Raw genomic sequence first — 144,179 nt, 5'->3', positions numbered from 1 at the left:
TGTTCTAATCTTTTGTATGTTGATAGACTTAAATAAGAACTGTTTAACATTTATAGGAAAACGGTTATAAATAATATGCAATTGTGGTTTTCTGGGGCTGAAGCATTGCTTGACTACATAAACACAGTGCACTGTACCATACAACATTTGCCTTAAGTGGTACAGGAAAATCTTGTTTCTTCAATATTAAAGAGCACATGTCAAGTCACATTGGAATAATAATAACTGACACCAATGTTTTGTTACGCAGTGTGTTTACAGAGAGGCTCTGAACCACTCTTGTGTCAAATCTCTTAAATGCAGAATTTCTCCTATTTAAACATTTAAAACAAACTATTTTTTCATGTCACTGCAGTAATTGTATTTTTTTAACAGTAAGGCAGTGGGTGTGTTCTCAAAGGAATTATGGAACTAATGCTGTGTACACTTGATGTGAACTGTAGATGTAATGCTGACTGGCTCTAATTTGTTGTTTTCTCCTTCCCCTTTCTTCACATTTTTGATGCGCAGCTCCTACCAGGACCTCAGTGGTATGAACTTCAAGTTGACACTGCAGGAGAGGAGTTTTTAGATCCTTTGATGTGTGATTTCTAGTGAACAAGGGCGAATGTGATGTACATGCGAGAAAAGACACCAATTAAGGAAGGCACCACACTCCCAGAGAAGTCACACCATTATTTCTTTGAGACCCACTCAAACTCTGACAAAGGGCATGAATCAAACCAAACCCTTGGGCGAGGGCAGGAAAGGAAAAGCGTGTGTGTGTTTGGTGTTATGTGACTAACTCAGAGTCTGTGCCTGTGTGTGTGTGTGCATGTGTAGAATGCATCCGGCACAGTCGAGCTCGGAGACTGGGCAGTAACAAACAAGATAAGACAGTCGGTGAAGGAAAAGAGGAGACATTTTCAGGGGATCTTCAACAAGAGGAAGCCCTTGAGACAGACAGGGTGATACTCTAAGCCATAAGGTATAAGGGCACGTTCATACCAAGCACCTCTGTGGATGTTTTCTAAAATTCTGGAGAGTTTATTCCTCATAATTGGTTGTTTGAGCAGGTGTCAACAGTGCCATTACTTGGTTTGCACTAAATAACTGCACTGGGTTTGCCTGAAAATCTGTCTCATATGATGCATTTCATAACCGGACAGAATGTGTTCTAAACTAGTGCAGAACCCTAAATTATATTTTCTTCCGACATCATCATATGCACATGCACTACTGCAAATGACTGCCAGAAACGCAATAAATAAGAAAAATATTTTGGTTACAACCACCATTAGAGTCTGAAATTTACACAAGCCAGGCATCAAATGCGGCTGATTTTCCATTTGGCGAGCATATCTCAGGAGGCTATCCGCCACACTGGCAGGTACATGTCTGTACCAAACTAAGCATCTTACAAAAAACTATGCTGAGAGTCTCTACTGCCTTTTAGTAGCATTTACGGTCATGTTGCCTCTGGCTGACTTCACGCAAAGAACTTTCACCATGTGTTACTTGCAGGAATACTGCAATACAGCTGGAGTGTTTTCTGAAGTATTTTGACAAATGGCAAATATTCACAGCCTCAGCTGTGCTAACTAACCATGGAGGGCAGCTAATAGCTAACTTGGCTCGTAGTAAAGTACATCTAATAGCTGAAATCAAGTAATGTGAACTAAGGCTGTGCAATTAATCATCTGGTGATCACGATTTCGATTTTGAGGTCAAACGATTGCAAAATGAATGAAATCGAGGCAGGGCTTGACACTAACTTTTTTCCCAAGGAGCACATGTGCTCCTAAAGCCCAATTTCCACCGGATGCGTGTTAGTTGCGTCTCCGCTCCGGCACAGCAGCAGAGCCGATAGGATTCCATTCTAGTCAATGTGTGTGTTTCCACCGGCTGTGGCTGTGCTGCGTTCCGGCTCCGTCTCAGCTCCGGCACTCCGGAGCCCTCCGCAACAGATACGCAGGACTTCTATTTTTGCCGGACGCCGGAGCACAACACAGCAATTCAGCACAGAGCAGATCGTGCGGGGCAGGAAGTCGTGCACAGAAACACGATAAAACATCCAGTTAATTTTCAAAATAAAATACACAGTGTTCACGGCGGATCATATTTCCCTGCACTACACCTTAAAAACTACATAATGGGCAGAAGCAGGCCTGACGTCAACAGGTCAGAGGTTTTCAGACGTCATTTCACCCCATGAACACCATGGACGAGGAGATATTAATCATGGCAGTGCACCAAGATGTCTTCCGGCGGAGCTGCACCGCACCGCACAGCAAACGCAGCCGGTGGGTATTGACGGACAGTGGAGCACGCAGCGGATAACCAGCGCTGCCGTTCCGCAACGGACACGCATCCAGTGGAAATCCGGCGTAAGTTGAAAAAGTAAGGAGCGCACAAAGAACTTTAGGGGCACAATGTAAATTGATCAAATAATGTGTTTTCCGTAATAAACGTGATGCAAATAGACATTTACAAGCAAAATTATTTAATGAATTTGTATACAAAATGTACAGAAAGGTAAAATCATCAAGTTTTGAAAAAGTATTGCAATTTAATTTTGTCTTTAATGTTATTATCTTATATATATTATTTTTGCAATATGATTATCTTATATAATGTTATTACTATCCTAAAACATTCTCCAGGTCTTCTGAAACTCTGCAGAGCTTTCGCGGCGCCCACCGCGGGGTAGGGTGCAGAGGACAGGATTTGGGAGAGTACAGGCTCATTCAGGAGCTACAGCTCCATGGTGACCACTTTCGGGTCTACTTCAGGCTCTTCTTTGCTATTGGATGCGCGGCGCCGAGGTGTTGTCACAGCGCGTTGTGGTGAAATTAAAAAAATGGCGGCACACGCCGTTGAGGTCGGTGGCAGAGCAGTGCGCCAAGGTAGCACATACACAATGAATGAGTTCGTCGGCGGAGTTCTGCGCTTTGCGCGCTCTGTGTGAAAAGGGCTTTATTTCCACCCTGCCCAGCAGGGGTACCATGGCGAACGGTCCCTAAATGCCTCTACACGTGATCAGCTGTAAAACCGCTTTGCACTGGCTGTTCCATTGTTTGTCTATGGAGACGGCAGCAACACCTGACAAAGCAGCACCGATACCCTTGGCGTCGCGCACAATATTCATTGTGCCGACAGTGGCTTGGAAAACCGCCCATAACCGTGTCACATGGAGAAGAGGGAAGAGGGAAGGCGGCTGGAGTTCCTCCAACATTTGCGGTTAGATTATCATATTTTTTTAATGACAAAAATATAGGCTGCTTCGGCTGATTTTTTTTATGCGCACATGTGCCCCTAAATATTTTTTACAGTTCGCACACACCTATTTTTAGTCGCAAATGCGAGTGAAATGCTCACACTGTCGAGCCCTGCGAGGGTATCGAGGGTCTGAATAGTGTAGTTCACCCTTCACTACATAAATCTCTAATGTCGTTATAGGGCTGCACAACTATGACCAAAATGATAATCACGACTATTTTTGATCAGTAATAAGATCATTATTTGTCACAATTATTCATTGATTTTATAGACAATGTTTTTATTGCACTTTAACATTTAAATTAACAGAGCACTGCTTTCACTTCCATGTTTTGCTACATTTCTGCAACACAAATTTTGACATCAAAATAAGGCTCGTACTTATTCACAGTGCATCTCCCAGAAGCAAATAAATGTACCAAAACACTTTACCCAAAATTAAAGGTCCAGTATGTAGGATTTAGGGGCAACTATTGGCAGAAATGTTAGGCCTATCCACCTTATTTTTTAAGGAAACACGGAGGCAAAACAGAACGCAGCCAGCTTCCGTTTTTTTTGTGCGACACTTCCAGTCCAGCACTCTTACCACTGTGTAAATGGCAATCGCCTTGTTGTTTACCTTGATGAGTTAAGCTATATATATGTATATATCACATTTTTCACGTCACTATATCACCGTTTAGACTAATCTGATGTTTGTAAAGTCTATAAACACAATGACTGAACAAACATTAGTATTTTCTCTGTGTGTAATTAATAACATGGTTATCATAGATTAGCTGGGCTAACCATTAGCTGTTAGCCGTGTCTGTAATAACTCACTAAACTCTAAACACTAAAAAATTTTCTCCAGCGGATGTCTTAGTTACAACATGATAGAGCTAATTGGAGTAGTTTCATGTCGTATCCGACAACAGGAGGCTTTTAACGGATGGCGATCCTGATGTTAGCTTTGCTGCTAGTGTTAACGTTAGCTGTCCCTGTCAGCTGCAGCCACTGATGCTTTCTAGACATCGTGATTTCCCAAAACTGAATAAATGCCACACATAGCAACACAAAACTGCTTTGCTAGCTCAATCATGTTGTAACGGCTGGATGGGTACATGCTGATTCAGGTGCTATCAGAGCCGATCCGCGCATCACTATGGCTTAATGATCAACTCAGTCAATAAAAACAACCCGTCCTGTGTTAGGAGTGTATGTCGCCGACAGAAAGAAAGAAAGAAAGAAAGAAAAAGGAAAAAAAAAACGTAGAAAAGCAGCGTACACCTCACATATTTATTTCTCACAGTTGCGCACACGTTTGGCTGGCATGCAGAAGCACCGTCTGTGTGTCGAGGGTGCGAGCCGCAGCTTCAGCTGCTCAGGTAGAGAGGCTTAGCCCGGTGTGTTTTTTCGCTGATTCGGTTCTGCAGGTTCTCTGCTGGTACACTGGAGACGGGGATCAAGCAGTTTGTCTCACTCGGGATAGATTGTGCTTTTTTGGTTCATAGTTTATGATTAACGTGCGATTTATTCACATTTAGAGGGAATAAATTTCCGTTATAACGGAAACGTGGGCACAGTTATCTATACAAAATACACAGACTAACTAACTAACTAACTGATTGACTAACATAAACAACTAAAATTGAAAAAACATAGCTTGCACCGTTAGCTCCGGTAAGGGAAAGCATGAGGGAAAGCGGCTGATCGGAAGTCACGCACAAAAAAACGGAAGTTGATCACTGTTTACTTCCGTGTTTGAAAATAAGGTGGATATAATATTCATAATTCATAATAAATATTCATGTGCAACTCACTTATATACAATATTTGTAGAAGGGGGTCCCTGCTCTGTCTCTTTGAGAGAAGGGGTGGTTGGTCTGAAAAATGCTGAAGACCTCTGCCTTAGAATGAGCCATTTATATCTACATACAGACGGGGTAGTCTTCCTCAGAGTCCATGATGTTGTTCAACGGTAGCCCTGAACAGACAAACCAAATACTGGCTTTAGATCGGGCCATTCCTGTTGGCTACCATTGTTTTCCTATAGATGGCAGATAGTGGAAGTTTCTGCAACCTCACTGTTAGATGCCACTAAATCCTACACACTGGACCTTTAAATCAACAGAGCACTGCTTTCAGTTTCACATTGTGCTACATTCCTGCTAACTAACAAATTTGTGCATCAAAGTAAGACTTAAAATAAGGTTCTTCTTCACCTTAATTCAGTGCCTCTCCTAAATGCAAGTAAAGTATGGGTGAAAGTGTTAACTCGACACACATCATTTGACAAATTAAATGAGAAGCACTGATTATTTCTGTCCATCTTTAAAAGGCTGGATGGATATGGTGATGCACTGTACAGCATCACTGGGTGATTGAGTTGATGCCGGACACGGAGTGGGATTCAGTGAGGCAACATTATTCTTCTTTGCCTTGATGCATTGATCGTATGCAGTTTGTGGTTTCACATGGTCGAACAAGTTAGTTGTGTTGCTTTGCTGCGCAGACAAAAGTCTCATGCACTCTGAATCTGAAATACTTCCAAACAGCAGATGATGATTCGTATAGAGGGACTAGCGCCGGCTTCTGCTCCAGACATTTGGTTTTTGTTTTGCCCATCTGCTCTCCGTTGTATAATCAGGGTTCCCACACATTGCCATGGACAAAATTTCAAAACTTTTCCATGACTTTTCAAGGACCCATAATAAAACATCCATCACCATTTACAACATATAACATGAACAGAACTGTGTAGTATAGCTTGCTCCAAATGTTAATTATATTAACTTGCCCAGCGTTATTCAAACATATCACATTTAGACTGCAAAAATAATTCAGAGCTAGCTGGCATACATGGAGAGAGAGATGGAACGCACAGGGACAATGAAGAAACATTCATATTGGTAAAGAAAATGTCTCATGCTACATTATGTAAACAGCTGCAGAATATTAATTTGCTGTTACGTTATATTACATGGAGGGTTATGCATGGAAAATCAGTGTAACAATCTAATTTCACAAAACAATATCCAATGCTTTTTCCAAAAGTTTAACAGATTTGACTAATTCCATGACTTTTTCAGGCCTGAAAGATAAAACCGTGATATTCCATGACTTTTTCAGGTTTTCCATGACTGTGCAAACTCCATATAATACTCTACCACTCTACTCTGGACTGCAGCCACAACATTCAGTGTAAGTTTCTTACAAACTGCTGCTGAAGGGAGCTGCTGCGCACAGTGGCATGACAGCTGCGGCTGTTAGTTTAGGATGTGCTTGATTTGATATGCAGCAGGGTTTTCTATAAGCAGGTATGCAGCCGAGTTTTCTATGAGCAGAGCTGACATTTTAAACATCATCATCGCAGGTGATCATCTTCATTTATTGTGGTTAAGACTATTATTCAATTACTTGTTCAGCCCCATGTCATGGTCTGACAGGTCCCTAGAGGTCAAGTCCGATGGAGGGGCTGTCAGTAACTTCTCCTCTTGGTTTGCTTGCAATGAAGGACAAAGACAAGACATCCACTCTACATTCCACATTTCACTGTGAATGCTATTCTTCTGTATAAATAATTCTTCTGAATGATACCCTTTTATGTCCTGGGAAAATTGCTCCCACTCCCACTCATGACTGACACACACACACACACACACACACACACACACACACACACACACACACACAAACGAAAGGGTTCATGTTTGTAACACAAGCTGCATGTTAACCCGTCATAAGAAAACAACCTGGATTACTGACAGGGTCAATGGAAACCTACATTAATGACATAAAAAATGAAACAAAGTTAATCTTTCACCTTTCTGTTATAATTTGTTTTAAACAACTCGTTTATGTGAACAAGTCAGCACATTTGATCTACAGCAGGTCTGCAAACCTACATCTAACTACACCTACACACGTCACAGGACACGTCAGATTGCTAATAAAGGATGGACATTTGATTCAATAGTAGTAGCAACTGCAGTATTATGATTCAGAGATAGGAACTTTCAATTTCTGAGTTGTTTAAAAACGTCTAAGAGTCAACTTACAAAAAAAAAACAAAAAAAAAAACAACAAACAAACAAAAAAAAAAACACCCTTTGAAAGTGAGCCGTGTCCAGGTTTGCAATGATTGGCTTGTGCAGTGGAAGCGACAGCCCATCAATAACACCAGCTATGGCAGCTGGGCCGGTGTTATCTGTGTGAGCCCAATACTTCAGTGCTACTGAGAGTGCTTTTCTGGTGCCTATTATGCTTTAGTAAGTAGCTGCAAAAAAGATGGAACCAAACAAAGCCGCATCTGTTTGGTCTCTGGTTCTGCTGTGGTTATGTACCAGTTGTGTAAACATCAGTAATATTAAAACAAATTCACATCTCGAAAGTAAATATAATATTGCAGATAGTTTGAGCAACTTCCAGCTCCCTCAGCCAGAGATTTCACCCGCAGCTGTAAAGCTACAACAGAGCTATGGAGTGCAAATTGGCACACAGAACTCTGAAAGCTGAAAAGAAATTAAATGACACCACCTTTTTTTTTCTTTACCAACATCTCAACATGACACACGGTTGGGCACATTACACAAGAGCGTGTAAAATAATTTGAAATTAATGAACTACAGTTGTAAGGACTAGGATCCCAACATCCTGTTCACCTATTACCATCATTTTGGTATGAATGAGTATCTAATATCCTGTGCGATACACAGTTTAGTGTGTCAAAGTGGTATAAGACACATCAGCTGAGAGAGAGAGTGTCACTAGTTGTCAGAGAGCCCAGAATTCATAGTGGCTCTCCTCCAGACAGTGCTGCATGGTTGTACAGAAAAGACATCCGATATAAGTCTCTTACTACATTTTAATAGCCCACACCTTAATAAAACAATGTTCTTTCTATATTTTGCATGAAATTACAAGTCATTTACAAGTCAGTCAAGTCAGCTTCAATGACTGAACTTCATCCTTAAATACCTTAAATCAGCATATCACAAAAGGGATTTTGTGGGTTAGGTTTCATGGTGAGATGGCTTGATAGAGACTCATAATAATGTAGCCACTGCTGGTTTAACTCCGTACTTTCCTGAGTTTGAAAGGATAAATGGAGAAGGAAATAATGACATTTTTCTAAACCTCTCAAATGGAAGAGGTTTAGCAACTGCTAAGTTACAGTTGCTATGGTACAGAATAATTAGAGAGCGTGCACATGAGGGTGTGACTCAGCACTATCAGTGTACGAATGGCAGCCAGTGAATAAACATTAAGAGGATGTGAAATAAAGCATTGTTTATGCAGCTGCTGCCTCCGTCGAGTAAGTAGCCTATGCCAGCATCTCAATTCTATTCCTGTTCTTCAAGACTGTCCAAGGAAGAGGGAAGCAAAAAGACCAGAAACCAGCTTTTATGGTTGCTTATATAAATGCAGATGAGGAGTCCAGGAGTCCCTAAATCTGTGCAAAAGTGAGTACACCCTCCAGATAAGATGCAGAGGTTTGTGCTTTGAGCTGTGAGAATGCAGTGATCTGTTCACAGCGTTGATATATTTAGCAGAGATTAAAGAACCATGTGATGCAACAGCAACACAAATGGCTGAAAGATGCACTTTCTGTTTTGTGATTTTGTATGGTTCAGTGTGTAATTCATTTAAAAGAGGACAAGTCGATTCTACACAGTGGCAGGTAACATGAAAAGATGACTCATTCAGCACTTCTCTACGTCAAGGTTCTCTCTTACCTTTCCCTCTGCTGTTCTATTCCACACTTTAGGATGAGAATTACAGTCTCATAATATATGTCATGTATATGAAGCCAGACCTTCATTTCCGAAGCTACATCGTCTGTAATTTACCCTTTTCATTTTAGGACGAACATCCTCTCTAACATTACATTTCACTTAATGGTATGTGAGAATTTATGTCCTTAAGGATTTTTCACGCTAGGGCTATGTAATAACCACACTGTGAAAAAAGCAGCTCCAAACATCCATCACTCCCTGCTCTGTTATGATCCACTTTAAACACTACTGGGCTTTGGCAGCAAAGCTGCAATAAAAGCAACTTGACATTGCACATTGTCACATGATTCCCTGCCTACAATAGTCTTTCTATGAGAGCTGAGCACAAGAGGGATAAATATGAATACGCACTGTAAATATATAAACAACGTTTCATGAAAGATTTTCTGGGGGATGATATTTGACAGTTGTGTTGCATCTGTCCTCTGTGTTCCTGTCATGTAAACAACATAAGCTCTGAAGTTTGGGTTAGTTTTGATTATATCTGTAAATCCTCAGGGCCATCCTCAAGAAAAGCACAATGTACTTTAGTAGAGGCAAATGGAGATCTACTGGTGCATGACCCGATCAATAGGCGAGACACAGACTCTAGGTTGGGGTGTTACGGATTTCTCCGTATTTATCTATCTAATTCTGCCGGCAGCAACCAATGCGTCACTGTCAGTCTGCAACTGGAAGGCTACAAAAGAGTAAGACTCAGCCAGTTCCAGGTCACATGGGGTGAGACGCTGGACTTCACAAAACTCTCTGAACAGGACTGGAGAGAGAACTGCCAGAGGCAGTGTGGTGCAAAGCTTTGGATCACACCCTGGTGGAGAAGCTAATTGGCCAATGGTGTGTTTTAAGGCTAGTCTGCTTATGATTTAACTCCTTCATTAATTGGAGCCTGCTTGTATGTATCCTCTGCAGTTAGAAAAAAACAAAAACTAAAGTGTCCATGGAAATGATGCACTTACCCACAATGGACCTCATTTATGAATTAAACAGTGATGAAGTGCACTGTGTGCTATAGCAGGACACAAATTCAACCACCGTTCTCCAAGCACCATGGACAGTGTTACCGCTAGTAACATCATCCAGTCCCTCCAGTCTGTCCCAGGGTTGCCTTGGTGAGTAAGCAGTTTAATTTCAAGCCACAAACCCCCTTTAGCATTGATAACTAGCCCCTTTTCCTCTGCACAAATAATAAGCCAACGCCTGCTAACATCTGGCTTTTTAATGTAATGGGAAAGGCAGTCACTCCCAGGTCATGCTGCTTTCTACCATTTACTACCCTGTTTTCCAGCCTGTCCATGACGCCAAACATGATAAACCCATACACACACAGAAAGGTATACTGGTCTGCTGCAGAGCTGTGTTCACAGCTCTGGTGTGCTAGCAATGGGATAGCCTATTTTTAGCGAGTTTACCTGTGTTTAAAAAAAAACAATGCACACACGCTAATTTGGTGAGAAAGAGGTATAATTTATCACTGTTAGCTCTATTAGCACCGACAGCAGTGTCAGCATGGCTAGTGGTGTCAGCGGCTCAAAATGACTCCACTTACCCACCAGGGCTACCTGGGGGTACAGGAGAAGGTGGCTACCATGTTCCCGCAGCAACACCATCTCAGTGGCGGGACTGCTTTACCAGCAGTAAACACAAATAAGCAGCACTGCTTGCTATGTCCCAGCAGACCCAGGTAGTGCGCAGTAAACTGAAGAGCAACAAAATAAACCTATGGACCAACATGCATAACCAGTCACACATATTCTCAGCAGTCAACAGATAACCTTTGGCACCCCTGGTGTCAAGTAATACACTCTTGTAAAGGTCTACGGTGTAGGATTTAGGGGCATCTAGGTCAGCTTTAATTTCATTATCACATTAATAAATGATAATCTGGGTTTACGTTAGCCAGCATATGCTGGTTTTCAGCTGGTATCACATATAATTGTCCAGCAAATGAAAATAGCAATGGCCAAAATGTCCAGTGGGAAATATGCTAAATAAATAAATAAATTCATTAATTGCACATTAAATAGAATAATATTGCATGGCCTATAAGATATGTTGCCAAGAAAACTTAAATAAAAACTTTTATGCAGGCTATATGCAGGCCGGATTTTAGGATTTTAACTTCCAGAGCATACACCACAGCCACAGTGAGCATTGTCTTCCTTTGAGCATGCTCAGTGTAGTTAGATGACAGCATCACGGATCACGTTCTCCAGGAACACGTCCAATGCACTGCGGGGCACTGCGAACAGAATGGAGATACACTTCACTCACAATGCTAACCAAGATGGTGGATAGCGGGCTTGGTGATTTACAGTGCCACTGTCACTAAACCTGTGATTAATCACTCTGTTCAATAGGCCGCTTCTTCATTTAGCTTATTTTCAATTTATTTAATTAGAAGGATTTTATTGCTATTTAAATGTAAGCGACTATATGGCTATTTAAAACATATGTCCGATAGTTCTTCTGTATGGCAGAGAATTCTGGAATATTAACGGCCATATTGGCCATCAAAAAAAAAAAAAAAGTCTAGCATAATCCATAAAAGTATGAAATAATATGAAATAATATAAATAATACAAATTTCCCATTATCAGTTGGCTGTATTGGCCCGATATATATCATGCACCCCTACGAAACTGTTATGAATATTATGTACCATTTCTCCCAATAGATGCCCCCAAATCCTACACACTGGACCTTTAAAATGATCCAACAAAGAGAATTTAAAATAAAAAGCAAAACATTTGCATCACAAACATAGAAATTTCACTACCTCTAAATGGACAGCACTTTAAAATGCAGTGCTAGAGCTCACATTGAGTCAATGGAGCACTGGACTAAAAGGAACGGCCTCTTGTATTTCATATCATTATGCTTTTTTTCCCCTTTAAAATTAAAGCTGCAGTAGGTAGAAAGCCTGAAAACGGTTGATTTTTGAGTCTCATCTGAGTTAGGTTTCATTCGTCTCCGCCCTGAGCCCCCCTACCAGACGAGCACGCGAGTATTTTATCCTACTTGGTTCTATTTCTCACTCTCTGGGAGCCTCGGCTCTCCCTCACCGTGCAACAGCCCTCCCCATCCTTCCCTCGCGGCCTCACACATACTCCCGAGCCTCGCTCTCCCTCACCGTGCAGCAGCCCGCCCCACACATACCCCCGAGGCTTGGCTCTCCCTCGGCCGACCCTTGCGCCCTCCGGCTGGGCCCGGCCCCACCTCACCCTTCCTCTCCCTCCGGAGCTCCGGGGAACCGAGTTCTGTCTTCCTTTTTTGGGTTTAGCCATGTAGGCAGTTGTAGCCAATGCTGGAATAGCTATTTTACTTGGTGCACTGTTCGCCATTGCCGCTTGCTCTCCCCTTCTGGGAGCGGGCATATGCAGTAGAACAGCCAATAGAAACGCAGTGGTCTGAGCTGACCTTAGATTGATTGATGCACACCGGCACGATACTGGTGAGGTGCAGAAACCTATTGTTTGTCTCAGACCACCTGATCTACATTATGCTTAGAGGATATTACAAAATTTTTACTCAATTATAACAAAACAATGTTGCCTACTGGAGCTTTAACTAGTTATCTACCGTTAATGGGTGTCAGGCTATTAAAAGCAAAATTAATGGAAACTGACATCCCTACCTGACACAACAAAAAAAAAAAAACAGGCACAAATTAAATTTTGAGTGATCAGTCTTGTGGGAAATTTGAATTAGCGGATTCTTCAAATGTAAAGGTTTGGCTGCAGAGATGGAACAACCAACCTTCAACATTGTGAGACATTTTAACAAGGAACTCAGGTACAATTATTGACTGAACAGATGTTGTGCTCTTATTTCAGGGCACGGTTGTCATGTCAACCAACAGAACTCAAAGGAACTCATCCATTTCACTTTTTAGACCGACACTTATTGAGGGAAAAACTAATAAGCTTTTGGGTTGTGCTGCATTACTGTTCCTCAGTAGCGGCATGTTTTTAAGGCTTTTTAGCCTGGAACAGAACAAGTGTGATGAAAAGAAAAGCAAGATCCGGACGATGCATGTGTGTCTATTTATAAATGGACTCAACCCCAGCTCTTCAGAATATATTTGGACTTGTTTGACCATGCAGGGAGGCAAAGATGGCCTGCTGACCGGAGTTATTGCAGGTCAATTAACCAGTGATTTTTGCAGTCATGGGCACTGAGTTCAGAACAACATCAGTGATGATGTGCAGTGACGGCTGCCAGTGCAGCTGTCACACTGAACACCAGTGCAGTTCAGGTGGCCACTGGCTATGGCTGACTGCTACAAAACATTACATTTTCCAAACAACACTATCACACCTCACTAAAACCTAATTTAAAATAGATAAAACCAGATGGCATAAAAGTAAATGCATTCAAAGATGAAGCCAGCCGTTTGCTGTTATTCACATACTGTCATAGGGGTGTGACTTTATGTCTAAAATAAAGTACACATTAATGCAAATGGTGTTTCGTGTAACGTTTAATTCAAATCGGTGCCTGTATCCTTATCACATATTCATAGGGCCACTCAGCATGCTATGAAGTATTTACATTAGGACCCCTTGAAAAGCATTCTACATACTGGAGCACTTCAAGTTAGTTGCACCGCCTGGGGCAAGAGCAAAAGCAGGAGGCCTCTGCAGATGCCACCGACTCACTGATTACCAAAGTCCAAAAATCACTGCTGCCGCCAGAAACAGTGTGTGCTCTTCATTTTGCTGCACACCTATTACTTTGCACTCTGTCTGTCTGGGCAGAATCTATAGGGCAACAAAAATTACCCGCACGCAGATGTTTGAGTGTTTCTCCGAAGCGTTTAAGGCTTGATGTATGCTATTATAAAAGCAGTGTGACGGCGGCTGCATTGTCAGCACTCTGCTGTTCTACAGGCTGATGGGGGCTGGGGGCTGTTTGAGAACTGGCTGACTGAGGATATGACAAGATAAAGAATATTAAATTACACACTTTCAACAATAATTACATTTTAAATCAAGCCTCTGCGTATTAAGAGATATTGGTTAATTTCTAATGATTCTTTTGGGACAACTTGTACTTTTTTCCTTTTATATTTGACATGGTAATTACAACATTTCCGAATGTGAAATGTTGTATTTTTTCTACATTTTCCTGTTGATGGCCAAAATAAAAATAATCCATATTTCTGACAGGACTGAGACGCTGCTAGGAAAGCCCTGCTTGAATTTACTGATCCTCCTACATGACAGACAGACTTGATATCATCATGTCTGTCATATCATGCTTAAAAAAATCCCATTGGTTGCTTTTAAATTGAAAATATGTCTGCAGCATCGTCCGTGACGCAGTGTGAAGTAGTTCTAATGAGGCTGAATCATGTTGTAATATATGACTTCATCCTAAGCCTATTTCTGTGCGACGGAATCAATCTCCAGGAGAAACAGGATAGGACTGTTGGTGTGCGTGTGTGTGTGTGTGTGTGTGTGTGATGCCATGACAAGTTCATTCAACCCTTAGACGAGTTTAATAGTACTCCCTCCCTCTACTTTCATATTGAACTGTCGTCCACATTACACAGCCTTCGAGGAACACGGAGCAATCAAGACAAAAAAGCAGACACTCCTGAGGCACTGCTCCAAAGCAGAGCTTCATTTTTCTGTTGTTCTGCACCTCGCTTCATCAGATATACAGTCGGACAATCATCCTGATTCACTACTAGAAAGTGGTGGTGGGGGGGTTAAACGTACAAATCCAAATTTAATGTTATGGGTGGTTTTCTTAGGCAAGATAAATACTCTCTTTCTGATAAATACAGCTTCTCAAGTGTGCATGATGACTGAAATCAGGCGTGGAGAAGAGTATCAGGTCGCGCTGTGAGGCTGAGCCGAGTTCACGGCACCATCACCACAGAGAAATTATTTAACATCACTTTTAATTAAGTCAGCCCACACAGCAGCTCATTACAATGGAAGGCTGATTTACTCAGTGCATTTCGAGCTCAGTTCAGTTCAGTGGCGTTTATGCCTGTGTCTGCGTCCGCTCAGGCTCACCCCCACGCTCAGTGGTGTCACTGCAGGCCTAAAAACATTACAACATACATGGCAGCAGTAATATGGGACCTGACAGCAGCAAAAGAATAGCACTGGTCTTTGCCATGCATATGTCTAAATGACCTCCAAAGAGATACTAAGTAAAGGCCGCGCAGGCATCTTGTGCGTGCATTGTTTTCCTGAAGGTTAAACTCGCCCTTCATGGAATTAATTCATTCTTAATGCACTAGTCTGGTCCTCCAAAAATGTTGTTGAGTAAGGAGGATACATGCTCCATGCACAACAAGTGAGAAACTTTTCACAGCATGAAAGGATTAGTGCTGTTGTTTGACACTGGAAGAGAAGTGCAAAACAAGGGTGTTGTGGTTGGAGATGAATCACCGTGTGTATGCCTTCCTCCTCGGCTTCCCTACCTGGGCTCAACTCCCAGCTTGTTCCATAACTATTTTATTATGCCTGAGGCTGAATTTTTTTATTTACTTATTTAACATTGACCAACACATCACATTCACCTTCGCCAAGCTTGTGAAAATACTAAACAATTAAGGATCATGCTGAATATGGTTAACCTGAGCCTTCATTTTGAAGTTATGCCGTCACCTCAGTTCAGTAACCATGAAGTATAACACTGGTGATATTTTATATTTTACTTGTCATTAGTCTATCACGACCAAAAACAACAAGTATTGCCTGTGTAGCCAGAGCCTGATAAAGCATTCTCCCTGTTGCCATAGAACACTATTGTTGCCCAAAAATAATTAACACAATCAGTCACACTGTCGCACTGGGTAACATGTTCTGTAATTATGTTTAATATGGCATGTAGTTTATTTGAGTGCTTTGATATTACAAATTATTGCCACTTTTGTTGCCTTTTTTAACACATGATCATGGGAAAAAGTTTAATCATACATCTCTAGAGACTATATTTCATGAGATATATTTTTTCAGCAGCATCACTGCACAGAAAAGTGGGAAATAAACTAATAACTGTTTTAACGGTCTTATTTTTAAGTCATTTTGTTCCAGTTAAGCAGTTTGTGACCTTGCTCTGTGGAAGGTGCCATATTAAATATACCTAAATTATTTAGGTGTCTAGTAAAATGAATGTTACATGTACAAGAGAATGGAAAGAAAATACATTAAGTTAAAGTGCTACATTCAGATGTCCCTGCTTTTTTTGTATTATTTAAAATGAGTAGAATCTTAATCCATTGTAGAGCTGCGTGCAGCGCATTGATTCACTCATCCCCTCACCCGCTTTAGCTCTCTCTTTGTTTATCAGACCAGAAAAAAGACAAGGATTAGCTAGATAGCTCAACAGTTCCTCTGCCTCTTATCGCTGCAAGGAGACTATTTGCAGGGGTGGCTGGCTCCAAAGAGGAGCTCACAGTGGTGGGTGCAGCAACAGCCTGGACAAACCCCAATGCCAGGGTTCCCAGCAGGCTGGGTCTAATCTGCGTAACCACAGCAAGAACGTACCCGGCAGGGTGTTTGCGGTGGGCTGGCTGAATTCAAGTTGCTATTGGAGCTAGGGCTGGGTGGTATTCGCGGTGACGGTAACATACTGTACCGCAGTAAACATGAGCCGGGGTACTGCTTTTGTGGTTACCTTCATACCGGCCTGCCTCATGCACCTCCCTCGCTACGTGACGGAGGTGGCCTGGCCAACCACCCTAAATCCAAGCCCGCAGGACAAGGGGGCCCGGGAGCCGCCGGCCCTCCCTCTTCCGTCTTATACACAGTAATAGATGGATTAGCAACCGTTTTACTTCTGATGATAAATAGTTTCCATGCTAGACTTGGATGGCTTTTTAAATTGTTTTATTTAAGGTGTTAAAAAAAAAAAGAGAGAGAAGACGATACCACGTTATCATACTGTCACCGCATCCCCCCAAAATAATACCTTGATATCGATTTTAGGCCATACCGCCCAGCCCTAATTGGAGCAGATGAAAGGCCACCTTTGGCCCATCAGCCACCGTCTGTTGTCTTGCTTCAACTTTGTTTTCCATGAAAAGGATAGAAAAGGAAAACAACAACTTCTTCCCACCTCCACATTTGAATCATATTGACATTTTAAAAAAATGCTAAGACAATTGTAAAAAGAAAAACTGGAATATTTACAAGAACTGACATTGTCATTAAATGGAATAATTGTGTTTTTATTATAGATTATAAAAACAGTATTCATTTCCATTTGATTTTTTTTTTACTTGTTACTTGAAAACAAAATTATATACAAAAAGAAGACAGAAAATAAGATTGCAGTTTTGTTTTGCTTATACTTTGCACTTTATTGCTGTGACAATCAGAGGCGTATGAACGTGTGCACTACCTCAAGAAGACTATAGTTTTCATTCGGGCTGCCCCCGAATAAGAATTTTGCTTGTCGACCAATAGTCGTCATTTAGGGCAAGTAGTCAAGTAGTCGCCCACATGTTTACGATACTAATCTAAGTATTACGTTATATATTTTGGGTGGGGCAACACAATGGTTTGAGTTGAAGGTGTGAGAAAGAATAGTATCAGTAACATTGTTAACACTGTGCTACATTACAGAGAAATACAAACTGTACTGATGAACCTTCATTAATATAGGCCTATATTTTATCTACAAGTGCACGTCACACACTTAGTGAGCCGCCTGTTAATGACGCTGTCGGCAAAGCAGTAATGATTGTGCTAAGTGGCTAATGGACACGTAGCTACTTACATGTTTCAGATGATACGTCATGTTTATAATAGACCAATGAAGATGAGTTTATATATCACCTTGGGTTTGTCCTTCACCTTCTCAAAATGTTCCCACACTTTGGATTTCCTGCCCGACATGTAATTAATCTAGTGGAATAACCACAGGTACCAGCCCTGTAAATTAGGGGCTGTAATCATGCTGCGTCTCAAACCACCTGGAAAACCCAAGGTCGGGGACTAGGCACTACTCTTGTCCCTTTTTTGTGCCAGCTTTCAAGCGCGTGGGGCAAGTTGCGTCTGAGGTTGCTAAGCAACCTTAACAAGCATCCTATAGCCTATTTACCTGAAATCCTGAGAGCAGAGCTGATCTTCTTCCAGGTGCTGTTTGTAAGTGTGTAGGCCTATCGTCCGTGAGACAGATGTAAAGCTCTGGGTAGCCCTGCACTAACATGATCAACTTTTCCATATTTATCACAGAATGAATATTTACAGAAGAAGGGAAAGATATCTGTCACTGTGATTGGTTTGTAACATGACTTATGCCTCACAGCTGAGCGTGGCCTCTTCCTGTGTCTGTCCTTCCAAGTTAAATTCCTACATGTTCCAGTCATATCGGTTTTGATTTATTTAGACAAGGTGCAGCTCCTAATAGAGTTCCATGTTTCTTTGTTGTTGTTTTTTGTGACTAAGTGACCAATGAACGCTTGCTGACTAATGACCTTTCTGGTTGACAAACGTTTGGTCAACTGTTGGGGGGCAGCCCTAGTTTTCATTAATTTTTAATTTAACTGTAATAATTGTTAATGTTTACTACAGTAATTGTTTGTCTCCACTACTAGCCAAGACAAGAAAAGTCTTCATTGTCATGTTATAGCCTTGTTAATCTTATCTTTAAATGAAAATCTAAAATGGTATGCCCTAAATGTTGTGTAAATTTCCCCCTTTGGCATTTTTCTATGGTAAAGTATCGAAGTTGGAAATTCCAGGATTGTGACAACACTACATTGCTGGTTTTAGTCTTTTCACAAGACGTGTTGACAATGACAAAAAATATAGAATACCATCCACCTTATACCTAACATAATGTGCAAAAAAATAAATAAATTTTTAAAATAAAGTAAATTATTCTTTAAATTGTAGTGGCACAAAATAAACAGCCACCATAACCCGAGTTATTTTAGTTGGCTACACGTGATCATAAGCTAGGCTAACACTTCCATGCCATGCGCAGATGAAAATGACTTGTCCAATTTGAGTTCTTGCCATAATCCAATCTATGGTGGAGGAACATCACCTGCATATAATTCCTGTCCGTGAGAACTAATTTGCATTACAGTTACATTACAGAGTTTTATAAGAGTCTTTTGGAATCATTGGCGTTTAGCTCATTAAATATTGAAATACACATAAAGCGTTAACTCCCCACCTGAGGGCTGCATTAGCCACTTTCATTTGGATGCGGATGATTTAGGCCAACACAGCAAAATAGCTGCTTATTTAGTTGGCAGAGAAAGCACTCTTGGTGGGAAAAATACAGAATAAACAATTCTACCAGTGTAGAGGGACAGGTTTCAAAGCAGATAAAGTTGAGAACTGAGGAGGGATTATTAAGTGAATAATAAGCTGGGTGCTTTGCTGCTGGAGTTGTTGTTGTTGCAGGTCTTGCTCATGATAATTAATATGTGACACCAGCGGTACACAGCATCATAGGGAAAGCAACAGACCAATTAGTGATTTATATCTTCACTATCCTACTCTATCACTCCTAATTCTGGCTCTATCGCAAATAATTCTAGACTAATAAATTGGTTGTCATGCATGTTCCTGGCTGAATGTCACAACTTTCACAGGTAACCATGGTGACAGAGGCAACTGCTCGATTGGTAAATCATCTCTTTCTGAGAGACGTCACAATGCTGCTCTCCCCTCTGGTATAGCAGTAACTACACGACATGCTGGTCTTTTCATCTGCACTCTGTATTATATTAGATAGCCTTCGCCCCCCAGTTTTCAAAGGAGATCTGGCCCCGCTGTGTACTGTGGCCCTCACCATCGGCCAACTCACTGCCCCCGCGGGCAAACATACATTTTTGTGGTCTAACTAACTCTCGCCCTAATTAGCCACAAATCACAGAGTGCATTTGAAAATCATCACTAACCTTACCTATAAAGAACACCAATAAAAATGAGCAGGTCTTCGATTAAAGCATTTAAAGCCCATATGTAGAGTGGGGCAGTAGAGTACATTAAGTGATTGTAGTGGACTTCTATTGACATTATGCTATGAAGAGAGAGGAATGCACACACACCCACACAATTCTGCAACCATGAACTATGAGGTCCATGGTTTCTCTGCTAAATTACTCTATTATGTAGTGCAGGGACTCTCTGCCTCTCAAAAACAACCCTCAAAGTATAATTCTGCCTTCCTTTTTACTTTCCAAGGTGCAGAAAACATCTCCACTCTAAGGACAAGACATCATTCAACACTCTGACTGTGTGCTTGACAAAATATTATTCTTGTAAATTGTTTTTGAATTATGTCAGGACATCATTTTTATGCTTTTCTGTACAGCCTAAAACACACAGCAAAATACCAAACCAAGATAAATAAGAGCAATATTAATGCAATCAATAGGTCACAAGCATGTTTCCCAGCACCATATATCTAAATAACCTTCACTCTGGCTCCCTTTCAAAGCTCCCTGCAATCCTCTTGACCTGTCAAATCTGTGTACAGTATGTGTGAGACGCTTACTAAACAAATAACTGTGCTGCTTCACAGCCTGTTACCACAGCGGAAGGCATGTAGGACACACTCCCTCAATCTTCAAATGCAGAGAATATGTCCAGCTATTTGATTAATGCTGCAGCTGGGAGCGAGATCTAATTGTAAAAGCAGGATAAACACTTACTAGGAGAAAGGAAACGGTGCAAATCAGACCACTCCCCAGAGTATTGAGGAAGGAAATTGGTTTAAGGATGCGACACAGGCTTGCGTACCAATGCAGAGCCCTGTCACCCCTCTCTTACTCTCTCTATCTAACCTTCTCCACCCCTTCTGCGGCACCTTTGATTCAAATTTTCACAAAAAATTGGGAATGTGACACAGCTCTTTTTATTTTGCCTCCCCTCTGTATTAGCTATGCTTGTCCAGCGAGCACAAAGTCAGATCCTTGGATCCGATTGTAACTGATGACTTGAGAAGATATAAATCACACTTGAATTGCAGCCCTGAGATGTCAGCCATTAAAATACAGTGCAGGGTACCCGGAATACATATGAGATGATTGGTAGTCAGCAATGCTGTATGACACCACTGGATTACCTTATGCAAAGGTGTTCGACTGAATGTTTAATACCTGGGTCTGTTTAAATAGCTGTCAGAATGTATTTCAACTAAAGCACCAGAGTGTATCACTGAGGAAATCTTAACACCTAGAATAAGGAATAAGGAATGTACTGTATGTTTTAAAGCAGCTCTTTCTTGAGGTCAGAGAAATCACCTCCACACAAGAGAGAGCTGAAGAGCTGATCGAACAAGTCCAGCTCAAGAAACTGGATTTAGGTGTTTGCAAATAATCCACTGGCCTTGACTGGAGACAACACCGTGCCACGGGGGAAAACCTGATAGCCACAAATCACTCTAGCCAAAAGTCAATTAAAGAGCCAGCTAAAAAGCATTTTACATCTAATTACATCACACAAATCGTCCTGGACAGCACACACATGTTCACCACAGCCATTTATTTGCAATACAATGACAGCAGCCCTCACTGCGAGGCTTACAGTATAAGCTTTTTTCTGAGCTTGCGTTGTGAAAGGAGTTTTTAACATAATTACCTATGTCTGTGCCACTGCTGATTCTATTACTTTTTACTGCCTTTTTTGTGATTCCTTGGGAGCTGATTATAAAAGTGACTTTAAATGAAAAGATAGTGCTCTTTTTAATGCTGGCACCATTTCACCAGATTACATAGCATCCAACTCTACAATGTTTTCAGACTCACAGCAGCACCCTGAGCATGCACTCACATTAGAAAGAGGTGATTTTAGGATATAGATTTTATATAACTGGTCTCAGAAGCCACGCATGAGACAAACATGTGGGTGGGGGTTCTTTATGAGGAAAAAGCAATGGATTCAGATAGGTAAATTACAGCCAAACTACCTAAGAACCAAAGTTTGTCCACTAGGATTTTTCCAGCACTGGTTTTGCACTGCCAGAAGATATCTAATGTGCCTGCTGACACAGGGAAGGCTTCAGACACAGGAGTAGATGTCAAATTGTGTTTAATAAAATGCATTCCATACCCCACATCAGGGCTCAACAATAAGGATTGCCCGATTGCCCGGGGAAAGTAAAACTCACGGTCGAGCATGTAAACTAACAACTCACTTGCCCAATCAGGCAAGTTGCTAAAAATAGTAAAAGTTAATAACTGATAAAATAAATGTATTTTAAAACGTGCTCTTTTGCTCTGATGCAGCGGTCTCTCTGCCTGAAGTCACAGGCACAGCTGTGTAACAATGTCCTGCCCACAGCCCCCACTGATATTATTTTGCGCGACGGACGCTTCATATAATAACATAACAATATACTATTTATGGTGTTATGTCATCATGTCATTTCTGTCTCTACATGGTCACGCGTTAACAATTCTCCTCTGCTTTCTGTATCGCGCACGGCGAAGTTCCGCCACACACACACACACACACACACACACACACACACACACACACACACACACACACAGGTGATCACGCTAGAGTGGCTCGGGACGCATTTTCCTGACCAAACCTGACCCCGAGCCCGGTGCAGTTTGTCAGCTGACAAAGTTATTGAAATGGACAGTGTGTAAATAACCAACAGACTGCTGTTACGCACAGACAAACACGCTGCTCGCACAGTAGCGCGGCACTCATGCTGAGCTTGTGTTGCGTTCAGGCGTTGTCACGTAAATAACAACTTCCAACACTTAAATAGGTCATAGCACAAAACAGCATGTCAAGTGACTTTTTACTTTATTATATTCAATAAAATTGTATGTTCCTAAATCTTGAGACACCTCATATGTAAGCTAGACAGACATTTCACCTGCTCATTACTGTGCACATATGTACTGTATGTACTTAGTCCTAAAGAGCCCTTCTGGTGCCAGTAGATACATAGAAACATCCCAGCAGGCTGTGCTTTGCAAGCATACAAAAAAGTTTCACGCATGTGAAAATTATTTTTCATGTGTGTGCTTCACTTCCGCTGCTACAGCTCCATCCTAGGGGAAACACTGCTGTGTGCGTTTTGTGCAACAGGTGGATGTGATAGTCTACTGGTAGAGTAGAGAGAGAGCTAAGTAGCGTTGAAGTACAGTAGAGCAGGGCAGAGAGATGGAAGCAAAATATATTAAACCCGGTGTTAATACAGCAGAACTGGACAGAGACAGATAACGACTGACAAATTTTTCACTTTAAGCCCTGACACTGTCATATTTGTGTAGGAATTAAGCTACAATACATGACATATGTTGTTTTAATTAATAAATACAGTGTGAATAAAGATTACATAACATAAAAATAACTGCAGTCTTTGTTAATTGATAGCCGCTTATATTAAACAATTTTTATAGGGCAAGTAAAAACTGACTTCGGGCAAGTAGATCTCTGACCAACTTGCCCGACCGGGCAAGTGAAAAAAAACCTTAGCGTTGAACCCTGCACATGCTGTTACATCACCCCTGCACATGGGGGCAGATGTAACATTTGACATTTCAATCACTATTGTGTCATCTGATCATGCTTCTGATCAGCTTTCAAACTATTCAGAACAAATTGAGATCGACCAGATTGATCGCAGCCCCCTTATCTGGAGATGTTCAATTTATAACCCCTGCTCATCCCTGACTCCATTTGCTTAAAGTAAAGACAGCAAGTTAATTGTGTATGGGAAGATTTCTATACAGCAACGGCGCTAATCATTTCCCCCTGTATGCTTTCATCAGCGACACTACTGCTAAATGCACATACGGGGAAACACTGAACCATGATTTTCAACCTGGAGTCAATGTTTCATTTTCATTATCGTCAAAAACATCCATTTTCCAATGCACCATTAAAAGTCTAATTTTAAATTTAATTTCATCCCTATACTCAGTCACTGGTTTATCACCATGACCAGTGCCGACAGGCTGAGTGGTAGTGCTGCATGTGACACTGAACTGCTTCTCATCTTTGGCTAACATGGCTCACCACTGGCAGACTCATGCCTATAAAAAGACTGGCCATAAGACTCAGCAGTCACAATAAAAATCTCTGACCAGCCAACAGGGGAGGTTTTTTAAACTTTATGAGATGAACGCTGAGGAGATTGAAAGCCCCATACCACATCACTAATTACACTTCTACCAAGAAAAGCAAAATGAAATCCCCCAAAGGACAATACTTCCATTAAACATGATAAGTGGGTTACTGTGCCACTATAAACCTGACACAGGCAGACCAATATACAATGCAGTACCTTACAACAGTTACCATTATTCCTGCTGGCCCTCAGGTAATTAATGTTCTCCCAAATTCCCAGCTCTCAGCCTGAAGCTGTGGCTTTCGGGGACTTCTGGAACCTTTTTCCTCCAGACAGCTCCTGGCAATTTTTTTTTATTAATGTGAAGATGTCAGTATTAATGATGCCCTGGAAAGGTTAAACTCATAAGGTCAGGGGAGCTGATGGAAGACCTTCAAACTGGATTAAATACATCCCATTTTCTTCAGAGTTTCCACTCTTGCAAGTTGCCCCTAGTGTTTGTTAAATAAAGAAGAGACATTTCATTGTCTGTGCAGTGACTATTAAGTAACTCATCTGAATAAACAGACTATGCTCCAATACCTTGTCTGGTTTGATATTGTACATCTAAAACCTCCACCTGTCAAATGATTCTACAACAAAGAGGCTCAGCACAATGCATAAAAGAGCTGCTCTGATGTGTCTGTGGGCACTGGAGAGTATTAAAACTCAGCCTCCCTGGATGTCCTGCTGAACTCACAGGACTCTCTGATGCTGTGTAAAGCTATTGACATTTTAGTAAGAACTACCTTATTTGGCATGATTTCACTCTGGCATCTGTATGGTGTGGTTCACTGGTCCTTTCAACCAGTCATATTTAACATTTATACTCCACCAGAGCCAAGTCTATCTATCTAAGACGTCCACCTTGGCACTGACAGATTTGCCAGTCCAGCAGCCTGTGTTTATTGCCAATTCTCTCTCACTTGGTTCAGGGCTAATACTTCAGAAGCCTCTCTATTCCTGTTTATGTACAGCAGCTCGACAGCTATAAGCCTGCCCCACCCCTTCCTCCACAACCTGCTCCAATTTGTCCCTGCCTCCCCCAGTCCAGGTCCTCTAATTTCAAAATAATGGGAATCTCTGGGAAAACTTACTCTATTGATTAAACTGTCACACTTGACCACTGTGATTGATAAAACTTCATTCAAAAATGTCACGCGACGACAGCAGTTTGAGTGACACAGAGAAACACAGATGGGAGGAAACCGGCAGTGTGGGGGGGCTGACACGAGGGGCTGGCCTGTGCTGTCACCTTTGCATCATATCTGCATTCACATGTCTCGAACTTACAGCTACACTGTATTGTTTCACTCCACAAGGCCTTGGAAGATTTAGGTCTCCCGTTTCACAGCAGAGGAGAACCCGTCCTCTTATTATCTGTCAAGATTCAACTACTCTCTGGGGACCAGCCATATTTACAAAGATGTATACATCTGGGGACAACTGTGGAGGGTTCTGGCTTAAACATGATGCGATGCTAGAACAATGACATGTTAAACCAGGTTTAGAATCTATAAGCCTAGCCACATACCAATGTGCATACATTTTTCACATACATCAGACAACTCTGACGTTAATCGTGTTTTGTGTGACTTCATTTTGTGAACATGACTGGGAGTCTTGTCTAATAGGGCATGAATTTCCCTGAATTGTTGTGATGGGAGAAACGAAGCAAAAACCACTCTGAGACAATGCCCTGTAAATGTGTCATATCATTAGAAACCGATTTGAATAACGGACTGTAACACCAGGTCTTGCCAGTATTTAATCCAGTTCCTACTAAATGGACAGATTACATGGTGACATCTGCGAGGTACATAAAATATTTAGGATTGTTCTGCATAAAATCAGCTAGAGTTGGGCCAAATATACAAGATCCTCTAACACAGTATGTATTACTATATCAATATGTATTGTAATAAAGTACATTCTTTAGAAAATCAATTGAGAAATCGTTACCAGACAGGAATGTCTGTCTTGAGCTAATCCAGTTAACTGAACACCATACAACAAAAATTGGATAAAAATCCAATTCGCTCGCAAACAAGTACCTCTTATTGATTTGCAATATTGTCCTCAATGACCTAATACACCGTGAGATATAAAAAGGATGACTACAATGGTGTAATCAGTGTGGAGAAATCTCTGATGGCAGTCATATTGCCCAACCCTAAGTGCATCTATAGTGAACACTACTTATATTTTCATGATTACAAAGCAGCAGATTTGCCATCTATTTCACTCAACTAACAGTTTAACGAGACAATACATAAGCCGTGCATAACTGAGCAGTTTACCTTTCTCTGAAATAATAATTATAAAATGCACATTCACAAATTAGAATGATATGGCCTGGATCGAGCATAATCAACCCACTGTTTTCTCGATAAATCTATTAATCATTTGGTCAATAGCCTGTCAGAAATCAGTTTAAAAAAAATGTTTGTTGTTTCCCAGAGCCCAAGTTAACACTTTCAGATTGCTTGTTTGGTTCTTCCAACAATCCAAAACCCAACGACATTCAATCTACTATCATACAAGACTAAGAAAGCCAGAAAACACTCAAATTCGCAGGTCTGTCTTTGTAATCTAATGCTTAAAAATTACTTAAACAAATTCCTGATTATCAAAAAAGTCAATGAATGATTTTATGTCTAATGATTCACAGATTAAGTCGATCGCTGACTGAGCCCACTGATCATTTCAGCTGTAGCTGAAGCTGTGTATTAGACTCTGACTAGCTCTGACTTAGAGGAAAACTAGCCTCTCTGCCCAGACAGTAATCAGCACCACAGCAGCCTGGACAGCTCCACCTCAAGCACAGCAAGGTTCACCATCAGTCTGAGTATACATAGAAATAACAGTGTCAAACATATAAATCTAGGACAGGGCTTTAATCATTTGGGACTGAAGGCAGCCCTATGCGAACATGTTTAATGCTACATGTGAAATAGCCTACAGTGAGTAATCTGATACAAGTTTATACTGAAAACATGACGGTTACTGTGATTGCACCATTTAAGGTTGGATTTGCGTTGGTATGGAATTGTACAATTTTGCACAAAGACAGGAGCACCAGAGAGCCGTGGGGAAAATGGGCTGCAAAAGAATGCAAAGTTTTTTGAGGGCAGACTGAAAGTACTGCAAGGGACTGCAAAAGTTATCTTTAAAAAATTCTTACGGCCCTTGAGGGACTCCATAATACAAGGACGGTATTGCAAAGTATTAAAACTATGTAAACAGTAATGAAGAAAAGTCAAAAGTTATTGCAATGAAATGTAAAATCATATTAAAAAAATCCCACTGTGACCTCCAAGGGTTGAAAACTTTCTTAGCCTAATGTATCAGGCTTTGTGGATTAAGCAGGAACTCGTGGCGCAGAACACAACAGCAAAGAATGTTTGTGAGCCTGACGGAAATCAGTCATATTTTTGGGTACGTTTGCATGACAACATTGTTGTCTGCACATTCTGTACAAATACAGTCCCTACGATTTTCATTGTCCTATGTAGTTTGCTACTAGGGTCTACCTGTGCACTAAAAAAAAACCCAAGTCAAAGGCTACATCATCACTCAGAACTCACTGAAATACACAGAAGATTTATTATGACCATTAACTGATGTGTGAGGCCTTTACAGTTTCAGACTTTACTGCTTTATCCTACAGGCAGACTAATTCAAACCACCCTGGATATATTAACATTGTAGGGAGCAGATTTTCTCCTTACGTGGCCACTCATAATAGTCAGTGAGGGCCCACTTTACACAGAGATGAAGTGGAAGATTTATATTTTAAAATTCTAGTCATGATAATGAATATGGGTAATACTGAATGGGTCATTATGGAGCTCCAATCCTACAATGAATTTAGGGTACAAGCCTAAATACCACTGAGACAAGAATGGCCCATGCTGACTCGATCTGCCCAGGCTTTTCTTTTCCTTCTCTTTCTTTCTTTTTTCAGTCAACAGTGTGTGCATGGTAGCACATACTGATTCATTTTATAAAGCACAAGTTCAGTGAAGATGTCAAGGCCTGGTGTCAGTGACATTTCTGGAGTGAGGAGGATAGTTTCAACTTTGTGTGGTGGTGCAAGTAGATCCTTAACTTAGAGATGCTGCAGCACAACAATCTAAAAAGTGTGGATTACAAGTCGTGCACTCAAACTTTTACTTGAAGCTGCATTTTACCAATACTCGTCTGCTAAAACGCTGAAGGACATCGTAGAATCACAACCCTCATTTAGATAGCACTGCAAAAGGCTGCATCCTAACACAGGCACCAGACATGAGCATCCTGTTTTGTGTATAACTGCATGAGAAACAAGATGTATAGGTATGCTTCAAGGCTGCTCAACAAAGAGAAACAACTTCAAGGCCATCAAGGGTTTTGACATCAAACCAGAAATACAAATACACAACCACATCAAGCACCAGCACACTGAAGATGAGGCATAACCAATGTGTCCATGTCTTATATCCATCAATAGCACAAAAAAAAATCTATTAAGAACATACAAAATCAGGCCGCAGCTCGTGTGTAGTGTGCAAAAAAATAATAATATCACTCGTAAAAAAAAAAAAAAAAAATAAGGTTTCACTTACCATTGAAACAGCTGAGGGCAGTGAGCGTAGGTGTCGAGCCATCTCATGATAACATCCATTCCCTCCAGTCATTAGAGCACTTGCAGGTAATGTTTCTCTCAAAGGTCAGCTGGACCCCCCAGTTATGCAACTAACTGGTCCGTCAGTGTGTAAAGCATGACTTGCTGATGTTCAGTGAAAAGGTTTTCACGAGTGTAAAACAAAAGTTCAGGGAAGGAAACAGAAGGGATTCAGGTATGCGTGGTCTTTAAAACGGTATATTAATAAAGCTGGGCACAACACTAGCCAACGGTTGTTCAAGTTAGTCTCTGTCCATATACAATACACTTTGGGGTAATTTATCTTTGTAAAAATGAAAAAGGTGTAAGCAGACTTGGCTTGGTTTGTCGTGTTAGTCCCAAACCTCACAGCAGAGCAGCAGAAACGAGCGAGGGACCGAAGGTTGACAGTCTGCACCGACTAGCATTAGCCGCAGAGCCGTTAGCTCAACTGAAACCGTTATGTGGTATGCTAACGGCTAATGCTAATTTTCCTCACAGGTGAAACAGCAGCTTTCCTCCATGCTGGTTTAAAAACTTTTCAGTCTCCGGGGGGAAAAAGTATATTTTTTATGTCACATAGCTAGTTTACCTAATTTTGGCAGTTTCTCAGTCATTTTAAGACGACTCGCTTCATGGCGGACATTTTGTCTTGTTAAAAGCAGCTAACTAGCTAGGTGAAATTAATGACGTTAATTAGGTGAGTCATGCTGCATTCAGGTGCTCCTCGGATAATCCCCTTTTCCCGAGTTGGGGCGTTTTCCTTCTGACCTTTGGTGTAGTGTGTAAAAAACGGACGCTACCAGGGGCGTAGCTTTCATTTCAACATTGGTGGGGACACATATTAAGGTGAAGAGGGGGGTCAAATACTTAATTTCCTGCATTCTGTTGAAGTTTTGTGCACAAATATATGGTTGAAATGTCTTTATGTGAAGAAAAACACAAAATGCAGGCAATAGGTGACAATCAAATATAAAACTGTTATAATAGAGTGTTCCACGAATGAGTTAGCATTTAACCATTCACGGTTCCCTTGTGTCATAGTCAATTGTTTTTTTTTTTTAAATGTATTTTTGGTCAGATGCTTGAAATAAGGTCTGTGGTTAACACATGCTTAGGAGACTTTCAGGCGACATGGTGTTGCAATGGTTAGCATCGTCGCCTCACAGCAAGAGAGTTTCTGGTTCGAACTTAGCGCGGGATGATTGAACCACATTTATGGCAAGCCATTTTAACATTAAATCGACCATGCTTCTATCTGTAATTACATTTAAGGAGCCCTTATGTGCAGAGTTTGCATGTTCTCCCCATGTCAGCATGGGCTTTCTTGGGTACTCCGGCTTCCTCCCACAGTCCAAAGACATGCAGGTTAATTGGTGACTTAAAATTGCTCATAGGTGTGAATGTGGTCGTGAATGGTTGTCTGTGTTAGCCCTGTGACAGTCTGTCGACTGGTCCAGGGTGTACTCCACCTCTCACTCAGTGTCAGCTGTGATAGGCTCCAGCACACCCACGATTAAGCAGTTACAGAAAATGAATGAGTAAGAGTCTTCAGTGTTTTGTTTTTCAACATCAAATACATCAACAACATGAGTGCATACCCCACACATGAACAAGGTGGTTGCTAGCAAGTGGTTAATGAAACTACAGAACATTAACACACTGAGCACAGCTTTACAGTCTTGTTATGATAGTGGTGATGATAAGTCATCATATAACAAAGGGATTTAACAACGATATTAAAAATTACGTGAGCATGCAATGTGTGAATTAATAGTTCATTGTTAGTTTAAAAGTTAATTACCATCGACTAAACAATTACTTTTGTTCGCCATGTTCCTGCATAGGCCTACATGACGTCACCTTGGCAACTCTTGCTGTAGGACTTAAGGGGGCGTTCATGTGAATTTTCCCAGTCGCAACCTAATTTTTCCAACTATTTTGACACCCATGAATGCGGGGTCAGTTCAGGTGCTCACTGATAGGTCTCACTGGAATGCTTAATGGAATGGAACCATTGTTATTAATGTTATTATATAGCAGTATGAGTGTCATCACTCTGGAAGAATAAAAGCTGTTGCAAGCGCTATCCCATGTTGCAGCCATCTCCAGTCTCTCCTACTTGTCAGTACCCTACAAAAGGTCTTCACATTTATTGCACAGTCGTAGATAGTCAGAAATATGTGACCAAAAACATCTTTCTAAAATGTGTTACAAGAAGCTTTTTGAATATTTTGGCCTAATAGCCATCGTTTTGGATTAAAAAAAAAAAAACTAAAATTATGACAAGTAACAAGTGGGTTATAGAAATCTGAAAAGGATTTTTTTTCTGAGTAAGAACTCTATTGAAGATACCCAGAATGTTCACTCTGGTTATCTAAAATGATGTGGATATCTGAAATTGACAGCCCAACACACATAAATTGCAAAAGGAACATAATTTGTCTGAGTTAGAATGATGCTTTGGATATCTCAAATGGCAATTGTGGATAGGAAGAATGTCATTGTTGATATCTGAAATGTTCATTTTGACCAGGAAGGATTGAATTATGGATATCGTCAATATATGTCCAGTATAGCTATTAAATGTTAAAACGGCCACTTACACTTTTTAAGGATATACAGATATTTTAAATGTAGTTTTGACAAGTACAATCGAAGCTGTAGATATCATGAAATACAATTTCTACTGGTAAGAATGTGCTGAGCCTATCCCAGCTGACATTGGGCGAGAGGCGGGGTACACCCTGACAGGTCGCCAGACTATCACAGGGCTGACACATAGAGACAGACAACCATTCACACTCACATTCACACCTACGGCCAATTTAGAGTCACCAATTAACCTGCATGTCTTTGGACTGTGGGAGGAAGCCAGAGTACCCAGAGAAAGCCCACGCTGACACAAGGAGAACATACGAATTCCACACATAAGGGCTCCCCCACCCCCAGTTTGAACCAGGAACCCTCTTACTGTGAGGTGACAATGCCTGTCTGAAATCCAAAACTGTATGGAGCAGTGTTTGTTGGGTCCTCCTGCATCGGTTCCAATTCATTGCTCACTTTTGTTTTTCTGCAGCTACACGGCCAGTTGTTATTGTTTGTTGAAGTTAGATGAAATGCCTTATTTGTGGTTTAAACACAACACTGGGTCACAAGGGATGTTATGACCCAGGGATTTTTATAACATTTTCCCAGAAGACTTTTTATTATTGCGCAATCTCAAACCATGTGGAAAAATGTGCCAACGACGATGAGTCAACAACACCCACCTTATACAATGTGACAGGAGCAAGGTTTCTATTTATAAAGTTCTATACCTCCCAAGTGTGATCCAACCTCTGGCTTTGTGATAATAATCCTTATTTGTAAATTACATCTGAAAGTAAGGCTGTGTTCAAGAAGTCTGATTACCGAAGTCATCAAGCCAGAGAATGTCTGTCTTTTCGCTCTGCTTCTATTTCACATCTCCTGTCTGTGGGTTGTTCAAAGTTATACTGAGAAACTTTAGAAATCAAAAATCTTGTGCGCAAGTGGTTGAGTTAGGGTAACTCAATAAAGAAATATCATCACACCCCCACCCACCCCCACATAGTGATACTTAACATGACCTGCATGTGTAAGACTATAAAAAAGTGGATTTGTCTTCTCGGTGTCCTCTCAGAGATGAGTCAGACTGAGTCTGATGTGCGATTGCTACAGCAGTCTGGAAAGAATAGGCAATTCATTCCAAATACTGTCTTGCTTCAGATATATTTATCCTCACACTGTGCACTTTGGTGGGTCTCCCACTGCATTTTCTTCACAAGCTATTGTTAAAGAGACACCACCAGAAGACTGAGGAACATGTTTGATGTTAAAAGCTGCACTTATTTCTTTTTTCGGAAGAAAATAACCCACAACAGCAGAGCAGCCCAATTACAGGAGTTACAAGAGCATTCTGGGTAGAGCCCTCAAGTTAGTAATGCAGACTGTATGGGAGGTATGTATACATAATATAATGCCTTAATTATGCACAGCAGCATATTTGGGGGGTGCTAAAACTCATTTTGCCTTTGAGAGCGAGAATGACTCTTAAGGGCTTACATTTTCCACTGCTAAACCTTGTTACAACACAAATCTGGTATAATGGCAAAACAAAGGGGAGGGGAGGAAACATTACTTCAGTCTACAGATGAGAAAGAAACAAACAAGTGCTTTGTTTTAATTGTTTATTAAGATATAAAGCAGGCACATGAATATAAGAAACGTGTGCACTAATAAGTCAGCTCTCAATAACAAAAAAAAAAAATCCACAGCAAAGTAGTTTGATATCACTCAAGAGTCAAATCCAAACTCAAATACAGCAAATGACAAACTGTCAAAATGCCTGGTTCTACGGTAAAAAACAAATCAACCCACCTGTCAGATATTCATACATGCCCATCCTGCTAGAGTTCACAGATGTCAAATGAGCAAAACAAAGATTCAGCCCAAGACCAAAGCAGCCAGCTTTCAAAGCCTCGCTGTTTGCCGATGCTGTACTGTGCAGCAGAGTACTATGTATGACTGAAAAACATCCCGCAGTTCTTACCTGAAGTTAGAAGAAAAAACAACTCTTTCCTGTTTAATTTTAAAGCTCCAACTCCTGGAAACTTGTTTCTAGTCTTCTATAAAGATTGTGCCCGACATAAAATCTTGATTAGTGTTCAAGCTTACGGACAAGGAAAATAAACAATAAGCAGAGTTTAAAGAAATCCCCCTCATCTCCTCGCCTTCCTCTAATCTGTGAAGAGAAAACATATTGATCCCTCAATTTGGACACATTCTTAGATTGTGGAGGCGTTTGGTCTCATTGACAGTTAATGAAGCTTGTCAGCTTTGGAGAGTAACGACACAGGTTCTACTCATTGTTCAGCCCACTGGGTTCCCCCAGACTCTGAGGAGTCGAGGCTTATTTACAAAGTTTGACTGGACTGGGTGGATCATCGGAGTGCCTTTAGTGTTGGATTAAGCACATGTACCAGTTACGCCGCAACACAAAAGGCTGTAAAGAATCACCTTTGGTTTGCTGCATGATGTGAACATAAAAAAATACATTAAAAAATATAACTTGAGATGCTTAAATCATGACATTTATCAGTCCAAATGTTTAAGGGGGTACAAATCATAGTGTTTAGGTCAGTTCAAAACTGTTTATAGTGGCATAACAAAGTCTGTATAAAGTTAGAAAAAGACAGGCACACATGGAAATATATCCACTTTGGTTCCTTAACCAAAATATATTTAAAATCTTACCAGTTAGCCCAGCACATCCAAATGAACTACAGTTATTGCTCAAGTTAAAATAAGGCAGACAGATTTGCATAGTTGATATTTGCAGTACAGAAGGTATTTTGCCATAATCAAACATTGGAGTGGAAAACACCAGCGACCCCACGGTATTATAAAACTGGTTAGAATACAAAACAATCAAAAGCCTCTTGGAATTAGTTCTTAGAGTATCTATGAAATCTGCTCCCCTTCCTCCCACAAACACATAGGGAAAAAGTAAATGTGTATAATAAATGCAATAGTCCAGTTGATTTCCCTCAAACTGCATTTTCCAGAGAAGAGACAGTTAATGCTACAGACTAGGGCAAAACTGAACTTACGGAATAGACATGAGGCAGTGTAGGAATATAATAGGTCAAACAGACAAGCCGTCTATGCAATCATGGAACAAACATAATAAAACTTTTTCTGTTTGATAGAATGACAAGCTCTATCTATATATAAACTCATTGGTCAATATTCTGTGTTCTCTTGAATGGAAAGTAGGGCAGTCTAGATGCTATCCATGGCTTTGAACTCACTCAGAGCCTGCACGGGGTTAACGTGCTTCTTCTGAGAGGATCTCTTGACCCTGTTGGTTTGGCCGTCGTCCTGCTTCTCTCTCTTCACCAGAGGCTTCTTCTCGGGAGCTTTCATCCTCCAGGAGATGGCTGGCATGTTGAGGGACTCCATGTTTTTGCTCTTCTGGTACTTAGTAGATGCGACGTAGGAGGCCTTGACGGTGGACACCACTGTGTTCATCAGGTTCTTTGCGGCCTGGATCAGGGACATGGCGCTGTCCAACTGAGTGAATGGAAGAGACAGGAGAGAGCACCGGAGAAGAAACGGTTAGCCTTGTGAAGTGGTGAAAGCAGAGCCTGTTTTTTATTTATTTATTTACATCTGTTTTGAATTCACGTCGAGTAACAGTAACATATTCCTATCTTTCTAATGTCTTCCAGTATTGTACTGCAAGTTTTCCTGGGGAAAGCCAAGCGTTTGTACGGAGGACCTTTCATAGTTTGTCTGGCATACAAACAGATGTGAGAAATTTGAGAATATGGAAAAAGGTCACACTAATTTAATTTCCACAGTTTAATAGCCTCAGAGACACCGGTGACACTTGACTGGAAGTGTTGGAAGCACAGGCTCATTTCAGTCCTACAGAAAGGAGGGAGGACTTCATTATTTCCTACGGACAGGGACAACCTATTTTAATTAATTTGACTGGCAACTAAGTAGTTAAGTAATGCTTAAAGGGTCCATAAACATTGGCCTTGTACAGTCTTATCTTAAGTAGCGAAAAGGTTAGAAAACATTTGGGCAACATTAGCCCTTTCCAGCACAAAGAAAGCCATTATTTCTGTTATCTGTTTATTCGATATAAAATAAAAGCTGCAGATTACAGTGCACAGAATAAATCACTAACTAATCACAACCAACAGCCAATGCCATTAAGTCTTAGTATTTTTAATTAATGTGGGCAACACCAGATAATATAACTTTAGAAAGTAGCCAGCGCGTTTTATTGATTTAATTATTTTTCTAACTAGAGATTTCATTGTAAATAAACACAGTTCTTTTAACTGTCATTGTTTCTCGCCCAAATACACTGTGTGTATCCTTAAGGCTTCAGAAAAGACTGCACTTCCTTCCTCACTTCACATTTTACCCTCCTTTGTGAGTGCTTTTAAACCTGCATCAACTTTCTGTCTTCTTGTTCTCTTCTTCACCTGGTACATTTCCACCTTGGACAATGTGTCCATGGTTTAAATGATGTTGAACTTACCCCAGAGACAACCAGCTCTCCTCCCAGATTCTGCACCTCAGCCTTGACTTTGCTGCAGATGTTCAGCTGGTGGCAATACAAGGCGATACGCTGCAGGTAGGCGAGCAGGTCCTGCTTACAGGTAGAGTCTGGGCACTGCGGGGGAGGAAAACAACACGTGTCAACTATTGTGCACATCATTTAGTATCTAAGCACAAACAATGTCTGTGGTTCTAATACTACCTGCACACAGGTTGCACAATGAATCAATTTAGTCATTTGCTGGTACTGCTCAATCTGAATACTGATGTGATTCTACTGGCGCAATGATCTCACACTTTATCAAGATGAGTTAGTAGCAGTGTGACAGGTAAGGTAGACACCCACATTAGGGACGTGCTCAGAGCCAAAATGACAAACGCACGCCCACAACCTGGTAGATTGATAACTCATCTTCACAGGGTTAAGCACGATCAAGTCACACAGAATGCAAATTCTATTAGGAGGCAAACACAGCTGTCAATCAACTACTTTTAGGTGGTGGTAATAATCTTGTGTGAAGTCTTATTTGAAACAAAAATACTTGATCTAAAGTGTAAACAGCAGCCGTGTCCACAGATAAGAAATGTTTTTAAACTTTAACAAAGTCATCATTCTGATTCCTGCCTGTCACTAATCGGAGTTCTTGCGAAAAACAAGTTTGAGAATGCTCCATCCCAGCAATTTAAACAATGACTGTGGGGTAAAGGTGCCAATACACCGCTCGGGGCTGGAGAAGCACTGAAACATGCTTAATTCTCAAAGGAAACATGCAATGGATGAGACGAAGCTTAAAATGGTGGCAAAACAGCGACCAATACAAAGTGGAAAAAGCTTCTTATTCTTGTTTCCAACAAGGCATTACAGTATTGTCAAACGTTAACTAGGACCACAAAGCAAAATACATTGGAGCCATAAAAAAATCCATCAACTTCAAGAAATCCAATAAATTATCATAAAACCCACTTGAAAGTGGCAGTATGGGAAGAGCTCCACAAATGCATGTCATTTAGCATTGGCAATCTTTTTGAATTATTTCATCTCATCATAATTACAGTCGGGTTCTACCTTGAAACGCCATTTCCAATCTCTTTCCTAGTTTGCTAAACAAGCCCCCTGCCAGCAGAGTAATTAGGCCACAGTACTCTTATTAGCTGCTCATCAAGTGAGAGATGTAAACACCCTGATGGGGCTCTGACGCTTTACATCAGATTGTAGATCTCCTCAGAGTGACCTGACATACTAACGGTTTGTCAGCGATGATCATGACGTGGCGAGACAGTCTCTGTTACAGATAATCAGAGGCTGGCAGCTTTTCGCATCCCCTACTAAACTAACTATACCTGTGAAAAGCACCGGGGTGACCATGTGAGTGAGCAAGCCAAGAGAAAATACTGGCTCAAACACCAGTGTTTGCAGGTGCTTGGCAGTCTGGAGGAGGAGTCCTTTGGCAGCTGTTAATTCTGAGTGCAGGGAAAAGGTGAAAGGGAGGTAATAGCAGCCAATCTTTTAATTGATGGAATCTCTGCAGAAAGGAGTCGGTGAGGTCAGTGCTGACGAACAGAAGTGTGAAAGAGTGTTTGCATGTGTCTAGACAAACTGGAGAGGCATTTTGTCTGGCTATAAGTGAGCAAATGACACAGAGACTCAACATCTCTCAATAATGGCCATTACCACTATTAAAAGGCAGTGAAAATCCACACAGAGTGAGGAATAAGGCTGCTCCCTTAAAGTCGAAGATTTGAATCATCAGTTTGGAGACCCCTCAGTCGACTGAGATTCTTCAAGCAGTCAATTTCTTTTTGGTTTTAATTTTCAGTGTGAATCGTACGTCTGGGGACATTTCAGTCACCAGACGTGGCTGCAGAGTAAGCACTCTTCGCTTTCAGGTTGCTCTCCCTTACAGGCAGCTGCAGACCCAGACCCAGGGTGAGTATGAGTAAGACAGGGGCAGCTGCCTGGACGAGGAGAGGCTCTGCCCAATAAGGCTCCCACAGAACGTTATCTTTCGCTTTCAGCTTAGAGGTGATGAATTTACAGTTCACAGAAACTTAAAATTAAAGTTTCTGTTTTTTGTTTGATATCTAGTGTTGGAAAAAAAATGTTGTTGCACATTCCCGATGAGTCGTTAGCGTAGTTAGCACACAAAAATATTCAATATTCATATTGAACAACCATAGCCGATTCAACTGACATAATTCTGAGTTGGGTACAGCCTTAGTGAGGAAACCCCCGTTTCCATCTCTCTATGCAAAAAAGAAACATCTCTGGTATCAAGATTTTTTGACACTTCAAACAGACTAGGACTTATGATGCCTCTAATCCTGCTGAGAACGCCATCCCTGGTGGGAGTATAGAGCGCTCCGCTGAATACAGTAAACTCACTCCCAGACATACAGCCACGCACGCATGCATTTACACACCACCACAGCCAGCACGACTGTGCTCCTTCATACACATCATGAATCAGATCTATCAGATGGGTAGAAGAAGAAGAGCACAGAAACATTTAAGCAACATATACTTTCACCTTACTCAAAGAAACCCAACCCATCTACGCACATAAACACAAATGAAATAAATAAATGCAGCTAAACCCATTGTACTTCTGCCCTTATTGAGAGCTCTATAGATGTCCTGTGACAATATTAATAAAATTGTCTTCTCTCACTACCATCCACTCCTGATTAATACAAGGATGGGCTAAGTAGGGAGAAGGAAAATGTAAGAGTTGACATTCTATTAAAGGTATGCAAGAAGAGATGAGGGGAAAGAGAGCTGGAGGGGATGATCATCATACATGGCTGAGAGACTGGAGAAAATGGGAGAGGGAGGAAGGTTGAAAAAAGAGTAAAGAACCAGAGAAAAATAAGTAGTTGGAGAAAAGACGAGGATGTGAGCCAGAGGGGGAACGGTATGGAGGAGTAAATAAGGGGGAGAAATCCAACTGGGGAAACAGGACATAGACAGGAGGATTCAACTGCAGTTGGGAGGGGGGTTTAAGTAAGTAAGAGAGAGAATGTGTGTGTGTGCGCGCAGACACACACATGCAATAGCAAAGACCTGGGATGTGGCTGAATGCAGCAGCCATGCTAATGAGGGCTTGGGGAAGTATTCAGACGGCTGAGAGCAGGGCACTGTGAAAGCATCACTTGTGCTCATACTCAGCTCAGCTGCTGGCTTCACTCGGCACTCAGGAAACTCTGCAAGGCTGCTCTGAGTGTGACATGTGAATACAGAAGTTGCACAGAGAAGAGACAAGAACACCTTGGATTGTTTTGGTAATGCAAATATAAGCACCGTGTGTGCGATTAACTCGGGTGGTATTTACAAGCTGATCTTTGTTTCGGGGCTTAAGTGCCTCGCTGACTACCTGCACTGTGCCGTTGCAATGTTTCCACTAACCAGATGTATCAGTAGGTAAACACTTCACAAAGACTCACAGGTCATCAGTGCAGTGTGTCATTTTGCTACTACAGTTTGCTTTGGTTGTGCATTGTGCAATGCCCTCTGCTAATGACACATCCTTAATTACAAAGTTCCACTCAAAACTGGTGAAAGGGCAGACTGGTTCTCTGTATAGCACCAACTTTCCAAGAATCCTGAACGTTAAGATCCAGAGCTAATTTGGTGGAAAAAGAATATGAGTGATGCTCTCCTCTAATAGTGACTTCAACCATTAGAGCCCAATATTGTACTTTTTTTTTTTTCGTCTCCTCTGAGTGCTGCTGTAAAATGTTCATCAAGCCTGATGATATAGCCTCCTGCAGTTCGCACATGCTGTGTGTCCAGTTATGGTCTGGGACAGTTGACCTTGCTTGGTCAGCTACTATTGAGAGATGGCACGGCAGAGAGAGGGGCACGAGAGACTTCATCACAGGACTCTGGATATCTTTTCAAGGCAAACTAATAGAAAAGGTGAGTCACCATCTTTCAAACAGGAGCCAGCAGTACAGGTAGAAATGTCAATGATTCTTGTGGAGTTGCCCCCGTCTCCTCACTGCTGGCTGTAAGTGCCTTTTTTACAAAAAATACAGGTGAAACATCAAAGTTTGGTCACAGGGCAGCAGATCATTATTCTAATCCAACTCTTGAATAACAATGCCTTACATGACTTTTAGTACATTTCATATTCATGAGGGTCTCACTTCTTAAGTGTGTGGGTAGCTTTTACTTTATTTTGCATTCCCTAGCATTTAAGCTTTTGCTCGAGAGACGGCTCAGAGCACAGTCTAAACCAAAGCAAAAACTCTTCCTCCCTTTAACAACATACAGCCCACGAAATAAGCAAAAGGAAATGAGGCAATAACAGTGACAGAGCAGGATGTTGAACAAAAGGATTTCGCTGTGCTACGTGTTGGGTAATGTCCATGATATAAATGATGATCAGGAAGGTCAGGTCCCATCATTGGAAATGCCATGCAGTTCCGCTGAATTCCATTATACAGAGGCAGAGCCACTGTGCTGCTGCCGCCCAGGACTGACCTTTCAGGACACATCACCCAGAGGAAATGCCAATTTCCAATATTTACTGACAAGGCAGCATTCTAATGTGCAACTGCCAGCAACCTGTTGGGGGGTGCCACAGGGCGGTGAGCACAGAGGTATTTTCTGATATGTTTTGTTTTCAGTCACTTCCTGTCATGAGAAAATTGATAATTCCACTGTTCTCAGATCCCAGTGGGGTCATTTTGACTGTTTCTGCTTGGTGTTCTCATTAAGGGGTTCTCTGTCTGTTGCTTTATCCTTTAGACTTTGGCCTGGTTATTGGAGAGCCAGAGACAGTACAACGAAAAAGGCTAAAAAGAATGCATTTCTATTTCCAAAACTATACTGATAACTACGCCTCAACCATATAAATCACTCCATATCATAACGTACTGACAGCCCAATTTGTTCTCCTGTCACAGTTAAAAGACAAGCTCAAACACAAAAACCTTCATTCAGGCAAGCTTCACTGTGTGGTGTTGTGGCTGGATTTTCATAGCTCAAAGAGAAGGAAACAAATCCCAAACCTTAGATCAGCCAACATGTTTCACCATGCGGCTTTATTGGTCTGACACACAAAACATCTACCGGAGGGAGGGGGATAAAAAAATCTGACATTTGTGTGCCTGTGTGTGCGGTAGATGGTTGTGGATAACTAACTGCGCCTAACCTGAGAAAGGACCTTCAGGACAAGAAGCCACCGGAAACCTTTATCTGTCTTTATACCACTCAACACTGCCACAGGGGATGCAGGGATGCAGTGATATATACAGTAAATACAGTACAGGCCAAAAGTTTGGACACACCTTCTCATTCAATGCGTTTTCTTTATTTTCATGACTATTTACATTGTAGATTCTCACTGAAGGCATCAAAACTATGAATGAACACATGTGGAGTTATGTACTTAACAAAAAAAGGTGAAATAACTGAAAACATGTCTTATATTCTAGTTTCTTCAAAATAGCCACCCTTTGCTCTGATTACTGCTTTGCACACTCTTGGCATTCTCTCCATGAGCTTCAAGAGGTAGTCACCTGAAATGGTTTTCCAACAGTCTTGAAGGAGTTCCCAGAGGTGTTTAGCACTTGTTGGCCCCTTTGCCTTCACTCTGCGGTCCAGCTCACCCCAAACCATCTCGATTGGTTTCAGGTCCGGTGACCGTGGAGGCCAGGTCATCTGCCGCAGCACTCCATCACTCTCCTTCTTGGTCAAATAGCCCTTACACAGCCTGGAGGTGTGTTTGGGGTCATTGTCCTGTTGAAAAATAAATGATCGTCCAACTAAACGCAAACCGGATGGGATGGCATGTCGCTGCAAGATGCTGTGGTAGCCATGCTGGTTCAGTGTGCCTTCAATTTTGAATAAATCCCCAACAGTGTCACCAGCAAAACACCCCCACACCATCACACCTCCTCCTCCATGCTTCACAGTGGGAACCAGGCATGTGGAATCCATCCGTTCTGCGTCTCACAAAGACACGGCGGTTGGAACCAAAGATCTCAAATTTGGACTCATCAGACCAAAGCACAGATTTCCACTGGTCTAATGTCCATTCCTTGTGTTTCTTGGCCCAAACAAATCTCTTCTGCTTGTTGCCTCTCCTTAGCAGTGGTTTCCTAGCAGCTATTTGACCATGAAGGCCTGATTCGCGCAGTCTCCTCTTAACAGTTGTTCTAGAGATGGGTCTGCTGCTAGAACTCTGTGCGGCATTCATCTGGTCTCTGATCTGAGCTGCTATTAACTTGCGATTTCTGAGGCTGGTGACTCGGATGAACTTATCCTCAGAAGCAGAGGTGACTCTTGGTCTTCCTTTCCTGGGTCGGTCCTCATGTGTGCCAGTTTCGTTGTAGCGCTTGATGGCTTTTGCGACTCCACTTGGGGACACATTTAAAGTTTTTGCAATTTTCCGGACTGACTGACCTTCATTTCTTAAAGTAGTGATGGCCACTGGTTTTTCTTTAGTTAGCTGATTGGTTCTTGCCATAATATGAATTTTAACAGTTGTCCAATAGGGCTGTCGGCTGTGTATTAACCTGACTTCTGCACAACACAACTGATGGTCCCAACCCCATTGATAAAGCAAGAAATTCCACTAATAAACCCTGATAAGGCACACCTGTGAAGTGGAAACCATTTCAGGTGACTACCTCTTGAAGCTCATCAAGAGAACGCCAAGAGTGTGCAAAGCAGTAATCAGAGCAAAGGGTGGCTATTTTGAAGAAACTAGAATATAAAACATGTTTTCAGTTATTTCACCTTTTTTTGTTAAGTACATAACTCCACATGTGTTCATTCACAGTTTTGATGCCTTCAGTGAGAATCTACAATGTAAATAGTCATGAAAATAAAGAAAACGCATTGAATGAGAAGGTGTGTCCAAACTTTTGGCCTGTACTGTATATATATGTATGCTACAGTGTGCTGACTGCCATGGGAAAAAATAAGTGTGACGGAGATCCATGGAAAAGTTTAAGGAGATACAGGAACCAAAGCACTGAAAAGAACATTTTGTTACTCGAGGTGGAAACTGAAGTAGTAGATGTGCCAACACAGGGATAGGAAATAATCGAGTCGGAGCTTAAATTCACGATAAATACACTGCAACATAAAACATGTTTAATATATTAAACATAACTTAAAAGTCTAAAACAGTGGTGGTGAATACAAAGGTGAGAAATGACTGAAAAGTGTAAAAGAAGACAGACGAGATGGCTTCAAAAGCACTGAGGAAAGTGATATTTTTTTAAAATAATCTTGAAATTAAGACTGCTGGAAAGAACCTTGAACAGAGCAGACGTCCTATATACGAGAAGACCTCTGATGAAGTTGAGTATGCTGATGCTTTCTGTGTGCACAGCCTAGTTAATGGGCTTTACAGTTAATGTGCTGTACATTAGATTTTGTCAGTCTGGTGCTGATTCTGTTAGTGTTGATGGCTAAATATAAATCTGCCATGGTCTACCAATATCAATCAGGATCCATTTCAGACATAATGATGATGGCCAGATCTCCCCTCCTCACTGCATCTGCTAAAAAGATGCTCCGTATTTGCGTGGGGCCAATTCAATCACACTGGCACTCTGGGAATGTTAATGTGACACCGAGGCAGACAGGGAGTCTGGGTATGACAGGAGAAAATCAAGCTGGGGGCAAGCCAAAAAGGCCGACTTTAGAGGTAACCACAGGGACCAATTAACTGGCCCTCATCATTTTTTAATGTTCATGCTGCACCTGTCAGTCCGGTATTTCACTCTGGCGCTTGTAAGCAAAACTGATAACTTAACACGGCTGCTACAGAATCGGTAAGTACCGACAGGCATGTTAAAACATTTATACATTAACGTTTTGACATTCAGACTTTGACTTTTATTTGGCCTGAAGGGTCCTTTGCTGCTTTTTGGCTCACTTGATACCAGACGGCTCCAAAACCCCAGATTTACAATTGCAGGTTGAAAGTCAAGGACTATAGCTAAGGCCTTCAAAAAGATATACTTAATAGCTATACACTATTTTGCCTGTCCAAAACGAAGCCATACAACCATCTAGTGTAGTCAAAAATATTAATGTATTCATATCGATTGTGAATATTTGAAACTGTTTCAATAATTTTAATTTTTCATGGTATTGATACACCAGTATCAGCTGCACTTTCTCACTCTCTCTTATAGTTAGTAACTACAAGCCTTGTTATATTTATCTTTTAATTTAAAAAAAAAAAAATGTCAGTTTTATCTCATGGCATCAAAAATGTGATTGTTTATCGACATTTTTCAAGGTAATGTATCAAAGTTAAAAATTCTATTATCTTGACAACACTACACCCACATCAATACAATGTTTGGCCGTTCTTTCTATGTTCCCCCCAAATGATTATCCACCTCTGGGAGCTCTTTGGTTCCCGACAGTGGCTCTTTCAAGCATAAACTCTTTATATCAGGCCTTTAGGATTGACAAACAGCATTAAAATATTGAATTATCATGGGTAAATGCTTTTCAAAACAATCAATTGGGAGTTGATAAATTTTCTCAGCCAGCAAATAAGGTGGGCTTCACTTGGTTGGGCTGAACCGCAGTTGGCTGAGGGCTGACCCTTGAACTGCTGAGCTGAAATTTGTGGGCTCTCTTGGTGATTTTGCTTCTCCACTGCAGTAGGTAATTTACAACCCTGTCTGCTGTAAAGCGTCTGGGGCCAGAGCCGGGATTAGACTGTGACCAGCAACAGAGCCCATGGATCACCATAAATCTCCACTGATTGAATGCAAATTGGAAAAGTACACTATGTATGTCAGTATACATCATGAGAATAAAGCTCGCACAACACACACACACACACACACACACACACACACACACACACACACACACACACACACACGGCAAGCACATGCCCATTCTCTAAATATGCAAGTCCTATTTTATGTGCATGTGTTTGTATGTGTACATGCGAGTGTTTATGTGGTGAGCAGGCAAGCAGCAGAAATTTATGGACTACACAGTGGCTAACACATTTGCATTATAAATCTCAATTACATAGCATTATTTGTTTACCAGCCTGCTCAGATGGAATTCTCATAAGGTGCCCTGCAGAGGAGGGTCATAAATTCTTAATAAACTGCAGTGCAGACCTTTGTACGGCACTGACCTAAATCCTGCAGCTCATCTCTGCACTACACTCATTTCTTTAAACTTTAATGAGGCTCTATTACACATATTTAACTGTTTTGCAGAAACCCCAAACTAGACTGTGTCCACCTAAACATCTCAGCAGAACACTATATGTGTACGTAAGAAAACACGCCGTGACACAGTCTTGCGAAGGAATATGTGTGATAAGATGCTGTGCTATCTGTCTGGGACCATCTGCCGATGTGTTTTATATGAGGAGTAAACCCTCATAGGCCCTCCAGGCCAGAGGCACAGCGCACAAGTGATTAATATGCCTAGGTTAATGAGCAGTCCCAGTGCCATGCCTTTGCTGTAAGTGGGCCTGTGGCATCTCCTGCTTTGTTAGATATATGGCCTAAATATAAACTGCCTGTGTAAATAAATAAATTTAAAAAAACTGCCACCTGGCAATTATATTGCTAATTAAAAGGCGAAGCACTCTTAATGGATTCATCTCTCAGGAGGGATGTTCCTCTCTCCATTCAAATGCACTCCCCCTTATTTCCACCTCTGCTATCTCTCCATCATTCTCCTCCCCACCCCGTGTCCATCCCTGGGAGCCGTGGCTGATGTGTTACGGGTGAGTGTCGCCTGGTCTGCTAGTGTTTTGGTCTCTGCTGAGAGGGAAAGGCTAAGAGGGACAGCTGGATGGGTTCAGAGGCTGGAGGGGTCCTCACTCTTGGCAAAGACTTCTGTTCCAACAGCCAAAGCTCTTCATTTATTCATACTTTGAGTGCTTCAAACCCCAAAATCCCCTAATAGTGTGCACACACACACAAACATACATATACACAGAGGACGAGATAAAGAAACAAGTACCTACAAATAGTTGAGGACGGGAAAATAAAACATTCACACAAATCTAACACATCCGTACACATGTGCTTGTGAGAGAGGCAGGCCAGTCAACAGACGTGTTCATATGGAGGCGCACACACGCACACAAACACATACGCACAATCACACACCTGCACAGTTGCCCATCTGTTTTCTTTGGGGGATAACACTGTTTTCATTAAAGTGAATAAGCATCTTCAAAAGCGGCAGTGAGGCATAAAAAAGTCACTTTCCAGAACGGCTTATTCCCTGTTCAGATGATTCGGATGCAATTAGGTCAGAACAGATAAGAATTTTACTTTGTGATAGACATGGGCATGTGATATTATGGATCTGAGGTCACCTTAAATAAAATATCAGACGTGTGGGGCTCTTGAAGGCCAGCAGCTCATTATGTAGGACTATGAGGGAGAGATTTAAATGCAGATGTTGCCAGTATGTATCGGTGTAATTGAAACCCCTTGTCATGCACCAATTACATGAAAGTACTTAATATATCTCTAACATCTCCTCTGAATGCGAGTACAATTTACTGAGAGATGTTTTCTAAGCTTTGGCTTTCTGTGCCAATATTTGTACACACAGAATATACAGCCACCCCAACACATCTCCAATCATGACACAAACAACTAGCAGAATAAAGATATTATCTTTACTTAAATCAATTATCACCACTGCCTTGTGTGGGCAAACCTGCACTGTTTAAAGACAAATATTTAATTCTAGTGCTATCAAACAGATTTGCTATTGACCAATGCATACCATCACAATCCTTGTGTTGCAGTAAGCCATGAAACATTCGACTTGAATTAACTCATTACTCAACAAAGAGACTTTATGCTGTTCCAATGTTTTGCCAACATCTCAGTAGAGATGTCAACAAAACCAAAGCAAAAGAGACTGACAATGCCTCCAATGTTATCAAAACTGAAATCTTACAGCAAACATCTAAAGCCAGTGTGTGTCTTCCTGGGTGACTGTTCTTGGTTAGAAATGGAAGAAATCCACAGCTGTTACATCTGAAACCACAAAGGCGACTGACGTCTTTATGGGAGAAGACCTCAATCTGACAACCGTGTCTTGTTGCAAACATCACAACTAAACTCTTCCATGATTTAACAACAAAATGTATATATATTGCAGACACCGAGGCTATAAGTCTCTGCCTAAGAGATGGCAAATGAACAAGTTGGGGGATAAATCATGTAGAGTGTCTCCCTGAGGAATGGTACAGTGCAAGTATTTAAGTGAAATATGAGGCCATGGATAATTGAATGTGTGTTTCCCAATGTCAAGGACCATAGTCTCTGGGGTACGGCAGAGATGTGGAGGGATGATGGAATCGGGAATTGGGGAGTGGGAGATGGAAGAACCAGAGTAACGGAGGGACTGTTTGATCCTGAAGGAAATTGGCAAGGGCTGGGAAGGGGTGGCTCATGAATAACACAAATCAGAGCAGTTGTTAACATCTGAAGTGATCTGTTGTGCTGGCCCTTCACTTGGATATGCTCCGAAATGTACAAACGAGGGAAAAAAAATACATAAATAATGAAATAAAAAAACAGGTGCGCAAATTAATCACATGTACTGGATGTTGGTCTGTTTCTATCTTTTTCTATACAGCTACTAAAGTAAGCAAAAGGAAAGTTTGCCTTCTATTTCGAGTCTTTAAATGCAGCTTACACACAGTGCTGTTAGGAACAACATTTAAAAACAAAAGGAAGGGGTGTCAAGATGCAATCAGTATGAAAGCTTTGCTTTTTTCAAACTCAGTCCGAGCACAACAGCACGCAGCAATGTCAGTTCCTTCAGCAACACTGGAGCAGAGAGCGAGTCGTGCATTTGGGTAATGAAAAACTTTACTCAACTCTTCACATGGTGTCAACTTGTGTACCGTAGTCACAACATTCATGACTAAGTAGATGTTAAGTGTAACGTCTGAGGCGAATTAGTGATCCTCACAATGATGTAATGCACGCACCCCTTGTTGATACAAAACTCATACTTGTGCTGAAAGGAGTAGGATTAGTGATGTGTGTGTCCATGTCTTCTAACAAAGAAATTACACATAGGTTTGATTCTTTGAGCACATTCTGAGGTCATTCTGGGCCACCTGCCTAAACATGCTATTTTGCAATTAGTATTGAAACAGTATTAATTTCATGTCAAAATTTTAGTGACCAAAATTATTGCAGTTCTCAGAATATCGCAGTATGTTCTAAAATGTGCTGTAAACGTTCGGAAAGTACTGATACACACCCTGAAATCGTTTCAGCAAGTTTTATTTTATCCTGGTGGTTAAGCAGCCTGTCTTTTAAATGCTTGCCCGTATGTCTGTGTCACTGTAGATGAGGACAAGGGACCAGTAGCATCACAGGGTTTGCCTGCTGCACGCCCACTCTGTAAACAACAAGGCTGGGAAATCTTCCGAGCTCTGTCACTGCCTTCCGCCATGTTTTTATTGGCACAAAACAAATCCACGCTGCGTGCTGCGCCTGCATCTGGGAGACTGTTGCAAACTTTTGTTGATGCTGGACAGTATTTAGCCTTTAGAGTTTTTCAAAGCACAGTAGTCAAACACGGTTTTAATGATAATTAAAATTTGGAATGTTAATACTAACTGTTGGGAATTTATCGTGGTTTATCCTGAAACCAGCAACCGTTTAATCCCTATTGCAATTAGTGTTATGACCAAAAGTTTGTGCTACAAATTTTCTGCTGCACTTGTTGCTAATTTATTGTGCCCGACAGTATTGATATGGTACAACGTGTTTCTAATTATACATCAGGGTCAGAAGCACAAAGGTGCAGTCTACATTAATCCCTTTGGGGTGGAGGTTCATTAACAACTTACATTGTCAGCGATGGTGCGGCCCAGCTTGTCCATTCGTGATCCTGCCTCTGCAATCTTCTTGGCGGCGCTGATGACATCAGATGTATTCTTCAGTGGCCCTTTACCCCTGGGGAAAAAAAAGTTGGAAAGATCAGTCACTGGTTCTGATCTGCTGCAGCCTCATTCAATATGCAGAAGGAGCATCTCGGTCATGAAGCGGCTGTTTGTTTTGGAGGGTTGTTCTTTTTGGTCAGAGGCATGTATGGATAGAGAAGCCTGACTAATGGGAATAGTTCAGGGAAGCGTCACAGAAATACATGCGTACACTGGTGCACAAATGATTACACAGACACAAAACACTAACAGCCTGGCACCATATTGTTCAGTCAGAGATGAGCACGTTTTATAACCCATTAAATGCAAAGGGGCAGCATTCACTCTCAAGGCTGTCCTTAAAGATTGGGACCATGGCGCTGTACTATCACATTCTTTTGTAGCACCATTACCCCACTTACAAAAAAAGCGTGTTTAACTAGATTTTTTACTGTAATTTCAGCATACATTATTTTTATCTATATCTACTCACACACACACACACACACACACACACTATCAAAATCAGGAATTCTAAGGAAACCCTGATTCACAGAGCCATCATATTATAGTGGTCACCAGTGCCATATGCTTTCTATCGCCACAGAAATTCTCAATTCAATCTACTTGGCCCCTTTTATTCAAGCAGCTTTGAGGGGTTTATTAGAGGGCTGAGGCGCAAATCCGACTGGTTTCGTGTCTGATGGCAGAGAAGTGTTTTTGCCCTCAAACACGCTACACATGCACAACAGCTCGTCATTGGAATAGTCATGTTCATCCAAGTATGGGACAAAGACAGAGAGCCAAAGAAAAGAGGAGATAATTGAGAGTGCAATTCAATTTAAAGACTTGGTCACTGTCCTAATGTTAAACATCCATCCTTGACCCTTCTAGAGCCAAACGAAGCCCGTCCCAACACAGGTCAGTCTATCCCTGACCTGACCCACTGTAAAGCTTGTCAGCCATTTGTGGGGGTTTTTTCCTGCCCCCACAAGGGACTCTGGGACACAGTTGGCAAGAGGCACAAATTGGATTCAAAGCTGCTCTCTCCAGGCTAAAAAATGAGCCATCCAACCCAGAACAGATGGAATTTTGTGTTCTGTTCTCTCGCTTCCTCTTCCCTCCCCTCCCATCTCCAACCCTTCCCCTCTCTTGCTCTCCCTCTGCTGCTCTGCTGTAAACCAAGTCAGGGTCCTCGTGGAGGAGGCCACGCGTCAAAGCACAGACTGGAAGCTCCCCGGGGAAAAGTCAACCCCTGGAGACAGAGCTGGAGGCATTGTGGGCTACATGGAGTGTGTTTAACAGAGTGTTGCTAGTATAATGTTTAGTTTGCCTCAATAACAAACATCACATCACATTACATAAATACAGCAACCACTGATTTCCTTCCTAAAAAAATCCCTTGCCTTAGCCCCAAGAAATAAACGGCCAGCTGCTAAATTCCTTCACCTCTGCCTAGATGGCCGAATAAGGGGAAAGCACAAAGAGCCCACGGAGATAGACAACGGAACCCCTGACAAAAGGACACCCTTGTAAGATTTACGTAGTGGATTACATTCAGATCTTCAGATCCGGTGACAGTTGCAGGCCTCCAGATGGGTGTAAGCCGCATCGGACAGAGCACTCCAAAGCACAGAATGCTCGAAGACAGGTGGTGTCCAAATATGTTGCATGTTTCCGAGCCACACATGCCTTATTCATGAGTGCCGCCATACAGCCATAAGCGATGCGGGAGTCCACAAGAATCTCTCTAACTCGCTGCAGATTTGTCAGGAGAGAGGTCCAGAACAATTACCTCATGCAGCATTAACCTTGGCAGGGCTTTGTGCCAGCTCAAGGTTAAGGGGGGCAATCATTTGGGCCCGGCTGAATTAGCCAGCAACTGACCTTCCATGTGCTAGTGCCGCATGCGTGAGTCAAGGCATAATGTGACGATATATATTCAGCCTGACAAACATCCATGTGTGGTCTCTCAGACACTCACACTGCCATGTCCAGACTGCAAATCTAAACTCTCACTGTGCCAAATAAGAAAAGTCACAATACTATCATCCATTAAATCATCAAACTCTCAGAGTAACTGCACTATTGACAACACAAAAGCCTTTTTCCACAGCTTTCTTTTGTAAACTGTGTCTAATGGCAATAAGTGAGCACTGAAAAATATTACAGTAATCAATACTGAACTCTGGCCATATTGGCTTCACTAAGAACAAAGACATTAAAGTTTGACCTAAAATACTCTCTGTATTCAAAACTTGGCAACCCAGCATAAATATTACTCAGTAATATTGTTTTTAAGGTCTTAAAAACCTGAGATAAAAATTATGTTTCCTTTAGAATTCTATAATCAAACGCATTAAGTGAATGATGCAAACTTTTTCAAAAGAACAAATAAAGTAATGATGTAAAATATGATGCATGACTGGCTTCTTTGTGCACAAGAAACCAGGAGAAACACGTGAATAATGCTCATAAGCTCAAGACATCACATAGTTACAGTTGCTAGGTGACGGTCGCAAGTTAGCCATGCTGCATTAACAATACACATTTCATTTGAAAAAACCTCAGCTGATGATGTCCAGCTATGGAATGGCAGTCCAAATTAAAAACATCAATTTTTACAAGATGATTCAGAGTGGTGGTTTGTTATTAAATCCTAGATGAAATACACAGGAAATAAGAGGCTTGAGGTTTTTTGTGGTTTAAAATCCAGCCACTGTCTACAAAAATGCCTGGTCAGTCATTCAATAGAAAACAGCATCAACCATAACATACCATAAAGTAGTCCACAGGTTACCTCTCTCTTAAAGGGACAGTTCTTTCCCCTGTCTTTGGTGCTATTTATCAGCGTAGACTGTTTTGGTGCGAGTTGCCGAGTGTTGGACATATTGGCCGTAGAGTTGTCTGCCTTCTCTTCAATACAATGGAACTGGATGGTACTTGGTTTCTGGTGCTCAAAGCGTAAAAAAAAAAATCATTTGAAAAAACTCAAGAGCAATGTCTCTTTCCAAAAATCATGACCTGGTTACTCAAGATAATCCACAGACCTTGGTGTAAGCAGGAACCATTTTCTTTCTACTGAACTACACCCACTAGTTACAGCAGATAATGCTACCTTCTGCCCAGTGTGTAATTTTTTTGGGTGCTTTGAGCACCACGTCGAGCGCCATCTAGTTCCATTATATTTAAGAGACAGCAGACATCTCTACAGCCGATATCTACAACACTCAGCAACTCTGGCCAAAAGGATCTGAACGGATAAATAGTACTACAGGTAAGAGGAAAAAAATGTATATTTTTGATTTTGGAGTGACTGTCCCTTTAAGCCTGAGTAGCTACAGACTGAACTGTGATATAGTGTTCATGCTTTCAGGGTGCAAGGTGAGCAAATGTTGGGTACCAACAAAATACCTTTATGATTAGTACAAACAGTCAAGTTTGATGCAGTCAGCTCAGTATTTAAAAACTTATGAAAATGAATGTTGTGTTTCTTAAATTGGAAAACCAACAAAATAATTTTTAAACCACATTTGGAATTGTGCAAAATGAATACATGTACTTGATAAAGTGTGATGCTCAGCATGTGATGGTTGGCCTGTTATGTTGTAAATGGAGGGAATGTTTTCCAGTAAGTGCAGAAGGAAAAAAGCTTCAATGGGCTATTTTACTTATTGGAGAGTTCTTTTTCATTTGAATTCCTTGGGTCTGCTTTATATTGTAAAACTGAGAGAGAAGCAGGCTTTATATGTTGATATAAAGATGCCTCTGCAATCAATAATCTCTTAAAATATACACACACAGCTGACGCCATCTAATAAAGAAACATGGATGACACACTGAGCTGGAAGCAGCATCATTTGCATTCCATTTACATGCGTGTCTACAGTGAATGTGGTGCAAAACGCAGCAGGTTTTTTCTTCTTCTTGGTACTTGGAATGAAAAAGCAACAAATAAAAATTACAGGGTTCTGTGTGACCCCAGTCGGATCCCTGGCTGTGTTAGTATTTGAAACTCTGCTACAGCTTTGCAGTATTGTGCCGCTTTGGCCAAGGAGACGGGATCTTTGACCCATTCAGAACATGAAGATAGAGAGGCAGCATTTCGTCGTCATTACGGATGTGACTCAGAGTTAGGCACAAAATGTCCTCTGAGTAATTCACTTGAAATTTTAAAAAGGCACAGTCATACAAATACAGTCAGGCGCAAATACAGTCAGCTCGTCGAAATGTCTCCTCACATCCTCCACACACACCAACACAAAGGCACTCACACTGTGTGAGCTAGACGATCATGCAGAGATAGAAATGCTGTCCAGCCCTCATCAGAGTGTGTCAATATTACTGCACCCAGTGACAAACTCCACTGTCATGTAGACACATGCATGCACACTACCATGAGCACATGTACAGAAATAGATTATAAAAAAACAATATCCTACACATTCTATTAGGTGTGTCTGTTCTCCTCTCTTGTGTTTTTAAGGGTCCAATGTGTAGAATTTAGGGGGATGTATTGGTAGAAATGGAATACAATACAATAACTATTTTGTCTTCAGTGTAAAATCACCTTAAAATTATAACTGCTGTGTTTTCATTGCCTTAGATTGAGCCATTTAGATCTACATTCGGAGCAGGTCCTTGTCTACATAGGCCATGTTGCACCGCAATGTTTCTACAGTAGCCCAGGGCAGACAAACCATACAGTGGGCCTTTTGCATTGGCCATCGTAGTCAGCAACCCCGGCATGACATGAGCGCCGGAAAAACACGGATTTGTCAAAGTGAAACTGCTTTATTCAGTGTTTTTACCGGTTTGAATATGTTTGTCTTGAAGAGAAAGAGACCTCTGCCAATAAAATGGCTATCACTAAAAACCTCCTGAATGCCTGGAAGGTCTGGTGATTACATTATTCCAGGTGCTTGGCTAATGGCCATCTCCGACACGCCAAGCAGCATCGGTGAAATGCTGATTTGTAATGTGAATCTGCTTAATTCATGTTTTGACTGGTTTAAATCAACAGGTCTGTTTGTTTTGGAGAAGAGAAGACCTCTGTGGATAATTTGGCTCCCAGTAAAAACCTCCTGAACAATGAATAATAAATCTTACACAACGTTCTGTTAAGGTGTTACGAACAGCACTTAGAAAAACAAACATTTTACGATATCAGAAATCATTACATAAATATGGTCCAGACAAGAGTGTTGATTATCTTGGGAGCGACAAATTGATTTCAATCCTGTTTTAATTTTGGTGGTGGTGACATCCTTTTGTTTACATTTGGATCAGTGATGCTATAAAACCTATGTAATGTTAATTAAATCCAAATACATTTTTCATCTCTCTCAAGTAGTTGTTTACACCGTCAAGATTTGACCAAACAACAGCTTTTCTGCAGAATCAATACTTCTGAAATATGAAAGAAGTTTTCAAGTTTTCATCAAATATCCTGCTTGTAACCACAGATTTCAGACACTGATTATTAGAACAGACATATTTTGTAGCCACATTTACAGCAAAGAGGTTTTATACTATACCACCACACATCATGAGTCCTAACATTGTTTTTTTGTTTCAACCATTTCTCTTTCATCTTTATTGTCTTAAAACCCTGACAAGGGTGACTGTGGCATCCCTGTAGCAGCTCTGCTGAGTGAAACTGTCCATTTAAGATTTACAGTGCACACCCAGCTTTATTCGTGTACCAGAGAGAAGGAGATTTGATGCACTGCTTATGGTTGTGCATATTAAGATTAGGGGAGGAAGGAAAAATAATCAAGGAGAAAATCCTACCTACAGTGCTGCTTAAGGAAAATGAAGAGCGTTGATGCATGAACAGTGGTGTTAAACTGGGTGCACAGTATTGTGCAGATACGGGCAAATGTTGGGAAACAAATGTGGGCTTATTGGGCGATTGTATTTGGCTTAGCTTAAACATGCATTCTGTCTTGGAGGCATTTTGCTTGAATTGCACAACTTTTGGAATATTAATGTGAGGACTGCAAGATGACATATGCATATCGGCCCCCGTGACACGGACTGCAAACTTAAAATGGGCAGCCATGCTACAAACCATTCATTCTGAGGCCAGGAAATGATCTGCAAATACAAAATTGGCCATCATTTGCTGGGGGAGAAAAATGGCTCTGGATGTGAGCCAAGCTGTTAGTCCAAACTCACCTGGTGAAGTCTGTCATCTCCATCATGATCATGCACATCTGCTTAGCCAACACAATGATGTCATTGCCACTGTCATCCCACTTGGACACCTCAGCGTCCAGCTTGCTCTTCTCCTCCTGGAAGCTAGCCACCTGTTCTGCAATCTTCGCCTTCTGCTCCTGGGGCAACTGAGCCATGATGGCCTGAAGGAGGAATTATGGAAAGCGTTGAGGGTTAGCGCACGAGACCTCAACATACTGTTACAGAGGCTACTTCTGTCTCTGGGGAATTTGTTTTACATCATCTCCTATGGTTTCCTTGGATGCACACATGTTGTTTTGCCAGGCATGAGCATAGTGTTGTTTGAGATAAAGGCAGAGGACCACTGTGGTACTATGATGCACTACACTACTGTGCTCCTATTTTAACTTTTTTCACACATTCTTCCTGTTCGTTTTTTTAACGATGCTAAAAGACCACTTTATTAGGTACACCTAGAGAGTCTGAAGCAATCAGTACAACAACTCTGCCATAGAGTCCTTCATTTACAAAGCTTATAATGTTGGGTTTTTGTTGAAACCTTCCTACAAGTGTTCCATGTGATATTTCTTATTGAAGTTGGAGTTGGTGATGTTGTATTCAACTGCGTTCTATGGAATTGTGTTTCTTTGTAATGGCAGAATTCATAGCTGAGCTCTTGTATTGGGTTGCATTAGATTTTACAGGGTTGAGTATATATTTATTAAGACAGTCACTTTTTTTTCACTGATAGTGTTGAATTTTATCTATCAAAATGCATACTAAGCATGTAGGAATGAAATCTTAAGACTGAAAAATGACTACAAGAATTGTTTCATGTCCTCTCTGTAAATAAATGTCATCACCACCAGTGCTCTAAGATGGACATTTCGCTGATTGGCCCAGGTTAAGTGAGGACTGTAATCTTTTTTCAACTACAAAAGCTGGGTTCAAAAGGAGGTTCACGGGCACTAAGTAATATTATGTGACATCTTACGGAAAAAATATACATCTATTGAACCCTGTGCCTCCGGCCACTGACGAAGATCAATATAAGGGCATTTGTTTAGCGGTACTTAATATCATGTGCAAATGTGTTTAGCACCATCTCTAGCTATCCTCCTGGGCTTGATGGTTAAAGGGCAGTTTCCAAACAGGCAATCAGACATTCAATGAATGAGCTTGTGAGGCCAAAGTGGGCAGACGCTTAAGAGCAGGAAATCGAATATCATCGCACGAGCGTTCATTCCATTACTGGTAAATAGGACTCTCTCTCTAGAGTCAACTAAGCTTGAATAAAGCAGTTCAAGGCCGTGCAAAGATAAAAAGCCCCTACATAGTGAAACAGCCACATAATCATTGGTGATAAAAACAAAAACAAACAAACAGCATGTAAATGTACTAATGGATCACTCCACCATTAGGGCTATTTGAGATTCATTTATTAATCTGTATTTTTAAACATTTTAATTCCCCTCCTCTATGACGAGGGCAAAACATAGCTGACTTATTATCTGCTGAGAGTCTCTGAACCTTCAATATATCAACCACCAACGCAAACCCACTGGTTCAGACTGGGGCCTGATATATGAATATAAAATAAAAAATAAACAAAACAGATGGCATAGATGATTGAAATTTGAGAAATTCTGAGCATTTAATACTGAAAATAATAATTTGCTGTGTTTCTCCTCTCATCAGAGCCATAAGGGCTGAAGCCAGAGGGAATGAAGACATCATGGACAGATACACAGTCTGTTGTAGGACCAGAGGCTGAAGTATCTTTTAAAGACGAGAACTTATTTAACATCTTTGAATTGTGGTTAACAACTGTTTAACACAGGAAGTGAGACACAGTTGTAAACAAGACTTGTATGAGGAGAACTTTGGGTCAAGTTAGTTATGGTGGCGTTAAGCCAACTTTCTGTGACCTGTTAACAGTAAGTATGCGAGCAGTGTTTCAGAAAGCAGTGTCTTTGACAACATTAACATGAGCGCACTGTTACAAAAGGACCATTGATTAATCTTGTTATTTCAAAAGCTACAGCCTTATTAGTCTGAGTGGGTGGAAGGTTGCTGCAGAGATCAGCCTCTCATTGGGCGGAACGAGCCACCCGCTGAAGTCCCGCCCTACCACCTCCAGTTGTGTAGCAGTTTTCAACCGTTTTCAACACGTCCTTTACTAACTTTTGCGGTGTTTGATCTTGCGGGGATGTAGCCATTTTTCTGCCATGGTTTGCATCCTGTAGGTGATATTTTTGTGGGCGTGTTACACCAAAACCTGTTTCCCCCCCAGCAATATTTCTGCAAGCGCACCGTTGCTGTGGCACCACCCAGAACGATTGTGATTGGTTGAAAGAAGTACAAGCAGCCGGGGTGTTTTTTTCTCCAATCTCAAAGTGAGAGTCAGCCCAGCCAGACCTTTCTTTTTTTGAGAAAGGTCTGGTGAGCGAGACTACAGCCTTATGAATGAGATATCAAATTGCTCTTCTGGTTATGTAGTATTCTGAACCGTGTATTGTACAAGGCAAGTGATAACATTTTTTCTCTAATGCGTCATCAAACATTATTCAACTCAATGTCCAAAGCATGTGATCATCTTCAAGTACGCTTCTGTTCTGTGGGGCACTAGTCACTGCAATCTGCTATGGACATTATCAAAAAACATAAATGTGTGTACTTTTAATATGTATATGCGTTTTTCCTTCGCACATATCTCATATTTCTCATCATATCTTACAACCAAGGGTTTTAAAGGCAGAAGATGAGACTCAGGAATGTTTGTAAATACAACAAAAATTGATGGACATCTTACCCGTGCACTCTGCCCAGCAATGAGCTGGTCATCCTCTGTCTGCACACTGGTCCTGCTGCGAACATCAAAGTCTTCGGTCTCAAAGTCGGAGTCGTCCAGCTCCTCTGGAGTCTGTAATGGATCGACAGAGAAGTAGAACGAGGCAAAGGGGGAGACAAGAAAGGTGGGGAGAAGAAACAAGGGAAAAAGGTCAGGAGAGGCAGTTAGGTGTAAGCGAAGAACAAAAAATAATATTGGCATACTACACCCTTTTGAACACTATCAAATAACCAACCTGCTTACTATCTATGAGAAATGCCTTGATGCTGCCAGCCAGGGCAGCACCAGATAAATGTCTTGCTCCCCATAGCTTGGTAGAAGAAACTGTAAACTCTAAATGAATTTGTAAATCAAGTGTAATGTGCTGCCTGTGCATTTTGAGAGGGAAAATGAAGGTACAAGCTGGTATGAAACATATTGGGAGCAAAATGCTTCGGCATCCCATCTGTCGCTGCTATCTGCAGAAAGGCGGGTGAGGCATGACTTGTGCTCTTCACGAGTGTTGCTACTTCATCTCCGATCGTTCACCTCTGCCTTGGCTTTGAATGCAAAACAAGCTACAAGCAAGTATTTTTTCCCGTAAATATTAATATTCAAAAGAATTCTATCTCAACAGGTCACGCTTAAGGCAAAATACAATACTGATTGACAGGAAAATGTATTTGGTGGCGATATGGGCACAGGAGAGATGATGTGGACAGATAAAGGTGCATTATCACGCCTGTGCCGCTACTTGTGCTTATCCAGCTGTCTCAATACCTCCCTTCTGTAATGGATTTGGAGCCCTCATGTCTAAAAATAGCTGAAGGTCTCTGAACAACCTTACACTGCTTTATGAAATGTAGAGATGCTCTTGTTCTCAAGGGAATGGGGGTATGGTTTCAGATACAAAGCTGTAGTGACTCATAGGCATCTCTTTCAACCCAGACAATGCTGCTCAGTGGGGCAGAGATATCACCTGCTGTGGCCTGTGCAACAGATAACCTGTGAATGTGGGAGGCTCAGAAATGATAACCCGTGGTGGGCACCCAATGGGACACTACTGTAGAGAAGTGACAACAATAGCCTGCAGTTTAATTAAAAGGGGTTTTGTCAATGTGGTACTACTGGCACAGCAACTGAAATTTTAATACTGTTTTTCATGCTGTGGTAAAATATGTTAATCAATATTTAATTTTGTAATGTTCACACTCTACACAGTCTGAAAACTGAAACATCTAGTTCCACCTGTATTGTCTCTGTACGGCACATATGACCGCATGCTTTTTGAAGTGTAACAGTTGGGAGAGGACAGGGAGAGAGCTGAAATTACAGTATTGTGACAACTCTAGAAAGTAGGCTTTGGTGTTATCTGGTATTTGTGTCTGCTGATGTAGATGTGGACAAGACAGTCCAACAGTAAAATTGCCCTTTGCAATTCTCTTTGTGACATTTTTCTTATAGCGTCTGTGAGTAGAGCAGGGTTTTTTTAAGGACAGAGCCAGCGAAATCACCTTGGGCCATGACGCACTGCACAAATCATAAGGTAACGACAGCTGCCCCCTGTATCTCGCTGTCAGCAGCTCCCTGACTTTGAGACAGTTTGATGTCTGGGAGGCACATTCTCTTATGTCGCTGTAGGTGGGGAGAAGGCTCTGTCCGCTTGTCAAATATCCGAGGGATGTCCAACATAGGCTGCCTGTGCACCACTTACTGAGGTTAAAGACTTGTCTATTCTAAGCAGCCCCAGCCACACACTTGTCTGTTCTGATTTACAGAGTGGGCCACTGTGCCGCGCATGCACATGAGGGTTTTTAGAAAGATGGCTGGGCAGCAAGCGTGCAAACACGTGCGTGTGTGTGTTTGGATATACCCTCTAGAGAAGTTGTCTCATAGTGCTCAACTCAGCTGATCTGTAATATTTCATATTTATTTAGACTCAGAGCAGAACATGCCCAGTTTCACATGTAAACTATGCTACTGAACGACAGTTCAGCCAAGCAAACAGTTCTTCTAGATAGAAATTATTGTTTTTGATACACTTGTCTAATCTTATTACAAACAACAGCAATTAAGAGTGAGCTTAAGTAGACTGCTGTGCAGATGCTGCTGGAAATGCCATAACTACCCAGCTAAGCAGCTGAGGCACTTCCTGCTGAATAAACACCATAAATGTGATGATTACCTCATGCACCTGATCAAAAAAATTCTGGCATCACCCAGGGGGAACTGCATAATTTACCTTTATAAGATAATGGATGATGTTTGAGTTGAGTCTCATCATCTGCTCACAGTTCAGAATGGCAGAATAAATCTCACGAATTAATTATAAATAAGCAAGATTTTTCATAAATCCTCTGTTATTTTTAACACACGTGCACACACCTACACACCCACTAGGTAGCGCGCAGCCCGCCCCACAGGCCCAATGTTAACAGCTTAATCAATCTGGATAACAAGAGTGGAGCTGGGGCAGATGGAAAGTGAATGTAGTTCTCTGGCTCGCAGTCCAACTCAAGAATGCTAATTAAAACCTCCGTCTTAAATCAATTGCTTATTATAATGCAAATACTGCATAATGGCCCCTCTCTCATTTGGTTCTTGTCTGTCTGAGCAGCATTATTCATGGGAGCCCAGGCACAGTTTTGGAGCACCACTGTCAACACAAAATGTGCTGTCAAGACTAATGATTCCAATTCAAAAGACTAAAGTGTTGAAAATAATGGAAGATGGCATAATACAACCAACCAGCACATTGTATCTCCACGTAGTAAATACATAATTAGGTACTGCTACACATGAGATGCCGTTTAAACAAATCCACTGCTTAATATACACAAAATCTAATTTGGCAGTGCTGAGTAGTCAAACTAGTTATACTATAAAGCCTTAAGAACTATCCATTTCTTTTTATAACTGGGGCGGGTTTTGTTGTTAGCTCATTGTCAGTCAATTAGGTACCCAACTACCATCTGTCTCAGTTATAGTTCTACTCAAGCAAAGGCCATTAACCCACAGACAACTAGGGCTGTTGTTGCACTAGATTGCAAGTCTGGTCAATTAGGTCTGCTCTTGCATGAGACAAGTTAATCATTGGTTTCTTGGACTGCACGCATATACAGTTTCTCACATACCATTAAAAACACCATCTCGTGCACACACCAATGGCCATATAGTAGATATAATTACATTACATTACACTACAATAACCAAGGACTCTCACAAAGCTGTGGATTAGATGGCTTCTGTTGAAATGTTTTAAATTAAACTTCATCAAATGAACGCTTCCCATGGTAAATGAATTTCCACCTTTACTCAGAGCTTGTGTGGTTTTCAAGGGGTTACAGCTTTTTAATATGGCCAAAGGCAAACCTTTCTTTACATGAGAAAACATGCTGAAGTGGAACAGCATTTATTTACTCCTGACAGTTTCAACCGTGTCCAATGCTCTAGTGAGGAAAAGGTTGCACTCGCACTGTCTAGATTTAATACAGAACAGGGAGGAGAACAAAAAATATTTGTTTTTAAGCTCATGGCCCGGTGAAAATCAAGTAAGCTGCAGGAGCAGGGAGAAAAAAAAAAAAAAAAAAACAGTGGGACTTACTCGGATCATGAGGACAGCCTTGCGAATGTCGCGAATGCCATCATACACCAGACGGGACGCATCAATGAACTCATTCTCATCCACAGGTTGAGAGGGGTTTGCACTCAAGGCCTCCACTGCAGACTCCACTTGCTCTGTGAACCGTGGCATGACTGTTGAAGGTGAGATGAAGGGTGGGAGGAAGAAAGGAGGGAGAAAAACAATACTGATGAGGATCCACTCCAAAAAACACAAAGTGAAGGAAGGCACATTACTAAAGTAAGCATGGCATAACAGAGCAGACAGCAAGCACGAACCTTGACTATTCATGTATTTTATCACATGAATAGCTGAAAAAAAAAAAAAAAAAACACAGAGCGAGCTACATGTTGGAAAAAAACTGTCTGGCTACCATCTCCAACACAAATACAGAGCCAGTGGGTTTGTGAAAGCATTTGCACAGAGGTGAGAATTTCCCAGTGCATGGTGCCTCTGCTCAGCTTCCTTACCACTCCATATCTATGACATTTCTCCTGAGATTGCAGGTTATCAAAAGCTACTTGACATAAAACGTCAATGCAATCAGCCTTCTGGGGAAATTATATTTGAGATTATTATAAATGATCCCCTCAAAGATACTAATAAGGTCTGGTTCTGTTCTGTTTAAAAAAAAAAAAAAAAAAAAACTAAGAGGTTTCTCTTATTGTGCCAGTGAAGATAGTGGCCTCTGAATGATTAATTAAAAAGTGTAGTCATTACATTCAGCTTTGACAGATGGAATTTTGCACTGTTGGTCTGCTTACTTACAACCTTCTTGGGTTGCATGAGAAATAGGGAACAAAATGCTCAAGGGAACAGATTCCAGATTTAGCATGAAAGAGTTTTCCAACAGAAGGTTTCACAAAACTCTCCCAGCAGGCTTGTACTTTGCCCCATTGACAATATAATAACAGCTCCAGAGGGCTCTTCAGCACATCTGCATTAATAGTATTTCAAATACAGTATTTAGAATTCAGCTGGGCCTTCATGGGAGAGGCGTGCATGTAAGGATGCAGATGTGGAGGCCGAGAGCAGCAGGAGCAAGAAATAAGAAAGAGGATTTGGTTTTGTGCTTGCAGAATGTTCATAACCTGCAGGCTTCTGGGTGGAAATGATGTCAAAGAGAGAGCTGAGAATCTGGTAGTACTGTGATTATTACAGTGGCAGCGATCACTTCCCTCAACCTATTACTGATGAGTCTTTCAATTCACATCACATTCAAAGACAAAAAGCAGAAACAATGCACTGTCATTTGTGTCAAACGTACAGCTAATGAACTCCGCCAACTCTTAGTCGCATCTTTTTTTCTCAGTGGCACAATCCTTCTACTAAATCCATTAAATATAAAACATTAGCTCACATAATGTTTTTCAAAGAGATAACCTGTAGACAACTTGGGGAGTTTTTCATTGTGTTTAATATTTTTTATTCAGTCAGCCATCTAATTGAGACAAAGATAAGGTTTTTTATTATTCTAGTGTGTGGTGAAATACAGTCATGCTTTGGATTTGTCAATGTAGTTTGCTTCTTACAACTAGGATTCTTAATAAATGCACAATACATACCCAGGCATACCTGTTATTTTTATTTTCAAATTAATGACAAATGAAAGGAAAATCTATTTTGACATTGAGTCAGAAAGCATTCAAACCTACGAAATGACACACTGACTTATGAAATCCAAATTCTTTTGATATTCTTTTGATGTAAGTCTCTGAAACTTGACCCCGAGTCTACCTATAAAAAATGTAAAATTCTTGCAAGGTTACATGCACAAATACTTGCCTATATTTGTCACACAGATGACAGTGCATGTAAGAGCAGAAATTCTACATTAAAGAGCACCTCTGTTGGGTTTGAACCTGAATTCCATCACTATATTGTAGCGCCGACATGAGAAAATCTGACAAAAAGTCTCACGACAGTCTGTCTCCAGAGCTCACAGAAGAAATCCTGCTTGAGCTACAGCCTGCATTTCCTGATTTTTAATGGGCCCACCCTCGAGAGGACCAAGCCGTTTCCAAATCTGACAACCGACAAATCGCTCTGCCATCTTGTTAGCTTGGTACTGATGGAAGCTAACACAGCTCACACAAGCAGGCTGATAATGATATAGCACAAAATGCAGGCAAAAACAACTTCTATGATATAACTTGGGTTAAGATATTCAGGGCTATCTGACAACTGAACAGTGCCGGCTGTGCAGATTAGTAGTGTCAGTTGAGTCAGGATGGTTGGATCTCACAATGCAGCATTCATAATAAATACAGGGAAGGGCAGAAAACAAGCCTCAACTTCTCTGAACAGAAAATTGCACTTTACAAGACAATTCTGGAGGTATCAGAAAAATGTTTTGCTTTTTTTTTAAAATGCCAATAACATTCAAAGTTGAAACAGCAGTCACAGGAAAGACAAAAGCTGTAACTAAGGCTTAAAGAGCAAAACCAGACTCGTGAAGCCAGACCTATCCCATACGCCAGTGCTAGAGAAAGGTCTGGAAGCACACATTATCATTATGCTACTGGGCACAGAAATGCTTTGGCTTGTTTGTATTTCTTTAAACCAATCACAATCGTCTTGGGCAGGGCTAAACCCAGGATGCAACAATGATGCCTTTGCAGAATAGTGTCGGGGGGAATTAGGTTTGGTGGACATTTGGGGAGGCGAGCAATGTCATAAAAACCACTAATTCTTTGCAAAAGACCTTTACTGATAAGTGGGTTTTTTTAGCTAATTGGACCTGTTTAAACCACAGAAGATTTGCTAGCTGTATGTGGCTCTTGTAGAACATTATTATGATGATATTACAGAAGCTGATTTGAAGTTGAACTGATGAGTATATTGGTGAAGTCACTGTCACTGGTGCATGCCGCTGCCAGGATCAAAAGATGTGGCATATCAACTCCACCTAGCCCTGTCAGGATGCCAGCTGGAATAGTGGGGCGATAGCAGGTTTATACCCACAGTCTACTTTGGATGAATCAGACTACACAAAAACTAACATAAGGCACTGTTTTAGGTATAAAGTGGACACAATACCACCCGCATCAAAAGACAGATGGGTTCAGATAATTTTACACATGCTGAATTCAAAATGAGAAATCAACAATTAGTATAAAAGTCAAGGAAGGTTGGCAATGTCCACCATGCCTGCCTTACTGACACAGACACTTTCAGAATCGGTAAAAAATAAGGTAGGAAAGTTTCTCATCACACAAGTTATATTAATATAAAGCATAGTGTCTCCTTTTCTTGCCAATGTGCAGAGTCAAAACAACAAAACAGCTAAGACTAGGGCAAAACATGCCACAATGACTCAGAGTAATCCTGCTGTGTGAAAGTCTAACAGTTGTAATCATCTGAATTCTCTGTTATAATTAAATCATCTACATATATGTAAATGCAGTCTTTTGGCTGGTGACTATTCTTTGGCTCATCATATGATCCAGTTTCTGCAATACCTGTGTCAGTGAGGAGCTTGGTGGCCTCCAAAACCTTCTCTGTGTAGATTCCAGGCTCATAATTGTCCATTTCAGAAGTGACCACATGGACGACTCTGGCAGCACGGCCTCGAATAGCCCCAGCAGTACGATCCAAACCATCAACATCCTTCTCCTGCAGAGCGATGACACACTTATTCACATCCTCCAGGATGTGGTTCTCTGGGGACATAAAACAATGTTGCAGTTAGTAGTGTACACTTTGTATTACTCAAACACTTTAATCCAAATATGCCATCAGCCTGGCTGTATGCAAAGTGGTTAGAGAGGAAGAATAACTTAGGACAGTATTTTAGTTTTTTTCCATCCAAGACATGCTTTACTCAAAGATGAAGCATGTTTATATGAGTAATAATGAGAAAAAGCATAGAGTCAGGGAACCCTCAGCCTTCATTCTGTGTTTGCATAGACCTCAAATTAAGAGGGCCACTGGGAAACTCTAGTGTAGGATGGGGAGGGCCGAAGACAAATTCTCAGTCTGCTTATTAATGGGCAGCCTGTAAAATGCAAATGTCCACTGTGTAAATTACAGTCTGTCCTTGGCTAGAGGTGAGAGAAGTCACTCTACTTAATGCTTAACGAGAACTCTTTAAGGCTATGCCCGACAAACCATTTGTGCGCTTTAACACACGTGACAGGATGTCAATTTCAGACGTAGTGCTGCTGATGCTTCAGTGCTTTTCTCTGTAGAGCCTAATCAGCCTCTGTATGTATGGCTCTCATCAGAAAAGACTAATACCACAGATACTTTACAGCCGTTTTTACCTCCTCTTAAGAATGGTCTTAAGTGCTTCGTGCAAATTTATCTTAATACAAACCAAAAGCGCTGTCAGCCAATCAACAGTGCATTGTTTTCACATTTTAAAAAAAAAAAAAAAAAAAAAAAAAAATCACAAACCATCAATGATCATTCCAACAGTATGAAACACTTATTTTGTTGCTGCATGGACATGAAATGCAAATAACGGCCACTCACCAGAAACACAAAGGAAGTCATCAATTGATGTTATATCATCAACAGCATCGGTGAGGACGCGGACCTGCTTCTCCCACGACTCCTTGAACAAATCCATATTGTCCTGGGCCACCTTACTGTTGGGCTTGGCAGCAAGGGCTAACGCTGCATTAATCACCTGTAATCACCCAATTACAGCCATTAAAGCTCCATTACAGCATAGCCCTCAGCCACAACATTAGCATAGGTTGATTGCACGAAGCCCCCTACTCTCCCACCGCAATGTTGGGACTGCAGCATGAAGCCAATTCATTCCTGGGAGTGATTACAGACACTGAGTGTTTTGAAGGATTGAATGAAATAAAACTAATAGCTGCTTGTTTTTGGGGAAGAAACATCTGTGAATATCAAAGCCCAGGATGAATGGGAGTCATTAGATGAGATTAAAAGGAGCGGTGGCAGCATAGAGGGGCAAGCTGGCAACACTCAGAGGTACAGATGAGGGACTGGTAGTTAAAATGGTAAGTGGTATGAAAAGATGGGCTCAGTGATGGACACATGGATAACAAGACTTGAGGTATTGAAGTTTTTCCTATATCCGCCCCTTTATCCACTGTAGTGTATGTGAAATTCAAATCACAAAGTTGTCTCTGATACTTATAATTATGCTCCTAAACTAGGGATGTCAACAGTTAACCATTGATCAGTTAACCGGCAAGAACAGTTTGACCGGTCACAGATGTCAGTCCACGGGTTAATTTTGCTACTGCACCGTGCACTACGCAGGTCTGCTGGGAGCTAGCTAGAGGCACAGCTCATTCAGCAATTACTGGGGTAAAATGACAGACCAAATGGTGTTCAAAGAGTCCAGCACATGGAAGAGATTTGAAGTGGGGGCTCAGAAAGTGTGTGAATCAATGCACTCACATAAAAACAAAAACACTGTCACTATAAAGAACCACAACAGTTTAACTTTCCATTCTACTTCACTTGTTTCAATTTTCCCATTGTCTTTATCTAATGTATTTGTTTCACAATCTAACAAAGTGAGCTGCTCCATGTAAACAGAGCGCCCTGACTTGTATCATGCACTATTCTTGTAATTTAATTCATATGACTCTAATTGGCCTTTAGAGACATACTCTGTCAGTATTTTATTCCTCTGTTGTGTGCAGAACCTCTTGATATCGGGGGAGGGGGGGTAAACACGTCCATGTCGCTGCACTGGCAACTCATTATCATTATCATTATCTCTAAATATGCCTCTTTTTGTGTGGCATGTTTGTGACTATTTTCCATATTCTATTTAATTCTATTATTGTTAAAAATGAATACACTGTGGGAAGAAAGACAACACCCACACACAGTTTTGTGTCCAGTTCACTCCAGCACCTCTAGCACAAATGCAGAATCACAGCACTGAAAGATATTAGACTACAGTGTATTCACACCACCCTGATTTAAAAGAAAAGAAAGCAAGGTCTATTATTTGCATTAGCCAACTCTGACTTTGGAATTAATTTGTTAACCCAATCAAAATGTAACAATTGCAAAAAGTAGAATATTGTCCTAATCTAGTTATGAAATACTTAACATCATGTAAGTAGGCCTTAGTTGAAGTCTTTATGTCAAAATTATGAACTTATTTTTTTTCTTTTTTAAGAAACATTGGAGCTGCAATTTTAATTAGTCTGCAATTAGTGAAGCCACTGTGTGTATGAACTCCATTTTTCATACTGGCAGCTCCCAGTGCGAGTATTAAAAGCTAATGTGGAAGCCTCTCAAAGAGCTGCACAATCAATGAGATGGGCGGAAGTTGGAGGCAAAAACAACAAGGTACCTGGGGGCAAAGAGTTTCCAGTTGAGATGCTGCCATGCGGACCAGTTTCACTCCCTCTTCATTGTTGGAGATGGAGCATGCCAGGTTGGCCACCTAAACAGTAAGCACACACACATCTATTTTAGCCGCAGACAGGGACTCCGACACAGTCTTATTTGGAGAAAAACAAAGAAAGCATAATTAAACTTAGAGGAGAATCCCTAACCCAGGCTACCATAATGAACTTATCTATCAGAAATGGAGCAGCTCTGCAATACAACCAATCCCTGTGGAATACAAACCCACTGCTGAGGATTAATTTATAAAGCTGCTAAAATGATACAATATGAGAGCATGGGGGGGGGGAGAAGCGAGAGGGAAAACAAAAGCTAAGCTGGTGGAAGAATACCGGCAGATAAAATACAACTTTTGGATTTGTTTCCCAAAAAATAGACAATTTCTCCAAATGTAAATGTAAGTTGTAGCTGGTGACTCAAGGACGTGGTTATTCTGTGACTAAATCACAAGGCTGCCAGATTGCCATTACGCTCCTGGATCAGAGAGGCAAATATTCCTGACACTTTCAAAACGAGTGAGAACTGGAGTGCTGAGCGAAGCAAGTCTTCCCTGCAGCTGCCAACATTTATGGTTTGTGAGTATATTTCCTTGTATTGACCAACAAATCAAGCTCCCCCACAATTATTTCTAAATATTCTTGCATCTCCCCGAGTAACATTATGCATCTACTCATATTCACAGAAATTTAGGTCAGAGACTTTAAAGATTCCCATTTGTTGGTTGGGATGTGTTGGCAACAATGCTGAAACAGAATGCCTGTGATGTGAGAAACTGTGCCAGAGTGGGATTATCCAATGGACAGAAAATGTGCTGAAACATAATCAATTACAAAGGCAAAAACAACTCTTGATTGCACTACAGCAGGAACAAGGACTGAAAAGGGTTTTTTTTTTAACAACCTGGATCTTATTTCCGTAGCTTTGGCCATCAATCTGTTCAATTTTAATCACTAATTTAACCATTGAGATCTGGGTCACGCAACAAAATAATCTGCAAGAGTATTAGGGATGCACCGAATGTAAAATTCTGGGCTGATAGCGATGTTTAAAATAACAATATGGCCCATATGGACACTGATGATTTTTGTATTTATTCCCCTTTTTGTTTCAGGAAAACTAAGAACTCTTCATTATGAATGAAATAGTTTAAAAGTTTTAAAGTCAGTCAAGGCACTTTTCTTTGAATAAGGACAAAATCATACACATTTATGAAACAACCTTTAATAAAACCGCCTTTTTACCATACATACGCTGTCATAATTCCCTCTCTAATATCTATTTTATATTGTTGTGAGAACATCAACAAATTTCCCTTTCAAACAACCGTATTTAGTGAAGTTTCTCGTCAAAAGATTACATTTAAAATCATCATGATAACATTCTAATTTATCTTTGGCAAATACTCATTTTACCGAGTAGAGCTTTAACGCATCATAATGTAACTCATTGCAACCTTCATAAGCTGTTAGTTGAGGTCACAGGCTGCTAACAGCTAACATTTACTAGCGCTTCTCCTGCTGAATTCAACACAGATTGTTCTGGATGCTTACAATGCAGCATTATCAGGGCAACAATAGGGTGTGTCCCTTGATGCGTCAATGGTGAGTTTACTGCGTCCTTTCATCGTGAAGGCGTACCAAAGAAGATTTCTGTTCGTCCCAAATGTTTTTACTGTCACCAGGATGCTGGGACGCCATTAGTCACAAGCCCTGCTTTTTAGCCTGCACAAAACTGATGAGACACAACAGATATAACACCAGCCACTGCCATCGGTGATTGCTATCTTATTTGACGATAGGCCAGTGGCAGTCAGCGAGGCAAATATGGTCCGATACTGATATGTGGCTGATAATTCAGTACACCCCTAAAGAATATCATATAAGTTGAAAACATCAACTTAGTTTTACCATAATACTATAAACGTGAGTGCAAAAGAATTGTCAGATTTGATCATACACTGTATTTAAACACCACATGCATTCACAACTATGCAAGTTCAACTGGACAAAGCTTAAATAGAGAGTTGCCTTTGATCAAATGGATGTTAACAATGCACAGCAGGGGTATTCATTTTAATATTTGTAATCATTTTCTCTTCAAAATAAGAAGGGAAACTTGCTCATGTTTGCCCTAATGAACTCTACTGGGGTCTGGCATCTTAAGATTTAAACTGGTAGATAAAATGCTATTATAAAAGCACAGAAATGTGGGCCATATTCTTGAAAATCAGACCCAGGTTGTATAAAAATAAATAAATAAATGAAAAGAATTTTCCATTAAAGCACTGGTGGTGGAATGCATCACTGGCTGCAAGAGTGGCAGAGTGAATGAGAGTGTGAAAGATCCTCTCCTCCTCCTCAGTCTCTTCAATTCTACAAGAAGATGCCCACCCCCCACCTCAAAAATTCCTAAGCAATTTTGCTGATGAGAAGCACTTATTCCACTGCACCGGTGAAGCACTGAAACATTGATATAAACACATCCTACATCACTATGCAAACACATGCGGGGACCACAGGGAGAGCATTCAGTAACCCGAGAGGAGGGGTGAGAGAGCGGTTACATAAAGAAAAACTGGCACTTTATGGAGAGACCTGTGTTTTCACTTTCATGATCTTTCACATAAGCTTTCTCTTACTCTTACTATGATACCACTGGGAGTGCAGCCATTTCAGCACAAAGGGACTGTGGGGGAAGCCAGACAAAAAAAATTTCTTCCCTCAAGTCAAGTAATGCTATTCCACTTGTCATGGTGTAACCATACCATTTAAAGTGTCAGGGGAGTCACAGTTTACCAAGTCTGTGCAAACAATCATCAAAATGCTGAAGTTTTAATTCTTACTTTCTTTCCAAAGAAAAAACATAATAACAGCTTTATCGGCTACAAAGTTAAACCAACCTATACTCCTGCACCAGTATGTATTTCACTCAACGACAATGAACATGTCACATCACTTGAAATGAGTAAGGGCCAGTAATTCAATTATGCTGCTGAGGCAGATACAAAAAGGAAGGACAGTCCTATAAACTTTATACTTACAGCTTTATCACTGTGTACCGTTTTACCACACCATCTCTTTAACTACCGTCATCGCACACTTGCATTGTAGGAATGCTTTCTGTGTGAGTCTATGTGTAACATGATGGATATTATGTCCGTTTCAATAGATGAGATGACATACACGCGCACCACTACCATCTCATTATTCCAACATTGTGCAATAAAAGCAGGTTCAATGAATCAGTGTGTCATGAATATCATGCAAAATAATATGTATCCGTCTTAATGAGGCAACTGTGAAATGCTAAGAAAATGCAGACAGAAAGCTCGAGAAGGTATAGCCACACAGGGTTAGATACCGGATCGTAAATATTTCCCCTTGGCTGCCAGGAGAGGAGAGAGGACAGGAGGAGAGGCGGGGGAAAGAGGAGAATGTGTTTTGGAAGCTAAATATGCAATGTCATCATTGTGTTAAATGAAATCAGAGGTAAAAATCTGTAGCTGTAATTCTTTTTTTAGCAACTCTTAATAAAAAGGTTGACAAAAGTCACGCTTGAAAACTGAGAAGGATTCAGCTTATGCTAATGTAATTTTATTTTTAACAAAAACATATATATATTCCATTATTCTATCAGTGGAGGAAAGGAATTAGACTTCAACAATGAGATATTTATCATACTATTAAATAAAGAAATGTAAAAACACCTAATTATATGAGAGTTATGTAAGGGTATTTACTGTTAAAATTCAGAGGAGGGTTCCCCCTGGTATATTCTGACAGTTTCCACTGCTGATTACACTATTCCACTGGATCACTGGTCACACCTCAACGGAGCCATCTGTGCATCTTCACTTGTCATGTTGCAAATCTCTCAGACTTATAGCGTCTTTTCACTCCAAAGCTCATAATCAAAGCAGAATGTGCAGACAAAACCAACATCAACTCATCTAAATAACACAAACTAACATTTCTAATCCCTTTTCCTGGTTGAGAGCATCAAAGAAGACATTACATGATGACATTATAAATGCTGTATATATTGGACTGTTTTCTAGGCTACATCGTTTCTCTGATAACTCAGTGCTAAAATCTTCACATCGTCCTGAGCACCCTAGAACCTATAAAAACATGGCCTTAAGGCAAAACTAAACTCAGTCTATTTTTTCCCCACTCTTAAGATGATGCATTTCATTGTATAAAGATGCCTAGTAATGGGCGCGCACTAAACCATTGGATTTGGTAATAAATGGCAATACGAACATTTATTGCCATCGTTTCCTTTCAGATGTTTCTACATTTGAACACAAAGTGAATAGATTATGAACGCAATGTGGAATATTTCAGCTCAAGTCCCAAGAGCAAAAGGCTATAGTAGTGGCAATGGCTGTTGCCAGGTCAAATAATCTTAATTTAATTCATTTAGAGATGAAGTGAACTTTGTCATCATTACAATTACAGGGTGTTGTTTGATAGCTTACACAAAAGGAGCATCAGCAGGATTTGACACTTCAAGCAAATGAGTCCAATACAGTCAAACCTGTAATTATGCTTTATTTTATCATATAAATACTAGGTTTCAGAGTAATGGTGAATGTGGGTCAGTCATGATGTTGCTTTCAAACAAATGTGTGTATGACCTAATGGACCATTTGCCTTGAGGCAGCCTACACATGCACAACTCATGATGTCATTCAAACAGAGCTGTTTCTTCCTCTGAATCAGAGACATGCTGCAGCTGCATTTAAAATATATTCATTCCCTTATGTGATGATGAACCAAACATTTTGTCGCTCCTCGCTCTGGACATTGTGACTCCATTCATTTGCATCTCTAGCATTTGGCAGAGGCTCTTTTCATGAGCAACTTACACCACCGTTCAATACCGACTCTTGATGCATGTGCAGGGAAATGTCAGTCAGAGGTGAAGATCAAGAGTCTTACTGTGGCTTTCTTGTTGCTCAGACAACTGTATTAATGTTGGCTTGCTTCGCAGCAATCTTTCCCTGAAAATGATACAATGCTTGACTGTGTACTTTGACAATTATATCAGCTAGTGCTACCAAGAAAAGCTAACATTCGATACAAAATGATAAAAAGCAACACTGGCGACTACTAAGACCACCGTGGTAGTTACTGATCAGGTCGCGAACTTGAAATTTGTTACTGCAATGCTTACACAAAACATGCATTTGTCAATTTAGCTGATGACATCATCACTACACTCAAGTCACGCAGAGGCATCTTTGCTTCAAATTACCACAACGAGAATGAATCACTGCATGGATACATCTGCTCCTGTCTCATTATTGCCTCTGGATACAATCACAGCGCCTCCACAATTCACTTAGCATCTGAACATACCTTAAGATGAATTCAGCTGTCTACATTCGTGTCCTTTCTTGTGTGTGCACCGTCATTATCTTGAAATGTCATTACAATGTGTTCATAAAATTTGCCTTAATGCAAAACAGAGATGTGTGATTTGATTTTGACACTAAGATTTTTTTATGTAAAGGGAAAATATAAGCCAAGTTTTCGTTAAACGTTACTAATAGCATTATGTAGGTGATTTTTCTATCATCTGTGTCCATCGACTGTTTTCATATCAGCGTGGGAGAAAATGTCTTTTCCCTTCTAGTTTTATTTATAACTAAATTGGGCTCGCAAAACGTTTTAATGCATTATATTTAGATATCAGAATTCAAGCTTGGCCAGTTCTAATAAAACAGCACGGCGCCTATGTGCTATTCAGTAGTGCTCCTCTGATATTTCACTACCATTCCTAATTTATGTGTGACAAAAGATACTTTTGCTGATAAATATTTTAGCAAGAATTAGACTGAGCTAGCAGTTTTGTGCCACTTTACAGACCTGGAGACTGGGCAGGTATTAAAATACATGACAGTGAAAACTGCCACCATCATCCACTAGTATAGTTGTATAGGCTAAATGTACAGTAGTTTATCTACAGCACATTTTTTTCTTCAGTCATTGTTGACGTTTTATCAGTCTATTGAGGACAGTTTGTTCTTTTTGTCACTCACGCAGCTAAAATATACTTTTACAGCCTTTATATTCTGTGCTTAATTTGACACCACACACTGCCTACTTCAATGCTAATGTATTCTAGTTCATTGTGAGATAACTCCATCACATCCTACTGCCTTTAAGAACTAAAACAAGCATTTTCCTCTTTACTGCCATTCATTAGTAATATCTAATCAAAGCAGTGCTTCTTCGTGTATCCCACCCAAGTGTTAAAAGCACATGTAGTGCCCGAGCATTAGGGGAGTCCACCAGTGTCATGCTTTAATGCCACTTTTGACACTCAGGCATTCGAGTCTACTCCCCGGTGTGGTCCCCTTTTCCCTCTGATGCTTCAGCGATTTCCCCAGTGAACGCTGATACTGCCCTGTTTATACTGGGCCAACCCATCCAGCTACACTCATTGTCATCTGCCCCTGGGAAGAAGTTTCCTTTCAAATGTCAGCATATGATGGACGGACGCAGGTATTCAAGAAATTGAAGGAAATACTACTGAGGATAGCCTGGGTTTCTGTTAGCTTGTTGCCCATCCATGCCTAACACTTTGCATTCCCCCTTGTATCTGTATTCTTGTTGCTATGTATACAGCACTGGAGTGACAATAATCCCAGTCATCCCCAAAACATGCACCTCTGTTAAGACATGAGACCAACCACAGAGAGGGGCTAAGAAGCAGAATGCACAAGGCCCCTTTTAAGATATTTATCTTTGTAAATATCACTGTGGCACACATGTGGAGTTGGCCAATAAGAAGCACTACATCAATCTGTTGTGGCAAGGACAACATTTTTCAAGAGGTAGCACTTATTCTTGAGTTGTGGTTGTTCCATTCTTCTGGTTCTGCTTAAAAATGTGATCTGTTGATACAACCACACATAGCAATGCTCTGCCTGTCTGCTTACTATAGCTTCACAGCAGCAGATCAGATTAGAATCACCTTCTATTTGCAAATGTGTGCGTGTGTGTGCATGAGAGACAGAGAGTGAGAGAAAGAGAGAGACACACACGCACACAGTGCCAGACAAAGACAGCAACCACAGAAAATAATTTCAGTGTTTACGTCTTTGTTTTCATTAGGGGAAAGAAAGATCCCAGATTGTTGTTTTCTGAGGTGCTATAATCCTGAAATTGTATCACAAGGGAATCTCTGAGAACAGAGTCAGAGACAGAACAGACAAGCTGGATAACGACTGATGTTTACTATGAGCTAAGCTCTAATATAACCGATGGGATGGGCAGGAAAAATATGAATGCTCTGTATTTGGGTCACATCAGGTTTTGACTATGAAAGCATCCAAAATCTTACATTACCTCGATTAGCTTGTTGGCATGCTCACGGAACACCTGTGCATATTCCTTGACTTCTTTCTCGTTGCCATTCTTGGCAGCCTCAATCAGGACCAGGAGGGGAACGTTGGTCTCCAGGAAAGAGTCAGAGACATGGTCCATTACAGCTTTACGCAGCTGTGAAGTAAAAAATTAAAAAAAAAGAAAAGAAAAGGCATTGTTAAAATAATATATTCCCCTTTGCATATGCACTGATATTTCCAGTACAGCTTGTTTAACTGACTACATAGTACACCTTACTTCCACATTCATATATATATATATATATATATATATATATATATATATATATAAATATATAAACATTAAAAGCTCAGTGAGCAAGCTAAGTGCTAAAGACACAGCGAGAGGAGAAAAAAATTCAAGATGGAAAAAACAAACCTGTCTGCGAAGGTCTCTGGTCTTCTTTGTCATCCTGTCAATGGCTGTGTTCAGAGCATCACTCCTGTCCTTCCTTCCAGCCTGAAACAAGAACATGGGAGAGGTATTAGCCAGTAGTTTGGTGAGGTGAGAGCTTTTTTCCAACGTATTTGTTGTGGATGGCTACTCATATAACATGCACTGTAAAAACCCAAAAGATCAGAGTGAATTTACAGGAACAATTCTGCGGACATAACACAGCTTCAGAATTTACAGTTAAAAAAATAGTTTTAACTCGAGTATCTCTCTCGCTTTCTTCCTCTTTCTTGTTTTAGTGATAAGACTACTAGAGTAGTTGGACAACCTAAAATGTTACATGTCAATAAGCAGTCCCTCGAGGATCTTTGTTTGTGTTTGCTTCCTAAAATTACAAAAGTTATTGAAGTCACCCTAAGAAGTACAGCTATTTGAGGCCGTGTTTGTGTTTATTTTGTAAGAAATTAAAATAAATTTGAAAATTAAAAGTCAGCCATGAAAAAAAGATTATTTCAAGAACTTTCTGCATGAGGTCAATATACTTACAGCGTAGCTAGATGCTGGAGGGTATATAGATCAGAACTTTTGGTTTGTTATTTAAGAATGTGTCATGAGGGATGCGTTGCGTTGTGTAAATGACCAGACAACCATTAATCCATTTATGTGTATGTAACAAGTCCAAGTAAGGGTAAAAGAGATCTTCACAGTTGAGTGCAGCTAATGTTTTGCAGATACCCAGCCTGATCCACTTTGGATCCTTGTATTTATTGTAAACCATTGTGATGGACCAGCTGTCAAAAGCGCCACATTGTAACACAATTGAAACACTGGAACCATTTCCTAACCGATAGCATTGCAAGAGAACCGTGGAGCACACAAAGAAACAGTGGCCAGCAGTTTCCATTAATAATATACACACACTGAAAGTGTGCATCAGTAAAAGGCACAGCTGCTTTGCGTTAAAAAACAGCTGATTTGCATCTATATCAGTGCTTCAGTATATAACTGCATTTAATTCAAATTTTTATTCATGCAGGGATCAAAAGAGGCTATCCAAATCCTGTCCAAGCTGTCCTGCCACCCCAGCTCTTTACATGAATATCGTACAGTTCAGTGCAAAATATATAATAGTAAATCTATAACCTATAAACCTATACCTTAGTTTCTTAATGAGATAGATACTGAGCTCTGAGAGAGATAGAGAAAGAGAGAAAAGCCCCTTTTACATTGCATGTTTAAGGCAGGAATGTCACACCGTTTTTTCGCCTCACCAATCTTTATAAAAAGGTACAATCTTGGAATCAGGAGAAACAGAGTTGTCTTGGCTTTAAGCCAGGATCAGAGGTAGTAACAGGACAGATGTGATGTTCTGACGATGTGTTATGTGTGTGACCCACCACCAGAAAATTTAAAAGCAGCTGGCAGCAGTTAGCAGCTAAGTCAAATGTCCAAAAAATTGGGAAAACAATGAGTACTGGGAGCTCCTTACCCTCTGAGCAGAGGACGGGATCAGCCACCAGATATCAGGGACAGTCGATTACTGTTATTGCCAAATTATGCCATTGTTATTGTTTACAAAGCGCTGACGACATCTATGCTGCTGTGTTACATGTCACACCCGTCACCCTCTTTTGCTTCTGGGATGCCAGCACGCTGTCTATTATCACACTCTGTGGCCGCATTAATAAGCGAAAAGTTTAATAGATCTGTCTTTGTGACTTCTATTCATTGTTAATCCACTATTGTCAAAATCAAGCCGTGCTGTAAGGAACTCTTTGCATAGCTTTTATTCTCTTATTACCACCACCTATATTTATGTATTTTGGGGCTTAACAGGCTAACATCAGTGACGGCTACCAACTGTAGTAACCCTGGAAACAATGTTCTCAACAAGCAAGGACTGGCTTGGCTTGTGTGAAAGACTTGACCTGTGAAAGACTTGACCTAATCCTTGATCCTTGATCCTAACATTGCTACTTACCAAAAGCACTTTGACCATGTTTGGGAAAGGTTTAAATGCGGACAATCATGTCAGCATTTCCAAAACACTCTGCTCTATGCATCAATGGTGCACCTTGAGATTGATATTTCCCACAGATCTCAATTTCTGGGTCTATTCTTTGTTCAAAAATAAAAAGCAGCTTTAAAATGGTTAATCGCAGCAAGCACTAATAATGTAAAGTAACACTTAAAATATTACAATCTCTTCCCCACAGGTGCATTTTTTTTCTCATATTCAGTGAGAAATTTGTGTTGATGAAAGGTTACAATTTACTACACATGGCTAACTGTGTAAATTATATATAGTAATATTGCAACTCCACTGGTAGAAGTGACACAGCTAAGCACTACGCAGCAGTCAAAGCCCCTAACTACTGGTCCCCACTGAGACTGAGATGTTCAGTCACATTCTGCAAACTGCTCAAGCGAAAAGTGGAAAATCTTAAACTTTCAGGAAAGACGTAGAGATGGAGAGAGATGGAGAGAGGGGGTGTGAGAGACGGATAGACAGATAGATGGACAGAAAGTGGAGAATAATAAAATTAGAGCAAAATTAGATGAGCAGGAAAGGGCAACAGGGAAAAGGCAAAGAACCAGTTGGACTCTGGGCTGTTCATCCCCTTTATAATGCTCAAATCAACTGCGACATAACACCATGGAGGGTGGTGGCATTGACCTGCCCCATCCCCCACTGCCCTTTGCCCATTGGGGGGTTGTGTACATAGTTAGGGGCCGGGGAGCTCCAACGGCACTAATCCCCTGTGATTTTGTGCTGGTTGGATGCAGTGCTGTGGTAGGGCTTTAGTCTGCTCTGCCCCTACTCTCTCAATCCTATTTCATTCAAGCCTAGCCTATATTTCATTTCCACGCCAGAGGGTTCTAAAGCACTTCTTCAGGTGCTTATTATGGAGGCAGTTTCTCTGCGGCATCTTTTATGATACTCAAGCGAGTCTCTATCTATCTCCTTTAGGACAGATTTAGGAACATCCCCTTTCTACAAAACCACTAGTCCGCTAGATTATGGAAAAATTCAATGGAAATAAAGTATGCTTCAAGTGTCAAATGATCACAGAGTTCTATGATGTTGTTTTTTGATATTTCAAAAAAGTTGATTTGATTGAATGTCCTATGGTATAATTTCATGTTTTTCCTTTAAAAAAAGCTTTTTAAACATCTTGAATTCAGAATGGGAAGCTAGCACAAATGAAACATAGGAAATATCCATCATGCCCTTGAGATTTGAGAGTTTTCCCCCCATGTTTTCTACGCTCACATTCTTCAGAAAAGTCCCAGCGGGAGATGTAGTCTACCACAATAAATGTGGAGAATGACAGCAGCATGCTGGTCAAGTGACCTGGAAAGTCACAGACAGATGCATGCTTTGTATTCAGACCTAAGAATTATGGAATGAAATTAATTAGAAAGCATCGAGTTCTCCGTACACATTCAAATTTGAATTATTGAAAAATTGTTTCAGTTACTCTTTCACTATCATCTACTGCCAAAGCACAGGGCGGAAATGTCATTTGTTGCTTTCATTAAGTACAATATATTGCCTGTAACAGCTGCAACAAGGGTTAAAATCCATATCAAATATACCACAGTGAGGTAATCAAAGTAATATCTCAGTATAAAGCAGGGCAGAGTGTGGCGGGCTCCAGTTAGCTGAGGTCAAGTTTAAGTTAAAAGATGCTTGTGAAATAGCAGGTGTTTAACTTCCAAAGACAAAAGTATTGGTGCTTCATATCATCTCTAAGATCTGGTCTTCAGCTGCTTCAGATCTAGTTCATTGGAATTAGACTCACACCCATCTCCACCCACATTAAATAATTAAGGAAAAGCAGAATTTTTATGCATTGAACTACAGACAGCTCATTCTGTTTAGCACTCTAAATGGTGCTGAAATGTAGCCTTCTTTGTACAAAACCACAAATAGAATCCATTTACTAAATGTAAGAAAAAAATCAACAGCATTTAGTTTCTTTTTATCACCCTGTGGTTCACCTCATCAAGCAAGTATTCAGCCTTGTCTATTACATGTTAAAAGCTAGCTTAATTTAACTTCAGAGCAGCTGGCCATACATCACATGCCAGCACTGCACTCAGGATATGTAAATTATGAATATAAGCCAGACATCCTATGTTAGCATTGCTATAGCATACTTGCTCCTGTACAGAGATGTTGGGATGCAGCACATTTTTGCTCATCCATGCTCATGTTTATGTTGTCTAGAGCCACATGTTACAAACTATATTTTGCTTTGTTGTTATTTTGTTTATGTCTCCAATATACATTCATACGTAGCGCATGCAGAACAACAGCAAGGCGAGGCAGAGATTTACAGCTGTGGTTAATTTCAACAGCAAGCTGCCGCAACACGTTCAAGATATCAATATTCTGATGGTGACGAGCCAGTGGGAGGGAAGTGGGGATGCAAGAGGGAGGTGGAGGAAGACTGAGGTGCACAAGCAGTGTGTATGAGGCAGAGAGCAAGTGACTGAGCAAGAGAGTGAGAGGGTGTTTGTGAGTGTGGGAGAGAAAAAGAGAGAGAGAAACAGTAGTGATGATCGACGCCAGGCTGCCACCACTCTGTAGCAGTGAGTGGCTGCAACAAAAAGCACAGAATAACATCCCTGACTCCCTGCTCTGCTTTTTTCTCTCTCCCTGCGTCTCAGCTAGCAGACGAGGGCTCCGCTCACAGCTCTGCAGAGGCTATGCTGAGACTGAGCCGGCGTCGGAAGCAGGATCTCTGGCTGCCATCAACAAGTTAGGGTTGGGAGACCACAGCCATGAAAGAGGAATGCTTGATCTTCAATTAACCATCTGAGCTGACATCATTGCGGTGGAAGGGAAACAAAAGGGTAAAAAAAAGAAAAAGAAAAAAGGAGAGGAGGGGGGGGGTCTGTTCACCGGAGTCGCTCTGGATGCAACTGATCAACTTAAAAAAATATATATATAAATATTTATTTCAAGGATTTTGGGGATGAAGGAAGATTCAACCCTTTCATTGAGCTTGGATTTTAAAGGACTCTAAGCAAAATAACCGGAATAAACGTCATCTTGGGACATGGAATTTCATATTTTGTTTCAATTGGGTGGGCTCAGAATTGCTTTATTTCCAAAGAGGCTGATTCCTTTTGTGCTCACTCAAAAGGGTTTTTTCCCTTTGGATTTTTCTTCCATCTGGTTGCTCCAAGAGTCTGCGGAAAAGGACAGTTGAATGCAGCCTCCGATGTGCACAAAAGAATGGGTAAGTTAGTCCCTTTATATGGCAGGTCTGGACATGAATAGGGAATACAAGTAAGAGCGAGGGAGGCTAAGGACTAAAAGCTCTTCAGCCGACTCTATTTACTGCAATTGTCCTTCATTTTTCCTTCTTCACCGACACACGAGTTGGGAGCACATACATTTTAAATACCATCTGTACTGCGCAGCAGACCTCTTAAGTGATGGAAAAGAGTAAAAAAAAAAAAAAAACTCAATTAAAAAATCTCAGATTTCAAAAGCACAACAGCATCTGAGCTGCTAAAAAGGAAAAGAAAACATACTGCAATAATAGATGGATGACAATCGTCAGCAGAAGATTAGCATTTAAGCCAAATTACAGAGCACAAAACGAGAATAGGCTAAATATAAATAGCAAGGGAGTGCAAACAAAGTCCAGCTCATTTCTGTAATGGACCATTAAATGCCAAAGTAATTTACATCTCCATTAAACAGAAGCTCAAAGAAATCATATTTACGAACACTGTGAAAGTTGTCAATGTAATATCTAATCTGGTACATGTATGAGAAAGAACGAGAGCATACACAAAAAGCACAATCGTCACCATGAATTAGTAATAAGTGCTCTGCAGAGATAAGCTTTCCCGCCCCACAGTTCATTTTGTTATCTTTGAACCCACCCAGGTTTCCATTCAAGGTGGCCATTGGTGGGACCTGCACCAGCGGCTCTGTGTCTGTGTGTGATCAGCATGCTCCTAGTGTGCCTGCTGCCTCCTGCATCGTGCACAACCTGCCCTCAAAAATGCCGCTGTGAGGACCTGCAGTTCTACTGCGACACCCAGGGGCTTCAGGCACCCCCAGATGGTGTAGACAAGGGGGCCCTGGGGTTGTCACTACGCCACAACAGCATCACTGAGCTCAGCCCTGATCAATTCTATGGCTTCAGCCAGCTCACCTGGCTACATCTAGACCACAACCAGATTACAACAGTACAAGAGGATGCCTTTCAAGGGCTCTACAAGCTGAAGGACCTCAATCTGAGCTCCAATCGTATCACCAAGTTGCCCAACACAACCTTCATCCACCTCATCAACCTCCAGATACTGGACCTGTCCTTCAATCAGATGACTGCATTGGAACCAGAACTGTTTCATGGACTGAGGAAACTCCAGATACTCCACCTCCGCTCCAATTTACTTCGCACCACACCTGTTCGGGCATTCTGGGACTGTCGCAGCCTGGAATATCTGGGCCTGAGCAGCAACCGTCTACGGAGCCTGGCACGGAATGGATTTGCTGGGCTCATTAAGCTTAAAGAGCTCCACTTGGAGCACAATCAGCTGACCAAGATCAACTTGGCCCATTTCCCTCGCCTTGTTGCCCTCCAGTTTCTTTATCTGCAGTGGAATAAAATCAGCAACTTAACGTGTGGCATGGAGTGGACCTGGACCACTTTAGAGAAGCTGGACCTCACAGGAAATGAAATTCGTGTCCTGACATCTGATGTGTTTCAAACGCTGCCAAATTTAAAGATTTTGCTGCTGGATAACAACAAACTGAGCAGCCTGGATCCTCAAGTCATGGATATGTGGCAGTCTCTGGGTACCATTGGGCTGTCTAGCAACCTTTGGGAATGTACCAAAAGGATTTGCTCTCTGGCCACTTGGCTAAGCACCTTTAAGGGAAGGTGGGAACATTCCATTCTCTGCCATAGTCCAGAATATGCCCAAGGTGAGGAGATACTGGATGCTGTCTATGGATTTCAGCTTTGCCAGAATTTTTCAGCGCCGGTTGTTCAGACCATCAGTACAACCACAGACGCTACTGTAGCTGCAGAGTTCACAAGCTCTTTGTTTGGAATTATGCAGCCGACCCCCACGCAGGACTATGCAGAGGATTTTGGGAGCTTTACCACAGTCACTACCACAACAACCACAACAACAACACCACGCACTGCTCAAGCAACTACCGCTACATTAGAAGAGGCAGCTGTAACGGAGGACTTCTCTGCAATGGACAACACTGTTATGACTCATAGGGTCATCATTGGAACTATGGCCCTTCTATTTTCATTCTTTTTCATCATTTTCGTTGTGTATATCTCACGGAAGTGCTGCCCTCCCACCCTGCGCCGGATACGTCACTGTTCGGCTATTCAGAACCGCAGACAGATGAGGACCCAGCAGCGGCAGCCTATGGCAGATCTAGCTACACAGGTACCCTATAATGAGTATGAGCCCAGCCATGAAGAAGGGGCACTGGTGATCATAAACGGCTATGGGCAGTGCAAGTGTCAGCAACTGCCTTACAAAGAGTGTGAAGTATGAACTCTTATTTATTCCTAGAGCATATGGTTTGCCATTTGACCATTTCAGATGATACAGGGTTTGCTTTTTTTATTTTTTTTCCAGTTTATGTAAAAAGCATAATTTCTACAAGTGAGATTTGAGAATATGTGAGAAATGCTGAATGCTACAATGACAGAGGTTGGACATGACAGTTTAGGGATGATGTAGAGATAGTCACAAATTTATTTTTCTATGAATGCGAGGTTGTTCATATCAGGCAGGGGCAATCATTTTAAACAAGAAAATTGTAAACTGTGAGATTTGTCTCCACATTGTCTCTATATTCTGCAGCACAGAGAAAATACTTAGCCAAATGGCCCTCTGCTAACGGAATACATTAAGTGGAGAAATGTGATTTATGTCTTATTTCTTTTAAAAAGTAAATATTTGAAATCATGTTTCTTACTGCATCACAGGCACTGTAAGCCAATCACTCAATCACTGGGGCAAATGAATTGGATCAATTACCAGAATGTTTTTGTTTTGTAGTTTTGTTTTAAGAGAAGTATTATACATTAAAGGCCACTAAGACCAACATCAAATTCTGAATTATAACTGAAAAATAAATGTCATTACTGCTATGTTACAAATGAAAATAAATCCTCTTGTGAGGAGAGAAGGACCCTGAAATTCTATTCAGTTTATACAAATGTTATTACATTTACCAAATCAGACATGAGTCAAATAGGCAAGTCTATAATCTTCCATCAGATCAAAGGCCTCTCAGTGTTTCCTGTTTACAGAATTTATTTGGGTGCCCCCCTACCCCGCCCCCCTAAAAACTGTACTTAGCCAAAAAGGGATTCTTTTGTTTAAATTTGGATTTCTTCCAAAATTTTACTGTGAGTGGAAATGCAACTACAAGTGCGTACTAATTGAAGAGACCGCCGAAATGGTGAATTTATGTTCAATTATATATATTGGAAAAATGCCCTCTTTAATCAGATGTTAGCTCGTAAATGCAATGCTGTTTTGCAGCTTGTTGGATGTTGGAGCTCCCGCCCACGAGGGCCAACCACCACAAATAAATTCTCAACCTGTGGGAAACACTAAGCATTGTTCATCTGTGGTTAATCTACAACATACTACACTGCTTAGCAAAAACACATGGATATCCTCCTCATCTTGGAAATCTAAGAACAAATTATCCCACCTTTACGTGATTTTTCTAGCTCCCAAATGCCATACACACTGTGACCATTATATTCCCGACAGCTTAACCTGGTAAATACAGTTTGCTGATTTGCCATGATATGCTAGGATCAATATACAGACAAGCTAGTGAGAGGTGTGAGGGTCGCAAGTGAAAGGGTAATGACCAGCTCAAATGCCAGATAGGAGAGCATTTCATTCTGAAAATAAAACCTTTCCTCAGTAGCCCAGGCTCTTTACTGCTTACACACTAATCATGTCTGACAGCCTCAAGATTGAACCAATTAAGGCAAGGCAAAAAGAATCTAATATTCTGTCACCCACACCAGTGATCCAGCAACATTTAGCTTGTTCAGCCACTCAAAAATAGTTCAAGTAGAATCATCCTCTGTACCACATAAAAACATCATTGAACCTTTTACTTGAAGACTTTGTTCTTGTTAGGGATACGGGGTTGTCATTTACAGTATTAAAAAGGGATTAAGGTGAATAATAAATACAACAGTTCCTTCGTTAGCAGTCACAAGTGTCAAGTTAAACTGCGGTCAATAGCCTGAAAGCAAATGGAGATCCTGTGATAAGCAAACAGCAAGCCTGGGTCAGGACACATTTGTATGCAGCAGGGAGAGGATGTGCATTAGCATCAGACTAAAGCTGCTGCCGCAGCTCCGCACTTCTTTGTGTTCAGTTTGGTGGTGGGGGCAGGGTGAAAGAGAGAGGGATTGAGAGGAATTGATAGGACGATGGAGAGGGGCAACGATGGGGTAATGTCTTACTTTATTAAAACCAACCAACTAACCTTTGTGCCAAGTAAAGGGAGCAGAGAATGAGATGATAAATACTGACTGATGGCACATTGGACTTGAAAGGGACACTGATCGCACAGCAGCAACAATTTCACTTCATGTTAACTGATGAGCTATCAAGTGTTTGTAAGTACAACAAGTGCAACAATATCAAGTGCAATTCTTAACACTGGAAATCAAAATATGGCATTTTCTTGAATTCTTAACTTTGGAAATAAGGATATGGCATTTCTCTACAGTTTAACTTTTGGCTATGTTTAACTAAGTCAGTGACTAAGATGGCAAGATGCTTCTGATAGCACACCTGGAAACGAGATATGTGGTTTTAAGCAGAATGCAATTCGTTGACTGGTGCCCCCTATAGGTAGCCAGGAGGTGCCATTTGTGACTGTGTCTCTTTCTTGAGGCTTTCAAAATTTGGCTTCAGTCTAAATGGATGCTTTTGTCAATGTCTCTGTGCACATGGTCATGGGATGCCTAAAACAACTTCTAAGAAAGTGGTTGTGCAAACCAAAAACTGTTACACTTCACATTTGAATTCAATGAAAAACATTGCATACACTGATCCTACTGATGTCCAAAGTCAAGCACCTCCACTTTGTTTCTATTTTTTTCTTCCAGCTTCGCACTGCTTTGACGACTGCCCTTCTAATCTGTCTTGCATGTTCAAAAGTCAATTAAGTTGAATATTTCTTAATGTCATTCAGCAAACATGGAGGGACCTCATTAATGACAACACCAGGAATGGGTGTGTGTGTGGAATTCCTATAAAGTTCTGTCAATCATTTGACATTTCACTGTTTAAGACTACAGTTGTACTAAGTGACTGAAAATCCACAAAATTTGTAGAAATATGCATCCCTTTGCACTCTGGCTCTTTGTAAACTGTTTTTGTTTCCTCTTGTCATCCTCTAGCCCTGGTCCCTACCCTGCCTAAAAATAAAAAAGGAAAAAGAAAAAAAAAAACAAGTGAACCAATCCCCTCTCTCTTACCCAACCTCTTTGTGCAAAATGAATGCTTTTCTCTTCCCATTTTCCTTTTGTATTGTAATATGTACAATTTCATATCTGTATAGTGGATAAGATGTGCCAAACTGAGAAAAAAAAAAAACATTTTCCCCTCAAAACATATATTTTTTAAATAAAATGGTTATAATTTGCGGAGTGTTTGCTAACTGATGGATGCTCACAACCTGGTTTGGTCTTTCATTACATTTTGATTTAATGTTTAAATCTTTAGCAAACCAAATTCAACCTAACCCTTGATGAAGTTGACTGTGAACAATCTGAAAGTATGTGTCAAATTAAACACAACTTCAATTTCTAATATTATTTTTGCTAGCCACCGTTCAACGCACCAAAGGTTGAGGGGTCGATTCCAATTCCCTTCTGCCAATGCATATCAACGTAATGATTAGATCATCTACTTTACAGGTCAATAAGTAAAAAAGGAATAATGTTGTTAGGCAAAATCCATGATTCTGGAGTCAGCAATGTGAAGAGGCTTTAGAAGCCCTGCTTTATGGCAGAGTGATGCTGTGTTGTAAATTGTGAATGTGGGAATTAAAATTGAATAATGGCTAATGCAAAAAAAAGTGCTGTTTGTTTACCAGTGTATGTCTACTGGTAAACATCCTACAGGAAGGGGTCAAAAAAGCTTCAACAGAAGACTGCAACTATTGATTGTTTTACTGATCAATTACTTTCTTTCTTTTCCAATAATAACAACAGGTTAACTGTCTAGCCTATTAAATGTCAGAAAGTGGCAACAAATGCCCAACGGAGGTAATGCCTTGGAATTGCAAGTGTTGTCCAAAACTCAAATGTATTAATTTATAATGATATTTAAACAGAGAGAAGGATTAAATCCACAGATTTGAGATGATGGAAGCAGCAAATGCTTTAGGCATTTTTGGTAGAGAAATACATGTATTGAATAATCAATTAACTGACTCTCCAAATCAGCAAAACTTCAATAGTTAAGTTAAATATAAACTCTGAGTAATGCCAGAGACACATCAACCTTCAGATGAATTCAGATTCTGAATTTAGTGTCTATTAGTCATCAGTGTTTGCTGCCAGTTGTCAGTTAATGCTCCAGTGAAGTACGCTTTTTACTGGTGTACTGCAATGTGGTAATACCTTGTTTTTTATATAAATTTGGGAAAAATCAATACAAAATTAACAATGATAACCAAACTTATATTTCCTCCCTTGTATAAGCTTTGGTTATAAATGTCAAAGTGTGAAGGAATAATAATAACTGCAGCATCTTAGACAAACCTGACCATCTTTTTATTTTGACGGACTAAACGTTTTAACAAAACTAGATTTAAATATTGAGGCAAATGTAAGTGCAGTAGATTAGCAAATAATCTCAGCAACGCAGTGAAACCAAAAATGACTCAGAGCAACAGATAACACGTTCATTGCTGTTGGGTTTTCACAACAAGTAGATGTGAAAGGATTTTTAAAAAGCTGGCTTTATACTCGTGGCTGAAACTACCTGCACAGACGCAACACTGGTTTCCAACTGAGCAGACTGTATGAATGTTAATCAAGACAAGGCTACGTATTCTGCCATGTAGCAGTTTTACAAACTGAAGCTGCATATCATCAGGGATGTAGCAGAAGCCCAGCACATTTGACCACAGCATGAATTTTATTTTACCCAGACACAATGTGAATTGTTTGTTACAATGTGTAGATTAAAGTCATCTCTCCATAGGCCAATTAAGGGGACTAAGTAAAAATCGCATCACCCATTTGTAGAGAGAATTAATTTCCTCCATATTCTATGTTTACATAGATACATTGTGAGAAGGGAAACAACACCCACGTGTCATCTGGTAAGTCAATGTAACTCTTCAAACAGATATGTTTTTGCCAGGAGAGACATATTTTTTTTTAGGATGAGACAATCCATTGATATGACAACTTATGGAGACCAAGAGCTTCTTATGTGCCATTCCACGAACGAGTCTGAATTTTAATGCTCACCTGACAACCTTTCAATATTAGTTAACTAAGAGTATACGCACCACTTACATAGACAACTGATAACAATCAGTACCCATGTAGTCAGTGTTGTATTAAGAAATATGTTAAGCTGCAGTATTTTCGAGACCTCCTAAAGGACATTATACAAAATTTAGCAACAAACCTTTTAGAACTGTGATTCAGCGTTTATCTTCTAATAGCACAGCCATTCTTCTGTCACCTCTAATCAGACTAGGGGCCAAAACACAACAGCTCTAACGAGAAATCACTGATACAAGCTTTCCCAATTTGCAGTGGTGGGTGGTATCTCATTACATTTAGTCCGCTACATGTACTTGAGAAATTTTTTAAATCAATTGTACTTCTAAGAGTAGTTGTTTTGCAGAATATCTTTTACTCTTACTTAAGCGCATGTGCAATAAAATATACTTCTACTCTGTTACGTTATATATATACATTTCTCACTATTTTTACTGATACATCTAGCTATGGTTAGTCACAATAATTACATTATTGACTTATTGAGGTCAGTATAAACGATTGAAATCATATCCATATACTGACAACATCACCCTTGTGTTTACATGAGTGTTTGTTTACTTAAGAATGTCGCCAACATTTAAGCCAACACGATGCCAGAATAATCAGCAGGGTTTTCCTGACTGTTATAAGACCTAGATGTAGCGCCGTAGTGTTTTTTTTTTTAAACATATTTTATTGTTAATTCTGGTGGAATTAAAAGTTCATTGCTCTTTGAAAGGGCGTACTTGCATTCTTATGCTATTATATTATCATTATATCAGGTCTTAAAATGACCATAATCGCTATTATTTCTGGGACAAGATAATGTCCAACAAAAGTAGTTATTGTGATAGGCCTACATGAAGCTATAAATAATTTTTATGTTCAGCTGAGCTCATATGCACAACTACGGCTGTCCGACAGCGAGTGATAAGATAGCTTGTACATGCACACACACCACGCAGACTGTGTCCACGCCTTTCCTTTGAGGATTCAGTTACCTACTGAATTCCACCAGGCACAGCTGTGATGCGGCCACCGGAGCTCGGGAGTGCTTGTGATTTCACCAGAAACACTGCAGACTGTTATAGAAGTGTCCAAGAAGCAGCTCGCTGCTCTGCTAGTGACATCAAGGTTTTTTGATTGTTTTATTTTAGGAGATTAAATGGCATTAGACAGCATGTATTCTGCCATTAGTCTGGTTCTGAATTTGATTTATGTTATTACCTGTTGAGGGCCTGTTTGATATAATACATTGATCTAATAAATTCACTAATTGAGTACTTTTTTACAAGATACTTTTATGCTCTTACCCAAGTAGTTATTATTATCAGTACTTTCACATCTACTTGAGTCTATATAATTATAAAGTAACAATACTTTTGCTTGAGTACTGCTTATGTTTACTGTATCCAGCACTGCCAAGTGCTGCCAAGACAGAAAGTCCATACAACAAGCCTAATATGCTCAAAACAAAGAGATGAACAGTTTCCATTTAAGACTTCTGGTAGTTTCAAGTAGACAAGTTATACCAATATGTATATTTTCACTGTATACCAGGCAGTGTCGAGTTTGGAAAGATGCAAACATTGTAAAAAGAATATAGGCTGACATGGCTATCCAACTGTAAGAGCCACTTCAATTTTACCTGCTCTTTTTTTGATGAGGCCTACAGAAAGCAAGCTTCAGTAATTAACCTGCAGAGTGTACCCAGGTGGGGGAGGCACTAAACTGATGAGTCTGACTACATGGCATCAGTAGTCTGCAGGGTTCAAGGACTCGGAGCCCATGTATACTTCACATACTCATTATGAGGCCTCCAATAAATCCGGAAAATGCTTACTAGGAGGGACATATTGATCTGAACTCTCATCCGAAAATACCTCCCTAATATATTTATTGCTTAACACATTTAAAGCCGTTCCTCAGCCATATCACTGGGGGATTGAAGTGTGAACAACAGAGGGATGAGCAAACCAACTAACTTCAAACTGCTGAACTTTCCTGCTGAGGACACCAATGTCAGGGGTAAAAGTAAAGTCAGAATTAAAAGCAACTATATAGAATTTAAAGGCATTTAAGATGAGCAATGCAAAAGGTGTTGATGCAAATTCTGTTAATAAACTTAGGACTAACAAAAGCAATATCTGCAATCTTTTGTCTTTAAAGTTTAATGCTACAATGTGCAAGAGAGTAGATTTTACGCCAACAAACATCCGAGCACAAAACACCGGAAAGCAAAAACTAATGAGCCAATTTTAGAGAAGCATTGCCATCACCCACAGGACTGTGTCCATACTGACGGCATCCATGACTGATGGCATCAGCCAGTGGCTCACTCACTCACGTCAGCTGTCACAGACCCTGGTTATTTAGATATTTTCTGGTTTTTGTTTCTCATTTTGTGATGCATTGGCTCAATTAAAAAGAGGCTAAATAAAAACAATCCTGGCACTCCAAATGACAAGTCAGCCATCGCTGCCTCCTACCCAGAAAGCAATGCTTGTAAGTTACAGGCAAATGGTTTGAAATGTGATACATCATTAAATAAAATACACTGCTGAAAGCACTTGTTAAGTAACAGCTCTGACAGCTCGAGCTCAAGTCCTGACAAACCTTGTTATCTGTACAAAATAAATGGATACCAGTAAATATTGATACATTACCCTGAATACCTCCCCCTGCCAGATTACAAACACATGTGGTTAGCATTGTGTTCCCACAGTTAGAAAGTACTTTGTTCGAATGCAGACAGGGACTTTTCTACATGGACTCTGCATGTTCTCTCCATGTCTGCTGGGGTCTCCTCCAGGTCCTTCAGTACAGAGAAATGCAGGTCAGGTGAAATGGAAACACCAACTTCCCCTCGGCATGAACGTGATTCTGAAAATGTTTTTCTGTATTTAGCCCTGTGACAACATGGTGACCTGTCTATGGCGTACACCTCGCTGAATGTGTGCTTGCTTAGGCTCCAGTCCCCTGGGCCCTGAACAGGATATAGGTAATGGATGGATGAATTCTGGTAAATTTCATACGTAATATTCAACATCTTTAGTATGTGTTAAAAATGGAAAAATAAAAGTGCTTTTTAATTAAGGAGTCATTTGGTTAATATAATGAAGCAAAGAAATCCTCATTCTCCTTTCTCATTTAACATAACATCACTAATTTAATACCAGAGTTGTGAACAGTAATTTCATGTTGGCAAGGTCAGTGGTATGTCTGATGAAAACAAAGGAACTTGCTACAGCTGAGTATCTGTGCGAATGTGTGTGCACGTGGTCCAAACATGCGTATATGTGGTTTGCCTCCCATTCAGAGATATTTGTCACGGGTCAATTCACCTCAATTCATTCCACCTCAAAGCCAATGTAATTCTCTGGCTAAACACACCTGCAAACAGCACATTCCAGCTCTGGTTTTATGATCATTTTTAACAACATTTGTGCCACTGGCTGGAGGACAACTGCTTATCAGACTTATCTGACTACAAACTAGACTCAGAAAGTGTAGTCATATTGGGCATATAAATGCTCCTGATGTATTTGTTTGACTTGTGCATGTGATTCATACATAAATGCATTTCAGTTTCCCTAAAAGGCAGACCAACAGCACATTTAATGTCTCTCTCTACATTTAAAACTCTCTTTATCTTCAGCTATTGCTAACAAGTTTACAACACAAAGTTAAATGTGATAATACGTCAGTCTTGTGTTTTCAGCTCATTTCCGCTGCTCCTAAGTGGCCAAAAATACAACCGAAAAAAGTCATTACAGGTTTAATCTTGAGCGTGCTGCAGCCTTTATGTTATGTGAAAGCGTTCCATTAAGACTTCATCTATGTGGTAATTGTTATGGAAATGTTAAAAGCAATCTTCAAACCTAGCAAAATGGCCAAGGCATCTTTATGAAACAGTAACATGGGGGTTTATTTACACATAACCGATGTGAAATTTTCAGCATTATTATGCAGTAAAGTACACAGGAGTTTTAACATTTTGGCTGTACCTTGGTACACACTGGTCTCACAGAAGATACAAAATTAGGTTTTGATCATAATTCAATGAAATCAATCCAATATTTACAAACCAAAAAGTACTTAGCACCTTAACAACAGAAGACACAGCATTATGCATTGGATTTGTTGTAGTTTTTAATTGACTCCATGTGACTACTGTTTTTTCTTGGTTGATAAGTTGCCACCTTGTTAAGGTATTTCTACCAACACCATTACCCTGAGCTAAAGCCCACGCACAAATATGACTACTAGTAAGTAAATAATACCACCTAAGGTCACAAATTACACGATTTGCTAATTCTACGGTGTTTTATACTTGTTCAGCAACTTCGACAATTAAGCATGGGCACCTCCAATCAGCTTTCAATCAGAATTATTTTTGCAAAACAATAAACAACGCAGTTAAAACAGGTCTTTTTTTGGTCTAATACAGCTGTACGATAAAATGAAATCTATTTAAGACTCCTTTCCTACAGTACTGCAGCCCTAAATGCAATGAAATTCTAAAAAGTCTGCATTTTCATGCTAAAATGTAAATAAATGCAAAAGATGCTGTAAAAAAAAATGTATATACACCTGTGTCATCAGCCTGTTTACACCTGGTGTTAATGTGCGTCTTGGGTGATAGGATTACAAGTCAACAGTTCTATGTACAGGTGTAAAATGCCTACAATGCATCCTCAATGCCTCTTATGATCCGATTGCTCAGCACACATTCGGATGTAGGCTGGGCTACTTTTGCCACATTATTTCAGCAGTGCGTATGATAATGTGTCCTGGGCCACACTGAAGAACTGCCTAATCAGCTAACATTCTTGTTTAACCAACCTCCTGCCGGATAAGCAAACTTTTTTTGCTCCGTAACACAGGTTAGACACAGCACTAAAGAATGTCCCCCTAGTCAACGCCTGCCCAGTTAGCACATGCTATAATAGCAGCAGGTGTTAAACAACTGTTAAAATATTGATAGAAATCATTGGGTTCCCTTTTAACCTTCAAAACTACTTTTCCTCACTCCTTAGGAATAATAAAACTCCAACTCAAAACAAGAATGCAAGATGAATTAGACTGCTCTGCAGCACCACATCTGCCATGTGTGCACAAAAGGGATATTTGGAGGAATTAAGTAATCCCAAGGGCCAAAACAGAGAGCTTTTAAGGATGGAAGGCAAATTGCATACTTAAATCAGTACTGCAGCTTTACGTGGTGACAACACATTGTGCCTCAGACTGTACAGCAAAGGGGGAAAAGATCAGACAGGCAAACAATTAAATATTAATCTGAAGATATACATATGTATTAACCTACACAGACAAAGGCTGCTCTATTTGCCAGTAAAATCATGCAGCTCCAAAAGCGGCAGACAAGCTTATAAGAACAGCAAGCATGTTTCCTATGGGTTAAGTTCATTCACCCACGCAACTGTGAAGTAGACTTTAGTCACAGCATCACAAAATTTCCATTTGTGAAGCTATGGCATTCTTTCTACAGTTTAACTGCTGCAGGGTAAAAGGGTGCATCTTATCTACCTGCCAGCAAAGCCAATCAAAAAGCTTAGAACTCAACAGCAAAAGATCAAGGGCCAGGTCTGGGAAATGTTGCCTGACAGGCTGTTACTGACAGACCAGTGTTTTATGGAGGCTGTAAATATAGGAAAAGCCTTGGGGACACTAAATCTTTTCCCTGTTACATTGTGTGGAGTGTAATTTGTTTTAATTATGCATTTAGATGAGATTACAACTAGATAAATTGAACTGCTTTCACGCTGGTCTTGCATTAGGTCTTGCCCCCCTTTGACTCTTCCTCAACTTTTTTCAAAAGAATGAGTTAAAAAAACACTTTGGACCATTTCACTTATTGTCTGTTAATTTTCTCACCCCGGATAAACACTATATTCTCACCCTTTGGAACTGACATCATACTTAACACTTTATAAACTTATGTTAGCAAGAATAAAAGGGCATGTAAAAAGCCCACTGCCATTCCCATTAGAGATAACTTGGTGCGCAGTTGTTTTTAAGTTGAAACCAATCATTTTCTTTGTTAAGTTACAAATAGTTCAGGTAGGCAGGGTAGATGGTCCAGGATCCAGTCAGCCTAAAATGTGTTTAAAATGAGCAGCAACTATGTAGCCACAGAGGAATAAGGATAAAGCAAATTTTTTGCCACTCACTGTAGATGCCCAAGGCAAAAAGACAGCACGAGTCATAAAAAGAGTGAGCTGTCGAAAGAGAAAGGGACACAAACGGGAAGAGAAAGATGGCAAAGATGGAGAAAATGGAAAAGAGGATACAGTGAGGAGAAAGCAAGTGTAAGGGAAATGCTAAAGAGCTCAGAGTGGGAGGACTATATTGAGATAAACAGGAAAAGGGCCAGTGAAAGGAGACATAGAGGTCTCACTGCAGTGGCCTGGCAAGTCTTTTTAATGCAGGTCTAAATGATAATGTATCACTTCAAGTTGAAGGAATTTAAATGTCAGTAGCTTAATATGTCAAAGCAACCAAGCATCACTCTCCTGTGAAACAAAACCCTTACAGATGCTGGGAACTAGAGATGCATTATTAATAAAAAGTGGCAGAAACAGTTACACTCAACACGTGCCACGCCAAACTGTCATGACAATATAGAATAATTGAGGCCACGCGATGTGGCAGTGCTGGGGCTACATTACCCCCCACCCGCCTTTCCCCTTCACTGGATGAGTAGACAAGCTCTAGTCTTGTTAAATGATCATCACAACACAGTACACAATTTCAACTCCAGGACCAGAGAAAAAACACTTGGCATTATCCCAGTAATATAACATAATATGTTCTATACATTTAGACATTTAGACATTTGAACTAACCACAGACACTTGCCTCATTTATTAACTCATGGTGGTGCGCTTCTACAGTTCATGACAGAGTGAATATAGGGAAAACACTGTAATGGCTATTTGATGTATTTTTGGCATTAAAAAAAGATTTATTTTGGCCTGGCGGGGTTTCCTGTTGTCCTGTCCTGTACAATTAAAGATGAGATGAATCAGTGTATGTAATGCTTGGAAATTATTTATAACGGCTTGGAAAAATATAATAAATGGGGTCTACTGGGAGCCCTGATCTAATAATAGATTGTGTATCCTTACTGGAGTGTATCAAAATGTGTGTCAGAATCACAAACGCTGGTTCCATACCCGTTCCCTTTGTCAGAGTCCAAAAGCTGTATGTGACACTATTCAGATCATGATGGTAAGCAACTCTTGATTAGTGACCACTGCCTTCTCAATACTTTTTAAATTTCACTGAAAGATACTTTAAGTTCACTACACAGATTATTGTTACATGTGAAAAATGTTTTGACTAAGTTATGACATACACACTAAACATCAGACCAGTAGTTTGTCAATGATTAAAGAATACTTGAAATTCCTTACTAAAAAAAAAATGGTGAGGTAAGGATGTCCAACAGAATGTTTGTCAGTCTGAAGGAGAGGAAGAAACATTGAGAGGGGGGTAAACACAACTTGTAGCTGGAGGGCATGAAGAAGCAGAAGGGATGGGAGCAAGAAAGAGAATGAGTTAGGATTCCTTCCAACAGCCTCAGCTGTGAGTGTAAACCCATATGCTGTAATGGCAACACTGTTCAATGACCTGCACTGCCCCGTCTACAATCACAACAACATGTTGACAGTCATGTCCATCAAAACACATACAGTCACATCTGAGCTAAGTATGGCCCTACAGTCTATATTCTGTTCAAGCAGGCCTTTGCTTTGCCTGCATGAATTAGATATTTCATCGCACCTCTGCAGCTCAGCTGTAGAATGAGAGCACACACATCCTCATCAAGTCTATCTGAGGTTTGTTTAGTCTGCCAAGCTTAATCACAGATACAGTCAGTTTACCTGTCACACTGCCTACTATTAGTTTAAGGCACCAGGTTGAGACACCAGCTATCTACACTATGCTAACTACAAAGACAAATTATGCTCCTCATCAGATTCTCTCATCTGGCCAAATGAGTGGCCAAATCCCTGTCATGTCTACTCATCATCCCTGCGGTGATGAGATGTGCTCCCCTGTAAATCTAAGTTCTTAAGTCATACAGGGCTACATGAGTGGCATGGGTAAGTCCAGTCAAGGGGAAAACTTGTTTTGAAGCAAACCAGAGATGCTGCATGAATGGCCTGAACCTTAAAATAAACTGGCAGTGGTGTGGATGAGCAATGAGAGCAAACCATGGCTGTGATGCCCGAGCATGGACAGGACAGTATTGAGAGGAAATGACATGTAAACTTAGCTGACATCTGACTGCTTGTCATTTTGTCTGTCGATATCCAGTGAAAACACACACACATAAAGGGTTTTGTAACTGAGTCATTATCAAATCAAACATTTTTGTCCACAGTCACTGACTCAGTTACAATTATCAGGTTACAAATGCTACATCCACCAGCTCCTTAGTGGTTTAAAAACTGTACCTCCAAGCGGGTTTATGTGATAATTTTCAAAAAAAACCTTTTTAGAACAGAAGACAATAGAAGACAGACATTCAAAAGTCTGTATTCTATTTCTCATGCACAATTCATCCAATGAAATTTGATCACAAGACATCAGTACAGAGGGGAAGGGTAAACATTTTCCATATGGAGCAAAAAAGAAAAACAAAACAAAACAAAGATTTAGCCATGGAAAGACTATGGAGGTGAGCCAAACTACTACTGTACTACTACAAAGTACTACTTTACCATACTGAAACAAAGCCACTTTGTCCAGACTGCAGAGTTACTGCGACTGTCATAAATATTTAAGTACCACCTTAATACACAGTTATCATATCAGCCAAAGAGGATGTGTATTTGTCCTGTGTGTTTGTCTGTTACTTTGCAGCGACCCTGAAGACATACTTAAAAGAACTCAAAGACTTTACATGGAGAGTTGGATCAAGAAGACACACATTACTTTGAGAGCAAATGTGCCCACATATGAGCAGGTATGCTTAGGACACTGCCCAACTCTCTGCTATAGTCAATAACAGTGCATGGCAACAATGCAGCAGATGTGCCAGTCCTAAATTGACCTATTAATGATATAACCTACAGCTCTAAAAAATACTGTATTTAGATAGATTACCTCTTGGCTTGGAAAAGTTATTACTGTAGGTGGTGAGCAAGTCAGCCAGGCATGCTAAAATTAGCAGCTGTCATTTAAGCTAATAGCAGGTACTTGGACAAATTGGAAATCAATTTGCAACATTTGCATTGTTAAGATATTTGTGCTCTGGCAGAACTACCACTGCGTGTGTGGATAAGAGTTGGAATCTGTATGACTATCACACCCTGCCTGGCCAGACATCCATTACAGCCACAGGACCACTGTAACACCACTAATGAAATGGGAAAGCAGTGCACTCTCTGATTTTACCTCTAAAAGACAGCAAGAACAGCAGAAAACAGATAAAGTTCAAGCTCATAGATAGTAATAAATAAGGCATCACCACAGCAATGAAATTTCTCTGGGTGACTGACTCACTCTGAAACTCTACTGTTTCAGCGGGGACATTCAGGGAGTGTTTAAACAGAACTGTTTCCAAACAGAGAAAAGAAAATCTGACCAAGAAATGGGCACATGGAAAAGAAAACTAGATCAGCAGGAGGACAGCATGACAAAAAAGACAAGAATTTTTTTTTTGTTTCATTGGTACTTCTTTAACACAAGTCCTCACCACAAGATGCTCTGCTGAAATGATCTCTTGGGGAAGTTCTAGTAACAGATGCAGTCCAAACCAATCATTATTTAAATACTCAAAAACAAATTTTGTGCTAAAATATTGGAAGCCCAAGTAAACTGTCAACTTTCTGGCAGATCACAACATTTCAGCAGATACACTGTCAGGTTTTAGAGCAGGGTGCAGCACGGTTACAGCAAATAGGCTGGTATTAAACGATACTTGGAACAAAACCACACTGTGCTGCTTTATTTGTTGATCTGTCAAAAACATTTCACTCTGTAGACCATGAGCTATTGCTAAACAGATTCAACGATATTGGAATAAGGCTATAAAAGGATTCAAAAATTATCTTGTGGCGCACACACAATTAAGCATTATTACACAAGAGGGCGTGCTTTGCTGTCATGGTTTGCACACCGGCGCTGCTCACAGACCTCGGCGCTATTAACTATGGTAAAGCTCACCCGTGAGTGAAATACTGCAATTATATAACACACTTGACTGGTGTTATCTCTATTTCCATGGAAAAACATAGGGTCAAGTTAACACGTAATGCTAACAAAACTAAATTTATGACTTTGTCTATGGCCGATCCCAAGATAACAAAAATTTACACTCTAAACAGGGACTCAATTGAAGAAGTGTCATCATAGAAATATTTTGGTAGCAAGCAAAAACTTGTGCAGGCCACAAGTATTTTGGACTATAGTGATGTTGTCTCCATGCATGCTGCATCTTGGACACTCCATCGTTTAGATTCTGTGTACCACAGTGCTTTACACTTTATGATATGGTAGACTGGCTGTCACTAAGTCTACGTAGACAACTTCATTTGTATAATTTGAGTAACAAGGCCATGCTGGGTAAACTCCCCTCATATATATGCAATCTCATAACACAGACCTCCAGCGGTTTTCAGCTTCGTTCCACCAGGTGGCTTTCTAACCAGGTTCCAAGGGTTTGTACTGAGCTGGGGGAAAGAATCCTTCTTCTACTCTGCACCCTAGACTTAAAATATCTGCTATAATCTGCTAAGCATAATACATCATCATCATCAAGCACCCTTAAAAAAAATCAAAGCCTTGTTAAGAATCCATGTAACAAGAAATGCAACTGCTTTAATTGTGCTGGCTTTAGTCTCTTCGTTGTGTGTTTGGTGATTGTAATTCCGGTCGGTTTTGTTTTATCATTTCTATTTAAACTGTAACTTGTGTGCCATCTTGGCCAGATCTCCCTCGGAAGAAATGTTTCCATTTCAGCCTTTCTTCAGACTTTCTGGTTAAATAAAAATATATACAAAAAAATATAATAAACAGTGCTTTCGCCCCAATTAGAAAAGTGATGACGATTACAGTGACCTAAACACAATAATAAATTCTTTAGACCATCTGCATTTCCCAGAGCCACACCAACCCCATTAAACCTAGTCACTTCATAGGGATTGGATAGCTATCCAATCTCAAAAAAGTTAGGTGAAGTGTAAATGTATCCGAGAAGCACTCATGAAAGACTGAAATCCAGGGCACTCTAAAACAGTCTAGCCAGATGCTGAAAACTGTAAATGCATTCACCTCTCTAAGACTAATGTCATCTTTTATCCTCCTATACTGTAACTCCATCAGTAAGCAGTCTGAGGATATAGCCACTCACTGTCTGATTTTTATTTAATACATCCATGCTATGTCTGCTCTGTCCTTGCCATAATGGCAGCTTAAGTTATACTAAAATTATACTTAAAAGTTAGCCATCGCTCTGTCTCATAAAAGCAATGAAAAAAAAAAGAGGTCCAGCCATTTCTACACATATAATGAAATGCAAGGTGATACAAGCTGCTATTCATCTGATCCCTGATCAGTTCAACCACTGTATGGGAGAGGTGTGAGCCTGTGAGGATGGGAACACTTTTGTCTCACTCGTAGTTGATACATAGAATTAAATGAGGGTAAATGGGGACTCTGACTTGCCGTTTAAAATGCTGTTTCTAGCTGGTCTTGTACTTTCAGAGGAGAATTATTAACTTACTGAAACTACAACAACAGCAGCAGCAACAGCAGCCACCCAATTAAAGTGCCAACACATAGCAGCTTAAAATCCAACCAGATCAAACACTCCAGCAGTCCATATCAAAACCAGCAAACTCCTACCCCAGTTAAAAACACAATCACAGATCACAAGCATCACATAGCCTACCAGTCACAGAGGCAATTAAGACATGTGCCCAGGGCTTTTGTTTCCCTTAGAGTTTGCCTGGGGGAATTCTGGGCCCTGGGTTGAGACTCACAAGTAGACTTTCTTCTGTGTTCTTCAGTATAGAACTCCCATGTCTTTACTCAGGAATTTGTAGAGCCTAACCCTAGCTATGGCCCTAACCTGACAAACTATAGCCTAAAGCATTCGATAGGTACAGCTTGTTGGAGGCAGCACAGGCCCTGAGAAGTACAACTGTCTGTAAACAGAATCAAGAATATTACAAAGTACGCACTGTAATGAACAAATCATTGAAATTTAGATATTAATTACTTAATAGTAACACTTACTAAAAAAAGGTCTTGTTTTTGTGTGCCCAAGGGTACCCGCAACCATTTTCTTGCCCTGAAAAACTGACACACAGACGATAGAGTGTGCCAGGGAGCCCAACATGTGGGGCCAACTTATGATTCGACTTACAATAAATACTTGCTCTCGATACTCAACACCATATTTCATACCCGAGACTTTTTTTAAATTTAGCTCATTGCTTTTTGAGCATTATACAACCTAACAATGACAAAAGTTAAATTTCACTGAGTCAATTCCTATGTAAACTACAAAGACCTGATTACCAAGAGACACTGTTGATTGCGGTCCTGTTCATTTAATTTTTTCTGGGCACAGTGACAATGTTAATTTCCATAGATTAATCATGTAATAGGCAGGATGGTGCCATTATCATGACAATGACCTGAGAGCGGGACTTTTATTTGTTCTAAAACAACTCTAACTCTCTCTACACAGGTTAAATAAAGGTAGGATAAGTACATAGCTCTGAGCGTTAGGCTGGTCACGGTAAGTACTTTTGTTGGACAACGTTGTCCCAGAAATAATTGTGAAAACCTATAATGTCATTTTAACCGTAAGTGTGTGTATGTAAAGAAGATGCTTGAGCCCTGCCCATGATGAAACTCTAACACTGAAAGCAGACGAGAGGAAGCAGCGCAACCAAAAATGACAACGTAATGTGTCTTAGCATAGGGTTTTTTTTTGTTCATTCAGCTACGGCGCTGCATCATGTTAATGACATTTTTATGTAAGTAATCACACATGTAAACACAAGGGCAACATCGTACAATATATGGACATGACTGTGATCATATTTGCTGACCTAGATAAGTTAATAATGTAACTATCCTGACAAGCCTAGTAGGTGTAACTGCACATGTAATTATTGGGCAGAAACCGAATTGGTTTCGAATTAGACGACCTTTTTTGGGACATAAAGCGAGATACGTGATTAGGTGTATGACAAATCTAATCATGATTTTTTTTTCACGGGGATTTTTTTACAAACAAGTGCTACAATTTACTTGGATTTCTCTTTGCAGAAGTATGACAGTATTTGTGAAGGAAGTTAACTTCATCACAAAGTGCTTATTTATTGGGTTCAACATTAAAGTTGTACTTAACTGTATTTTCTAATTTTTCTAAGCCAAATTTGAAACCTCGTGGTTTATTTTTTAGAGTTTTGTTTGTTTTTTAACTCACAAATTTTGCTGTCCAACAGTCGCATTAAGGCAAAATGCAAATCTAAAATTTCATTAAGATTGCTGTTGTGTGTAAGATACAGATGTGGGTGGAGTGTAGCAACAGGTAGAAAAGATAAAACACTTACATTGCCCATATACTCAGACAGAAGGTCCTGAAGAGCCTGGCGCACAGAATTGCATTCGGCCACTATGCGCTCCCTGCGGTCATCACGTGTGCAAGATGAGTCGGCCATGAGGGCAGCACCGCTGATAATGCTCTCCAGACGCTCCTCCAGGGAGGGACGGAAGCGCTCTTCACTAAACGCCAGGGGGTCCACGATGATTTGTTTCTGTAAGGAAAGGGTCAAAGGAGAAATTACACATGGACAAAAATGCTGAAAGTCACCACAGTACACTGATCAAGACAAAGGGAGAAATGTGGCAGGTGAGGGGAGGGATGATTTGCCAGACTGACAGCATTGCTGGAAAATCTGAAGGGAAGAGTGTGTTAGACTCTTTTATGTCTATAGGCCAGAAGACAATGACTTTCAGTTCTAGTAATGGTGAAATAATGTACCACTTCTTGACTAATTATGGTATGGTGACCAGGGAATCAAGGTACAATCGGTCACAGAGTTCCCTTCAGTTCAATGAAACTGCCCCACAACTGACAGAGACTGATGTCACCTCTGGGTAATAAAGAAATGTACGGATTTTAATACTAAGAGCTGAATGTCTGTCATAAAGCGCTCAAACATTAACACGCAGAGAACAAAAGATAACAGATTTAAACAAATAAATTAATGCAAATGAAAAAGCTAAATGACAAATCCACTTGCTCTTATTCTAACAAGTCTTGTCAAAAAACAGTATCAACAGTTTTTCAGTGTTTTCTGTAATACAGCACAATGTTGGACCAAAAAAAGAAACAGCTAACAAAAAATTCATAACCAAGGCAACATGTCCTTTATCCAAACATAACCCTGATAAACAAAAGCATGAAAACAGGAAACAAACACTTCTGAGCACAAAGTCTGTCGTCAGAGGAGCATAAATAACACAGCTCTGAAATACTTTAGCCTTCCAAGATTACGCTGTTTTAATGCAATGCACACACTTAGCTGAGAAACTACTTTATTGGCTTGTGGAAAAACATAACTAGCTTCTCCAAATTAAACTCAGGACTGTCCTCTTTTTCATCTGTGCCACACAGAGGAAAAGAAAATGGCTTATCCAAAAACTTTAGTCAGAAACAGTCTATTTCACAAAGAACAAAATTAGCACTGGTGAGGAACTGTTTTTCCCCTATCCTTTTAAAGACTACACAGGCTCCTCTGCTCTGCTGATAATCATTTTTTTGACTTACTGCAGATGAACACAGCTTCAAAAGGTACTCTTTCCGTGCCAAGACAAGAGAAAACAAGTCAAAAAAATCAAACCAATCTTTTGGAATGGTAACACAGCGACAGAAAGTTCTTCTACAAGACCTGATAAATGAATCACAAAAGAAAGCAGTAGTGCCATGTCTGGAGTGTAGACTACAAGATCGATTTCAAAACAACAGATGTGCCTATGAATATGTAATTATATATTTATGAATATATATTCCCTTTTGTGAAAGAATTTGATTTTATGGCCTTTGCTGCCTTTCTTTTGAGTCACAGAAGTGCTATAGTAAAGCACTGTCCTCTCTTTTATATCTGCAGGATGAGAGAGAACACTTAAATGTCTGATTTCACAGGGGCAAGCCTGCTGAGAGAGGCAACTAGTTGACATGCTGGAGAGGTACTGCAGAGGGTTAAGGTATCACCATGACACTTGTGACAGCCAAAGAAAGGAAGCCAATTCCCCAATGACAAACGAACTCTGAGCCTTTGCAGATGCCTTATTGCTACAAAATATTCAACAATTCATCTGTTAGAATTGTGGTTTATTAGGCAGGCCGCCCTCTATCACAGCCACCTCCAGCCCCCTCCATTCCGTCTCATCTGACCTCCTCTGCTTGCGTGTCATATCACCATGGCAACAGGCACACGAGAGAGACACAGAGGAGGAAAGAGAGAGAGACAGAAACAGAGAGAAAGAGAATTGGGGAGGGGGGGTTGACTCATTTGCTAATTTTTGCTTTGCACTTGGAATTGGGCATCAGAAAGGAGCGAGTGTAGAAAAGGCCTGCGTCTGAGGTTTTTTTTTTTGGGGAGTTTCTGCCTGACTACCTGTAAAATACTCACTGATGCAACAGCTCTGACAGACTGCATTGTTGACACTTGTTTTATGTAGATTAATCATTTGGCGTGCCATCTGTCGGAGTGAAATGCTTTTGTAGTTTTTAACAGTGTGACATAAATTTCCTGGACTGTAATCCACTAAGCCTGAGTGGCCAGCCATCAGTCCACTCCTGAATACAAAAACTTGAAACAGGAAGGTCCAGTGAGTGAAGCAAACAGCAATATCGAGTGCACAAACTTTGCCTTCCTCTGGTCATCAGGTTACCAGTGCACTAAAAATATAAATTTGCTGAAAGACATGTTTGTAAACACTCAGCACTGAGACTACTTTGTAAAGAAATGCTCACTTGATGAAGGGCGCCTTATGAGTACTGCCTAATAGTTCACATTTTATACTTGAAAAGCTTAGCTTAAGGAAATTTTTTATTAGTCTTGCTTAAAGCTACTGACTTAAAATGGAGAATCCAAAAAGTGGGCCAAAGCATTGTTACTGAAAGAAACAGGGCAAAGCATATTGGTGTGTGACTTAAGATTTTAACTATGTTATACCCATTAATACATGCTAAAACACTTCAAAGTCAGAGGCAAGAATACCATAAAATACTTTATCAATATTTAAAGCTTCTATAGGCAGTATAATTTTGGCTTTATTTGGCAAATATCAGATAATTAACTTGGAACATAATGTAATTCAAGTGGACTGAGAGAACACCCGACTTCTGCACCTCCTCTTGGCGCTGGTTTCAGGCTCTGACAATACTCTGGCCAATCACAGGTCATTACAGAGAGAGCGCTATTCTACTAATGCAGATGTGCGTGCACATTAGGAGTGTAACAATACATGTATTGGTATTGAACCATTTAGTACATGGCTTTTGGTCTGGTACCCATTACAAACCTGCTGCCTGTTCTCCTCCCAGGGGAATAATCTACAGCGGCAGGGAGCAAGCAGGGGTGGCTAGCTAGCTAATTCTTGTCTCATTTGTGGTCTGATAAACAGAGAGAGACAGAGTGGGGCACGGAGGGGCTATTAACATAAATCAGTGTATGGGAAACAGTGGGTTACTGTATGAAGAGTGCAATTATGCCCCTGGTCATCTGGTGGTAGGGGCTAAGGATAAATAAGAGGTGTGGGAGAAGGGGATGTTTTTAAATCTGACGTATTTTGTTTTGTTTTTGGCTTTTCAAGATTTCTGCCTCCCCCAGCTATAAATTTATGTAGGTATACTATACAAATTTAACTTGTCCAATACATGTTATGATTGCCCATGTTATCACTTTGGGAGCAGCATTGCGTGGAACATGACATCACATAGATGCAATCACAGGAGTCATGTTGTCAACGTCCAAAGAGGAATTACGCATGTAAATGCAAATTACATGTCTCAAACAAGGCATTAGGTTAATTGCTTGAGATCCTATCATTAAGTAACTATTATAAACATTCATTAACTACAAAGGTTGTTTCTCCTCTTGTTGACACCAAACAAATACAAGCTTTTACCCCAACCTCCACCAACAGAAAATCTTTGGTTTGCAATAACTACCATTAAGATGTCTGCAAAAGGCCATGAGTAATTAAATAGTGCATCATATGGCTATGGGCATGTAAAGCATGAGCATGCAGATTGCATCAGTCACATGGTAAACAATGTCACTGCAGGATTAACACATCAAGTTACACTTTGCTACTTAATAAATGACTAAATAGCTGATCAGCGCAAGATGTCATATGCATCCAGAGAAAGAGAGGGCACAATTGAAAAAACTGTACTCCGTTGCCAATTTCTCATTGTGGATTTGTTTGACGTCTTTGGAAGCTGTCTGAATATTAACAAATCTCCTGTAAACAAAAAGATGTCTGGCAATCTGATGGAAGTCAGTGGCAGTTAGAAATAAATAATATCAGGTTAATCATCTTTGCATTTATCACCCCAGGCAGCATTAAGGTGATTAGCTCAATGTTTTATCCAGCTGCTATCTTGATGCTGTTTCATGTCAATATTATGATGACTAGTCGTACATTTCATATACCTTTTTAGTTTCATATTCTTATTAATATTAAGCCCTCCTTTACTGACTATGATCTTAAAAGTTAAGTTAGATGCTGAAGCTAAAGGCAGTTTTAATCCAATAACAACTACATGAACGATTAGTGAGCAAGTGCAGGAAAATAGAGAAAAGAAATCAAACAAAATAAAACAAAAAAAGCTAAGAACTATTTCATCTGAATCAACTGTGGATTTTAGGGAAAGTGCTGGATATAGTTTGAGTCAACACGGGATAACACTCACTGACTTTCAGAGTCTTAAAAGTTTTAAGCATGAATATAAGAGGGACTAGACAGCAACATGCAAGGTGTTTTAGTATACTGCAATTCTTCCCCGTGCTAAACGTCAAAATGAAGTTCACTTTTGTTTGGAGCATAAGGACAGTTCCTTGCATGCTCTCACCAATTCCCTAAATACAGATATTAAGTTTCAGTTTGCTATGCTACTCTAATAATGAAGACTAAAATATACTTCAGCTGTATTCTTTAGAGCCAACCGACCTAGCAACAGTGAAGCAAAGCTCAGTAGCTACCAGCTGACAAGTGGTTTAATCAAGGTATTTATAAGATGTGTTTATAAGTACAGTCCATTTTTTTCTGAGCACTAGAGCTGCCTAAATCTCCTTCATTTGACATAGAAGCAAATCAAGGAATGAAGTAGTAGTGACTCAAGAACATTCAGTGTACCCCAAAGCCATGTCCCAATTTGTCCATATAGCTCATCCTAATTTTCCACTTTAACCCTGAGCCCTTCAAGGGTTTTGGTCATTTTATGATTCAGTTGGGTAAGTTCTGGAAACTAAAAAAACTGACCAAACTATAACCTTTCTGAATAAGGCCTCATCCATAATTAAAGTCTGACATATACCTGGAAGTCTGGCTGGACATGTGGAAAAAAAGGCAAAAGGGTTGTGACTTGTTAGCCATTCATCACACTTACATCAAAATTGTTGAGGGCATAGGCAAGCTCTCCACCCCCTGCTGGCTGACTGAGTGCTGAGTCCTCAGTGGCGGTGGCCTGCGCGGCGTTGGAGATGCCGGAGACTGCATGCTGCAGCTGCTTGTAGATCAGGTCACGGTTAGCCTTGTAGGCTGCCACGTCAGGGTGCTGCAGGCAGGCACGAGACGCTGTGTACAGCATGGGGATGTTCCTCTGTAGAACCCCGCGAGCAGCAGCCATTTGGTCTTTGTGGTGGACATCCTTCAGCTCCTAGCAGAATGAGATGAAAAGGAAAGTTAAATAAAAAGGATAAAAAGTGATAAAGGGTTAAACTGGAGGATGGAATACTTACAAGGGGCTGGGTGGTAATGTACTTTAAATTCAAAATGGGCCTGTCATGCCCTTATGGAGACACTAAGTGTGACAGAGTTTGTTCTGGATGACCCAGATTTATTTCTGTCCCCTGCGGTAACAACACAGTCATAATCAGGCCATTATAATATGCCTTTGCAAATTAATGCGTTGCTATTCAGACCTCAGCATTATATTGCAAATACATCTTCACAGAAGAGAGGAGAGGAGATAGTGATCACTGGCATAGATTTATGGCATAAAAAAACAGCTTGCATACACAAAACGAAAGCCTCCCCTCCAAATGGAATACTCCCAGGGCTTTTTTCCACTATTGCTTGAGACATGCTCTAAGAAAAAAAAACAGCCTTTAAGCCCCATTACTTTCTGCATTCACTTTGGTTAAACATATCTGCAATCCATAAAAAAGCGCAATTACAAGTAAAGGCAATTTCCTCACAAGATAATCAGTGATCATTCTGGCAAGTTTTCCATTTAAGGGGAGGGGGTGGTGTTGAGAACAACAACTGTCTAGTCTCAGGGTGGATTTTGCAGTTGCAGATACTATTTAAGTGCATAATGAGTATTAGCTACTTATCACTGCTTCAACTTTTTTGACTCGATGCAATTACATAATTCAATAAATTTTTCAGTATGATGTAACAACTGAGAGAAAACTCCTCATATTCATTATCCATCTCTAAGAAACTGTCTGGATGGAGTTTATAAACTGGAAGGAGTTCAGCAGTGAAAGTTAGTGTTGGCTTTTGTTTGCATATTAAACATTAATATTGTTCTCAGTGACACAGTGCTTTACAGTGCACTCCAGAGCGCTGTCTGAAAAATTCCCACCACTAAGTTGTATTATAACACAGCTTGTCAATGCGTAGTAGGTCAGAGTTTGACTGAGAACATTTTAAACTCTCACATTCATTTTCATTTCCAAACAAGGCTCTGGTTTTAATGTTTTTGATTATTTAAAAATGTGCATACCATAAAGAAAAAGCCATAATGAATCCGATTTCATTATTTTGATGGCAGTATTGTGTAAAACTAGTGGGGTTAAACATTTAAGTCCTACCACCATTCACTGCAGTAGTCCTATGCTAAGCCAGAAAAACCTAAACATCCACACATGACGTATACCACAGGCCAGCATGAGGGCTGGCTTAAAAATATTACTAAAATATAGACTGCATCCTTTGCAGTTAACTTGATGATAATCTTGACAAATAATGGTGAGAAGTAAAAGTATTTTGATATAAAAGCTCTTTTCACTAAGCTCTCTTCATTTCCAGTAATTAGCAGGTGTGTGCATCTCCTGGATCTGCACCAAGAATCTTATGAAGCAGTTTCATCTGGAAAATGCATCATGAAATGCACTTTACTGTTGACTGCCACTTATAGCATAGTGGAGATAAACGATGTGCCATTTCTCATCACAAGGAAATGGGTTTTGTCACATTTAGAGTCAAGCCTTTATGCTCTTTTCTTGCACTCCCGGCCCACTTCACTGCAATTGGTAATAAGAAGATTGTTCATGCTTACTGCATCTAATCGTCCAGCAAAAGCGTGAGGCACTCTCCTGGCTTACTCTCTGTCATTGTTTTACTTACCGTTTGCTCTGTGGGTTGGAGAGCATGTTTTGTTTTAAGTGCCATGACCACTAACACCCATTCAGGTACCCAATAACCTCCCAACCCAATTAAATCCACTGGACTCCTCTGCTCCCACGATCTGACCTTGTCTCTCTTTTTTTGCTTACTGTACATTACCTGCTGTCTCTTGGCCGCCATGATGTTCAGTTTGTCGACCTCTGGTTTCAAGGCCTTATATTGGATCCCAAGGTCCTGCTCTGTTCCTGCGTTACGCACTTTCACAAGATTTTCCTCCACCTGAGCAGGGTAGGTGGAAAAAGTTGGGAGAAAACACAGTTCTTTACTGTATGTCAGCAAATTGAAACATACTGAATGATCAGTTTGGACAATATCAACCTATATCTTACAAAATATAACTCAAAAGCAAAACGTTTACACAGTTTTATAATGTCCAGGTGTGAGCTAAGGCTAAAAAACATGCACTCAAATCAAGCCAAGCAATCAAGCTATGATTTTAATTTGCTCTGGCTTGTCATTTTAGGGTTCAAGACGAGTAAAACCAGCTGAAAAAATATAAATTTAAAGTGAACTCATTTGAAACAGACCAACAGAAGACCATTTTTTTTTATACATTTAAAAGAAATTCAATAACATTAATTCAGACTAATACAACCTATTTCTTCTGTCCAAACAAGCATTAACATTTGGGATGACTGCTGATGACATTGTGACATGGAAGAGCTAGTCCAAAAATCTGACCCATTTGGTTAAAGATTCTTACAATCATCTTACAAATCAGGCTATACCCAAAAATACATTACCAGAGACCTTCCTAGACATTATTAGACAGTTCGTGTTAACGTTCAGCACTGGTTATCAAGTGAAGAAATTTTATTCTCTAAAATGAATGTATAATGTGCGAAAGACTATCTCACCAGTTTAAGCTGCAGTAGAAGTTTGTAGACATCAGACATGTCTGCCAGCACCAACAGATGTGTGACTGCTGACAGGAGGGCTCTTGCAGCACGAACCATATTGCCCCTCTTCACAGATGAGCAGGGGTCTTCTGCAAATTCTCCAGAAGCCTGACGCATTGACTCTCCTGAGGATGAGCGACAAAACAAAACATCTGCTGTGACTCCGAGGTTTTCACTCAAACTTCTAATGAAAACTAGTTCAAAAACAGTTTGAAACCGCACTGTGAACTAGCTTTCAGAGTGCTAAAATGTGAACTTAATCCCTGGTTGGCTGTAAAAAGTAGTGTTACCACCTTTGCAATAATTGAAGAACAAATATCCTACTATTAGGGACTGGCAATTTATTGGTTATACTCCATGTAATGCAGCTTATTCCATATAGGATGTATAAAATGACTATACCGAGAACATCTAGCTTCCCTTGGCTCTCTCTCTCTCCCACAGACACACACACACACAAAAAAAGACTAACAAACATAATACGTCACACGCAGTCTTCTAGCCCATCCAGACCTCTCTCTTCTGGGCAATAGTGTGAGAAGGTGAGGTATGTGTTTTTGTATTTGCAGGACTCCTGACCGCAACTTCTATTTAGTTGCAACCATGGAGCACCAGTGCAACTTACCAATACAATCAATATATAAACCTGAGACCTCTGAGTTTGCTTCCTGCTCAGAATGAATAAATCATCATATTAACAGCAGCAACTTTCCACCAACTGCGAACAACAACTATACCAGAAGCTTCAAGTTCACAGCAAACAAAAAAAAAAAAAAAAAAAAATCAACATTTGCAACTCAAGTCAGTTCAGATGCTTCAGAATAAAAGCATCAGTTGTTCTGCTCTGATTTATTCCATTGTAAAAACACCACAAATTCATTCAATACTTAATTTAACTTTATTATAACAGTACTCTATTTAACCCTTTTACAGTATTTCATTTAACTTTATTATAACAGTGCTTTAACTTTATGATATAACAGCAGCTACTTTTTTAACTTCACTGTAACTGGGGTTTATTTGGTAGTTTAGTGTTTTGGTATTCTATAGTAGTTTAGAGATTTTAAAATATCTCAGTATATATCATGTATGGCTATGTAGCCTAAAAATACTGCGTATTATTTATAGGCATATCACCCAGCTTTACCTACTATGAAGCTGTCAATATTTTAATTATGTGGGCATGTGCCTTCCCAACAGGTTGTGATAAAGAAATATATATATTAATGTCCAACAAAGTGACAAAGAAATTGTTTTTCAATACAGTGAGCTTTCTTTCTTTGTTATCCATTAAATCAAACAAAATTCTTTACATATAGAACACTTTTATTGGTCGTGCTGGTAGTAGTAGTCGTAGTCGTAGTCGTAGTAGTAGTAGTCATCTACAGGGACTGACAGCAGACATCTGAGAGTAGTCACCCTGTTCCAGGCTACAAGTTAAGTGCGTCAGAAGCCTTCATTTGAAACAAAGAGGAGTGTGCGGGAGGGAAGCAACGGACTGACGCATTTCCCCTGTCTGCTTAGGGTCAGCAAGTGTCACACAGAACTACAAAGACACACACCTCTCTTCAATGTCCAGTAATGATTTGTGCTTGCACACAGACATGCACACACAGCCCTCTGGAAAAAAGAGGTCAAAGCCACGACAAAAGGCTCACTGTCTGGTTTGTCCAGCACCATGCTTTGTCCTACATTGGATGGGCCTGCACAGTTGACTGGGCACACAAATAGACTTTGTAAGCTCACATTATGAACAAGACAGTAAATCCGTAAGTAGTTTTTTTTTTTCTGTGAAGACACAGCCAAACTCAAACTCCAAAAAATGCCTTATAACAGCTATGTCTGTATTGGAGATCCAAAGCCAAAAAGAGACAAGTACTTATCTTGTCCACTCTCCTATGATTTGGTACAGCTCTATAGAGACCTGAGCAAAAAAAAGATGACAAGCTGTAACATGAATCATTTTCTTACAGCGATGAGGTGGGCACTGGAAAAGTAAGACAACTGAAAACGAATTCAAGGTTCATTCATTCTCATCAGTTGCTACCATCTAGCTTAACACTGTTTCTATGACAATCGTGTGTAGAGCAACTCTACTCTTTTGACAACACTGCTTACAAAGTTGTGTTATGATAGAGAGTGTACTTCCCCTTTTACTAAATGTGTGCTGGGATTGACTCCAGCCACCACGGATCTAAAAAGGGTAGACAGTTTAGACAATTATGGGTGCTTTCAAAGGAACTGTATGTTATAAGTACGGATGCAAAAAAATATTGCAGCACAATATCTCATAAAACAAAGAGGCAACACTGAAAAATGGATGGCAATATAAACTCAATCTTATAAACTGGCTATGTGAACGATGCAGACTAAGCTGAGTGTTGTAGAGTGTTTTCTCATTCGATGTCAAAGTGTCACTGTACTCTGTCACTCCAAGATAACGAGGAAGCTGTATTTAGATACAACGTTAAGTGACTTCTTGGCTTTGACCTCTGGAATGTTTTATGTGTGTTCTGGGCCACAAGCAGTCAATGGACAATTCCCACAGCTGATGTTTGCTGTGAGAACAAAGGCAACTGTATGTGTGACAGCTCAGAAAGGCTGATTTCTAAATTTATCAGGTACTTCAGCTTGTTATTTTTCTCTGGACCATCTCCCTTCTGCCCCCGTGTCTTAACATTCATTGAGTCATGGAATTTAGAATAAGATATTTGCACTGAAGATACATGGTTAACTTGAGCAGACATAATTTGCAGCTTCTAAAGCACATCTAACTTTGTTTGGCCATGTTCAAATCGATCTGCTGACTTACACTGATGCTAACTCGCAAGCAATGTGAAGTCTACCTAAGCATCAGCATTTGCTTTGGAAATTGGGATCTGTCAATTAACCACTGTATTTAAATAATAGTATTGCAACCAAGTTTGTACATTTGCATTCTTCATGCAACTGAGGTAATTAGAGGCTGCCTTTAACAACAGTAAAACTGTACTGAAACATTCTTTTAATAATGTAAATAATGTCTTCACAAAAATGCACATTTGGGAACTACTGAGCATACTACTGTATAAATGAGACTTGAATTATACCACATGAGTTGTGTGAGAGTTTGTAAACAGAGGTTTTGCTGTTGTTTAACACAGCCCCCTATGGCCTCCGGTGCATGATGAATGTTTACGTTTTTTTTGGATTTTTCGTTCACTGTGGAGGCATGGGAGAAAAAGAAGGTTTACTTCACAAATCCAAGGTAACATGCAGTGAGTCGCTGATTTACAAATGGTCGCTTCACAGCTGACGCAGTCCTGTAACCTTCATGGGAACATCCGGATTTAGCCAAGCTAGCCATTTCCCCCCGCTTCTAACCTTTATGCCAAATGTGCAGAGTGGTATAAATCTTCTTATCAAACTCTCAAAAAGAAAAAAAAGACTGAACTTAACAAAAAAATGTTATGTTGAATAATCAACTTGCAACCACAGTAGTAGCACTATGGACTTTAATGTAAGCATTGTTTGTCAAGTAAGAATATCATGACTCATTTTGTGCATCCAAAAGTGGACATATTAACGTAATGAACAATAATTCTTAATGGTTAAGAAATATGATTATAGTTTTTAACCCCTTCTGTATGAATTACTAGCACTATGTTACATTAAGATGGTTATTGGTAATAAAGCTTTCAATTACAATCAAGATTTATTGTTTGACAACACATCAAATATGTGCCCCTTCAAGTCACCCTGAATCAGTAGCTGAGACTGTATAAATTGCAACCCCCTGATCAGTATAAGTGCAAGCTAACAAGTCCCAATGTTACAGGCTTGACTGCACTGAGAGACTTCAGTGCTGGAAAAAAATATAATCTACTCAGTAAATGAAACATCAATAACAAGCCATCAGCAGCCCCCCTCCTTGGGGTAAGTAAACTGACAACCTGTGAGAAACCCTGATAAATGTTGCTTGCTGTGCTAGTACACACATCGACCAACCTCAGCTAACACCAGCATCATGTATGCCCACTAGCCCTTTTAGTTCAATGACTGCACATTTCATCAATTACCTACTGAAACTCTAAAGCCACTTACTCAACAATCAGAGGTTTGGATGTGTTCAAGCAGTCATACCAACCAGAGAAAAACATGTGTAATTGCAGTGTTGCAGTTCCTATCATCTGTGGATGACAAGATTTGAAAGCTGAGGACATCACAGTGTTATGAACTGTAGAATGCTTAGCAGTTACCTAGTAAAATACAATTTTCAGCGATGATTTAAAAACATTTGATAGGAAATTTTCATGGTGCCATCCTGAATCCTCACTGATGGCACCGTATAACAATCTCCCTTATTGTACCCCTGGAATGTATGCTTCAAATATCTATTTGAGCTTGTCAGCACATCAATGCATATTAAGTATTTTGCAGACACCTGAACTGAAATGCTCACACAAGAAAGAACAAATAAGCAAACAAAGATTGATCTCTGCTGCTGTCTACGGTGGATCTGTTCAGCCAAAATACTGCTGTGCAGCATGCTCAGGTGAGTTTTGACACTGTGCACAGAGCAGTACAAAAATCAATGTATTTACCTGTGCATGTATAAAGAGAATATACTCTCCATAGTAAAGAGTATGGGCAATATGGAGAAAATTAAATGTCATGATATTTTTGACCAAATATCTCAATGTAGATATTGACAGAAAACTTACAGTTTTGGTGCTTTCACAAAATATTTACACAGTGACATTTAAAAAATAATAATAATCAGTGATCTGGATAGAATAATTAAGTGAGTAAAGGCAAATAATAGAACAGCTAAAGCAGTCTGATAAGTTCAGAAAATAACATTAGTTTACTGTAATGCAGCCTTTAAAACCAGAAAATGACATCAAAATATAACAATATCCAAAATCTCAGACGATATGCAGCCTCATATCACAATATCAATATGATACTGATATACTGTCCTGCCCAACATGAAGCTTAAACAGACGCTTTGTTACGGAGCCAGTGCAGACAGCTACATTAAGTTACGTTCGAGCATGTCTAGTGTGTCATACAAACTGAAAAACACAGCTGTAAAATGGGTGAGGCAGAGGTGACTGTGCCTTTAGCAGTTCCCCATTAGCAGCAACTGTCATCATCACACATTGCATGTTTAAAAAAAAAAACCCTATCCAGTACACAACAATTTGGAAAAATATCTGAAGTATTTCAGATTTTAAAATGATGACAATTACGTTGTCCATCACATTTTAAAATGTGGTTCCTTCTAATAAACCACTTGCCTTATTCCTTATGTCACATATTCAGATATCTTGATATATTCAATCAGAGTCCAAAATCCAAAAGATATTATTACTGTAGGTAAAGAACAAACATCTTAAATCCTCACATTTGAAGCCTGAACCTGGAAATGTCTGGTGAGTTTGTTCGAAAAATTACTGAACCATTTCATCAACAATTAAAATAGTTGTGGATTATTTTTTTGCCAATCTTCTAATCAATCAAGCAACTTCCCCCATGAGATCCGAAATATAGTCAAAAGTGCTAATGGTGTTTCAATTTCAGTGATATGAAAAAGAGTAAACCACCAAATCCTTAAGATTCAAGTGTTGTTTTGTACTTTTACTGGAAAATTACTTCAGTGACGAATTAATTATAAAGAACTGTCATTTACTTTTTGTTGATTAACTAATCAGCCATTTGTTCCGTCACTCTTCCAGTAAAGAAACTGCGGTTTTAAATGGGCATTTTGCAATTCATTTACAAATTCAGTGAAGATTTGAACTCGAAAAAAAGTCACACTATCAAACCTGTAGAGCAGAGATCTTACACTGACTCTGATCATTTTACGCTAACAAAGACCTAGAGCAGTTTGCGCAAATGATCGACAACACGGACCTCAAACACAGTCCGCACCCTCAGGCTGTTATTCCCCACTGTGAGCAAAATCAATAAGGCCATTTTCAGGGGGCAGATAGTGATCAGTGCTCCTTTAATAAACTTCCATCCATCTACCGCTTACCTGCAGCCCACCAAGTGCATGATGAAATGATTAAAATGTATATCACACAATAAGCCCGCCAAACAGCAGGACAACAAAGACACAGACAGGGAGGGAAGGGCAAGATAGGGAGAACAAGGACGAGAGCAGACAGAGAGGGCTGCGTAAAGAAAAAGTCTTTTAAAAGGGGTTTAGAAATATCAACTAGTTTTAGTGATGTATATGGTGATTAAAGTAGGATTTAAAATATTCAGAAAATATGTTAACTGAGGAAAAACATCCACTAATTTCAAATTATCCAAGTAGAAAAACTTGGTCCACTTGCCACTTGAACATGCATTGTAAACGCAGTCATTCTTAATGATCATGTCAGACACTTTTTCTCCCATTTTAAACAGCTGGTAAGCCACAGCTGGGTGGAAAATGCTCTCTGAATCCAGGGGGTGGGGGGTGTTACTCTACTCAATAGCCGTATTATCAGTCTAGGCACGCTTCGCTGAGCAGCATGGCATAGCTGACAGCCAGGCCTAGGCACCAGCTAACAACAGTCAGTGAATTCCAGCCCAGTGACAGCTTACCACAACTACAGTAACATTCCTGGGCACTGAGCACTGCGCAGGCTATCTAGCTACATGTCATCTACCTCCCAACTACTCAGAGCATAGCTGGAGCAGGGGACATCTAACTCGCTGGGCATCTGGGGAGAAAAGACACAGTGACACAGATGTCGCTTCACAAGGTGATAACAGCCACCCTTAAGTCATAGCTCCCTGGTCTCAGTGGTCTGCTAGTGTGTCAAAAGACAGTCAGATATCTAAAGCAGAGAGGAATAAATGAGACTTCCAGGTTGTTAAATGATGGAATCCGCTATCGCAGGCCAAATGGTTATTTAATTGGGTAATTGGCTGATGATTTGATGGTAGATTCTGGTCGTGAGATGTGCAAGTTGTTCATTCTGTCACACAATGAACTGGTACTCCACTGAGCAAACCAGCAGATAATGTTACACACAGAATGCCAGACAAATCTCCACCGCCGTCACGCTCGCTCAATAATCTAAACGGATGAGACAAACCCCATAGTGTATAATGATTCACTTTTGAGTTTGTCATCATCAGGACAAATAACTAATAGCTTGCAGAAGCTACAAACTACACAAGATCCAGGAAGGACATATTTTTGCCACTTGTTTGGGATGACACAAGTTAATCAAGCTGACTATATGCTCCTGCTCCTGACAAGTGTCTCTCAAAGGTCAGATGCCGCTCAAATAAAAAACTTGATGGCAAGTTCATATAATAATATGATGATTATAGTGTAACTATATTGCAGTGCTGAGTGATACAGGGTAAGGCTGCATAATATGGTTGGACATAAGGAAAATGTTCCTATTACAGATGTAAATCACAACTGATCTTTTCAATGTTGAACATCATATACAGTACACTATATCCAAAAGAAACTATTAAGCCCAGTTCAGATCAACAATTCTCTACGAGAATGAAACCGTTTTAGAGCATTGCAGAGAAAAGCTGCAGTCGCGTAAACAGCTCATGTGTTCACCTGCGGCTCAGCCTGCCAAGTCGCCGGCGACTGGTTTTAGAACCTCAAGGCACCTCACCTGTTTCAACAGCTAATCAACCTGTAGCAAAGTGTTCTGGCCAAGTCAGTATAAAACTCACAGCTGACAACATGTTAACTTGCTGTGGCGTTCTCTGAAAACAGCCTTCCATCCCCACTGAGCCCGAGTCCAACTTATTTAGATCACAGTGGCTGGACACACATATGTTGGTCTCTGTCCTCACAGTATGTTGGTCTTGGATGCTGGCTCATTGCTGCTGCTCACTTTATGTGCCCATGTCATACACACATTCACAATGACTGATGAAAATGCATATGTTACTTAAACTGTGGTGGCAAATTTATTATAAAACCGGTCCATCTAAAGTATAGGTTGTTCTGTAAATGTTTTTTTGCCATTTCATCACTACAAAAAAATGCAACTGTAGCAAGTATCTCACTTTCACTATTCTCATTCATATTTTAAGACGTTACAGATCATAATCAGATCCAAGGTTCAGAGAGTTGTTAAAGGGAGACAATGCAGTCTTGTCTAGTTGCACTGGTGCAAACTGGCAGGTTTTCAGAAGACTGAAGAACAGCAGATTGCAAGTAGTTGCAAGTTTCAACTCGTCTCGATGCAAATCTTTGGTCTTAACTGGACTGTTAAACACATAACAAAAACCACCTTTTTTCAATCCTTAGGAATCCTTGATTAAACAACAGATTTGTTTAAAGAATTACACAATCATATTGCTTTGGCTGACATGGACTTGCAATCTAAATTTTAATTTAGTTCTATATACAGTCTCCAATGCTGCATCAGCGGTAGATGATGTTAGATCGCTCAATAAGGCACATAGAAAGCAACACATATGATAAATCAATATTCATCATAATGGTCTTATTTCTCTCTAATGGTCTGAACATGGTCTTTGTTGAGCTATTGCTCCCTTTTCGTTACAGAAGAACACAAAACAAGAGGGGAAATATTACACAGCTACTACAAAGAACAAGGTCTGTGATGCTCAAGTCCCAATACTGCCTGAGCAACCTTAACCTGGGCAACAAGAACAAACGCAGGACAGAGGGGAAACACAGTTAAATTGGATCCTGGTAGAAGACGAGGTAATGACAGTGTACAGCCTGATGCGAATGTGAACTGTCTGCATGCTCTCTATTATCTGGCTTCTCTGAATACCCCATAGCAAAAGGAAATCTATCAGGCTCGAAGCATATTCTTATTTCAAGGTCTTCCACTGGGGCAGATGATATGTACATAGCTTATGATTTATTTATCATCCCTCCTATCTTAAGAAGCACTCTGTACAAGCTGGAAACCACACACTGTTGCAATATGTATTTTCAATATACCTTGCTTGCGGACATCTTCCACGGCAGCAGTCAGCTCATCCTTAAGGAACTGACTTTCCTTTGCAATCTTTTCTCCTTTCTCCAGAAAGTTCTGGGTGGCAGTCTCCACAGATGCTGCCAAAACATGAGCCTTCTTGGAGCGTCCTTTCTTCTTGTTAGACGGGCCTTTGTTGCTGGAGTTTACCAAAGTGGTGACCTATGGCGGGGTTATAAAATGGTTCAGTGACAGACACTGCAGCTTTGGGATCTCAGATGAATTTGGCAGACTAAAGATATGCCAGCAGCATTTTTGACATAAAAATCTTAAGTAATGCTGTATTATCTTGACAGCAAATGCTAGTAATTACTTGTCTTCGAATAGCCATCAACCTACAACATTTTTAAGTAATAATGCAACATTGTGTTGACATAAAATATGACAATCTTAAATAGGTACTGCAAGCGAAAATGAATAAATAAACATAGCACATCACTTGCAAAAGTAAAGCTGTGAGGAGCTCCTTTTCTATTCAATTAATATTAACTCTGCCTTAGCATCATATTTAAATGATTGTATTTAAAGTATTTTCTAACCAAAACCCTGAGCCCATTCTACCTATAAGCTATGTGACCCAGCCCTATTATTATTAATAAGAATGCACACTGTGTTTACATTACCTGGGTGACCAGTGGCTCCAGCAGCCTCTCGACTGCAAGAGTACGGATTTCTAGACTCTTTGGGTCCCATTTAAAGTTGATGTTAGCTGTGTTGATGTTTGTCATGGTGTCTGGAATTCTGGGGATAAAAACGGACAGAAAAAAACAGAAGAATTTCATTCTTTAGATGCAATGATCAAACACAATATAGACTGCAACAAACATGAACATCATTGTCTTTGAAGACACTGAATATCTATATCGATCTGAGATGTCTTTGGCTGTATATTATAAAAGGACATCTTTTAGTTTGCTAAGAAAAAAAAGTTTTCTTGCTAAATGAAGCTTCCTTTAAGATTGTCGGTCTAGTCTCTAAAAGTTTGTAAAATAATCAAAATATTAAGGTCTTTCTTTGAGCCAGCAATGCTCCATCCCTCGCAGAATGACTGCCAAAGACAGAGCACAGTAACACTGTGGCCCACTTTCGATTTCTCTTTTCAGGCAGCGACTGCAACTCCATTGATTAGCTATCTAACATAAAGGGGCATGGATAATCAGCAAGCCCTGGGGGCTGAGGGACCTCAACTGAAAAGTTGGTCAGCTGCATTATGAGAAGAATACCATTCATAGCCATTAGCCTACTATTTCAACAATGAGGCCAAAATATTAAAAACACCAGGAAAGCGTCTGAATGATGACTATGTTATATTGAACCGTTATTTACTGGGTGGGTGTGCTTTCGATTTTACCTTAAAAATCCTAACTAATGTTTGCATTTGGATGGGTGGTATATTTGTTATGATCTACAGCCAGTTTTAACTTTTAATCAAAAAAATCCAGCCAGTATGGATGGATGCATATTGCCTAGCACAGTTGTTATTCATTCTATCACGGACAAAAATATTTCCCAACTACTCACAGAGGCTTTAATCTACAATAACTTAAGCCACTGCAAGTTTCTCATCCAATATGGATCAAGAGGGTCACTTTATCACATTTTTTTAATTTCCCTAGAAGCATCTGAACATGCAGAGAGTTTGCTGTCCTTTGCTGAGGTGTGGACCATGTGTATTTAAACCTCTACCTGAGAAACAGTTGTATTTAATACTGATTTATGTATTATTCCAAGTAACTGAGGCAGGGCATGTGAAAATGAGCTCACCCCCCTCTGTATGGGTGTGGCACAACTCTCAGAGATATCTCAAAATCTGATCAGATGCAAACAAAACTAACTACAAAGCTAGATCCCGGGGGGGTACCCGCCTGTGATTTAGATGGAGTAAACCCTTAACTCACCGCAAGTTACAGTTTGACTATTTAGCCTAAGAAACACCGCCAAGATGGTATGTTGTGACAATGTGAATTACCTTTTCGTTACTATAAACGCCCTCAATACAGTAACAACACGTTTAAACTAACACTACTTACTAGTAGAAGAGCAAAAGGGTGGGTCGGACACCTATCGTTAGCTGGGCGCTAATGCTGGCATTAAGTAGCTTAGGTTGCACCTGTTGTGTGTTAGCTAACTTTACCTAAATTAACGTTGGTTTCGCCGGGCCAAAGTAACGACAGTTGACACTATAACAATTAAATGAAGCGACTATGCCGGCTATAGAACCGGTATTAGCAAAATTAACCTATTTTCAAGCAGCGTTGTCTCATAAACCGGTCATGTCAACACTTGAGCCACTTTAGCTTAACGGGCGGTGAGTTAACGTTACCTGCTAACGTACAGTGTGCCAAACACTGCACCTTGCTAATGCTAATGCTAACCGACACAACAAACGTTAAGCGTTAGCTCCATCAGGCTACTTTAACAGTGCCAAACTTACCGTGAAACTTTTACTGTCGGTACAATTAACTACTCCACGTAATAAATACAGTAGTTAGGAAACGCTGTAAACTTACCGAAAACAATCCACCAGAAAAACCGGAGTTTAAAAGTTCAAAATGGAGGAATGGGAATTACGGAGTTCCTTTGCCTCAAAAGTTTTCCTCCCTTTTCCTCCCCTCGCTGACTCAGAATAGTTGTACTCCTGACCTCACAATGTACTTCCCCTCGAAAGCTATCGAAAACTAAGCACAAGAGCGGCTTCAAATGATCTTTAGTAGTTTAGTTACCTGAGAAGTTTCGGTTAAGATTGTTTCGATGTCGCAGACTATTGCCCAACAATGGATGAGGCAGAGGGGGGCTGGGGCGGTGACCGAGTTCCTGAACTTCCTGGCAGCGGGGCAGGGCAACCACAGGACACAGCAAGTCCGCAAAACAAGGAGGTGTTTTGGGCGTGGCACTGACTGTATGTGTCCATATATGGATTAATTACTGCTTCCATAAATCTAGTGCAGCTTCTCCCAGGCCAGGCTGTGGGACACAAGTTTCACCTTCTCAGTCTGAAGAATGAAGTAGTCACTGGGAATGACGGGCCCTGGGGTGAGATAATGAGGGACCTGAATATAAAATTGTAGCAGCTTTTTTATGATCAGCAGAGGCGTAGCACCAAAGTCTATGCATCAGGAGTCTTGATGGGCTGCTTCCTCTTTTTCTCTTGATCCATGTCTCTCCCACGCACCTTTTTTTTCCCCAAAGTCAGTATGCTTTCTTTCTTTGTCCTTTTTTCTTTGTCCAATTTCCCTTTCTTGGGGAAAAACACAACAGTGTATGTTGGTGCTCCAGCAGCATGTAAGCAGTCATTCAGTCAGCTCTAGCTGCAGTTAGAGACAAATCCTAGTGAATCCTTTTCGCCCTTAAGGAGTGAGAAGGGCCTCAGGCCGCAATCACACAGCAAGCATTTTGCAGGGTGCAAAACGTGAGGTGCACCGCACTGCCTTTTAAAAAGAAATAAAAAATGAAATCCCACTAGTAAAAAAAATGCAAGGCAACCACCGCATCCAAGGGCGGAAATTCCATTTCATTGTTGGGGGGGACAATAACCAGAAATATTTGGGGGGACCAACAAAGTTGCAGTCAAATTTACTGTTGTAACACATATAAATGGAACCAGCATGGTTAATGTTTAGAACAGCATCCCTTATCAATACTGTAGCCCATATATCAAGGTTTTTAATATGTTCAACCTGCATTACCAAGAATGACGAGTAAATGGCAATGTACATCAAATATGGGTGTCTTTTTTCTTATAACAAAGACTGAAAATCACAATAAAGATAGTTTCAGCTTGAATTTATCTTGTCATCGTTGTTTATGTGGTCATTAAATAAGTGTCACTCATTTTATCTCTGCTACAATGCTTCACAAGAAGTTTATAGGCAGAATAAATCCTTCAATGAACAACCCCACTAAATGAAACAAAAGTATTTTACACAAAACGTGTTTTTTTGGTGGCTTCTCTCAAAACAAGTTGAGTAATTATGGCTCTGAATGTAGGACAACTTAAATATGCTATTTGTATGACTGCTACATTCACACTGAAGATTCAACTGCAAAGGAATGAAGTGAACAAAACGCTGTCTGATTACAACTGGTAACATGTTTTATTCTGTTGAACCGTAGAAGTAAATAAAGGTGTCCGACATGTCTCTTGTTTTAAGTGAACTTTTGCAAAGTAGTTACTTACTGGAGCTCATGGACCAAACCATTGTGAGGCAGATGTGGGGGAAGGATGCAATGTTTTTATAGTTCTATATAAAAAAGGAAGGATGGGGAAGGATGCAATGTTTTTATAGTTCTAAATGCATTGTGGTGCATATATAATTGGCACAAGTGCTTTCAGTTTTTATCATTATTCATTCATTCATTCATTCATCTTCTAACCACTTCATCCTCTTGAGGGTCGCGGGTCACCCCTATCCCAGCTGACATCGGGCGAGAGGCAGGGTACACCCTGGACAGGTCGCCAGACTATCACAGGGCTGACACATAGAGACAAACAACCATTCACGCTCACATTCACACCTACGGACAATTTAGAGTTATCAATTAACCTAGTCCCCAATCTGCATGTCTTTGGAGGAAGCCGGAGTGCCCGGACAGAACCCACGCTGACACGGGGAGAACATGCAAACTCTGCACAGAAGGGCTCCCACACCCGGGATCGAACCGGGAACCCTCTTGCTGTGAGGCGACAGTGCTAACCACCACACCACCGTACCGCCCTTTTTTATCATTATATAGTTTAAAATTGTATAGTTTCCTCAAATAATATACTGGGGGCAGACAACTCCCCATTTTTTCAAAGAAGCGGGGGTCCGGACCCCCTATCCCCCTCGGGATTTCCGCCTATGACCCCATCACATCCTTATACTTACCTTCCCATGTAATTAATCTGTTTTTTTGTTTGTTTGTTTGTTTGCTTTTCACATGCAGAGGGTACTCGCTCTAGAGGCTGTCAGCAAATACTTTATTGGGCATAGGGAGCGTAGGGAATCAGACACCCTAAAAAAGAGGGTGGATCGAGGGGAGTACCACCGGTCCAGGAGCTTCGCCTTGATGATTGCCGTTTCCAGGCGTATTTTAGGTTGACTCAGGCGCAGTTTGACAACCTGCTGTCTATCGTCAGGCTGTATAGCTCTGGGTATCCTGCAACTGTTACCCCTAGTTTCTCCTCCATTGTTTCCCAACTGTAAATTTGTTGTCGTGACGACCACAGAAGGCCCACCTCTCAAATCATTTGATTGGACAATGGGAAAAAAAAAACATGATGAAAAAAAGAGATTACATGGGTCTCTTTTCTGCTCTGAGTTGAATATTTTTCAACTCAAGGACTTCAGAGTTCTCCGGCACAAACACAAGGCGCCTAGAATGCAGAAACACAAGGCTTGTTGCAACGAAAAAAACGGCAAGCAAAAAGCTTCTTTCTTATTAAAACAATTACAAAAAGCTGCCTCCAGCTGCTAAAACACTTTCTGTGTGATCAGGGCCTCAGACAGCTTCCACTAATTTATACAAAGTTCAGTCTTTTGACTTATTATTCAACCGATTTTAATGTAGTTATGGCACTAATTACTTAGAGATAAAAAAAAAAAAACCTTTTCATTCCAGCCTTTTTGAGGCTTCTCCTCCCATTGGTGTCCTAGGTAATCAGTCCCTCTCTTCTCCCCACTGCGACACCCCTTGTGATCAGGTTATTTTGGAATATGTCCATGCAAATTTAACATAAAAGTTTTGAAATATTTTTTTCTACACTTCTGGTCCCTAGTGAGTTGGCTACCTCATTTAATTCCTAATGGCAGCAATTAACATGGTTTCTAGCTACTTATTCATGACAGAGGAAACTGGTGTTTGATCCAGGACTCTTCTTAGGTAATTTTAACAAGGCAACATACAAAGTACCATATTTCCGTCTTGTAAATCATTTCATGGTTAGGGATTTTAATTCTTCTCTGTTGTAGGGAATTTAATTGCGCCTTTGTCACTTCTCTTCAGTTTTCTAATACTGTCCAGCTGTAGCATGTCAAAACCCGCGACCCAAATTAATCAAAAACTGATCCCATTATTCCACCCTTGGAATAATGGGATCATTCATAATATGCTTTAACCCCCATAGCACACTATTTTTTTGTTCACTACAATAAAAATGATTTAGGTGCAGGGTTTCATTCTCAAGTGATATGTTGTCTATCCACTTGGGGAGAATATTACTTTTTGTCTATTACTAAATCTTCTCAAATCAAATGCGACAGTAATCCTCTAAGTGTTTTTCCTCCATGTACACTTATTTGGCAGAATAGGTGACATATTTTGTAAATGGTAGACCTGTCACCTTATTTTCTTGTTTGTCTATTCAAAGTCAAAGCCACGTCTTTTAAGGTGTCAGATGTGTCAGATTTAAAACTATTTAGTAGTGCATAGTCTGTTTTTATTGCTGTCATATTGTGTGTTCCCTTTGTTTGCTCTCTTTTGGTTTGTCAAAAAAAAAAAAAAACAGAGCAGCTTCTCTGAAATACTATACTACTGCACACACCCCATGCCTATCATTAATTTAAAGATTTGTTTTTAAAGTCACTGGGTTCAAATGTTGGATAAACAAATTCAGCTGAAGACCCCAGAGGAAGATGGTGTCATGTCACCTGACACAGCATCAGGTGCACACACACAATGAGCAGGTTGTACCTTGGCTTTCTCATATTTTATTAATATATAATAAACACCCATCTACCGCAGCACTGACATTTCGGATGTGACTTTTATTCAGATTGCCCAAGATGGCATGCAGATGGCACACATTTTACAATTTCAAGGTCAAGAAAAACGATATAAGCTATGATCAGTATGCAGATGTCACACTTCTATGGTTTGTTGCAGCTGTGACTGATAACATTGAGATATTTGATAAACATATTCAAGAGCCAAGTATTTTGGTTCAGGCCTAATGAAGTGTGAAAGCCATAAATAGATTATCTAAAGACCAGGTGCCACCCCTCCCACCTCACTTTTCCACTTTACACACACACACACACACACACACACACACACACACACATTGGATACCCTGTCCCTTTAAACTGTGGTAGCATGCTAATAGATTTTACCTCATGGTCGTATAGAGTGACTGGAAGGAGTCTGCCAGTTGGTAATTTAGTAATTAAGTTTTTCAGCCTGCATCCTTTTAGCACCTTTCCATTAGTGTGTGTGTGCGTGTGTGTGTGTGTGTGTGTGTGTGTGTGTGTGTGTGTGCTCAGTAAACCTCATTGGCTTGAGATAAGTGTATTTACAAAAGAAAATATATAATCAAATATACCAAAGCAATGCAAGCTGATAGGTCATAACTCCAATTATATATGTAGGGAAAAATACAAAGAAAAAGAGGAGACAGTCATCTGCAATTCAAGGAGGTGGCCACAAAGAACATTACAAACAACAATGGTGTTTTGTTCTGCAGGCAAGTACAACTAACACACTTCTATTTGTTGGCTGGAGTAGGTGTTAATTAAGAAGCTCCACCAGTGCAGCATGAATTACAGTCCTGAAGAGAATGAGCTTACAAATGTACTCACAAAGCTCTTAATAAAGGCCTCAGAATATAATTATCTTCTGGAAAGACACTCCTGAATATTTTTTTTTTGTGTGCGCAATAATAATTTGCCAAGTAATTGTTTTCTCCATAGAGTTTTGACCATGCCGAAACTGAAGGGTCATGCATTAAATAGGCATAATAAGTTCCTGCAAACTGAGATATATCAGTGAACTATCTTGTGCGTGATATTAATTTCAGTCAGACACAGGAGGACCTGCCACTTACGTAGTGTGGCAGAGATTTGTTTATCCAATTAATACTCGGTTGTGCAGAGGGATTAGATGTGGTGCAGTTGCGTGCTTGAATGATGAATGTTTGTCCAAGTAACAGCTTGCTGGGAGGACAAGTTTGGGGTGTCCTTGAACTTCAATCTTTTTGTACCTGTTGGGCCCGACAAATGATAAGAGCACAGCATGCTATAAATAATTCCTTCTCATTAAGAGGAAGTGCACATGTTTGTCACACACTGAATGTATAATTGAGCACATGCAAATCTGTAGCACTACTGTGGCACGATGGTGGATCGAAAAAGTAGAAAAGGCATTTTTATATTTGTAATCACAATATTATGCTCCAGAATATAGAAAGAATATGTTTTATGTTATTAATGTTTTTTTCTGAGCTCTGTGCTTAGCAATACCATAGATTAGTTTTACATTTCTATTCAGGAGAGACAATGTCTTATCAAATGGCAGTCCTGGCACTGCTCCATGCTGATAAGAGAAACACTCGTGATTGCAGCCACAGGTGAGCTTCTTCATAATTGTGTTATCTATTGTTTTGCAGACATGGAAATTACTGTACATCATAGCTTCCTGTCAGTGCAGCTACTCATACTTTGACATTGACTGAATCGGAAGCTCCCTCACCGAAGGAGGATTTTATTTCCTGACATAACGAACACAGCGACTTTCAGTCTGCCCACATTCACCTGACTCATCCTGACAGCTGTCCATGGAGCTGCATGATGTCATCTGCAGGCTCTTCCTTCCCCGAGTAAGACCTTGTACCTCCGTGATTAGCAATGAGTGTGGTGCAATGTAGGCGTCACTCTCCCACTGCAATGCCCAAGGGGTGGAGAGGAGAGTCAACAGTAGCACTAATGATTATCCTCAATGGCAGTTGTTCACTGTGACTTTCTGGCAGAGGTGAAAAGAAACATACATTATCGCATTGAATTAACAAAAAGTCCCATGGGAGGACGCATCAGACATGTCTAGAGGTAGATGTTGGGACAGTGATGTCATGGTCTCGGAAGGCAGCCTTGCTATCTGATTGGAGCATTGAGAAGGTCGCAGCTCTCATGACTCAACTGCTACTAACCCGTCGTCACCAGTCTGTTGAGCTCCACCTGCTGGTTTAGAGTGTTGTATTGGGCTGTTGCCTTCTGCTCTGGTGTAGTGCCTCTCCTCAGCCTTAGAAGGGGCAGGAAGTGAAGGAATGACATGCTTCTGTGCTTGTTGTGGGACCACTGAGACACATTCGATAGCAAACCATTTCCCTCAGATGGTCTGCTTTTACCTTTGAAACTTAGATCTTAAGTGCCCATCTGAAGCTTTGTATTTAGTCTGAGAGGGGCCCTCAAAGTCAAACAAGTGTTTGTTGCAGAGCAAGAGCTCCACTTGAGAAGGTGATGTTGACTTCTCTGGGAAACTGTTGACAGTATTAAAACAAGTGATTTGCTTTTACTGCTCTCCCTGCAGCTTTTTTTTGTGATCACATTACCTTTGTTCCTGGATATGTTTCACAGATGGGGAGACAATAGCATGTTCATAATCATTTTTACACAATCAATGATTACTGACTGAAAACGCAATTACCAGCAAACCACCGGCTGAAAACACACTCGTCACTCACAGTGCACACACTATTCCAGAAATCTTTTTTTATTCCAATCTTCCCCAGGGAGCGACTGCCCTAATTTCGTGCTTTCCAAATGGGATTCAAGCTAAAAGGAAGGTGAAGAATGTGGAGGAAGCCACAAAATGAAACATAATGCATTTCAAAGCTGTAATGAGTTACAGGTTCAGACACCATCAAAAGCTTTTAAACCAAATGGCTGCATGCTTTAGATATACAGTATACAGTGTACGCTTTGTTGTTGCAAGCACTAAACATGCACAAGGCCACAAATTACTCACATTTTTTAAACAAGGAGCTCCGAGGACACCTGAGTGCCACATAGGCTTTAAAAAAATCTGTAACTTTTGATAGCTAAGTGCAATTTCTATACACAGAATCTACACATGTAGATATAAATGTCATGGCTGGGCTTTTATTTGTTAAAGAAAATATTATATCATTATATATCCTATACCAAGGACACATCTTTAAGTGAAATAATTGGTATGGAAATAGAATAAAATAAAATGCATAGAAGGATTTAGAAAGTAAGACTTCTTTGAGGTTTCAAAACTAATTATGCCTATAAAAGAACCACTGTAGCCTTAGGTTCCTAATTAGAGCACTACAAACCAGCCTAAAGAAGAAAATATAATTTTGGAGATAGTTTTGGATTTGGGGGAAAAAAATCAGTGAGTTGTTGATCTCGAGACTTATAACAAATCTGTGTTCATGATTCAAATACTACTGAAGCCTGAAAATAACATTTTACAGCATATATGGAGGGGGGTTTTTTTATACGTTGAATCAAAGCATGTTTTTTCTTTTGGGTCCAGTGTGTAGGATTTCGGTGTATCTATTGCACAGTTAAAACAAACCTATAGAATCTACACAATAAATATGAGGTAACAATTAAGTAGATTTAGATTTTATCTCATGTCTTGAGTACCTAAATTTTAAAGCTATGAGACACTAAAACTTATTAGGTAAAGATAGAAGAATACCTAACATTTTTCAACACATTAAACAACTGATTACTCATAAAAAGTGAGTAATATTAACTCTTGATCCCAGACGGTCGGTGGATTCAAACCACAATTATACTCATTCATTCATTTTACGTATCCTGTTAAGGGTCATGGGTCTCACCCTATACCAGCTGTCACTGGACAAGATGCGGGGTACACCCTAGACATGTTGCCAGGGCTGACACATAGAGACAAACAACCTACAGCCAATTTAGATTGGACTGCGCAAAAAAGCTGGAGTACCTGGGGAAAACCCATGCTCACATGGGGAGAACATGCAAACCACACCCCGGGTTCAGACTAGGAACCTTCTTGCTGCGAGTCAACAATGCTAACCACTGTACCATCGTGCTGTCCTTTCTGTAACCGCTTATCTTGCGAGTGTGCTGGAGCCTTTACCAGCTGACATTGGGCGACTGCTCACACTATACTCAACTGATTAGTTTGTGTCTTCTGAGAAACAGCGGCCCAAGAAAAGAATGCATTGTTTCAATGGAGCTCAACACTCCAGTCCCATAAATGAACCTGACTTTTGCCTTGCTGCCTGGCCGCTGACACATGTGCACATAGCAGTGCATGGATTATGCTAAGCATATTCTATGATTTTTTCATGTTGCAGTTGAGTTGGTTTAATTCACACATTATAAATTATTGATCTTGCTTACTAATATACTTAATTAAAATTTAAATAATATGCATGGATTTTATTTACTACCCTCCAAAACCCCCTTTTTTTTACAGTGTGTCAGAAATGGAATATAACACTCATAACTATGTTTTCATTAGTAATCACCTGAAAATAAGAATTGTGGTGTTTTTGTTACCTTAAAATGAGTTGTTTATATCTACGTACTCTTCCAATGAGTCTGCCATGTTGCTCTGCAGTAACCCAGAAGAGACAAACCACTGGCTCTAGAAATTTGAGTTGGTGTGGTGGTGTGATGTCAATCACATACTGTATAATAAAGATGGACGGCATGACAGCTCCTCAAAAGTGAAGCCAAAACATCTCAATCACCCCCTGGTGACTGGCTGCAGTACAGGTCTTCAGCCTTCAACATGGGCCAAACTAAAAAAATCAAAGTACACGTCATGTATTTTTCCGAAATTTATTCACAAATATTTTTTGGTTTCAGTCATTTTAGGTTGTTCTTATCAAACTAATGTATGTTCAAGTGTTCCTTTGTCTGTCATAAGTTTGGTTTTAATTAGTTATTCGACACTGTATAAAGGCTAGCAATGTGTCAATTAATGTGCTCCTGATCAATGACATTCCTCGTAATTGGTCCAACAGTTGTACGGGCAGGAACTTGATACCTTAGAGATCGCTACTGCGCAAACTCTGGCTCCAAATTACGTCACCAGTGAATATCTGGGGTGTATTTTCGCTTCATTGTTTTTTTTTTTTACAGTGGGAGATAGTGGAGACGTCCATCTTTATAAACACTCATTGTTTGCAATCTGCAACCTCACCCCTAGATGTCACTAACTCTTACACATTAGACATTTAAGTCTATGTTTATCGTGTGTGACATTGTCAGTATTTTGAGCATCAGAATCTTTTTGATCAGTTTTTGAGTATATTCTACCTCACTGAAAATAATGTGATTTGAGTCAGACTATAGTAGGAGAACACTAAATGGTACATGGTGCTGCCTGTCCATATCAAACGCTCCACAGGAAACAATAAAAGAAGTCGTCAGCTAATTTCCAGAGGAATTTTACAACGCTACTAGGTAGTCTTTTCCCAGATAAATAGTAGGAATGACCCAGGCAGTCTTGTGGCAAATTGGAAATTGAACCCAGCAAGTGATAGACACGACTTCCAAGAAGGGGAAATGACCTTTCAATATTAATGATGCAGAGAACCATGACATCATCAGGACCTGTTTGGGTCCATGTGATTCAAAGGAAATGAATAGATGCGACTGTATGAAAGTACCAGCTCACCCACAGCCCCATTTACGCCATATTTACTTTAATAAAAACGTATCAAACCAACTACCACGCTCTAGGCTTGAGTCACTCTTTATTGAATGCAGCAGCAGAAGTGTAGTAATTCAATGAGCACATCCTCCCACTCTCCACACAGCTGATGATGTCTTGTTGAAATGCAGTATTTTTTTTCTTCTTTTCTCCAGCTCAAGCAGAACTGATGCCCGTAAACATGAGTTTGTTTACTGGCTTTGTTAGAAAATATACCTCACACAATGTACAGAATTTTCCAGACATAACAAATGCAATCACCTTCACAGAACCATATCCATTTTTTTGTTTGTTTTTTCAGTCGACAAAACAGCGGAAAAAGGGGGGGAAGTAATGTTGCTCTTTCTGTGTACTCGGCCGAGCCTTGTTTTTGATACAGTGCAAAGCATGGGTCATTGAAAGCATAAAATTCTCACACATCACAGAAAATGCAGCAAGGGAAAGCGATGCTCTATCGGTCTGACATTGATTCTTTCCGATGTAAGGACTCCTGGTGTGGAGGATGTCAACAGTATCATCATATATTCGTGGCTCCCATCTTGAGCTGTTGTCAGTCACTCTCACCTGATGTGCTACTATGATTTGAATGGATAATGAGCTGTAGAAGTTTTTAGCAGCACCTGAGAGCAGCAAAAGGCATCTCCCCCCACATTCAGGGCTTTAAAATTCAAGATGCATTTCTTGCAAAGATAGCTGTGTTTTGAATAATGAATAGGAGATTGAAGAAGAGCTGAGCCACTCATATGCAAAAATCTTGTATGAAATAAAAAATACACAAACTACAAATGCAACTGAAGTGATTATCCATTGAATGTTTAACGTGCCTAACATTTCCCAATACCAACATGGTAAACAGCAGTTTTTATTTCTCCAAGAGTACTTACAAACCTGAAGGGAATTCAGTCATCGTCACAGCGAGATGCATAATTACCCATAAATTATCCAGATTGATATTCCTTACTCTCCACTGTAAATTCAATATACCTGCAAGTGAAAACATCAGTTTGGAGAAGCAGCGGCACACATCAACACAGCAGGTCTGTGCTGCAGTTTGCTAACAAACCAACACTGCTTACTTGGGAGTGTGTGGTTGCTGTGAACCTGCTTGCTGATGGCTCTGAGGAGTGAGATGCAATGTTGAAATACTGCTGGACCAGACAGCAATAAACGCCCAGTCGTTGCCAGGGTCCACCACAGTAAACAATCGCTGGGTATCTGTCAGCTGGATGTCTAATCAATCATGGGGATGTGTCCACTTTAATGCACTGTCAAGGGAGGTTTATGGATTTCTATTTTGACACGTCAATGTTGCCAATAACAGGGAATCCCATACGTCTATTATCAAAATTTCATGATATTTCATATGAGGAGATAAATTCTGTTGTAGCATAAAATCAATGGGCAGATTTCTTCGACTGGACAATTTTAATTCACTAATGTTGAACACCAGATTGCCTCATCCAAGCATGCAAGTCAATAGGAGTTTGTTCATTCAACACTTATTTTCATTGTTAATTAATGTACCTCTACTACTATCTTAATTAAACATTTGGTATAGGCAGCAAAAAGCAAATCCTAAAGCTATTCAGTTTACTATCACAGAAGACAAAGAAAAAGAGACCAAAAAAAAAAGAAATAACAGCAAATATTGAGAAGCTGGATTCAGATTCAAATTTGCTTAAACTTTAATGATTAATTCGTTATCAAAGTTGCAGATTTGTCAACTAATTGACTCAGTTCTAAGGCAAACTGTACACAGCACACAGCTATGGAGTCACGGTAGCGTCAGTAATTTACAGAGACACTTTAAATAATTGATATTTTTAATGCTAACAATGTATCAAATGAAATGTGAAAACAATGCTTCATTGTGAGAGGGGTTGTTCATAGTGATGAATCTGCAGAGAATTATCACCTGAATGTGCAGCTCCTCTCAGCTTTATAGAGTTTTATAATGACTTTCAGCTCATTGTTTAGCTGTTCGGCCTGCTGCTTTACTGTTTCGGTTCACTGTCACTGCTCTGATAACGTTGCTTACTTTTTTTCAACACAAAGCTCTTAAACTGGCTGTATACTTCCTGCTCAGAATCAAGGCTATTAAATGAAGACTGGGACACGGTCTCTTACCCAGTGGCAATGGGATCTATGTGATATGACACATCAACACATTCTCACTCCGACCTCGTCACATATTGACATTTTGGTCATGGACTTTCCATGTCCACATACGATGCGCAAGGTACCCTGGGTGCGTTGGTAGTTGACCTTCTGGGACACCATGTCAAGATATACTTCCGTTTTCATAGGGACTTTACCGTTAACATACAGTCTCTTTCAAAATAAACAACACTGCGAATTGACTTTTTTTTTCCATCAACAACAAACACACATGGTTAGATTTAGGCAACAAAAACTGGTGGTTAGGCTTAGGAAAAAAGAACAGGGTTTTGCTTTAGAATCTTATGGGAGGCGAACGTTACTCTCTTGGGTGAAAGTCCATGTTTGTTGGACTCATCCACCACCCTCCCACCTGCCTCACATGGATTTTTGTTGCCTTAACTTTTGTCCTTGTCCCACCGTGTTTACCCCTGACACAGCCGAACGCTGTTAAACCAGCCCAAGTGCCGGATTTCGATGAGTTTGGTGTGAGACCGGGCTTCACACATACACAACGTAGTTGGAGCTGTGATATTGGAAGGTTTCAGCTGACTGCGCTAGAAATAAGAGTCCTCTCAGGTGCTCTTTCGGTGGCCTAACAGAACTTTTTAGGTATGTGAGTGAATAGTTGGCAGCTGATACACAATAGAACATTTTTAAACAGTTAACATTTGTTTATGGTTCTTTATTAAAGATCTATTCAGTAATTGCAGAATTGTAATTCTCACCCATATTTTATTTTCCACATGAAAAATACTTCGACCCAAAGACGACTGCAGACGCCATAGTGAAACGAATAAATCATCCCCATATTCTGTGAACGTGATCCAGCTATTGAGCCTTTCAGCAAGTGCAGACCAGACTTAACTGTGCGTGTGTTGCACCCCAATGATATGAAATGATAGGACGCCATGACTTCTCCTGTTTTAAGCGTCTTGGCTCAGGATCAACCTGCAGACAGACAGTTAGCAGCCACCTGGTAAACACATGAATCATTTTTGTTACCATGTAAAGTGCCTTTGAGTATCTTAAAAAGCGCTATAAAAATAAAAAGCATTATCATAATTATTATTATTGTTTAGCAGCCAGACATTTCCCTCAGTAGCTGGTAGGGACCAAACCCAGAGCTAAAAGAGAGTGAAAATTAGACTTACATTCATCAGCTTGCCAGAAACAAGACTCCAGGTTTACAACATCAACTTAAAAAACATGTCAGTGTTGTGTTCACAACTTGTAATTTAATGTTCACTCCATGGTCTAAGATGAGGAGGAAAATGAATACAACAAATACAAACACTTCTCAACAGTTGAAAATATAGCAAAGCAAAACCAGTATTGTATTATCTGTAAGACCATATTTGTTATACAAAACACAAACATTCATATGTTGAAAGACACCATCTGCATTAATGTCACATCTACTAATATTTAGCTCCGTTTACAAATCTGAACATAATTCAGATGTCTAGCATAGGTTAAATGCCAAGGTCCTAACACTGATAAACTGTAATAATTTGTCCGGTAATTAGGGGTGATGCAAAATGACAAAATGACCTTTTATTGTAAAGTCCTTTAATTACACTTGGATGTGTACAAACGACCTAAACTGAAAGACAAGGATTAATGTCCAGAAAAAAAAGATCACACCCTGTCAGTTTACATTTTGTGTGACAGAGCTGACATCCACTCCGTGGCAGAACATCCACAGTAGGATAAAGTACATGGCAGCAAAAACTAATCCCAGGGTTAAACTACGGTTGACTGTAGCACTGACATTTCTTTGAAGACCAACAAAGACAAGACAAAGTGATAATAAAAGAAACTGTCACATTGCAATTTCATTGGGGAAAGAACTATTGTAGCTCCATTTAACATACCAAGGTTATCTAGTGACAGGAGACAAGCCTGAAAAAATACTGTGACAAATATAATGCAACTTATCCAAAAATGTGTCCGCTCTTAAGTATAATGAAACCATTAAGCATGAAGCATGAAAAGATGAGAATAACAAGTGGAAGGAGAAGAATGACCCAGCTGTGTTTTTCCAGAATCGGAGTGGGGGAAATGAGTTTGAAGGGGCTGAATAAAAGGAGAACGCAAAGTAAGGGATCATCCTAGTTAAGGAGAGGCAGTGATCAAAGCACAGGAATATGTAAAGAATCTGAGGCCGGCCCGGGTGTTGCAGCATCAGGTCCCCCATTGCGTGCATGTCAAAGAGCTTTGGTTGGCCCCTTTCTCACATGCACGACCACAGTCTGCACCTTCGACTCATTTCTTGCTGATTGCTCAGCTTCATTTCACTGATTGTGGTAAATGTTTCATACACTATTGGAGAGGGTATGCCCACAAGGAGAGCTTCCTTATGAAAAATTTATCCCAACAGATGTCTAGGTCTGCCTCCCCTGCCACGTAACGCTCGTCTAAGCCAACAGAGAATTGATTAGAAAGCTATCTATTCTCACTGTGAACACAAACTCTTCAAATGCTGCCTTGCATTCAGTTGCATTTGTAGAACATAATTGCAAATCAGTAATATTAAAGTTACAGAGCCACTAAGTTGCAAAATCATAAATTGGGCTGGAATAATGCATATGTCTGTCCCTCCAGGATTTCGGCAGCTTTTTTTGGGGGGTTGATGCCGCCTAAAATGCCTGATTTCATAGCAGCTTTTCTGAAAACCGGCGATGCATGTTGTGATGTTTTTAGGCATATTTTTGCATCGAAATTGCAGGAGCAAGTGAAAATAGCAAAACTAGTTGCCCATGTTTTTTTGTATAACTCATTAAAAATCAAAGGCAACTTCCAGTGAGGAAAAAACCGCACTCTTCTGAGTTTGTGATTTATACCACACTGACACTACCACTAACCCTGCATATTTCATCTAACTCACCTTTATTCTGTTAACACATGCAATAGATCTGGATGCTACAGCCTCTGTCATTGTCTTATCTGTTGTCCATGCGTGTGTTTTTCAGCTGAAAAGTGTTTGAAACACCTTTCTCATCAGGGAATTGCCTTGTACGACCTGTAGCAGTAATTTATGATTAAAACGAGACTTGTGTTGCACATGCATCTTCACAACCAGAAACGAGGAAGTGAGTTTGACGTTATGTATGGGATTGCTGTTATTTGTGAAACTCACAGAAAACTATGATGATTGTTCAAATTTGTGGAAAAGTTGTGGTATACATGGTATTCTAAATCATGTAGAATGAAGTTATTTCTTCTAAACACATCATCAATGCTCCTGATATTTACTTTAAACAAAAATATGCGTGATATGAAAGATGCTGCTCATGTGTGCCAAAATTATAGAGAATAAAAACTTAGCTCCTCAGCTCTACAGATCTTTCAGGCTGTTTTTGCTCATTATTTTGGTTTTGCAGGCAGCCCACACGTTTACTGTAGGGTTGAGTGGGAGCCATTCTCATCAAACAAAGAGAGAGATTAGCTACTGGCTGGTGAGGAAAAAAATGAACACCTAGCAGCTAAAAACCCAGATATTTCCTCTCAGGAGTTGATGTACTCCAAGAGAGAGAGCTAAAAGAGAGTGAATATTGATCTCAAATGCATCAGTTATCAAGGAAAATATCTCCAAATGACAGCTAATGTTGCCCTATGTCTGCCTAATGTGCTGTTTGCTAATATATTAGACATTACTACTTGCCATAATAGGCTGTGGTAGTGACTGCCTCCCTGTCACAGGTTTTTCGCCCCCTACTGGACACAAACAGCATGACTTGAGTTTAAAAAGATTTATGGCATAGTAGCATGAGTCGCTTCAATTTAATTAGAAGGCTGTGTGCTATGAAGTACATATGGAGTACAAGTACAAATACTGACACTTTCTCACTTATTGTTTAAAAAGATTACCAGCTTCAATGACGACGCCAGTACTGTGTGTGTGTGTGTGTGTGTGTGTTATGAATACGTATAGATTGAGTCAACACATTTTTCATAATAAGTGCCCTTCACTCATCAGCAGATGCCTTTCTATACAGAAAGATGAGCCACTTCCTAATCTCTTTATGAAAAAAGTAGAAGGACAGTTAATACTCCTGACAGATTTCACTGTTATTTAATTATTACAGCATTTTTGTCCTTCCGCACTCTTTAAACTTTTTGGCATACTATAAAACTTGAACTGACCTAAACTGAGCACTTGCTTAATCTTCATTTCTAACATGTTATTTAAAATCTTTGGTCACTGTAACTAAAAGCAAGCTGTGGACTGTAGGGCTAATTCTATGCCACAGCAAGGAAAGGTATCCATATTATGACTACTAAACATCTGAGTGTTGCTTTTAATGCATGGCTGACAGGTTCGTCTGAATAGCCCCACAGAGACCAGCACACAATGTTGAAATGTTGAAGAGTGAAAGTAAAGAAATAGGAAGGCAGTGCAGGTTTTAAATTGGAAATAGACAAGTTTTTTGGCTTTAAATTATCATTAAGAGGTAAATGTTGATTTCACAATGTAGTGGCTCTAGTATAATGACACCATCAGCTTTTAGATTGGTTTCCTTTAAACCTCGCTTTCACATTGCAATTCTGTTTGCCACTGAGTACGATCTCCAGCAAAAATGAAGGCTCGGTTTACAACACAAAGGAAGTGTGTCGATCACTGCCCAACCAAAACAGGAAGAGGATAGCCCCTTTGTTTTCCCTAGTCGCTATCGGTAGCTATCCCCAGTTACCAAAGAGCATCACTGTATGTTCTTTGCAGTCCACCATTAACCAGTAGCCTATTGGAAATGGTAGACACTGGAGCACCTTAAGTGTCTGTGAAAATTGTAGTAGTTGCTAAGCTCTGAGGACAACAGAAAGCGATTTGGTTGTTTTTGCAACAGTGGTGCCAACAGTAAGACCACTCGGAAACACTGGGGGGAAGGTTAAAAAGTTGTCTGTTTCCACTTTAATTCTAAAAATGTATTATCTCAAAGCCCAGCAAACCTCAGTTCAGGGCTAACTTCTGTTTTCTTAAGCCCCTTTCTCGCTGTTTGAAAAAAAAAACTATCATCAGTTTTTAGTGGAAAAGTCTACAGTCTTCATTCATTCCTGGGACAAACGACCACAGCAATCACTGTATTTATCTAATCCAGCTCCTGCTGGCAGTGATGGAAACATGACACTTGGCAGGACACACTGACTTCTGCAATTCTTTATTATCTCAGCCACAAACTCCATCTGTCTCCGTCCAAGAAGTGCTCTAACATTGTTTAAACGTACCAGGTTCGAAACAGAAAGGCTTACTCGTCTAATGGCGATGGGAAAGAAGTCTATCGCCTATTTTTAGTGAGTATACTCTTGTTTAAGCTAAATTTAGTTGAAAAAGGGTGTATCCTCTCAGTTTCACCACTCATTTGTAGTTTTCAGCTTTTTTTACACTGCTATGCCGATGACTCTGAACTTTATCTAAACATTATACAGAACAGATTTTTTTGCCACCTCTCATCTTAGAGACACACTAAATTCAAACTACAGATGTCTGTAAATGTGCTGCTCCTCAGTCATATCAAAACTGACAATTTGCATACTTATTTAAAGACTAGCAAGATTCCCTGTATAGTCTCTTAGTTGTTAACACTAACATCTTTCAGCAAGAGGGAAAGTTTGCATTTTCTCCCAATATCTGTGTTGCTTTTCCTCAAGATGCTTTACTTCACTCTCGCAGTCCAAAAACGTTTTGGTGCAGTTAGCATTTGACATATTACTATGATTGACATCATCCTGTTTATTTGATCTTGTTGATTCATCACTGCCATGCAGGGTCATAGCTATCAATCAATGCCACCAAGTGGCTTGAATGATACTTCCTTGCATTAGAATGGTGTGTCTGCTGAGATTGGGGAAGCAAACTCTGCAGATCTCCTTAGAGCCGGGCTGAAAATGTTATTTATTTTCCCCTTAATGTGTTCAACCTCGGCTTTACACAGTTACCGCAAGTGACTCAGTACCTCATAGTTAGCATTAGGTCAGGTTCCTGCTGATTGGAATTGATTTTGCCTTCTCTGTTTTCCAGTTCTGTGTTTTTCTGTTGATTAAAATTTATACATGTCTTTTAGTGCGACTGAGGGTAAAGCATGAGGCTAAGTGCACATTCTCTCTGTGTGTGTCTACAAACTCATCATGTATTAATTATGTTGCAGGGCTATTAAGTTGGCCAGTGTTGTGGGGAACAAGGCGAGATTAAAAATACATGTTGTACTGATTGAGTAAGCTGAGGTAATAAGCGTTCAGGCTTGTAATAAGCCTTGGAAAACATTATATATATATATATATACTCTTAACAGTGTAAAATGTTATTCCACCCTAAGATATGCCTACTGTTCAGAATTGTGAATCCGTGCTGTGTCTAAGCTCTGTTAACTGTCCAGTTTATGTCTTTGCATTTCAGATTCTTTTCTGGCATTTTGCACTTTGAACGTTTGTTGCAAAAATTGGACCAAATCCATCCTAACTATAAGACAGATGTGCATAAGGAGCTAAAGAAATATCTTTGACACTGGTTTGCTCATTGATAGGCTTACAGTATGTTCTTCCTCTGACCTTCCTCCCTACACTGCACTGAAATGCAAAGTTGTCAATGGCAGAGTGGTCAGGAATGTTGAGTAGCAGAGGACCAGAGTTCAAATACAGATACGATAGCCAGGGGCGTGAGTGGGAGAAAGCAGTGCTATTGTCAGTGCTTGTAAGCTAATGGTGTTAGAACAAGTATTTCTGCTAATGGATTGCAGCAATCTGTTTGGTAATTGGTAAGTGATTGGCATTTTCTACTCAAATAAAAGAGTAATGATGTGGAGTATTTTATTTTATTTTTTTTAAATGTTATGCAAGTCTTATATAAACGTGAAAATACATCACTGGGGTTTTTAGACAGCAGTCAATGATGTGTTGTGAAATCTGTCTGGAACCTGGCATGAATGTGCTATATTAAACCTAAGAATGTGGCAAGAAAATGCTGCTGTTCTGATTTGTGTGTGTGTGTGTGTGTGTGTGCGCGCGCGCTTGTGTTGCAGAAAGGAGGATTTCTCGGCACGCATAACTTAAAAAGCTATTTTTCTGTCTCCGCACGCTCACCTGCGCACCTGATGAAACTGCGGTTATATTACACCTAATCATATTGTATCTGCAGTGACGGCGTGGATTTTATTATTTGAACATAATTATATACTGTTGAGACTTTTTCACAGTTGAAAATGAAATTCCACATCAGCGTACACAAGGCACTGCAGAGTGTCAGCGGCAGATCCAACATTGCCTTAAAATGGATCTAAATGATGTTAACTGACACATGGATGCTAATAGTGCAATACTAATGCATACTTTTTTATTTTTTTTAATTCGAGCTGCTGTCTGCCTCCAAACAATGTCACACCTGCAGCATAAAAACTATTAGAGCAAATCTGTCATCAATCATCCATCATGCCCCGACGCAGGGCTATTGTGCTGCAATCATGAATGTGTTTACCGTGGTCCATTTACAGTGGTAGTGGGTTGGTGTCAATTGTATATCATGTGCTCTACCTGGAGGTTGTAAATGCATAGGCAATGGGCTGTGTTCATTCTGCGAGGAGCAGAGGACATCATAGCTGGTCTCAGCCGGGCCATTTACAGTAATGTGCTGGGTTATTGTAAATAAATGACTGGCCTTAGGTATGGGAAGCCATTTGGGCACAAAGACACAAGAGCACAGGTAAGAAACCACAAAAGCAATCACCTGAATAAGTATCACACCGAGAATATTTTCTTCCCTTTTCCCTTTCTTGCTCCCTAACAAACAACTCAAGCATTTGATTGTAATGTTCTGGCCGAACAAAGTCGAGATTGGGATTTATTTTCTTTTCCATTATCTGCCTCTTGATAACAACAAGGTAAATTATTTGGTGATTATGGTGGATGGGGAGGCTCTGAGTCAATCAGTTTCCAAATGGAAACTGGATGGAACAAATACAAATTGAATATGGAGAATCCGTCTCAAGGGACACAGCAGATAGATAGGTGCCTGGTCAGATTCTCAGCATGCTAAACAACTTTTGGAAGATTATAATTCTTGCAGCCCGCCCAACGGATGGCAGCGGCCAATTCAGCTGACAGTATAAACAGCAAAGGTTAAAGCTATATTGAGACCCTGTGAACCAAAATAGCTGGGGAGAATTTTCATTAAAAAGCAAGAGAAAGCTAACCACTTTGCATGGACCCTGGCTATAGTCATGGTTGAAATTCCCTCACAAAGCTTTCATCACAATGCATCACTGACTTTGATAAATTCCATTCCACATAGCTTCAACCCAATGATGCCCCGGCACACTCACCCTATACACACACAAACACACACACACAAGAGTGCAGCACGCACGATCACGTAAACACACAGGAGGAGGAAGAGAAAAAGAAAGATAGGCATGAATTCAGTGCCCTTAGGAGGGTGAAGACGAATGAATCCAGGCCTCCTTGCTCACCATTTCATTGCCAGAGAAAGCACACTTTCCTGTGGCTTTTTTACTGTCACCCCGAGGGACCAGTGCTCCCTTGTGCGCGATACTGTCTGTCCTATATTGTAGCTTTTTCATATCTGGTAAGTATCTGGGAGGACTGCTCTTGCTCTGCACTGTGATAAGTTTTCAGTATTGGGTGAAATCCTTTCTTTCTCCTAAACCCTCCTGAAGAGCTTGAATGCCATAACTCACACAGCCACCCATGCTTTGCAGCCAAGCCCAGGAGCTTCCTCGGAGGAGATTAAAGAAGAAAATTTGGAACGCATGGAGAAACATTCGGTACGCTGAGCACTTGTCTTCACTGTCAAAGGAGAAACACATGCACAATGACATATGAAGGTAGAGGGAATTGTTCACATGCACACAAATGCAAACAATGCAAAAAAAAACCTATGTTAGCTGTTGTGTTGTTTTCTGCCATGGTGATCACCAAGGTTGAAAAATGCAGGGTTCTTTCATGAAAAATAATAAAAATCTGATCCGTCCACTCCCCATGTTATGAATACACTTATTTCCATCAGCTATCACTGCGAAGACACGGGCTTGCTAAATTAAATCTAGCCTGTTGAGAATAAAGCTATTTTTACCAGCATCATGAGACTGAGAGTCAATCCAAGCTGGAGCTGCCTATAAAGAGGAGAGGCAATCTTGGTTCTGAATGGGTCTGAACGCTCAATCAGCAATACACTGCACTCCAAAGGAAATAAGGCAACCACTTCAATCCTGACATTGATTTCTTTCTCTTTCCTCTCAAACATTGTCTTCATGGTCACAGACAGTCACATAACTCCACATTACACTCACGGAAATGACTGTCTGTGATATTTCGCCCAGGATGAAACACGCGGTGCTGTCCGTGCACTTACATTTTCTCTCATGAATTGCAGATTGCGATGCGCAGCTCAATCTCAGTTTCAGCCCCAATATGGTGATCAAAAGCTCTAATGACCTGGCACAGTTAAGAGCTGCAACTTCAAACCAATGTAATATTGCATCAAACCACAAGAGGGGGAGGCACCACCTATTTTTTATTCCCAATAGCTGAACATCAGAGCAGGATGACAGGCTTAATGTAAGATGCACCACAAGACCAGCTTGCATACTGTCGCCCTATTTAAGAGGAAATTTGCAGCACGGATCTCAAATAGGGACGCACCGGACAAATTATATGCACCTGAGAACAGAGGCACAAATCAACGCCTGTCTCAGCCTGTTTTGATAACAGCTATAAACCCCAGAGGCTGCCAGTGATAGGCTCCACTGACTGCAATCTATTATATAAATATGCTAAATTTTTTTACATGCATGTCTTCTATCTGCCCAAATCTCTATTTTGCAGCAGTAATTTAGATTTGTATCACAAGTTGGAGAATGAAAGGGACAAGGAAGATGTGCAGTGTTATCACTTGACCAGCAGGTGGAAATACATGCATATTAAGTGGCTGAGTCAGTGCCAAAGAGCTTTTACTGCAGTGCCAGGAACAGGGAGAGGAACCTTTAAAGTTTGGAGGCACACTCATACTTTTTATTACAAACAATGTACATTATTAAAAACAGGTATTGACTTAGAACAGTATGATATATATATGAACTATTGATACACAAAATATATTCGCTATACCACTGAAAACACAAGTCTTGTCTCTGTTAAACATGACTCAGGGGTTCTGCTGTACGTTTTAGGCAATGGTGCCATTATTTTATAAGCAGCATAAAATGAATCTTAACATTACATAACAAAACAATCTCCTCTCAAGGTCCACTTACTCACATGCTATGGAGCTTTCTCAACACCAGTAGACTGAGTTTGTTCAGTTGCCATGGAAATGGAAATGTTCAAACTTTCCATGATGTAGGTACCTGCAAAAAAAAAAAAAAAAAAAGGAAAAAAGGGAGCTTACCCTTGGAAAAGGCAGCAAACAAAAAAACAAAAATACTCCACTCAAGGTCCACTCATTTGCTTGTTCTGGAGCTTTCAACCATATCAAATAGTGCTCTTAAAGGTACAGTGTATAGGTGTTACTGGTATTCCTGACAGCTGACAGGAAGTGGCAAAAACAAAATCCTCCGTCAAACAGAACCATACAAACTCGAGCCCCTACACAAATTAAGCAACACAAGATTATGCTAGCATAAAATGAATTTATAGACGTAGCTTAACAGTGCTAAAACACAGAAATTGCTATGAGAGCAATGTCGCTTACTTCTCCCACAGAGTACAACAGCAAAAGGGAAGAAGCAAGGCAGGAGACACCCTTTATAGGTGGGGCGCCCTCAAAGGTGAATGTAAGGGTACAGAAACTGAGTATCAGACGATCTACATATTAACTATGGAGGCCTAAGCGTTACAAATGAACATTTGACTTTGTTACTCATATTACTGCTGTATATATATATACATAACTGACCAGTAGGGTTTGCAGCGTCAGTCTTAACTAT

General features: G+C 40.3%; 2 protein-coding genes across 3 annotated transcripts; one reads left to right on the top strand and one right to left on the bottom strand.

Moving 5' to 3' along the window:
• Positions 1 to 32,937: 32,937 nt before the first annotated feature.
• On the bottom strand, positions 32,938 to 121,535 carry ctnna1 (catenin (cadherin-associated protein), alpha 1). 2 transcript variants are annotated; one of them, XM_049586349.1, is made up of 18 exons: positions 121,377 to 121,535; positions 119,277 to 119,394; positions 118,620 to 118,815; positions 109,643 to 109,809; positions 108,885 to 109,004; positions 106,759 to 107,028; positions 101,687 to 101,890; positions 75,517 to 75,597; positions 75,100 to 75,252; positions 67,686 to 67,778; positions 65,867 to 66,023; positions 64,852 to 65,052; positions 61,373 to 61,524; positions 57,751 to 57,861; positions 54,939 to 55,120; positions 48,687 to 48,792; positions 35,822 to 35,956; positions 32,938 to 34,836 (listed from the first exon to the last, which is right to left on the bottom strand). In XM_049586349.1, exons 2-18 carry the CDS (start codon positions 119,379 to 119,381, stop codon positions 34,546 to 34,548), a joined length of 2,724 nt encoding a protein of 907 aa, XP_049442306.1. In that variant the 5' UTR covers positions 119,382 to 119,394; positions 121,377 to 121,535; the 3' UTR covers positions 32,938 to 34,545. The 2 variants fall into 2 exon arrangements, with proteins under 2 accessions (XP_049442306.1, XP_049442305.1); XM_049586348.1 differs by having other exon boundaries at positions 121,164 to 121,455.
• On the top strand, positions 80,116 to 86,177 carry lrrtm2 (leucine rich repeat transmembrane neuronal 2). The gene is made up of 2 exons (XM_049586350.1): positions 80,116 to 80,783; positions 81,443 to 86,177. Exons 1-2 carry the CDS (start codon positions 80,780 to 80,782, stop codon positions 83,083 to 83,085), a joined length of 1,647 nt encoding a protein of 548 aa, XP_049442307.1. The 5' UTR covers positions 80,116 to 80,779; the 3' UTR covers positions 83,086 to 86,177.
• Positions 121,536 to 144,179: the final 22,644 nt, after the last annotated feature.

Source organism: Epinephelus fuscoguttatus, linkage group LG9, assembly GCF_011397635.1.
Source record: "Epinephelus fuscoguttatus linkage group LG9, E.fuscoguttatus.final_Chr_v1".
In the NCBI taxonomy this organism is placed as follows: Eukaryota; Metazoa; Chordata; class Actinopteri; order Perciformes; family Serranidae; genus Epinephelus; species Epinephelus fuscoguttatus.
Note: the sequence above shows the minus strand (reverse complement) of the source record. Positions and strands in the feature narration are given on the sequence as shown.

Excerpts from the sequence above, each read along its gene's own strand:
- ctnna1 (XM_049586349.1), bottom strand. The coding sequence starts at position 119,381 with ATGACAAACATCAACACAGCTAACATCAACTTTAAATGGGACCCAAAG. Across the intron at positions 109,005-109,642 it reads TTCTACTGCAGCTTAAACTG|GTGGAGGAAAATCTTGTGAA; the intron begins GTGAGATAGTCT and ends TACCCTGCTCAG. Across the intron at positions 35,957-48,686 it reads GCCGCACCATCGCTGACAAT|TGCCCAGACTCTACCTGTAA; the intron begins GTAAGTTGTTAA and ends CCTCCCCCGCAG.